The sequence below is a fragment of the Urocampus carinirostris genome, chromosome 1 (genome assembly GCF_059441175.1).
Source record: "Urocampus carinirostris isolate Australia breed hairy pipefish chromosome 1, RoL_Ucar_1.0, whole genome shotgun sequence".
NCBI lineage: Eukaryota > Metazoa > Chordata > Actinopteri > Syngnathiformes > Syngnathidae > Urocampus > Urocampus carinirostris.
Genome location: NC_142349.1, coordinates 29,543,423 through 29,687,601, shown reverse-complemented (window position 1 = coordinate 29,687,601; position 144,179 = coordinate 29,543,423). Strand labels below are relative to the sequence as shown.

General features: G+C 38.9%; 6 protein-coding genes and 1 pseudogene across 9 annotated transcripts; 3 read left to right on the top strand and 4 right to left on the bottom strand.

Annotated features, from left to right (window-relative positions):
• Window positions 1-1,021: 1,021 nt before the first annotated feature.
• Window positions 1,022-5,944, bottom strand: LOC148374236 (solute carrier family 22 member 13-like). Its single transcript, XM_088354724.1, has 10 exons — window positions 5,618-5,944; window positions 5,444-5,547; window positions 5,039-5,193; window positions 4,787-4,955; window positions 4,585-4,708; window positions 4,412-4,506; window positions 2,790-3,001; window positions 2,617-2,725; window positions 2,319-2,525; window positions 1,022-1,094 (listed from the first exon to the last, which is right to left on the bottom strand). The coding sequence occupies exons 1-10, from the start codon at window positions 5,738-5,740 to the stop codon at window positions 1,022-1,024; spliced, it is 1,371 nt and encodes a 456-aa protein (XP_088210850.1). The 5' UTR covers window positions 5,741-5,944.
• Window positions 5,945-10,405: 4,461 nt separating this feature from the next.
• LOC148374235 (U2 spliceosomal RNA) lies at window positions 10,406-10,570 on the top strand (annotated as a pseudogene).
• A 2,885-nt stretch (window positions 10,571-13,455) lies between these two features.
• On the bottom strand, window positions 13,456-49,037 carry LOC148374234 (serine/threonine-protein kinase OSR1-like). The gene is made up of 17 exons (XM_088334058.1): window positions 48,832-49,037; window positions 44,283-44,395; window positions 40,122-40,230; window positions 38,818-38,959; window positions 38,389-38,444; window positions 34,195-34,304; window positions 34,020-34,121; window positions 29,886-30,019; window positions 29,769-29,817; window positions 29,619-29,684; window positions 29,388-29,510; window positions 28,517-28,552; window positions 28,204-28,350; window positions 28,015-28,120; window positions 27,866-27,934; window positions 18,835-18,899; window positions 13,456-17,351 (listed from the first exon to the last, which is right to left on the bottom strand). The coding sequence occupies exons 1-17, from the start codon at window positions 48,899-48,901 to the stop codon at window positions 17,277-17,279; spliced, it is 1,572 nt and encodes a 523-aa protein (XP_088190184.1). The 5' UTR covers window positions 48,902-49,037; the 3' UTR covers window positions 13,456-17,276.
• Window positions 49,038-56,003: 6,966 nt separating this feature from the next.
• On the top strand, window positions 56,004-80,223 carry plcd1b (phospholipase C, delta 1b). Its single transcript, XM_088334044.1, has 15 exons — window positions 56,004-56,247; window positions 57,973-58,131; window positions 65,275-65,503; window positions 68,405-68,534; window positions 68,991-69,219; window positions 73,076-73,277; window positions 74,855-74,999; window positions 76,066-76,218; window positions 76,290-76,430; window positions 76,497-76,656; window positions 76,844-76,960; window positions 77,039-77,217; window positions 77,295-77,427; window positions 78,972-79,121; window positions 79,810-80,223. The coding sequence occupies exons 1-15, from the start codon at window positions 56,217-56,219 to the stop codon at window positions 79,899-79,901; spliced, it is 2,250 nt and encodes a 749-aa protein (XP_088190170.1). The 5' UTR covers window positions 56,004-56,216; the 3' UTR covers window positions 79,902-80,223.
• Window positions 80,224-86,278: 6,055 nt separating this feature from the next.
• Window positions 86,279-104,056, bottom strand: LOC148374232 (CTD small phosphatase-like protein). Of its 2 annotated transcripts, XM_088334026.1 has the most exons (8): window positions 103,654-104,056; window positions 95,430-95,590; window positions 95,262-95,294; window positions 94,427-94,528; window positions 93,525-93,581; window positions 92,059-92,151; window positions 90,840-91,025; window positions 86,279-88,404 (listed from the first exon to the last, which is right to left on the bottom strand). In XM_088334026.1, exons 1-8 carry the CDS (start codon window positions 103,727-103,729, stop codon window positions 88,279-88,281), a joined length of 834 nt encoding a protein of 277 aa, XP_088190152.1. In that variant the 5' UTR covers window positions 103,730-104,056; the 3' UTR covers window positions 86,279-88,278. The 2 variants fall into 2 exon arrangements, with proteins under 2 accessions (XP_088190152.1, XP_088190158.1); XM_088334032.1 differs by lacking the exon at window positions 95,262-95,294.
• A 3,949-nt stretch (window positions 104,057-108,005) lies between these two features.
• Window positions 108,006-110,519, bottom strand: dexi (Dexi homolog (mouse)). The gene is made up of 2 exons (XM_088354711.1): window positions 109,666-110,519; window positions 108,006-109,462 (listed from the first exon to the last, which is right to left on the bottom strand). The coding sequence occupies exon 1, from the start codon at window positions 110,022-110,024 to the stop codon at window positions 109,755-109,757; it is 270 nt and encodes an 89-aa protein (XP_088210837.1). The 5' UTR covers window positions 110,025-110,519; the 3' UTR covers window positions 108,006-109,462; window positions 109,666-109,754.
• A 1,122-nt stretch (window positions 110,520-111,641) lies between these two features.
• Window positions 111,642-142,690, top strand: clec16a (C-type lectin domain containing 16A). 3 transcript variants are annotated; one of them, XM_088334001.1, is made up of 23 exons: window positions 111,642-111,857; window positions 112,187-112,315; window positions 113,664-113,797; window positions 114,141-114,289; window positions 115,308-115,413; window positions 117,928-118,051; window positions 118,365-118,539; window positions 118,611-118,661; window positions 121,277-121,393; window positions 124,082-124,331; window positions 125,954-126,065; window positions 126,139-126,239; window positions 126,632-126,751; window positions 126,835-126,944; window positions 127,676-127,720; window positions 130,623-130,673; window positions 130,772-130,900; window positions 131,013-131,133; window positions 133,053-133,204; window positions 134,558-134,762; window positions 136,450-136,620; window positions 136,711-136,848; window positions 140,844-142,690. In XM_088334001.1, exons 1-23 carry the CDS (start codon window positions 111,784-111,786, stop codon window positions 141,302-141,304), a joined length of 3,225 nt encoding a protein of 1,074 aa, XP_088190127.1. In that variant the 5' UTR covers window positions 111,642-111,783; the 3' UTR covers window positions 141,305-142,690. The 3 variants fall into 3 exon arrangements, with proteins under 3 accessions (XP_088190127.1, XP_088190110.1, XP_088190119.1); XM_088333984.1 differs by having other exon boundaries at window positions 124,082-124,397; XM_088333993.1 differs by lacking the exon at window positions 118,611-118,661 and having other exon boundaries at window positions 124,082-124,397.
• Window positions 142,691-144,179: the final 1,489 nt, after the last annotated feature.

Below are 144,179 nucleotides of genomic sequence, written 5' to 3'. Positions count from 1 at the left end.
AAGTACAGCCTGGTGGTGCCAATCCCTCTCCATGCAAACAAAGTATACAATGACTATGACGTTGTCGTCTGCTACCAGTGCCCGAGCCAATTCCTATAAGAGCCACGAGTTCTGTCTAACAAAAAACAAGCCACAAACAAAAAAAGTTGCTGTACAAAAAATGTTGTACAGCGTAACAATTTGAAAGGATCAGAAAAGCGTACAAAATACAGAGAAAACGTATATGTTGACTAGTCCACCGACAACAATGGCAACCAGATGATAAAGGTGCTGTAACTGAACCAGATAAGGAGGCTACTCCTGCTACTGGTAACCATTGTGAGGAGCAAACCCCTATCCAAATTGGCCTTGAAAAGGACTGGCTCGGCCAGGCTGTACTTGCGCAAGACACACCACAGGAAGTAGTAGCAAAACAACTTAAGGAAACCGTGAACCTTGAAATAGAAAAAAATACTGGGAGGGGGTGGTTATGCTTTAATAGCAGCACATTTTGGGGCTGAATGAAAGTTTTTTTTTTAATTAAACTTGGGACTTCTGATGTTTTAACCAATGATGGACAGTGTGTAATATTTAGTGCCTTCTAGCAGTGCAAAAGCTTTCATTCAGTAAGTAAAACCAAACATTGATTTGAATACTAGGAGATATACTTGAACTATCAATGAACTAACAATGTTACATTCTATAAAACAATCATAGGTCGAGAAATGTGTATTTCTTTTACATAGTGAAATCTATACCTAAAGTCGCCACAATGTTTGACTGTTGTCTTGCGGCTTGTTGTGGCACTGGTTTTTATTTGCATTAGACAACAATGCCATCTAGTGGTCAAATATTACACACTGGGGCTTTGAGGATCGGTGTTCCCTCCATACACCGTGATTTGTGCACTCGTAGCAGATTGACAGAAGTCCCAACAAAATTTGCATGAACATGTTTTCATTTCACTTTCACAAATGTAATAAATTGCTTATATCTTTAATATTGTGAGACAATGTAGACAAACAACAAAGCAAAGGTTGGTTTAGAATTTGGTCGACTTTGTTCCCTTTTGCTGAGTAAGATTTAAGTCAGCTCCGTTCTTCTTTGTGCCATTTCTATAAGGACGACAATAAAACAAAAAAATCCAGTTTAACTATCAAACGAAAAAGAAAAAAGTCATATATAATCAGTCCTTTTTTCATATGAAGAAAAAAACGGAATAGAGCATTTGAGATCAATGATGCAAATTTACATCTGTTTTCAACATGTGCATCCTCTGTTTTGTTAGATGATTTACTAATTTAAGTTCTACAATGATATTCATTGACTAAAGAACATCAGCTTTGACCCTTAACATACCCTTTCCCTTTGTTATTTTTCTGCTCGTAAAACTTCTATATAAAAAACAGTTTGGTCTTTTCTAGGCCTTGCCACAATTTAAGACATGACCAGAACTGGAGTCCATAGGCAAAAAGGATCCAAGTTCATGCTGCCACATGCCCGCACTTGCCATACCTGTCAACCTCCACAGCTCCATGCCCTTAAATGTTGTATTTTCCCTTACAAAATACAAAATAATCTTACACCATATCTTTTTTGCAAACGTGTTTATTTATGTAGTTTAACATGTTATATTGTACATGTGTTTTGTTATATCATATACATTATTAATTAACATTTTGTTGTGCAATACTGAGTTGCTTGACATGAATGAGGTTTATTAAAAAAAGTTCAAAAATGAAGTAGCTTGGACGTTCACTGTAGAAGGAAAAAATACATGCAAATATAATTAAATAGAATAATACATTTTCTTATTCAAATTATGAATTCATTTTCTGCATTAAATTATTGTTGTAATATACTGATTAAAGGGATAACCACAAACCTGTCTTTTTTCATTTTCTCCTTTTATACTTCATTTTTTTCTTAACTTCTTCATTTAACAATAATGTTTTCTAATATAATGCATCAAAGCAAGTGAGCCGTTTGAGAGCCGGCTCTCTTCAATGATTTGAGCCGAAAAAGCCGGTTCTCTAAAAAGAGACGGACTTCCTTTCACTACATAACCACCACATTAAATCTGAGGCGACAGATGCATGCGCACAGTAGCATCAAACCGCTCGCTTCGTTTGCAACGAAACAAAACGATACAGAGAAAGATGCTACCGCAGCGAACTCGTTTGAATTATTTTGATTTGCAGTTGTGTGATAGTCGGTGTATTGACAAATTTGCGTTGTTCCGTACAGATTTTCTCGTACGTTGTGCACGTCTTAAAATGCGTAATAAACGTACTTTGTACGGCAAAAACGTACAGGTTGACAGGTATGAGTTACTTTACCTATTGTGCTGGACGTCAGCAGTAGAGTCAGGCAGCTCTTTGCTCCTGGTTTCTGGAAGGAAGAAGCCAAGAGCTGAACTGAAAACTGTAAGGCTGCTGAAAATGAGGATAGGTATGGACTCGTTGTATGCGGCCAACATGTTGACCAACGGAGCCAGCAGACCGGCCGCTCGCATGGCAATACCCCCAAAGCCAAACGCTGTTTGCCTGAGCAAAAGGGGGAAAAAAGAACTGTCCTATTGTTCTTCCAGCACCAACATCATATCTTGACACAATTAGCAATGTCCATTTTACTTGCCTGACTGAAGTGGGAAACAACTCTTGAGCGTAGACCATACATACAGATGTGGCCCCATTTAAAAAAAACTTTCCCGTTGTTACAAGAGCAGTGATAATAACTGCATTGCCTGCAATCAGAGAATCACTTTAACATCTTTGTGTGAAAATTATGACAAAAAAATAGCAAATTACCTTGAAAACCAAGGGTCAAGAAGCAAAAGAACGCTCCAGTCAGAAGTGTCGCAATGAGGGTTATTTTTCTCCCCAGCAATTCCAAAACCCAAATACAGAGTAGGTGGGCAGGTATTTCCGTAACACCAAAGATGAATTGAACCAGAAAAATGTCCAAACCGAACTTACCCACATTGAGAATAAGGCAGAAGTACCCTAAGTTTATTGAAAACCTATAAGCCAAAATAAATCAAATGTCAAAATAGACACATTAAAAGAACTGTTGAGTTTACTTAAGGAAATGTGTCACACATCCGAAACACTCAACTCAATGGAAATTTGAAAACACTAATTGCCGCATACCAAGTGCAGAACATGGAAACTTAACCCTTATGTTGTGTTAGGAATAGGTACTACCAACTATTTTTATCGGGTCTAACTCAGTCCCGAGCACCAAAAAGAAATGAGTCTCGCTCAATATAGTTGATACAACATCCTAACATTATCACATACATAACCATACATTCCCATTGTAATTCGATTTTATGCCCCTTGAGACGGATGAGTTATTACATTCTATAACCTTCAAGTGTGTCCCTGGAGACCCTAACACCAAATAAGGGTTAAATCTGTCAAACAGCACTGCAAACATAATGTAGCCCCCCAAAATGCATCCAAGTGGAACTGCTGCTAATCTGTACATCTGTTGGTTTTGTTTGACTTTTTGCACTACTGGCAGTTCTTTATAGCTAGCCACTCCTTGCACATCTGTTTCTTGGCACTATTGTACTTACAGTGTTATTGTTACAGTGTTATTGTTTACCTGACTTGTTTACCTGACTGCCCATTTTGCTAGCTGCTCCTCTTGCACTATTTGCACTACTGAAAAATACTATACATAGCCATAATTATTTAGTATATTATTAGTACTCGATACTCCAACTCAATACAACATTTTATTTATATCTGTACATTCAAGGAAACTGTGCGGGTCAGATGTATCGACATTTTGTTCTGTATACACGTGTACTAGAATGACAATAAAGTAGATCTGAATCTGAATATGACGAACATAATCCATAAAAACTTACACCATCTATAGGGAACATAAGAAGTCTTGTCGGCCAAACATGATATAAAACACCCCAGAGGACTACCACTAATGCTCGTTAGGTGCTGCAAACGGGCGAACAGAATTCACATGTAAACACAAGCAGTAAGCAACACTCTTAACTAGACATTGAGATAACAGTTAGATATTAATTTCAAATATGAAAAGAACTGTTCACATGTTACTACCATGTTGATATAATGATATTGTTATATTGTAGATTGAATCTAAAAATATGTATTCAGAATTATAATTCAGAAATGATCAAGTATTTTGTATAAAGATGAAGATCATGGCAACAGATAACACCAATCTAAAAAAAAAAAATCTGTAAATATTTTCCAAAATTATTTTCGGAACTGTCTGTGAGCTGTCCGGGTATTGTTTTGGGTTACCTGGTGCCCATGAGCAGCACATTGATGAGTCCTATAACTAGCATCGGCACTAGGTGTGCCCCGATTGATAGTAACTAATCACAAAAAAATATTCATACAAATAAATACATTGACAATTTCAATTTTGCTTCTCCTACCATGAGATACACACAATGAACAAATATTTCACCAAGATTGGTGTTGTAAAAATGGTACTCATGGCTCCGATTTGGGATTTTTCTTTCTTCTTTCCCTGTAAATGAGTAAAGGAGGAGGGTAACGAATTATTCCTCTCTTGGGTTCACATAGTCAAACTTTTACTCATACTTACCATGCATTCAAGTACATGTTCAGGGATTTCCTTTTTATTTATTGCTGCAACTTTCCTAATTATTCTCTGTCCCTCCTCGATTCTTCCTTGATTCAACAACCACCTTACAGATTCTGGAATCCACCTTAAAATGCCAGAATTTTCAGTAATTTGGCCGCCAAAAGCTTGACATATAAGGACTGTTTTATATTTTATGACATACCAAACGTAGAAGGTAACAACAGCATAGACGGCCGCCAGCACATACATTATTATCCTCCAGTTGCGAATTTCATAGACCAATCCAGCTAGGACACATTGCCCAAGAGCAGCAAACATTTGGCACAAACATGAAGCGTAGGATCTTTTGGTCACACCTAACCACTCTGTGGCTACAAACACGATATAACATGATGATGAGCAGAAAAAGACAAAGCATTTTGCGAGGTTTTTTCATGTATGTCAGCAGCCATACCTAATACAGTGGAGTTAATTCTGTATCCTGCGAGGCCAACACCAACCAGGAATTGCGCAACGATGTAAACGTAGAAATTTGGGGATGTACCAGACACAATGTTGCATATGAAGAGGACCACTGCTGGTATCTGTGTTGCTTTCAGGCGGCCTAATCTAAAATCCCCGATCAAAATAAGTATAAGTCAGACAATGGTTAGATATTAGAACCTCTCATATGCTTATGATCCACTACAACCTAAGGAAAAAAGTAACTATTGACACCTAATCCATTAGGATATGAGTTACAAATACTACCAGGTTTGATTCATCACATGGAACTAGAAGAATATAATTTTCCACTGAGTAATTCATGAGGAAGAAATGAAGCAATCCAAATTGGAGTTTATTTGAAGTATTAACTTACGGTTCAAAGATAGGTCCAAAAATAATAGAGCCGAAGAGAATACCCGCCATGAATATTGTCTGCACAACATATGGAATATTGGACTTGTCACAGACAAGATCAAACTGCAAAATCAGAAGTCACACTATTAGCATAACTCCATCATTGATGAAACAACAGCTTACAATCACTTACATCAGTGACTATCGTCGCATCGTATTGTGTGTCCAAGTAGATCCAACCATTCTGGCACACCGTGGTCCTGTTGAGTCCATGTTCCCTGATAGTTTCAATGTCCCAGTCAACTGGAGCAAACATGTGACACCCATCGAAAGAACCATTCTGATCCTAAAGAACGGTCAAGATCAGTTGCTCTTCCAATGTTAGGTTGGGAGCAGCCTTGAGAATCCAGTTGGTATTGCAATGTCGATCTGGATCAGATTGGATGAAGAGAAAACTAGCAAAACACACAGGCAACAATAAATTCGGCAAGGTTAGTGCTATGAGAGCAATTTTCTGAAATTTTCCAAATTCCCCGATGGTCGTCAGAATGTCTCCAAACTCCATTTTTCAGCATGTGGGACAAAGTGGAACATTGCAATGTTAAGGTTCAAGCAACTGAATGGTTAACACTCAAAGGGTTAATGTTTAATGGACAGTACAGAGAATATTTATGTGTTTCACTCAGAAAACAAAATCACACTTCATCATAAAAGGATAGAAAGTTGAGAAAATGACATGAGGGTTAGCATCATCATAAAACATGTTGGACTGTGGGGAGACTTTTCTGCTGTCCTCTCACAACCGAACCAGATTGGCTTAGTATTGTATTGTCATTTGTTTTGGAGATGGATAAATGGTATATGGTAAATGGTCTGCATTTATATAGCATAATGAATCAATCCTTTAACATTTTTAAGGAAATGTTGTCAATTTGTGAAGCAGTGTGGTGAGAGTCGCAAGGCATTGACAACAAATATAAGCGACTAGCTTTTCAGCAGAGCTTTTTCCTTTCAAAAGTCGGAGAGGGGCGACTTTACATGCACGTCAGCAGGAACACGGTCACCGGAGGAAATGTGATCACCACAGGGACCAAAATCAGTTCACCGGAAACATCGGTTCTGAAAGATCTTGCAAATTCTTGCATCGTTCATGCATAGGTTCAGTGTTTTTGCAATAAAATGTTATTTTGCAAGCGAAGTGCCCTTGTGTTTGTGAAAAGCATTGCTTTGATATTGGTGGTTTGAAAAATGCAAAAACAAAAGCACCAAAGTTTCACAAAAACTCTTTTTCTTAAATTTCTGTAAAATTAGTATTTTCCAGAAACTTAACAGTGTTCAACTGTTGTTTACTAAATAATGGTAAAAGCTAGAAACATATTTTTTCTAATGAAAGATGAGGGTTCTTTTCATATGTCCTATGTCTATACTGTATAGCTACAGAACTACATTTTCTTTAGGCCTTCAAAAATGAGTCAAAATGGCAAAAATTCTCAATTTGAGAAAAATGTCCGGCATTGAATGAGTTCATCAACAGGCTCAACCTATCTAAATTGAGAATTTGGTGTAGCTCTACATTGCAAAACAAAACAATTAGAAAGCAGAACTGACACCAACAGGTGGCGAGACATCCAGCAACTCAAGAAGGAAGGGACGAAACTAGTCCAAATAAAACTACCCAAAAAAAGAGATTGTAACAAAATCCAGAACAAAAGGGGGGAACATTTTCAGTGTCAAACTGAAAAACACAGAACCCTTCTGGGCCAGAATTCATTTTTTCTCAGAGGTAACAGAGAAAATGTCCAAGAGAAAAGTTTCTGGATACCCATTGAATGGACAGGCATCTAGCCAAATGATTAATTGCCACCAAATGGAAATCGGGCCCAAAATCTGCTGTTGAGCAAGAACCAGAGCAGCATTGCCCTTGAGCAGCCTACAGCATCGCCACAAAGGTTCTGGAACACCAAGAAACACAATCAAAAAGGGAAGAAGAAAGGACAGGACATTCTAGCAGCACAAGTATTAAAATGTGAGTCAGACTCTAAATTGAATGAATGAACCTTTAATTTTCAAACATGACAAAAGCAAAAACAAAACAACAAATCGAAAAAGGAAAAACATGTTTGAAAGGGAGTCGGAAGACACATATGCTTATTAAATCCTGTATATTTACATGTAAAAAATAACTTGTGACTTTACATATTTACATTGGCTCTGTCATCATCATCACCATCACTACTTCCATCACTTTTTTTTACCAGCATCATTATCATCATTGCTGTCTCCATATATTTTCAGCATAATATATAATTAGAGTATCTACTATGATAACATAATTTTCTTGGGCGCTCATGGTGAAACTACTGCTATGTGGTGTGAGTTTTCCGTCATCTTTGGACCTGCTACCTTAGAAGGTCCGCCCCCAGGCAGCAGAACCTCCATTCATGAGTGTCCTGATCTCCGCATTAAAAAGACAAGGTACGGGAGCTTGAGCCAGATGCCTCCAACATTAAGCTCCCACTTGTCTGCCCTAACTATGAGATGTGCAATGTCTGATTTGTGTGCTTTTAAAGATGTGGATCTATGTGATTGTATCCCCATTTAAATTAAAGCTAGAATATTTTAAATCCCCAAAATTTGAGTTTAGCAGAATGTGGAACGTAGAAGGCGGGAGTAAAAAAAGTAGCATTCAAGTCATAATTTACCGTATTCAATTTAGCTAAATATACACATCTTGACAAAAAAGAAAGAGGCACTTCTAAATCAAGTTGATTTTGGGCTGTTGTTTTTAGTCCCAGTGGCTTTGCTTGCTGTGTTCATGGGGACATTCATGTGGAAACACCAATGAAAAGAAATATTGCATTGAACATGAACAAGCAGAGTCAAAAGATATAAAAAAAAATAAAGACAGTACAGTATAGATAAAAATAGCGTGGTTTAGTCACTTTGAGTCTACGTAGTTTGCATTCTTTCTCGTGCGATGTAACACTCGTTTTTGGTTGCATTAGACATTACAGCAACATCTAGTTGTCAAATAATAATCACTGTCTTTTTAAGAGCACGGTGATTCGGACTCTCAAATTATGTTTGTAAAAAACCCAGTCTTGTAGGAGCACCAAATGTACATCAAATATTAGGAAAGGTGACTATTGCTTACATTTTAAATACAACAACTTAAAATGCTCTGGCAACATGCCATTGCAATGTAAATTGGTTTGGTTATTTCAACAATTTTGCGTGTGTGTGAGTGAGTGAGTTAAGGAGGGGATTTTTTTTATAGGGCACCTTTGAGTTTGCAAGTAAGATGCCCTTGTATTTATGGAAAACATTAATTAAATATTTGAGGTATCAACAATGCAAAAACAAAAGCACCAAAGTTAAAGTTCTACATGAAACGCATCCTTTTCACAAATATTTTAATGAAACTGATTTTAATGAAAATGTACACAGGTGAACTTTTGGCCTCTGCGAATGTCGTTAGCCAAGTTTTGCCTGAAGCCACCCCCTATAAATACCAACAAAATCAATAAACATCTGCTTTTGTTTGTCTCTAATGCCCTCTGGTGGCCAAATTGGGTAGCTCCCTACAACTCCGAGCAGCCGACTCCAATCTCCAACCATCCCGGCCTCAGTGGGCCATTTTCTTGTATAAATATAAATTTATCACTTCAGATGAATTAATCAGTCATTTTTTAAATTCAAATGATTAATTGATCCTAATATTCACCACAATTCTTTTATGTCAAATGCCAAACCACGATCCATTCTGGCACACCAGGGTCTCATTGAGTCTACCCTCCTTGATAGTCCCAATCCACTGGGACAAACATCCAACACTTGCTAAGGGAACCATCGTGCACTCGAGGAATAGTCAAATTCAACTGCTCGTCGGACGTCAGGTTAGGAACAACCTTGAGAAAATCCAGCCCGGGTTGCAACGCAGATCAGTATACGACTGGATGAAAACTAAGCTGAAAAAAGAAAGCATTACAAATAAATTAGGAAAGGCTAAGTCCGAAAAAAAAGCCTTTGGAGCAGAGTAGAGTTTTTAAATAGACATTTAGATTTTAGTTTAAAATAAATTGTGCTTCTGAGAATGCTACGCTACAGTCTGGATTTGGTGAACTAGGTGTAAGCCGATTTCCCTTCGCAAATAACAAAGGGGCAAAACAGAATAATTTGTAAGCCAGTGCTTTTTACAGAAAATGTGCGTTAATTGCCAATGTAAAGGATAAGGTAGGAAAATGAAGGCAATCAACAGGCTTGGGGTGTAACTCAATACATGTAACGGCATTACATAATAAGGATACAAAAACTTTATAAATGTATTCTGTTACCGATTATAGAAAATACTTCAAATTCCTGGTACATGAAGCCGGTTTGTGAAAAGAGTGCGCTTTCAATGTCTATAGTTTTTGGGTTATTTTAAAGATAAGCAAGTGGTTTCATTTTGTCCTAGTAAACACTTCTTAATTTGCTTTTTTTATTCCAGTGGCGCCATTTTCACGTCAGTGTTTCTTTTGGTTTCACAAGGAATTAAAAGTGAACGTCTCAGCCGCATTTCAACCTCTGTGCCCGTTTTCTTCATGCTACAAACATCAACCCAGAAGACAACGCCATAGTTCCTGCAGATCCTTGAAAAAATCTTAAAAGGCATTACATTCATTGTTGTAAATATGAGGCCACAATTGGCGTTAAAATGTCTTAAATCCACTTTTCGAAAGTCTTAAAAACGTGAACACATAAGGTTTAATTTTGTTTGAACTAAAACGATTTTGGAACATTTATCAATTGCCTTTATTTAATAATCCCCCGATTTACTTCAGTGGCAACATGACATAACTGCAATAACGGAGCTATCAAACCGGTGATGTCGTTTCAGTCGAGCCTTTCAGATCTTAGGTCTACCCACTATAGAGATAGGATGTGCTGAAAAAATTGTTAAAATGTCATGATGCTAGTGGTCTAGTTGACTTTTATTACCACTATGGCCAGGCTTTGATGCTAGGTCCTTAGCTTGGCCTTTTGTGTACTTTCTATGAAGTCACTATCTTTGATTTTTGCATTTCGGAGATGGAATATGAGCTTGCTCTGTCCACTCCACGCATCGGCCCGGTATTGCAGTACCTCCGGGAACGGTGCATTCGCAATGATCGCAGCAGGGCTTTAGGGCTAGGACCTTAGCTTGGCCTTTTGGCTGAGAGTAAGTGTCCCGGCTCCTAGGCTTTGTAGCGTATTATGAACTGACCGATAACGGATAATGGATAATGAATAACGAAGATAGATCAATAACCCTTAAAAACCCCCTACCCACTATAGAGTGCTTCGAGGTCCTAAGATTACCCACAATGCATTGCTGGCGCCCATTTTGGAAGTCCACAAAGCTTTTCACTTCATTGTTATTGTTCAGCGAACCAGTTAGATTCTACATTGTAATGCCGAATACGTGCGTTATTGTTGGCTGTTGTAGCCGAGGGGAAAAGGGTGGGAAGGGCTTCTTTAGACTTCCGAAGTGTGTTTACGATCAGGGGATTGAAGCTCAGGAGAAAAGTGAACGGCGAAGACGAATGTGGCTGGCAGCTATCAACCGGTCGAATTTGCCAAAGCTTGACTGTGTTCGTGTTTGTTCTGACCACTTTCTGACAGGTAAATTGAATTATTTATGATGTAGAAGTAAATTTTAAAAAGGTTATGGGACATGTGTACTTCATGACAACAGCTCGACGACCCCAAACTACTTTTATAACATGTATGTGAGGTATTTCGCCGAAAACGACATTTAAAAACCGAACAAAACTCCGTTTCTCATTCGTACACTATTTTGGTGGAGAAATTCAATGCGGTTTCAGGGAAAGAGCGTCTCCTTTCCTCAGTCAACTCGCGTCAATAGAGGATTTAAAGCCCCCGAAAGCTAAGCTAACTTAGCCACCGGTGCGCCGTTCGGAGAAGCGTTGCCTTTCCCGGGTTGTTCAACATAGAACAAAAAGGGAAGCAACATGAGAACAACATTCCCCTAAACCTGCAACACAGTTGCAATGGGCACACAGAATCGATGATGACTTGTCAACAATGATCCATGGTTGTGAACTTGGCTGAGACAAACTCTGAGAATGTAGAACTTTCCCTTTCACAATCTTGTTTTCATCACCTTCGCTTGTGTGCACAGACACATCCCGAACCCAACCAGACACGAATCTGTCGTAGGCTTCCATACTTTTGTAATTTTGAAAATCCTTCAGTTCACAAAAGGGACTTGGGTGGAAAATAAGATAGTTAACAAGTTCGATGTAAGTCACACACGGCAACAAATCGGGATCAGACTTCCAGTCCTTGTTTTTAATTTTGTAGGGATCCAATTTTCCAATAAAATGCAACTTCGCAGCGTACCGCTCGCGTGCTTGCTTGTCTAAACTCTCCACGTAGTTTTCCATAGTGTTGATGGACAAAATCCGTACACAAACGAAGCTAGTTGAGTAAATAAATAGACAAACTGAGTAAATATTTGCTCCTCTCGCTATCACCGCTTGTAATCGACAGACTTCCAAGATGGCGGCACAAAGCCGTGTTACTATTTTTAGCACAAAGCGCGGAGCCCTCTATACACGCAGAAACTTGGACAAAGACCTTTACTTTGGACCTTGGGAAGGTCTAAATGTAATAATAACACCATTTTCTCAAGCTGTGCCAGGTAATGTTTACGAGGTGCGATTTATTGTGTGCAAGAAATATTTGTGAGTTTTTTTTGTCCACTCGGTATTATTTTATTTCAAAATGCATTAAGAGAAAGCCTAAAAATACTTGAATTAACTTGCCTTACGCTTTAGGAACCCTGAACGCAGACGTTTAAGGCGTGCAAGCGGCCCATAGAGCAAAAAAGGGTTACAATAAATACATTTATTACTTTCCAGGATTAAAATTTGATTCAAAAGTACATTTATGATCCACAATTCAGGGGACAATAACGAAGCCCCTTGTGCTTTAGTTTGAACTCCTTTTATTCCTTTTTGCATTTTGTTAACATTCATCATGTCCATTCTTCTCATTCATTCCATGAACACCTACCGGTGCTCTCTCTCAGGTCCCCCAGCAGCTGCCACAGGTGCCTGAGTACAAAACGTGACTATATGCAGTGTTTGAAATAATGTCTGCACGGACACCCGGGGCGTGCATCTTTTATGTCGGGCTTACAACTTACAAAACGTCTCCGCCCGGGTGACCGACAACTTTCAAAAAAAAAAAAAAAAGTTATGAAGAATGGGGCAGGAAACTTTATAGCTGGGCAGGCAACTTTTCAGAGTTGTCTGCCCTGGTGTCCGCTAACTTTTTGTCATGAGTTTCAGACACTCCTATATGACCAAACACTTTGCAAAACTAAAAGAGATATGCTATATAATTAAAGTGCAACTAACGAGACATCATCAAAACAAATATGAACGTATAAATTAAATGATTAATGCAACTTAATGCCTGGAAGCGTGTGCCCTTCTTCCACAGAATCCTTTCCAGCATCCATTCATTAACTTGATGCACTGTACATGTCTCACATTTAGATATACATAATGTGCTGATAGACAAATTGACACTAGGGTCAAAGATGACCAGACATCCCCGAGTTTGATGGAGATTTAAAAAGTGAACGGTACTACCTAATATTGGGTTAAGTGCTCTTATTGTTAACTAAAACAGAGTAAATCTTGTCAGCCGCATGAAAGAGGAAGTTTTATTTTGCTCAATGCACTATACAAAGTGGTTAGAGCACTTTCTTGTTAGACTAGATATTTGGTATTGGAGTAATCCAAAAGTAATTGACGTTATCAAGTTACATGTTTTTATAGTACTTGGATTACGTTACCGATTACACTTTTTAACACATAACTAGTCACAATATCTGATTACAATTGTAAAGTAAACCTGACAAAACCTGCAAATCGGTAAAGCAATTCGGACTTCGTTACCTCAGACGAAAATCCTCAAGTGCAGGTTGCAAGAGCTTACCAGATATTGTGTGAAGAAACAGAAAAACATGAGAAAATATTTATTTGTTGTTAACTCAACTCTGGCTTTATTCTTCGTCCCCATACCAACTTATTGTGGTGAAATTTTACATCAGTTGTACAATTTGTCTTGAAAGAAGAAATGTACCAGTTCAAATTTGCATTTGAAAAGGTGTTACAACTAAACAAGTGTATCCAAAAAATGGTGATGTTAGTACGGTATGCCATAGTTTAATTCAAATCATTCCAATGATTCAGTGACTGAGTCAAAGAGAAAGCTTTTCCTTTAAATAATAATTAAGCACATTGACTGTAACGTCAAAAATGCGCACACAAACACACCAGCTTCAATTAACAGTACACACAAATGTATCCGGTGTCAATGTGATTTACAGGGCGGGGCGTTGGGGGTGGAATCTGCATATCAGAACAGGTACGAAACATGTTACATATATCAATAAGGTGCCAATTCAACCAATTTGTGCACGATTATTAACGCAAATAACAAAGGCAAATGGCAGAAAACAAAAGAAAAGAACAATCAGGTTTTCCATAAGGAACATTTACAAGTCGTTCTATACTCCATGTACATGTTTAACAGTCACTTGCAGCAACAATGTTACATCGTGAGAAAAACAAAAACACAACTATGGGCGACAGTGCTCGGAGTTGCAACGTATGAACATGTAAATCATTTTTGCGTGTCATTTACTCCGGTACCTGAACAAGTAGCTTCAAGGCAGCCCTAGCATGTGGTACTAAAAAAGCAGGCAGCTACACCGGGAGTGACAATTGGCTAGAAACAGCGAAAACACTCAAATACAGCCAAACACAAAACTCCTCAGGCAGCTACACGTTCTGGGGGAAGAGTCACTCCACAAAAATAGATATTTCTGGCTGGCATCCTCAATACTGTACATATCTAATGGATATTGTAATTGAATAGTATGCTTTACAGAGCTATCTGTAATGCAAATCATGGTAGCGTTCATGTTAGCTTGCTAACAGATTAAAATCAATGAAGAGGATGGGGTGAAAGCTTTTATTTCATTAGAATAAAACACTAAAAAGATAACAATGGTTAAATTTCAATATGTCCTTACAGGGCAGATCCATCCATTACCTTAAAGGGGAAGTCAACAGAAAGGAGTCCCTCTGAATAATGTTAGATGGGCTCCAACTCATTTGGATTCCGCACTTTAATTAATATTGTATTTGTAGGATACACTTCTACGTTTTATACCACCTGCGAGCGGACACTTAGCTTTTCAATGTATTTCCTAGTGATCACGTCACAACCAATCACTGTTCACCACTAATAACATGATTCACACACTTTTTGATGGCAAAATTGAAGCACTTTTTAAAAACCTTTCAAGCTAATATTCCGAGTAGCATTAAAAGTATTAATCAGGTGTAAATCAAGTATTTCGCAGTGCCGAACCATATGTGCGAATTACATATGCAATCTTTATTCTTGCGTGTGCATTTATCAAGACAAATCTTTTTTTTATCTTGAAAAAGTTGAAAATATATTTGTTTTGGGGTAAAACTGAAAGTATTGTTTTGCCATATTTTGCATTGCCCATAATAAATGTCGATAATTGATACATCATACTTGCTCTAATACACATTTCTTAGTGCCCTGTTGAGGTGCAACCCATATGGGCCAATGATGCTTCATAGCTGCAGTTAATCATGACGAAAGAAGAAATAGAATGGCAAAGCAACCATGGAGGAGTCTCAGCGTCATTTTGTTTTTGTTGAGAAACATGGCAACAGTTCCAAGCATTTACTAGCACTTCACCCAAAATTTAAGCACTTCTCAATATTTAAAAAACACAAAATTAAAATGTGAGCATATTCAAAGATTTCAAGCAACTGTACGAACCCTGTTATAAAGACAAGATGTGATTGGTTCTTACTTGAGGCCTGACAACTGTGATGGCATCTTCACACTCCGAAGTGTAAAAATTGCCAGCAGCTGAAATGGATTTTACTACTTATTATTCCACAAATTCGTTTATAGAATATTTTCTTGGGTTAACTTCTGCTTTTTGCTTATGTCTACCTCAATTTACCAAAAGGAATTCTTGTGAAATTACTTTTGAGCTCAAACTCATTTTCAAAGCAACCCATAAAGCACTAGTATCATTTGTAAAATTGACAGTTATCTTATTGATTGGCTCTTTCAGAGATCAAAATACAAGATTCTAAAAGTCCAATATATAATCACTAATGCATGTACATGTACTGTATGTTTTTCAATAGTGTGGTCGAGGGTGCGAATTGTACTCCGGTGAGACTTGTATGCAAAATTATTGTCACATTATTACCAGGTAGAAAATTCACATGTTTTTTTCACACTAAAATGCAACCGGACGCTCTGGGCCTGTGTTAATATTTTTAAAATTGCCGGTGTTGTCTCTGCGCCCATAAGCATACATCACACGGGAAAATGTCCTTAAAATGACTTAGTATGTCATATTTGGGGAAATGTAATAGAAAAGTGAAGCAGAGAATTTGCTAAATGTATGATCATATTTATTTTAGACTGCCTTTTAAGGTGGCATGATATGCTTTTGGTGTAGGATTTTATCAAATAAACTATCCTCAAAAATGCGACATACACTCGGGGTACAACTTATATGGTTTTTCCTTCTAAGTTATGCAGTTTTGGCTGGTGCAACTTATGCTACGAAGCGACTTATATTCCGGAAAATATGGTACATGAATAGAGCATGCTATTGAGGGGAAGAGGGCCATTGCTCTAGTAAAATGTGACATGCAACTGCTGTGTGGTTAAAAAAAAAAACTGTCAGTCTTTTTCTCCAGAATCCTTCCTCTACATGCCATGATTTGACAAATCCTGTTAGACCCAATGTAATAGGAATGCAACATTATGATACTTGAACGTTCAAAATAGCTCACATTAATAAAGCAAAAGTAACCCGTGTAGACATTCCGCAAATAGTTTTTGCTAGGATACGTATAGCTATAAGAATTTGAAAAGCTACCTTGCTGCTTGACACTTGAACTATTGAGGTACAGAGACATTAAATTTAGCCAAACAGTGTCACATCCAGTCAAAAAAAACATTGCATAGGATAAGAGTATTAGGTATGTCAATTTCTTTCAAAATAGAAATAAAAAAGGGGGGAATCCAAATGAAACCACACAACCCAAATTTTGACCCAAAGAAGAAAATGGGGATGAATTGGGTGCATTAAATTTCGTTTAATGTTGACTTCAAGAGTCTGATTAAAGTCTTTGGTCGTTTCAAATCTTTGACGGAGGAGGTTTGTTTATGTTTTAACATCGGTAAATTGAGTCATTCCACACTAGAATCATTTCCTTGGTGATCAAAGTGCATGCAACTATTCAAATAATTACAATCAGTCAACCAATTGTACAGCAGATATGTATTGTTCAAAATTAACTAAGGCTTAATTTCTTACTGGTCAAATTCAGCATAGCATAAAGTGACATTGAACTTGTAAGAGTTTTGTGGCACAGTTTTCTTATAAACAAAAAAGGAAAGTGGAAGGCATCGTTTCCAGTATTGACAGATGATTTGGGCTGTGCATCCAACTAAAAATTGAGTGAGGGGTAGGATTGGGGGTATAGTAGATAATAACTGATTGCATGTCCTCTCCTATGAATAAGCGCACTGTAAACATTTCAAGTGTGTTCCTGTGATGAACCGAACCTCCTCTGCCTGTGGTCCTCGTGCATTCTGCTGCAGTGTCACATCCAACCAGTTTCACCATCCTCTCTTTGGCAGCAGTGGCGTCTTAGAATTTACTAGCATGCAGCAATGCACTACCAGTAGTTGCTGTCTGTTGCTGCACGCATTTAGACTTAGCTGATGCTGAGCTGCGCGAAACCGATGAGTTTCACATCATCTGGAATTTCGGACTCCTCCAAACCAGATGCCTGGAAGGTAGGAACAAGAAAAATCCTTTAACCATACCCATGGCAGTCACAGAATAACTACCAAATGCACAAAGTCTGTTGCTCGTATAAATCGGTATTTAGATGCATTGACCCTGAGTGCCAAAACATAAAACATATGTTTCATGGTATCAAGCCTCTGGGAATGGCTTCAGTATGATAAATTACTATTAGATGGCAGGAGTGGCGTTGATCAGATCTATGGCAAATCCAGACTTGGATTTTCCCACGCCAAAGCCGTCATTTTGCTTTTTGTTGTAGTCATTCAGAGGTGTACTTGCTGGTGTGTTTCAGATCATTGTCCTGCTGCATGATCCAAGAGCACAAGTTTGAGGGCACAAACTGATGGCCAGATGTTCTCCTTCAGTATCTTTTGCTAAACACCAGATTTTATTATTCCGTCAAACACAGAAAGTTGTCCTGGTCCTAAGACAGCAAAGCAGGCCAGTTAAGGTCATTGTTCATGACTCAATTGCAAGAGAGACACTGGCCAAAAATGGCATCCATGAGAGAGTTCCCAGGCAATAAATACTGCGGTCACAAAATAACAAAAAGAGTCATCTTCCAATTGCCAGAAAGTATCTTGATTATCCTCAAGACTTTTGGAGAAACATTCTGTGGACTGACCAGTCAAACATTAAACTTTTTGGAAGGTGTGCAGCCTGTTACATCTGGCATAAAAATGGCAAAGCATTTGACAAAAAGAACAGGATGCCAAAAATAAAGTGTGGTGGTGGCAGTATGCTGGTCTAGGGCTGCTTCGCTTCCTCAGGACCAGGACAACTTGCTGTGGTTGACAGAATAAAGAATTCTGGGGTGTACCAGGAGATCCTGAAGGAAAACGCCCAAGTCAATGTCCAGATTTAAATACAATTAATATGCTGCAATAAGCTTTTATAAACAGTTGATGCTAGAAAACCCTCCAATATGGCAAATATGAAACCATTTTTCCAAAGAAAAGTTGGCCAAAACACCTGCACAGTGTTGCAAGAGACTACTTCCCAAATATCGTATATGTTTGATTTCTGTTATCGCTGCAGCCCAACTCACTATTCAGGGGTTCAGGAGACAATTACTTTTTCACATAGGTTTGGATTTTTTTGTGTGCCTTATAATGGGATCAACATTTCAAAACTGCATTTTGTATTTCTTTGAGTTGTCCCATTGTAATATTAAAATTGGTTTGATGATCTAAAACCTTCGTGAGTGATAATTATGCAAATAAAAACACAGAAATCAGGAAGGCGGCAAATACAAAAAAATGTTTACAGCACTGTAATCACAACACATGCTAACACATTATTTCGATTATTATTTCACAATGACAGATTTATTTAATATTGAATAATTCCTAGAAATAACCTTCAACACAACGAGCGCAACAGTAGTAGTAAATGTTAAACGTCAATAAAATAAATGCCTCATTGCTACTTTGTGGGAATCTGTAAATAGTGAGTGTAACTACCAGCTTGAAGGTGACATTTTTGTGATTTTGAGGATCATCCACAATCTTCTGTAGATTGGCAGCAACTGCAAAATACATAGAAACATTAAATGTTACATTATTCCAAATTCACATCTGTGATTTACGTCAATATAAGTTTTTTTCTTAAAGAAGTCATTTTTGTTTCAATTTCAGCAACTGCTACTAGTAGTTTCAAGCAGCTAAGGGTCAGATATTGGTCACTTAAATGTTGCAGCACCTAGCGAAAGTATTGGCCTCCTAAAAACGTTTTGTCATATTGCAACATTTCAGGCTTCAAACTTCAAACTAAAAAACTGAAAAGATTTTCTAATAATCAACAACATACGAGACACAATCGTAAAATGGAACCAAATTATTTCAACAATTTATAATACTCACAAAGAAAAAACAATGAAAAGTGTTGCAAAAATGTTGGTGCCCTGTTCTATCAACTCAGCCAACTAACTCCAAGAGTTCCCTGACGACGTCTGAATGATCCAATGTTGACCTAAATGACTAACACTAACAGAGTGCACCTGTGTGTCATTAAGTCAGAGTTTAAATGCACCTGCTCTGTGATGGGCTCAGAGGTCTGTGAAGGGAGACACTGGAGAACAGACAACATTATGAAGACCAAAGAACAAACCAGGTAGGTCCAGCATAAAGTTGTGGAAAAGTTCAAAGCAGCATTAGGATTAGGGCTGAAACTAACAATTAATGTCATAATTAATAAATAAGTCGATTATTTTTCAATTAATCGATGAAGACAATTTCTCAAAGACATTTTAAATTTCCTACTCTTTATTCAAATATTAAAGTGTTGGCCAGATAGAAAAATAGTGCACAAAACAGAATATTCCGTGATATAAAACAAGTGTTTGTCGATACTTGACAATTAACAAAAATTCGTAGAAATGTATGCTATACACCTGCAAATATGTAAGATAATTAACCACTTTATCCAAAGATCATATTGTATTTGGACGTATACCAAACTAAAAAGAAAGTGCAATAAATTTAATTTTATGTGTTGCAATTAATTTTAACAATAAAAAAATGTATCCATAATGTAAACAAACCGTTTCAAAATTTTGTAAACAAATTTATTTTTTGGGGTCAAATCTTGAAGTATAATAAACATTCCCAATATGCTCAAAAATCTGCACCTTGTGCAAAGTTAAAGAAGTCATTGTTATTATTTTTCTTTTTACTTTATTTTATTCACCTATTTTCAGTCCCCCCCCCCCTGTATTTCTGCAGCACTGTCTGAAACCTAATGGCAATTTGTTTTGGTAATGATGCAATGTTCAATATTTAAAGATTTAAAAAAATCTAGGATATCTAATAAAACGGTCTTGGCACTTTTTACAGGACCAAAGCAGTACTACAACTCCCAGTGTCGCAATGGAATAGTATGCACTCTTATTTGCATTGATTTAACATACTTGGTAACTAATAAATCACGCGATACAACGAATCGATTATCTAATTAGTTGCCAATGCATTTAATAATTGATTTTTAAAGATTTTATCGATTAATTGTTTCAGCCCTAAAGGGGATACAAAAAGATTTCGCTGCATTTACACATCTCTCAGAACACTGGGAGATTAATATTACCTAAATAGAGATAGCATAAAACCACTGCAAACCTTTGGACATTTGTGGAAAGAACTGAAATATCCTGTGCACAAACGATCGCCAGCAACCCTAGAAGAACTTGAGCTGCTCTTTTAGGAAGAATATTTCCGTTTGTGCAAGATGTGCAAAACGGGACATATCCCAGAACATTTGTGGCAGTGATCACAGCAAAAGGAGGTTGTGCAAAGTATTAACTCAAATAGGTGGCGCCATGTGGTAGACGGCAGCAAGGAAAGTAGCTCTGGCAAAAACCACTACAGACTAACGTAATAACTAATAGGAAAAAGACAGAAAGGGGATTATTTGTAACTCAAAGCAAAGAAAAACCCTTCAATAAAATATGGTCAAAAAGGGCCGACTTGTCGAGGAAACTGGTGCAAAGGAGAAACGGAAAGAGGGAGCAGAGGGGACGGCGCCGGCCGGCAGCAGATACGACTCGGCCATTCTCGAAGAGATGCATAAATTAAGGCAAGAACATGCCGAAGCAGCCAGCGAGAACAAGATTACCATGGCAAGACTTGAGAAAAGCATCAAAGAGCTTTTGGATAGGACTGTGTTGCTGGAGCAAAAAGTGGAGCGCATGGAGGAGCTAAACGCTAACACGGAAGAGCGAACGGCGCGATTGGAGCGCTGCTTCTCGAACAAGCCGCCAAATTAGCAACAAAGTATATGGATTTGGAGTCAAGATCAAGACGCAACATTAGAATACATGGCATTCCGGAGGGTGCAGAGAGGAATGATACAATCGGTTTCATCACGGGCTTCATCAAATCGAACATTCCAACAACGGGACATATGGACATTCATATTGAGAGGGCACACCGCTCACTGGTGGCCAAGCCTCAAGGTAATACAGGACTGCCGCGAGCAATTATCGTGTGCTTCGTTGACTACAGAGTAAAAGAATCCGTGATGAAGGAAGCACGGAAACAGAAGACAACGTATGAAGGCAAGACTGTTTAGTTCAATCAAGACTACACCATGGAAATTCAAAGGAAGAGGAAACAAGTAAGGGACGTCATCAAAAAGCTAATGGAGAAAAACGTGAAGACACAATCCCCATATCCCGCCCAGCTGAAGATGTTTTTGGACTCAGGAATAAAGACATTTTTTACACTGATGGATGCAGCACCATTGCTAAAAGAAATGGGGATCTACGTGGGTGAAGACAATACGGAGACACTTCAGAGGATGATGGCGAAGAACACTTGGACTACAGTGACCAGAACGAGAGGAAGGCGAAGGAACACCCCCATCACAGAAGGTGACTTACAAGCTCTCATGGAGCAAAACAAAGCTTAGTTCTGATTTGGGGTGAAGGAGTAAGGACCATTTCTACCCTTTCTGTTAAGTATTCAATAAGTTAGAAGGACCGTAAATTCTGGACTATAAGCCGCTACTTTTTTCCGAAACGTTCAACCCTGCAGCTTATTCAGGGATGCGGCCAATTTATGTAATCTTTCTAACGGCCGCCAGCGGCGCTCGAGCACAAAAGGTAAGATTTAGACCGGTGGAATATATGCGCCGAGGAAGACTGCAACTTCTTAGCTTGTGCACAAATTAAATTAGCGTTGACATATCCTCATCATGCAAATTGCAAAAAGAAAGGCACATGACGCGACTTTCAAGCTAAACACAATCGAGCAGTCTGATAAAGGAGGAAACAGAGCTACTGCATGTAAACTTTACTTTGCGAGTGTGTCTTTGAATAAGGGAGCGTGGGACGACGTCTATATGATAAAGTCTCTTTACCATAATGGAGGAAGACGACTTTGATGACGTCGGTTTTAAGGAGGAAGATGAGGATGGATTACCGTGGTTTCTACATGTAAGGCATGTTTTTTTTAACATAGCCAGTTACCGTGTCGCGAGCGTGTTGCTAGTAGCGTTTTGCTAACCTTCACAGGCACGGTTTGGGATGAAAGTTATGTTATTATTAAAGCTTTGAAAACTCTCTCTGTGTACCGTCTTTCTTTGTAAATATGAGTAACCATGTATAATATGTATTTGCAACTGTATATTTTTGTAATGTATTTATTTTAGAAACTTATTTTGATATGTTTTGCACGAACAAAAGAGAAAGAAGGGGCGGGGCAAACGCGGGCTGACGGGAAGTGAAGTAAATGTGAGACGTGTTTGTGGACGCGGCCAACAATAGCGGATATATATTTTTCCCACCCTTATCTTTGGAAATATACACTTTTTTTCCTTGGATTACTTTCAACGGGCACCCGGACTCTGCAGGTCTGCATCAAATGTTAAGTACCGGTATCATTTTCCGTTCATTTTGCCGGCTGTGATTTTTGGACCGTGTCGGGTATGCGTTAACTTTGCGTTTGTGTTGCATTTTCTCAATGTGGGCGCATGCGGCTAATATACAGGTGCAGCTTGTGTATGTACAAAATCGGTCTTACTCCCGAAATGTGGTGATTGCGGCTTATAATCAGGTGCACTCTACAGTTCGGAATTTAGGGTAAGTAAATTTATTATCTTTAAATTAAAACAATATTTTGTCTTTTTGTGTAGAGCTACAATAAAATATTTAGTTAGTTATAACTATGGACAACTGTACAAAAGTTGTTCAAGCACTGAGTGCATATTTCCAGGAAGGTAGCCACAACTCTCCGATTGGACTCTTGGAAGACATGTGTTTTTGTTTTTTGAGTGTGTTTTTTTTACTTTTTGGTGGGGTCTTATGTGTGTTTGTTTAGTTAGTTTGTTTGTTTTTTCAATGGAGGTGTTAGTTCTTAATGTATTTTTTCGTATGCTTCAAAAATCAGTGTGACTCAATATAAAACATGAGCAATCTAAATCTTGTTTCATATAATGTACATGGGCTGAACCAACGCATTAAGAGAAAAAAGATATTGAATCAACTCTAAACATTGCAAAGCTCAGTAGCTTTATTACAAGAGACACATTTGACAGAGATTGAACATAAGTTAAAAAGAGAATGGGTTAACTGGGTGTTTTACGCCTCTTTTGGTAAAAGAAGGGGAGTAGCAATTTTACTTGGAAAAGGTGTAGCGTTTAAAGTAAAAAAAAAAAAGAAGTTAAGGACAATCTGGGTCGTTATATAATGATTATAGGGTCAATGGCTGGAATGGAAATATCAATAATAAAAGCTTTATGCACCAATTGAAGAAAAGGGGACATTTTTTCAATTATAAGCCAAAGTGATAACCAATTGTGCGAAGGGAATGTTACTTATATGGGGTGATTTTAATACTGTACAAAATGGCAAAGTGGACAGGTACCCATCAGTACATGGAACAAATACAAAGAGGTCGAGGATGTTGAATAACAACTAAGGAATTGGGATTGATAGATCCATGGAGAGAGAAGAATCCCCAAACTAAAGACTATACTTTCTATTCAAACCCTCATGGCAGCTATTCAAGGATGGATTTCGTTTACATTTTAAGACAACATATGCATACAGTAGTGGAGTGTGGTATAGAGAATATTGCTATAAGTGACCATGCTCCAATTACTTCAAAATTAAGTTAGGACAATGAACCACATTTTAGGTATTGGAGGATGAATGTATCTCTCCTCTTAGATAAAAATTTAGAAAAGGAAATAAAGCAGTGTATAAAGGAATATTTTCAAATCAATGACAACGGGGAGGTTTCTCCATCAATATCATGGGAGGGAGGGAAAGCTCTAATAAGGGAGAAAATAATTGAAATATCTTCTCGACTGAAAGGAGCCCGATTAAATAATCAAAAGGAACTGGAGGATAAGATTAAGTAATAGAAGCAGAACATAAATGAACGCCTAATGAATCCAGATTGCAGGTATTAAAAACAACCAGAGGCAAATCAGACGAACTTTTAACAAATAAGGCAGAAGGGGCTTTGCGCTTTGTGAATCAGAGATATTATGAAATGGACAATAGAGCCAGTCGATTACTAACCTTCCAAATTAGAAAAGCCCAAACATATAGAATTATTTCACAAATGAAACATCCTATTTCTAAACAATGTTTAGCAAAACCCAAAGGTATTGAAGAAGCGTTTGCAGATTATTATAAAGATTTATACAATGACTCAGAGAATGATTTGAATAGCTGCACGGCACGAAAAGTTTTGGAAAAACTACATTTACCAATTCTATCAGGAGGGGATACATTAGAAATTATTTGCCCCGTTATAAAACAGGAAATACAGGATACAATAAAAAACTTAAAAATAAATCCCCAGGAACGGATGGATTCCCAGGGTTGTTCTACAAAAGTTTTAAGGAAGAATTAACACCAGTACTACATAAGGTATTTAACTATGCGCTAACAAAAGGAGATCCCCCCAAATCGTGGTAAGAAGCCATCATGACAGTCCTGCATAAAGAAGGAAAAGATCCAATGTTGTGAAAGCTATAGACCAGTTTACTGTGTAACAATTTAAAAATTCTTACAAGCATAATGGCAAAAAGAATGCAGAAATGTATAGCGGGATTAATTAAAACAGATCAAACAGGGTTTATTCCGGGAAGACAGGGTGCAAACAATATTAGGAGGATATTATTATTTTGAGCACAAAATCTAAAGCCCAACCCTCGATGTTACTGAGCTTGGATGCCCAAAAAGCTTTTGATAGGGTTGAATGGAGCTTTTTACATCAAACACTTATAGCATTTGGCTTCCCTCAAAAATTTGTAGAGTGGGTGAAAATAATCTATAAAAATCCTAAATCTCGTTTTAGAGTCAATGGTCAGTGTTCAGATTTCTTTGATCTCAAAAGAGGAGTCCGGCAAGGGGACTGTTTAAGTCCACTCTTGTTTGCAGTAAGCATAGAACCACTCGCGGAATCAATAAGACAAAATGAGCAAATAAGGGGAATATTAGATGAAGGAGAAGAGCATAAAATATCACTGTTTGCAGATTACTTGTTGGTAATGCTGAAAGAGCCCTCTTTATCAATACCACCACTCCTGGAGAACCTTAAAATATATGGAGAAGTAGATAGATAGATAGTAGCTGGGTATTTAAATAATGAGAGCAAATCAGTAGCAATGATGATAGTAGGAAAATCCAACAGATGTGATAGAAAGATTTGACTTCAAATGGACAAATAAAGGGTTTAAATATTTGAGGGTGACTATTACACCACTGTCCACACAGCTGTTTGATGCTAATTCTGGAAAGTTGGTGAAAGAAATAAGGAAGGATTTGGAAAGATGGGAAATTCTGCCCTTAAGCCTTATCGGAAGGGTAGAAACAATTACAATGAACATATTACCAAGACTATTATTTCTGTTTCAATCTCTTCCAATTCTTATCCCGGCATCCACATTTAAAATGTTAAATAAATTGATATCAAAATTCCTTTGGCAAAATAAGAAACTTAGAATAAAATACAAAACCCTTTTAGCTTCTAAAGAAAAAGGGGGCCTAGACCTAACCCAATATTAGATAAAATTATTGGGCAGCTCAAATTAAAGCTCTTATTTTGTGGATGACTACAGACACAGATAAAATATGGGTGGACATGGAACAGCGATCTTGTCAAATGTGCCTGTGGAATCGTTACCATACATATCAGTAGCAATGTGGAAGAAGTTAAAACTCCAGAATGAATGGATTAAGGGAACTATTAGAACATGGTCAACAGTACAAAATTTTTTTAAAATATCAAGGTCTGTGAATAGGGCTACAAAAATAGCAAAAAACCCAGACTTTAAACCTGGGGTTATGGCTGTAGGATTTGAAAAATGGGCCCAAAAAAGATTGATGTTGATTACCCAAATGTTCGAAGGACAGGCATTGAAATCATTTGAACAACTTCAACAAGAATTTGACCTGCCTAAAAATGATTTTTTTACAAATATTTGCAACTCAGGCATTACCTCCAGAAATATGATGAACGGGGGGGAGGGGAATATGTAATGAGCCAACTAAAGTTGAGGAATTATTGATATCATACTCAAAAGGACAATTAATATATATATATATACATATACATATATATATATATACATATACATATATAGGAGCCATACCAGCCTAGTGGGAGGTGGCTAGAGTCAAGGACACATTCCTTTTCTCTTTCTGGGAGATTGATAGAGGAGGGGATTCCCAGGCCCCTCGCTCAACCCAACTGATGTGTTGGGAGTCATTAGGTGACCAAACCCCCCCCAATTACAACCCCTAATGCCGAGCGCCAAGCAGGGAGGCACAGTGTACCAATGTTGTTAGTCTTAGGTATGACTCTGCCTAGGCTTCAACCAGCGACCTCCTAGTCTCGGAGCAGGCGCCCTACCCCCAAGGCCACAGAGCTGGACGATTAATAAAGGGGGGTATCTCAAAATTGTATAAAGCTCTGCGAATGGATCCCAGTTATGACTAAATGGTGGTTAAGGAAAAATGGGAACAAGAAGCTAATGTAGTGATAAAAGGTGACGAATGGGAAAAAAAACTTTGAAAGAGGGACACCAAATAACCAGCAGTCTGACATGGAGGGAGTTTGAATGGAAAGTAAAAATGTGATTCTTCTATACACCCTCTATCACTTCAAAATATAAAAATACCTCCAATCTATGTTGGCGTAACTGTGGGAGGGTCAGAGATTTCACACATATTTTCTGGGATTGCCCTGTGATATTAAATTTCTGGAGAAGTATTCAGACAGAAATAAAATTAATTATTGGTTGGGAGTTGCGGTTGGACCCAGTGACCTATGTATTAGGAATTTTGCCAGAAGAATTATTGACTGGTCAATATAAATATGAAACCGCAAGCTCCTGACATAAAACAATGGAGAGACAAATTAAAGCAAATGTACATTATGGAAAAAAAAAATCACTGCAAGACTTCAACTGAAACTAGATCAATTCGAGAAAAGATGGAAGCTTATCACACAACTTTTACTTGATGTCTAAACACCTCACTTTTTATTTAATTTCTTTTATTAAAATGTTTTGTTGTTGTTTCTTTTGTTATTTATGGGTATGTCAATTGTATATATTTTTGTTTGTGTTGCTGTATGATGGATGAATCAAACCTCTGTCAAAGTATGTGTGAGAAATAAAAAGTTATAAAAAAAATAGGCATTATTTTGCAAAGCATACTTTTTTATTTGTCAGCACAATATAAAATGTTGAATAGATTTGGTTTATTCATGCGATTGAATCACCCGTTTAATCTTGGAAAATTTTGAGTTTTTTATTTATAAGTTTAAAGCCTCATATATGCGATGTCAAAAAGTTACTGTGGAGACAAACCACCCAAGTTTTAGTAAATTTGTCTGGATACTTTTTAACTCTTACACTCATAAATAAAATCGAAGACTGGAGTCAACCCAAACCATCTTTAAAAAGATGGTAGTACGATATTCAGACACTGATCACTATTCCAAGTCTACTCAAAACACAGAAAGAGCCTCCCCTACTTACCAATTACTAAATCTCTCCCATCAACCAAACCAGCCGAAACCAACTCCTGAGACACTCCGTCAGCAGAGTCTGATAAAACAGAGAATTAAGCATCACCATAGAGAATAATCATCAGTCCAGGCCATGAGGTCCAACGAGAATGATCAGACCTCTTCCAGACATGAACTCAAAACGAATGTCATTGAGCTCCTTCTTTAGATTCCTTAGCCTGAGGACAAGGCTGATGGGAACGCTGGCATCTGATGCAGAAGGATCCTGAAACAGCAAACCGAAAATTAATCAATCGTGCATGCAGAGCCTGTAAATTGCGGCTCTGCAAAAAATGAATGTGTAGAAACCTGAGTAGCAGGTCCATGTGAGGGACTCGCAGAGGCTGCAGCCTGTGCTGGAACGTCTCCACCACTTTGTCCCACAGGCGTCACGTTCGCATTCACCGTAGGAGGCAACTTAAGGTGTGCACTGGAGCCATCTGGTGGTGGGAAAATCTAAGGGGTATGACAAAAGTATTTTCAAGCTTTTGCAATGCTACATAATCATGGACATTAAAAAGAAAACGAGGACAAACAACTAGCACATTCATGCAAATCACTTGTTCTAGATATTCAAAGAAAATCAGCACCTGATGGTCATGTCCTCCAAAAACAGACTCACCTCCATAGTCTGAGACCCGTCCCTCACTCTGGGTGACTGCAGAATGGACATGACAGATTGTCAAAATTAAGAAAACATGCAATTCTCTTACACCAATAAACCCAATTTTAATACTTGAGGGTACAATTTAAGGAATCCCACATTCAAGAACAGAAACTTCATGACATTACAGCCAAGAAGACAGAAAAGCATTATTCCACACCACGACATAAATTCCGACTCACATTAAAGGATAGGATATCAATGTGTTAAAGGAAAACCTTTCTGTCTCCATGATATAAAAAAAGAATGTGACCTTGTTCTTTATAAAAGGAAAGCACCTTATTTATTTATTTATATATTATAAGGCACAACCAAAATTCCTAACCTGGCCAGTGTGCACCTTATATGCTAACAAAATTGGAACTGTGTTCCCATATTTGCGCAACTATTGAGCAGTCAAAATGTATCGCAGACCACAATTCCATAACAATAGTGGTAACGGAGGTTCGAGCACTGAATCCTTACTATCAGGCCAATAGGGCAGTGTTTCACAATTACATTCTGTCATTTTCAGTAACTTCAATCCCATGCATTTTATATTCCGGTGCGCCTTATTTATGAAAAACAAATCACAAAACAGTATTTAGTAAGAGTGCGCCTTATAACCTGATAAGCACCTCGTAGCAAATAAATATAAGTACAAATCATAATACATCAGACGTAGCAGTGACCCTTGTTTAAATGGACACGAAAAATCTCTGGAGTTGACGCAGCAAAAATAACAGCAATGGCCAACAATATTATGTATCCAGTTTCCCCAGGGGGCCTTAAAGGTCGACCTGTCACAGAACTTTGAGAGAACATCATCAGAAAGTGTGAAATATCTTACCCGCAAAGCTGCCACTGCAGCTTTGCCTTCTTCACTCTCTTCGTCCAGTTCGTCATCACTCCATTCCCAACCACCGTCCTCGGTCTTGTGGAGGCGACCGCTGGATCCCGGAACACGTCTCACCTTTGCCATTCAGGTTTAAAAACAAAACAGGAAAAAAAAAATCAACATAATATGTCAAAATAGCTACACAACATTTATTATTATTATTATTTGAAGTTTAAGAATTACCTTTTTTGACCGGTCTGTTATTGATGGACCTTTGTGTAGCAACTTCTCTTGCAAGTAGTCATTATTCTGTGGAAAATATAAAACAAATACGACACATACTTGTAAAAGAAAATGCATATAAAAAACTGTCTTTGTAAAGTAAAGGCTTGCCTTGGCTTTTGTGAAGAATTTGTGCTTAAGCAGTTCAGCAGCTGTTGGCCTAAACAGGAGCATATAAAGAATGAAAGATTACAGTAAATAGATAGATGGAAAAAAAGATTATTAGACCTTTTTTCAGGGTCCTTCTGTAAACACAGGGTGATCATCTTCCTAAAGGATTTCCCGTATTTCTTGACCATCTCCTTGTCTGTTATACCAGTTTCTAGACAAGGTGGGTCGTTCTGTAGAGTCAGCATCAGCACCTGCACACACACACCAAAAAACACGTTCACAATCAAAAAAAGAAACTTCCTAAATGCAAATATTTAAAGTTCACTTGGTACCAGAGGGCATTAAGTTCATGAGGCAGCATCCAAGACCCTAGATTACAGAAAATCTCAACAAATAATCAAACGTCATCTCTAAAGCCAATTTATGGAGTTTGATGTATATTAAGAATGAGTTTCAGTTTGTGACCTACTAAAATTAAATGTAATTTTCTATAAATTATATTGTGATATTTTAGTACTGCAGTGGCTATATGTTAACAAATATCTTAAATAAGCATACAAAAGGTTTGAATGCACCTTGAGAAAATAAAAAATACAGTGCCTTTATATATTTAGAGGTTTAAAAAATGGACATTATGAATTATTTAGCGACCCTGGTCAAAAAATAATATTGACTAAAAAAATATCTTCACGACTATAAGGTGCACCGGGTTATAAGGCGCATTCCCCCAAATAGATTATTGTCCTATGTTTTCCATACATAAGGCGCACCGGACTATAAGGCGCTAAAGTGGGAGCGTCCCCCCCAAAAAAGTCAGATAGTTCAGTCAAACTTATTAACCCATTAACGTTCCGACGGCTCGCAAAGAGGCAAATACGTGTCTCACGCGTCTTGGACACTGTATCTGTTAGTGTATGATGTCACCAATCACTCAAATACGTCATTCCACATTTCATTAGGAAGGTTAAACTTTTGGGATTCAAGAAATGACAACCATTTCTTGATTTCTATTTTCTTTCGCTGGCCACTGTGTAGACAGCAAAGTAAGAATTTCATTGTGCAGGGAAACGTGGTTCTTTAGATTGATAGATGGATAGATATAGATAGATAAATACTTTATTCATCCCCGTAAGGAAATTCACACTTCCAGCAGTATCCTTGTGTTGAAAAATAAAATAATAATAAAATAAAATAAATAGAATACAGAAATACCCAATATAACAGGTTGATAATGAGTATTTAAATAGTGCTACATAAAATACACACTGTAATAAAAATAGAGTAATATGCAAATGTGGGGGTGGGATTTAATGTGAGCTTTTAGTCGCCCGGGTGGAGTTAAAGAGCCTCATGGCATGAGGAGGATATGATCTCCTCAGTCTGTCTGTGGAACAAGACTGTGACAGCATTCTGTCGCTGAAGCTGCTCTTCTGTTTGGAGATGATGCTGTGTAGTGGATGTGATGAATTGTCCATGATTGACCGCAGCTTTTTCAGTGCCCGTCTCTCAGCTACAGTTATCAGGCTGTCCAGCTTTGTGCACACAACAGAGCCAGCTTTCCTCACCAGTTTATTAAGACGAGAGGCATACTTCTTCTTAGCGCTGCCTCCACAACACGCTGCCGCATAGAAGAGGGGGCTTGCCACAACAGTCTCAGAACATTTGCAGGAGCTTTTTGCAGATGTTGAAGGATGCCAGCCTTCTGAGGAAGTAGTCGGCTTTGTCCTTCCCTGCACAGAGCTTCTGTGTTGGCAGTCCAGCCCAGTTTATTGTCCAGCTGCACACCCAGGTATTTGTAGGTCTGGACAAATTCTACACATTCTCCTTTGATAGTTACAGGAACCAAGTGAGTTCTGGTTCTCCTGAAGTCCACTACCATCTCCCTTGTCTTAGTGGTGTTCATGTGCAGGTAGTTAGCTTCGCTCCATTGGACAAAGTCCTGAATCAATTTCCTGTACTGCTCCTCCTGCCCACTTCTGATACATCCCACGATAGCAGTGTCATCAGCAAACTTCTGTATGTGATAGGACTCAGAGTTGTACTGAAAGTCCGACGTGTACAAGGTGAATAGGAACGGAGAGAGCACGGTCTCCTGTGGCGATCCCGTGCTGCTGACCACAGCGTCCGATGTACAGCCCCCCTGTTTCACATACTGGGGTCTGCCTGTCAGGTAGTCTGTAATCCATGCCACAAGGTGTGAGCTTACTCCCATCTCTGTCAGTTTACCACTAAGTAGCAGAGGCTGTATGGTGTTGAAGGCACTGGAGAAGTCCAAAAATGTAATCCTCACAGCACCCATGCCCCTGTCCAGGTGAGAGAGGGATCGGTGTAGCATCTAGACAATAGCATCCTCCACTCCCACCTTCTCCTGGTAGGCAAATTACAGAGGGTCGATGGCGTGGTGGACCTGTGGCCTCAGGTGGTATAGCAGCAACCGCTCCATGGTCTTCATCACATGATGTCAGGGCGACAGGCCTGAAGTCGTTGAGTTCCTCAGGTCTTGATTATTTTGGGACTGGGATGATGCAGGATGTTTTCCACAGCTGGGGGACCCTCCCCTGTTCCAGGTTAAGGTTGATGATGCGCTGTAGAGGGTCTCCCAGCTCCAACGCACAGGACTTCAGCAGTCGGGGGGATACTCCATCTGGACCAGCTGCCTTGCTGGTTCGCAGCTTCCTGAGCTCTCCACGCATCTGGGCTGCAGTGTTCTTGAGTGGGGGGATGTCCTCCTCCATGCTGGTGTCGAGAGGAGGAAGGACAGCTGCAGTACTCTGGAGTGAGAATGAGTGGGGTTGGTCAAACTTGTTAAAAAAGTTGTTTAACTGGTTAACTTTCCCCACATATACTTCCACAGCCACACCCCGCTTGATGCTGCAGCCGGTGAAGATCTTCATCCCTTCCCACACCTCCTTCATGCTGTTGTTCTGCAGCTTTTTCTTCAACTTCCTCCTGTACTGCTCCTTCGCTTCCCAGAGCTGGACTCTGAGCTCCCTCTGTACTCGTTTTAGCTCCTGCTGATCGCCATCTCTAAAGGCCCTCTTCTTTTGGTTCAGAAGGCACTTGATGTCGCTCGTGATCCAGGGCTTACTCATTACTGTGCATATGACAATCAACACTTTGAATTGAATTGAATTTAAAAATTGACTCATCACAGAAACATCAAGATCAGTCTGAAACAAGATACTGGGAAAATATGAAGCCGGGGTAGACCAAAGTCTTGCAGCCATCACATTCAATAATGATACGCAACCATGGTCCTCTTACATCCGTGACTGTTGTGAATCCAACCGTGTATCTAAATATAATGAATATAAATATTTACACACTTCAAAACACGCAATAATGCTGACAAGCTGAGAAGGTTGATGGACGTTGCTTTTGCTAGCTGTCTGTTTAGCCCCATAATTACTGTTTACAAATACAGACTAGTAAAAAAAAAAACGTTTTCTCCATGACGTAGAGAACCTAACGTGTGATTCACATTCATCTTTTTCGGCCAATTGCAGGCTTTGTTTTTCCTCCGCTTTAGCCTATGCGAGCCTGTAAATGCTAAAATGGACCTTCCTCCTTCACTTCTAAATAACTAGCCAACAGTGACAAATGGCGACCCCAATAATGTCGACGAAGAAAAAAGTCAGCCGAGAAGCATCTGCATCGATGGACGTTGCTTGTCGCTGGCCGTGGGTTTAGCCCCATAATTCCTTCTTACAAATACTGACTACAGTGGAAAAAAAAAAATTCTCCAGGCTGTCGTGCTACCAAACGTGTAATTCACATCTTTTTGGGCCAATTGCAGGCTTTGTTTTGCCCCACTTTAGCCTATGCAAGCCTGTAAATGCTAAAAAGGACACCCCTCCTTTACCTCCAAATAACTTAAGCCAATAGTGTCCGATTTAAATGATGATTGAAACATTGATTAGGAAACAAAACGCTGGTATATATATCCCAGCATACACCGCACACTACTTCGACAATGGGGGAAAATCTAGTTGGCGGATGCTTGCCTTAGTTGCGTGACCTAGCGACTCAATATTGATCCATATATAAGGCGCACAGTATTACAAGGCGCATGGTCAGCTATTGAAAAAAATAAAGGCTTTAAGGTGAGCTTTATAGTCGTGAAAATACGATACCTCAAATTTCCTGACCTACGAGTATTTCTAAAAAAAAAATTTATATTTAATCATTCACAATGATGGTTAAAATTGTCAAAACAGACACCTAAAAAAAATAAAAAACATTTTTAGTTACCTTCATTGGTGGATATTTGTGATATGGCGCAGCCCCTGTGGCAAGCTCAATGGCAGTGATCCCAAAACTCCAAATGTCAGCTTTAAAGTCATATCCACGAACCTGTAAAAAGCACAAGACTTAAAGACCAAGAAGAAAAAATGATCACACGCTTTACATTCGAGATGAATCCCACCTGTTCCATGACCTCAGGGGCCATCCAGCAAGGCGTCCCAACAAAAGTTTTCCGAACCTTGTTTCTGGTCATATCCCCGCCTGCAGCTAGAAAGGCACTCACTCCAAAATCTAAAAGACAAAAGAATGAGGAGAACAAAAATATGTGGGAGGGTTTGTTGCATGTTTATAGTAATAGTAGAAGTAGTTTCAGGGTTCATAAACCTTTTCCAAGGTCAAATTAAAGCACTTAAGGACTTTCAAAGCCAATTTTTCAATTTTTCCAGTACCATTAAAAGCAAAATTCCGGTGTGAATCTTGTGTTTTGCAGAGCCACAAGCAGATCTGCGATTTACATATGCGATATTTAATCTTGTGTGTCCATTTATCAAGACATTGATTAGATCATGAGTAAATTGCAAATATATTTGTGGATCTAAACAATATGTGTGTTAACATTTTTTGAGATAAATATCTCCCTATATAGGTGTTTGGTAAAATGACAAATATGTATCTCACATTTTCAGTTGTAGGAAGTTCTTCCCATTACAATTCATCACTGGGACACGCCCCCTTCATTTTTTGCAAGGCCCTTAATGAATGTCCATAATTGATATATAATCGTTCCACTAATACAAATTTCATAGTGCCTTGTTTAGGTGTAGCATGCACCTGTCCTATAGAGTGTGATCCATAGGGGGCAATGACACTTCATAGGACAGTGACATACAAACTAATGAATGCTGATGTTAATCACAAGGGAAGAAGAAATGCAGTGGCAAAGCGAAGCCACAAGAGAGCATTGTCGACCTTTTTTCAGGCAGACTTGTTTTAAAGATGGCAACAATCTCAAGCATTTACAAGCACTTCACTAAAAACCCAAGCACTTTTAAATCCTTGAAAAAAACTCATTAAAATTGAAACATTTTCAATGATTTCAACTGCCCCTACAAACCCTGTAGTTTGTTTTGAACTATGAATTTGTGTTACAATATTAATCAGTTATTTGAAAATGTTTGGGCACCCCTGATCCTTTTCCAGATTTTCCCTAATGAATCACCGGTTATTTGAATCGACAATTTCATTAAAAAACATCAAATAGCAAAAACAGTAATATTTGAGAGGTAAAATTATTTTTATAGGATTAAAAAAACATATGCAAAAATGACTAAATAGGGAGGCGGTTGCATGTACTTAAACACCCTAATGGAAAAATAACATCTATATTTAGTTGATTCCTTTTACAAAAATAACCTCTAAACATATCCTCAAGCTTTAAACGAGGCTCTGGATTCAGGATGAGGGCCCTTTTGACCATTCTTTACGAAACATCTCCTGTTAGGTCAGGTTTGATGATTCCAAGCATGGCCTTCAAGCTTTAGAAAAACACCAAATTTTCAAGTATATTCAGGTCTGGAGACCGATATTGCCATTTCATAATGTCATACTTATTCTTCTGCATAAATGCCTTAGTAGAATATGAGCAGTGTTTAGGGTCGGCTTCTTGTTTTAGTATCCAGCACCGTCGCAACTTCAACATGTCAGATTCTTGAACATTGTTTGTAATTATCTGCTGATACTGACTAGAATCCATGCGACCTTCCACTTTGATTGCTAGTACCTCTACTTGTCATGCAGCCCCTCATCATGATGGAATCCCCACAAAATATTTACTGTGGTTAGCAAAAGTCTCGGCATGCTGCATTACACCCCTCGTTATGTCCAAATAACTCAATATTAGTTTCATCAGCCAACAGCACCTTATTCCATAATTAAACTGGCTTGTACGAATATGCTTTAGATTACCTCAAGCGACTCTGTAGTGTGTGTGTGCAGAAAAGGCTCCTGCCGCCTTACTCCCATACAGCACCTACTTGTGCAAAGTGTACTGAATAGTAGAATGATGCACAGTGACAGCATCTGCAGCAAGATCATGCTAGAGTCTTTGAACCTGTTTTCTAAGTTGTTCTGTTCTCACGATGATTTGTCTCAGCTTATCTGAAAATGAATCTTGTCCTGCCATGCGGGTCCTTTACTACAACTGTGCCTGTCTTCCATTTCCTTACTATGTTTGTCATCGGGGAAACTGACAGGTGAAATCTCTCCTTTTGTTTACTTACCGTAAACCAGGGGTCGGGAACCTATAACTTGCGAGCCATACATGGCTTTTAATGAGTACATAAGGCTTGATAAAAATAAGCTCTGATTTTGCTGCATGCATTGGTGCAGCTACTCCAGTATATAAAGGGCACAGCTTTACCAGTTGACGACCAAGGTGTCACATCAATATAGCCAGTTTTGGCTGTAAATCTCTAAATTGTCCTTTACATGGATTCTCATTAAGTAATGTATGTTCACTGTTGAGAAACTTTATAATGAAAACCTACACAACAAACTGTAATTACTGACAAACACTTGCCAAGCACACAAAACTATTTGATTGGATAAGTGGTAGTGGTGGGCGCAGCTCTGCAATACACCACACTCCCCTCTCTCCCCCACACGCGGCCAGTGCGCTAAAGGGAAATGCATCCATAAACTTTTTGTTTGAAGCTTTTTGTGACATATCTACAAAACAACTTTACTTGCACTTTGTTACGGAAAAAGAAGGTCATAACGAGCCTCAATGATCTTAAGTAACTGTGGGAGGGGGACGAGTTTAAAGAGGTATATTTGTTGAAATGGGACACATGCTCCTAAATTATTATTATTTCATGATTATTATCAAATCATAAAAGTCATACAGAGAAATAAAATGCACTGAATTTTTTTTTTTTTTCTGGAGAATGGGTTTGGCAGTTTTGCTGAATTGTCTTAAAATATTTGGTATGGCTCTAAAAAAATACAAATAATAAAACACTACTTTCACACACATGCCTCTTTGGGTTAAGAAAGTTCCTGGTCCCTGCCCTAAACCATGATGTTGAACAATAATTGTTTTCCGGCCATTTGGCAGTAGCTTTAAGGCTCCCATGTTGTCACTCCCCAGAGTAGATGCAACAAGAACAATTTGCATTTGGCTACATAAATACAGTAGTAAGACAGATCCCTTAGTGTATGCATGTAGGTCAAGGGTCAATGAGCATACCAGACAAATTATCAGTTCTCAAAAGTATTCGAATGAATGAAACAACAAGGGTGCCAATTTATGCCTACTTTGGTTTAAATAATTATGCACACTTTCCTTAAAGCTATGAGTTTCATTTCACTACTCAAATATCACTGTCTTTCTGCTATATGATATATTTAAGTAAAAATCCTGATCTGAACGACCAAAGAGTTATAAAAGGGGATCAGAGGAGCTAAATTATTTTCATACCACTAATTTAAGTCCCTATTTGGTATTTAAGTCCCTTATAAGGCTGTCGTCTTGCACTGACTATTGTCTGTTTTAAACACAGATTTTTTCTATTTGTGGGAAGATCTGAGCATTAGAGGCCAAAAGCAACACTTTCTATAGCGTGCTTGTTGTATTTGTGTTGTTACCGTACTGCAACATATAAACTAAAAACTGTTCCATGGTTTAAGGGCATCAAAGATTTAAGTTTTAAAGCAGGACTGTCAAAAATACTATCCAATAACAGGGTTCCTACAGCTTAAGACAAGTTAAATTCAAGACTTTTAAATACTTTTTCCTGCCTTTTGAAGTTAATTTTAGGTTGACAGGAAAAAAAAACGACAGTAAAGTAACACCACCACATGAATTAGGGTCAATCGTCAACAATTTTTTTTTTCATTTTTAAATCACATTTTGGTCCTATTGAAAAATTTCCTTCTAAAAAACAGCACTTTCCAATGTTTTCGACATAGAAAACAAGAAATAATAAGGATGTTTACATCACTTCATAGATCCTCAGTGATAACTGGAAGATAACTACTTATGTCAAAGAACTCTTCTGCTACATTCATGATACGTTTTCATCACTATGCATGAAAAATGACTTTTATACTAAATCTTTTTAATCCAAACAGATATAAATCTTAATAATTTGTTTACAGACTTTCGAAAATTGAATTAAAAAATTTTAATGCCATTTTAGGCCTTGTTATAAAGAATCATGACGTGAATGCCTTTGAAAACTTCAAGGATCTGAGGGAACCCTGACTAAATAAAAATAAATAAAACAGATGCGGCAGAAGTTGAGGCTCAAGACAGCAGGAAAGCATTGCATCTAAAGTAATAATTTCCTGAAGAGAAGAAAAAAGTAAACAATACCAGCAATTTGAACTGATCCATCGTCTCCAAGAAGAATATTGCCAGCCTTTAGATCACTGCAAATAGCACAAATACAAAATTTGATCGAAAATAATAAGAATTAAACAAGAGCACATCGAACATGTAACCGTTAAGTTTTACAGATCATGACAAAAGTCAGAATACTAATGTGACTTAAGCCTTCTAAATTCTAGATCTTCATTATAAAGTATTAATGATTCATGTTCTTAGTGGTTCAGGCCCAGCCACAAAAAGAAGGCTCTAGCAACTTTTGCACAATTAATTGTTAACACATTTCTTTCAATTTGGTCTTAACTTGGTTATGTTATTACCATAGTTCCTGATGTAAAGTTGCGGGAATATAACGGGAATATAATTTATTTTGTTTGACCGTGACAACTCAATTATCTATTATCAATGGTTTCTCACCGATGAATTTGTCCATTTTTGTGAAGGTATTCCAGCCCCTCCAAAACTTCCTTTAAGATGGTGGCAATGCAGGCCTCATCCAAAACTCCGGACTTGTGCTCGCCACGCGATATGATGTGTTTGATGATGTCCAAGACTGATCCTAAGGGGTGAAGAGATACAGAAAGCTCAATAGATAATTGAATTGTCACAAAATATGCCGACAGAACACAAAAGGGTAAAACAGTTCGCACATGTTACAACAAGTTAATGTTACATTGCATTTTAGGCAACATAGTATGGAATGAAAGACTTTAATCCAGTCTAAAATAATGCGGAGAAGTGTATCATAATGCTGACACACAAAATTACTCAATAATTCTTTAAGGGGACACTGTAATATTTTACCACTAGATGTTGCTGTATTGTGTAGTCCAACCGAAAACAAGTGCTACAAAGAATTGGGAAAAATTCAAACTACGGAGACTCAAAGGGATCAAATCTCCCCATTTTTCTTCTATTTTTTTTTGCCCAGCCTTTCACAAGGTTTTTGGAGATACCTGCAGCAGCAAGATGCCAGACAATCGCGTCATCTCTCCTCTAGGTGAGCCTCATCTTATGCAAATTAACTACAAATTTCTCAGCCTATGAGTATTTTTTTTAAAAATGCACTTTTACATGATTGTCCAGGTATTTTTGCTTATTATTCAAATCAATATTTTACCTTATTAATGAATAGGAGGTGCTCAATACACAATATATCTTTTATAAGGAGAAATCAATTTAATTGTTTTTTTCTTTTTATGCCTCTATCTAGGTCCGCTCCAAAATTGATCAAAAGTGATTTCATGTAAATGCCAAAATGGCAAAATGTGGGGGGAAAAAAAAGCACACCATTATTTTTCTAATGTTACGGTTACCAGCCTGAATTAAATATATGGTGGATTAAGTGTCATATACTTGAGCCTGTGCTAAAAAAAGTATTTAAAACAAAAACATACAAGGTTAGAGAGATTTAAAAGTTATAAGACTAAGTAAAGCATGTCTAACACAAAAGAAAACTTACATGTGTTAGTTATTAAAAAAAAGGATTTCTGTTGAGCAAAATAATAAAATCTAATGTCCTTTCCCTTATTTGGTAGTGAGTAATGTGTCCTCTATGCCCATTTAGAAAGTAATTTTAAAATCCAGAGCCTGTTAGAATTGGACCTTTTTTTGGTTTAATATTTCAATCTTAGAATCTAGTCTAGTAGTGTACGTTAAAAGAGAAAAGAAAGACTACGTTTGACCAGTGGATAAAAGGTTGTGTTGTGTTTAAAGCTCACCACCGCTGAGAAGTTTCATGACCAGCCAAAGTTCATCTTTCACCACAAAGGAGGTGTAGTACGACACAATGTTGGGATGGTGGCACTGGCTCATTGCTTGGATCTCTTTCTGAAAAGTCACAAAACGAAATTCGTATAATTGAATGTTTATTCGAAAAGGGGGCATAACAAAGTCAAGTCAAATCATGTTTATTTGTATAGACCTTAATCATAAGAAATCTTAAAGGGCTGGAAAAATACTTTTAAGATGTTGGGCCTTTTCCACAGTAATTTGATGTTATGTGTTTATTTTGTTATAAAAAAAAACATAATTATTCATTTTTTTGACACAAGAATGGCCACACGATAGAACAAACATTCTGTCGGGAGCCAGATTAGTAGATTAAATAGTAAGAAAAAGACAGATAGAGAAATAAGATAAAGAGGAGGGAAAAGAAGAGAGAGGGCAGGGCAAAGAGAGAGAGGGAGAGAGCGTAAGAAACGAGAGATAAAAGAGAAGTCGTGAGAGAGGGGGAAAGAAAGGGAGAGGAAGAAAGAAATCCAAAGAGAAATAGAAAGACAGAAGAAGAGAAAAGAGAGCGCGAAGGGTAGGAAGAGAGAAAAGGAAAAAATGAAGTTAGGGCAAAAGAAGTTAAAAAGACACAGAGAAAGAAAGAGACAAAGAGCAACAAAGGAAGAGAAAGAGACACAGAGAGTGAAAGAGACAGAGTGGGAGAAAAGGTGTGGGAGAGAGAGAGAGACAGAGAGAGGGAGAAAAGGTGTGGGAGAGAGAGAAACAGAGAGAGAGAGAAATAAATACAAGTACAGTGTCTGTGAGAGGCACCTGGCTTTGGCAACTACAAGTTGACATATTTCAACCTGCAGCTTGTTTTTCTCTTGTGCTTCTTTGAGTGTTGTCTCGCGGGACGGATTCAATCCCCTAGTGGGCCTGATCTGGCCCACGGGCCGCCTGTTTGACACCTGTGTTTTAAGGCCAAATTCGAGCACTTTCAAAGCCAATTTTCTAATTTCTCCAGGACCCGGCATCTTCGTCTTTTCCCTTGTCGTCTTGGGCGCGACACATAAGAGGCGATGACGCTTCACATGACACCGCTATACAAAATAATACCAGCTGCCGTTAGTCAAAACGGAAGAAGGAATGCAATTGCAAATCAAAACCACCAGAGCAGGCGTGTCGGAATTATTTTAAACGAGACATTACTTATTTTTCTTCATTTAATGCATGGTCTTTGTCAGCGAACCTATGGCTTTTATCAAGATTACATATGGCTCAGAGATCAAATTTAACGATTGCACATTTTGGTACATGTGAAGCCATGGCTTCACATAAGAAATTGCCTGTGAGGAGTACCTCAACATCCTCTACTAATTCACTTTGGCATGTCTGGTATGTCTATTATTTATTCCAGACATTTTGAGCAAGGGCATGACGATGTCGTAATAAACAAAACAAAAAAATCATCATTCTTCTCAGTCTCAACATTCAAGTTTGTGATCGTCTCTCTCTAAGTGCAATTAAATGATATGCAATTGGCTATAAATAACAAATTCACGACAATCAACCCACTGCAGATATAAGCAGATATGACACGCCCATTGTGAGTTCAGAGGGTCAAAGTCAGCACAGTTCACACATGTGGATGACTAAAAAAATCAAAAGACCAAGCGCATAAGTTGTTTTCCTTTTTTCAGAAAATGTTACATCATACGACGGCCAGGGTTTGTACACCTTTTTCATGGCCAAAATAAAGCACTTTTTAAGGACTTTCAGAACAAGGCCACCAGAGAGCAGTCTCGGTGTCATTTTCAAGCTGACTACTTGAGAAACATCGCAATAATTTCAAGCATTTATAAACAATTCACCCAAAATTTAAGCACATTTCAATCCTTGAAAACACAGCATTAAAATTCAAGCATTGGAAAGGATTTCAGGCACCCGTACAAACCCTGAAAAACAGTTGAGAAATGAACAATTACTTCATTCCAATGGTCAGAAATTGCCTGTGAGGAGTACCTCAAAATCCTTTACTAATTCGCTCTGGCGTTTGGAAAACGAGTGTGGCTCAAATATGCTGTATGGTTGTTCTGAATGCACCGAGAGAGAAAAAAAGTGCAGGTGTGCTCCAACAGGTGACACAGTGCGCCAGTGCCTGGTTTGGCTCTCCCACTAGACCCATTCGCTGATTGGTGGACGGCTGTCAGAGCATTTTTCCAAACACACCCGGGTTTTCTATCCCTCTTCGATGTCCCAACAGCAAACGAAAGAGAATTTTTGAGGCTGTGTCTCTTTTTCTACATTAAGGATCGCTTAATAGATCACAGAACTTTTGTTTTCATTGTTGGTTAAAAAAGTAGTGTTTCTCTTTAAGTCAAGAATTTGAATAATTTCCCAACCCTGGTTAATTTCGTTCATAATCAAACAAGTTGCTTGTCCACTTAGAGGAGTCTGAAGCAGAGGGGATGCCTTGTAAATCTTGTTTAACGTGTCATCACAGAAATAAGAAACCAATCTCAATCAACCGAGGATAACTATATACATAATCTTACTAACCACCACCAACAACCGTGTAATTGATATTCAGTTAAAATTTAGCTTATAAAGAAAGACGTGTTCAATTAGTTAAATTATTTAAATTAATGTACGGAGCATTGTTGGGCACCGAGTATAATTTGTTTTCATTTGACATTAATTTAAACAGTACTATTTGTTCATTGTTACACAAAAACAATTTTGTAAAAGATTAATTTTCAGGCCATTACCGCCTTAAAATAGCAAGTGGTCTGCATTTATATAGTGCTTTTCAAGTCAATGAAGACCTCCCAAAGTGCTTTACAATGTGCTTCACACTTGCCCATTCACACACACACTAACACACACTCTCATACACCAATAGGGAGTCAGCCACTAGTAGAAGGTTGTACCATTTGCATAAATTGTAGCCTTTACAATTATGAGAGACAAAAACAATGAGTCAGGTAACACATTCTAGGAAAACTGCCCAGGGTTATGGTTAAAATCTCTGTAAATTGTAGCTCAACATATTTATATAATTGTTTGGATCAAGTTTAAGAAAATTTTGTGAAATGCTTGTATTGGACCCCTGTTTCTCAACATGTTCAGAATAAGAAATAGGGCATATAAACATGATTGATAATAAATTATGTTGTTAGTGTCAACAACAAGTTGTCTGAAAAATGTGCAAAATTGGCCAACCCGTTGTTCATCGGTGGTATGCCCGCAAAACAGACGCCGGCGACTGTTCCGCTTCCTCATCGCGTCATTTTCTGATTTTATTATCTTGTTATGAAATGAAAAAAAATGTCAAGAAATAAAAATGGATTAAGACGAGGTCACTACGGTGACGGGGATCCATGTCCACCCCTTGACGTCTCGAGCACAACTGACGTGTGCTCGGCAAATCGCGCTGTATATACGCGGAGAAAGGCGTTTGACCGTCACATGCGTAACACGCTAATTTCACGTAATAACACAGCGATACAGGCGCAGAACATGCTATTACCATGCTCCACCCACGATTACCCGCTGAAATTTCCCGTCCTACCCATGTGTAACCACGCCCTGGCCGCGGCCAGAGCACGTCGTTCCGTGTCATTTCCGCGTCATTACCTCGTGTGCCGCCGGCGGTTAACACGTGCTCAAAGTTTTGAGCAGCTCAAAACTTTTTCGCGCGGCCAACCGCGTGTGAATTTCCGACCGCGAGTAAAGCACTGCTGTATCTCGTCTATATGGCGGTCTCAATGCGTCCAACAGCGCCCAACAGCGTCTGCTTCACGGCCAGAAACTTCTGGCCGTGATTCAGCCTCGATACGCCCGTGAAAGGCTGTGTACCCGTGCTCTAAAGTATTGAGCAGCGCAAAACTTTTTCGCGCAGACCGCGTGTTAAGCACTGCTGTATCTCGTCTGTATGGCGACCTCAAAGCGTCCAATAGCGTCCGCCTCACAGGCAGAAATTCCTGGCCGTGATTCAGCCGCAAACGGCTGTGTGACCGGGCCCTTAATCACAAATGTTTTTAAGAGCTGCACACACAAACATTACAACATCCCCTGAAATGTATACGAAGGCAACGAAAGATTCAATAAACCACACAAAAACGTTGAACTAAAACAATGTTGTCTCACGGACCACTACATAGTCTTACCAGGAGTTCATCCATACTCGTTTGACATTTTTCAAGGTTGATGCGTTTAATGGCCACCTTCTCCTTTCTGGGCTTGCAGGTGGCTGCCTGGACCACTGCAGTGGCTCCACTGCCTGAGAAAAACATAAAAATGTTTGAAGCCAAAGTCTCCATGAAAAGACATGCATCATACAGTCATTAGCTACATTCAATTAATACAATTAAAAAATATAATAATTTGACCGAGTAAAACACTCCACATTGCGAGGTAATACGAGGCATTTTTAATAGTTTCAATCCATGCGATGATAAACAGCTGAATAATATCGGCATAGGTTTCAATTTCGGTATGGTCTTGTGATTCTAGTATAAAAGGACGACACCTAAAACAACAGGCCGTTCCAAAAGTCTTGGACACATTTTGACATTTAATATTTCAGAAACGATTAAGGATACAAGAAATTACATCCGGTAAATCCAGAAAGCTTGCAATCACAATTTTTACATGGGAAGTTAAATTATGTTAACTGTGAGCACCATTGGTCACACGACAAACATCAAGCAGATAGTAAGATTCTTGCCATACTGCATTGCATAGTCAATCGTTGCAACAGCTTTTGTTATTCGTGCCTTCAACTCATCCACGTCTCTTGGAATAGGGAGCACATAGACCAATCCTTTCACAAATCCCCGTAAAAAGAAATCGCATGATGGGAGTTCTGGGTGGCCAGGACATGAGATTGTGATCATTCAGCTGGAGAGCAGTTCCAAATTGTCGAGTTGAAGGGCATTTTTTTACATGGGCATTCGGAACCATCAGTTTTGAATTTACCATGCCATCTCACTATGGACTGCCCCTCTGGGGGCTCATTTTCCAAATTTTCTGCAAAATCCATGTAGATGAACACCCATGACTCAGTTTTTGCAAATTTGGGCACACAAAACGCCCTTTCTGGTTCAAACAATGCCATGAATGGGTCTAAAAAGATATTTAAAAAAGCCATATTCTTACTAAAATGCTTAATGTAATTAGCTTTAAAAAAGTAAAACTTTGATCTTACTACCGTGCATAGTTAATGCATTCAGTGACATAATCTATAAACAGGTTTTCAGAAGCATTGCCCGAGTGCCCAAAGCTTGTTAAAAAAAAAAACATAATAAAAGGGTTTGATGCAGGTCATCAGTAAGTATAACGGCAGGAGTGGCTTTGATCATGTTTTTGTCCACAAATTGAGGGAGGCCCCCCACTTTCTAGCGTTTCTTCCTGTATCCAGGGAATGAAGTTTGTAGGCGATCCCATATGGCGAGTAGTAGATATGTTCTTCTCGGGTCGAATACCTTTAGCAGGTTATGATTTATTTAGATGAGTGGTTCATTAACCGCGAGTTTGAAGCCCCACGAAGCAGGTGTACCAAGTGACTGATTCAGAAAATATTCGCTGACATTGAGTGCAGAGCAAAGGAAAAACAGCAAAGAAACACTATAGACTGCCCTGAACTTCACCCGAATCCAAAAACTGGAGAAAAATACATTTGACATCGAACAAATTAAATACAAATCAATAAGTTCCCTTGCTTTCCCTCCTTATGTCACATTTTCACTTGTTGCACAAGCACAAATGCAGAAAAATGAATGTTAATACACTCTGTAAATTAAAAAAGAATATAATATAATATATAATATAAATGTGTGTTTGTGTGTGTGTGTGTGTGTGTGTGTCAGCACAGCAGGGCAGTGGTTAGCACGTGTGCGGCACAGTTCTTCGGAGGTTTTCGTGAAAGATATTGCAGCAGTTTTGCGGATGTTCTTCTCTTCCTTCTTTATGTACCGTACCGTGGATTCATTCGGGCCATATTGTCGGGCTACGCTCGCGTAGCTATTTCCTGCTTTCAACTAGTCCAATAAACTCACTTTTTCTTTAATCGTTAACATCTTTCGCTTTTTCTTCGGTTCACTAGATGCACCAAGGGTTAAAGTGCGTTTGGGAGGCATCACGAAGGGCTTCAAAAAAACTTTCAACCTTAAAAATTCACGGCGAGAAAAAGGCTAACTAACTGCGAGCTATGGCGAGAAGAGTACAGTACTGTACTGTATACGAGGTAAGCATGATCTACTGTAGTGAATGGGCCAATGGGGAGTCGAGTATTCAGCGAGTGCTGGCCAATGAGCTTGCGTTTATGGCCGTGACGCTTAGCGTATTAGTGCATTTCTTTGTGTTTTAATTTTTTTTAAAATGATGCAATGACTAATTCTAATTGAATATTTTGTTTTCAAATTTTGTAAAATAATGTAATTTCTAATTTTAATGTAATAATTTTCATTGTAATTTTTTTTAATTGATATTATTATAATTTATTTATTTTTTTAACTTACAGGCCGCGAAGCTCTGAACCTGCGAACATCGAAGCGCGAAGTAGCGAGGTCCCACTGTACGTTTCCGGCATTTTGATGCCATATTTGAGGAAATCATTTATCTTTAAGCCCCTACATCAGTGTTCATTTTACCTCTGAAAAGTGATGGGTCGCGGGGACTCGCATGCTCGAAAATCTATGAATCCCGACAGAGATCTATGGGTCCCCAAAATTTAGTGTTTGCGAGATTGAAAATGTAAATCTGCGACAAATATATAATACAAATCTATATTTTCATTCAGTTTTAATCATCACACTTAAATTGTTATACAAAGCAGTTATCACTTCAGATTTTTCAGTTCACAAAAATATTGTACATTATACAAAATAATATTGCTGAAATATTAGTCTATATATTCATGCAGTTTTAATCACTTCAGATTTTTCAGTTCATATATTCTTTGTGGTTTAAAGTTGTAATGCCTTCTCAAGGTCCAATTGTTTGGTAAGATGCACCTTCATAAGCTCGTGTTGTTGTGCTGCTGGGTGCACGCATCACAGAACATGTAGCCTCCATTATCATCCTCCTCATAGCGTAACCAGGAATATAATTTAGTCCATTTTGGCAGAAAAGTCCTTTTCTTGCTAGGAGTATTCTTTTGTTTATTTTCTTTCGTCGAATCGTTCGCTTCAACACACGTGTTTTCCTTGCCTGCGCGATCTTCTGAAGAATTTCTCCGCCGTTTTTTCATGCCGGAATTATTTCCGTATGTTTTGGGTTATTACTGACACTGAATAAATTACCAATTTCTTTTTTTATTTGCACCTAATACAAAATGTTTTTTCAGAGGCATACTTCTCTTTCACTCGACAACCGCCACAACAATGACGTAATCTCGAAGCAACGAGATCTCGTTTGCCGAGATCAGCGCGAGACCAAAACAACAATGGCGGATCTGCCTGACGAAAAGTTTGGAGTGTGGTAAATCTTTGTTAATAAAAAAAGTAATTGGGGAATAATGACAATTTTGTGTCAAAAAAGTTGCGTCCCGGTGACGCACGTTGATTTGACATTATGCGTCCCCAGCAAAAATGATGCGTCTAAGACGCACAGACGCGGGCTAACGAGAACACTGCTACGTGTGTGTGAAGCATTTCTCTCCATGGCTTCACTACTTTATGGGGCATCATTTTGCCAACACTAGCGAGTAGGTAAGCAGTGTGGGAGAGAAGTGAAGATATGAATAAATACGTAACAGATTTTTTTCTTTCTGAAAAAGATGACAGAGTCCCATCATCATCCTCGGGGCAGAGAGGGTTGACGTTTTGTGCCTGGTCGCCTTGGTGACCGAAATCGTGTGATCATGTCACCTGAAGCATCAGACGCCAAAATCTTCTTTCAAAGTTCATGTATCGTTCGTGCATATGTTCAGAGTTCTTCCAATGCACTTTCATTTTGCAAGAATGGTGCCTCTATGATAATGGAAAGCATTGTTTAGATATTGGAGGTATCACAAATACAAAATAAAAAGCAAAAAAAGTAAAAGTTAGAAATGCAACCTTTCAGAAGTTTTCTAGGAAATAGTATTTTCAAGGAACTTGGCAATGCTCAACAAATGGTTACTAAAAAATGGTAAAAGCTTGAAACATTGTTTATAATAAAAGATGAAGGCTCAAGCTTTCTTTATATATACTCTGTGACTTTACAGCTATAACTACATTTTCTGTAATTTTTGTAATCCTTTCCAAAAATGAGTCAAAATGGCAAGGACTTTCGGGCACCGGCTTTTCCTATTTGAGAGAAACGTCTGACCTTAATTAAGAACAAGTGATGGTCAAAGCTTTATCATATGACCATTCATATTAAAGGATACATATATGGGAACTTCATTTGTGTATGAGTGCAGCCTCTCCAACAGTGCCCAAGCCACCGTCCCACCCACTAAAGAGAACACATACACTAGGCTACGTGAAGAAGCTCTTCTACGTTAGTTTCGATGCGATTTTCTGGACGCTTTTTTGAAACCATCTCTTCAAAAGTTCTGCTGGTCATTTCGCAAGCTTGCCTGAGGCGTTTTCAATCACCTTAGCGCATTCACACAACGTGTCCTAACTGGCCTTGCGTTTCACGCACCGCTACTTGGCTAGTCGCATTTAGCATCGCGTTGATGAAACGGCGAAGAGTAGCAGGCAATGGTTAGCAAGCTAGCTTACTCACCGATCACCTCGTTGAGAACGTAGTCGTCTTTGTCGATTGACCACTGCTGTGTGGACTGGTCTTCCGCCATTGCTTCGGCGTTGGGACGTTCGTGTAGTGCGTCCGAATTGATTCCAATGCGCTATTTAAACGAGCGCTTTGAGGCTACTCCATTTGGCACATACGCTACCGACTGCGGCTCTTGGGCGACAAATGCGGTATCCGCTGTCAACACAACTTTACGTGCGACTGACGCTTCATATGACGTCACAGCCTACAGGAAGGGACAAACTAGCGGCCATCTTGAGTGTACAAACGGGACACGTACGCGAGACTTCACCTTTTTTTGTCAACCTGCCATAAATATATTTTCATGGATTCATTTCCAGAAAGCTCCAGTGATTGTTATATCTTAATTATGTATTTAACTGAGCTTAATTTTCTATTTTATTAAGTTCAGCCTGTGGATGACTAGCACACTGCGGACCAGTCATTCTTACACTTCAGCCACTAGAGAGAAGCAGTGAACCGCATACTGTAACCAGGAGTTGCTTTGACAGAGAGTGGGAGAGAGAAAGAGAGAGAGAGAGAGAGAGAGAGAGAGAGAGAGAGAGAGAGAGAGAGAGAGAAAGAGAGAGAAAACAGTGATAGAACCCCAAACGAAAAACGAGATGCCGTTTTAAATATGTCCACCTGAAGGCCAGGTGCCACTCCCATAGCAACTGTAGCTGAATTTCTGGCACACTCTTTTTTGTGTTTCGCTGTTTTTCTCTCTTTCTTTTACCCCAATCTCTTTCAATTTCTTTCTCCTTTCTCGTTCTGTTTGTCTGTCTTTCTGTCTGCATTTATCCATTTTTGCTTCTCCCTTTCCTTTCCTCTCTCTCTTCCCCCTCTTTCCCTTTCTTCTACCTCTCTTCCTATTTGTCTCTTTATCTCTCTCCCTCTCTATTTTTCTTTTTCCTCAATTTCTCTGTTTTCCCTCTTTTCTATTTATTTTTTCTTTCTTAATGTCTTATTTCCCTATCTTTCTCTTTCCCCTTTCTCTTCCTCTCCCTTCCTACTTTCCCCCCTTCTCTTTTTTTGTTTTTCTTTTCCTCTCTTAATCCCTCTTACACCTGTCTCTTTTTCTATCTTTTTTTTCTGTCTCTATATCCGTCTGTCTCTTTCGCTGTTTCTTTCCCCTTTTTCTTCATCTCTGTTTTTTACTTTCTCTTTTCTATTCTATTTCTATTTTCTCTCTTTCTATTCCTCTCTCTTTCTCTTTATTGTAATGCCCCTATTTTATTCATCTTTCTTTCTTTGATCATATTCATTTATTTTCCAACAGTTAAAGGGAAACATTATGAATTAGGGTGACTATTTTTTCCATCCTTAATATTATACTTTTCATATCCAGGGTACACTGGCAAGTGCAACCATGGTGCATTTACTGGAGACAAAAAATGAACACACTCACATCACACCTACTGGGCCAGAGTTGACAAAATCCTGCAAATTCCAGAAGTGTAAGTCTGAGGCATATATGCCTCCACATTGAATTTGGGGCACTCACTCTAGCGTGCATTGTTTCAACATACAGAAGAATGATATTTGGGTACGTCAGATTTGAGGGAGCAGACTATAATTGTACAGGATTGTACAGGTTGAAGTTCCAACATCCTCCTAGTGAAGACAACTACATACTTTTGGGTACCAACCTCTTCAGAACCCCAATTTGATTTTGTAACATGTGGCAAAGTGCTTGATCAAACTCATCGTCAAGTTAAAAAATACCTTTCGATATTTTCTTCTTTCAATTGACATTGTTTGTTTCTCAGACCTGCAGTTTCTTCTGCATTCAGAAGTTCACTGAGCCACCACAGCCAAACTTTGAACTGTCTCTGGAATGCGAGGAAGCACTGGGGCCTGTGCCGACTTGTTGAGACCCAGAAATGGCACAAAGGTTTTTTTTTTTTCTCCTATTCTTCTCATGGCGCAATCTTTAATGACTCTTCGTATTTCATAGCTGTTAAGCCCGCCATCTTGTTTCCCTGCCTTTTCTGATTTTAGAACTGGTCACACAGTCTGCATCCACTTTCCTGTTGCCACGATGAAGTCGGCTCATCCCGATGCTGTCAATGAACCTAGGGTAAGCCTGGCATGAAAGGGAAGTGCTGAGGGCCACAAAAGACTATGTGATAGCAGCACATTTTTCCTTTCGAGGCAAAGCTTCAAATGAAAACCAATGTAAATCCTTCATCCGGGCTAGTTAATGGAGACATTTCAGCAAACGTTCATGTAATTGTCCTTTGGCCCTCCAGGCGTGTTGACTTTTTTTGGGTGTTTATTTCCACAACATTACAGTGAGGACAAAAGGTTGGGCACAGCACTTTTAAAGATTCAAACAGACAACAGACCTTTGTCTGTCATTCAGCACAATGGAAAAGCATCTCACATTCAGTGTTTCCTCACTTTTTGCTCATAAAGAGTAGATAATGTTGATTTTTTTTTTATTAAGCAGCTGTAAACCCCCGTTCCTATCCTAACAATTGTTACAAACTCTAAATGTGTGTCACCTTTCAATTACATACAGAGTTTCTGATGCAGCTTTTATTTCTTTACGCTAAAAACGGCTTAACCTAGCCAAAACTTGTTTAAAGCTGTTACAAGTGGTTCATAGTCCCAAATACGCATTCGAGTGAATCCACAATAATTGAACCGCGGAGTCTTTAGGGATCAGTCAGCTACGTTGAATCTGTAGATCGTCTTCCACAACCCCCGCATCACCTCCCCAACAGATATTTGACCCTGATCTATCCTTTGAGATGCATGTAAAGCAAATTACTAGAACTGCCTTCTTCCATCTTCGCAACATTGCTAAAATCCGTTCAATACTGTCTCAGTCTGATGCGGAAACAATAATTCATGCATTTGTTACCTCCCGTCTCGATTACTGCAATGCACTACTCTCCGGTCTCCCGAAGTCCAGAATCAAGTCTCTTCAGCTAGTACAAAATGCCGCAGCGAGGCTTTTAACTAGGACAAAAAAGTACGATCACATAACACCGATTATGGCTAACCTGCATTGGCTCCCAGTTAGCCAACGATGTGACTTCAAAGTTCTCTTAGTATTGTACAAAATCATACATGGACTTGCTCCCTCTTATCTTTCAGATCTGATCTGCCACTATGTCCCGGTCCGAAGCCTACGATCTGAGAGTGCTGGTCTTCTGATGATCCCGAGAGCAAAGAAGTCTTCGGCTGGTTCGAGAGCGTTCTCCATCCGGGCACCGGTGCTGTGGAATGCTCTTCCCCCTGAGATTCGATCTGCAACCTCAGTGGAAATGTTTAAATCTAAACTTAAAACTCACTTCTACTCCATTGCATACGAATAACCTACTCCTCTTGTCGGTTGAAAATAGTTTGTGTAATATAGTGTAACAATCTGTGAAGCCCTTTGAGACTCTTCGTGATTTAGGGCTATACAAATAAAAATGACTTGACTTGACTTGACCTTTTTAATTCAAAGGGAATGATATAAAGATTCTGATATCGATGAACGTATTTACCTATGTATGGTATAAGTAATTTATAATCAAAATTGCATTTGCCTTCCCGACAGATTGTCAGGCTTTACACTAAACTCTTATCAAGTTTTAAGTCGGCTACTTAAAACATTCAAATCCTTCGTAGCAAAGCACTGGTCCCTTCAGCTTCGTTATTGACAATGTCTATAGACATGAGAACTTCCTTTTTACTGTACAGCAGCATGAAGACAGTGAGCTTCTTAGCCTAGTTTTCACACATTTTAAAGCCGGGAAGGTCTGCTCTCATGCAACCTTAGTACAGGTAAGGATCAACAGGAACTTATATGCCAGCCCAAGACGTGGTAGGCATCTGTGGGCAGGTTATGATAGATAGATAGATAGATAGATAGATAGATAGATAGATAGATAGATAGATAGATAGATAGATAGATAGATAGATAGATAGATAGATAGATAGATAGATAGATAGATAGATAGATAGATAGATAGATAGATAGATAGATAGATAGATAGACAGACAGATACATTTCCAGCAGCATCCCTGTGCTGTGAAACAATACAATAATAAAGCAAGAGAATACAATATACAAATACCCAATGTGCTTTTACCCACTGTAGCGTGTTATATAGAGTAACTAAATAGTGCTACACAGAATACATATTGCAGTAAGATTCGGTAATAGGTTTAATGTGGGCCTTTACTCTGCCGGGTGGAGTTAAAGAGCCTCATGGCATGTGGAAGAAAAGATCTCTTCAGTCTGTCCGTAGTACAAGACAGTGACGGCAGTCTGTCGCTGAAACTGCTCTTCTGTCTGGAGATAATGCTGTGTAGTGGATGCGATGGATTGTCCATGATTGACCTCAGCTTTTTCAGTGCTCGTCTCTCAGCTACTGTTGTTAGGCTGTCCAGCTCTTTGCCCACAACAGAGCTCGCTTTCCTAGCCAGTTTATTGAGACAAGAGGCATCCTTCTTCTTGACGCTGCCTCCCCAACACGCTGCCGCATAGAAGAGGGCGCTTGCCACTACTGTCTCATAGAATATTTTCAGGAGCTTTTTCCAGATGTTGAAGGAGGCCAGCCTTCTGAGGAAGTAAAGTCGGCTTTGCCCTTTCCTACATAGAGCTTCTGTGTTGGCAGTCCAGTCCAGTTTGTTGTCCAGCTGCACACCCAGGTATTTGTAGGTCTGGACAAATTCTACACATTCTCCCTTGATGGTTACAGGAACCGGGTGAGTTCTGGTTCTCCTGAAGTCCACCACCATCTCTCTGGTCTTGGTGGTGTTTAGGTGCAGGTGGTTTGCGTCGCTCCATCGGACAAAGTCCTGAATCAATTTCCTGTACTCCTCCTCCTGCCCGTTTCTGATACATCCCACGATCGCAGTGTCGTCGGCAAACTTTTGCACATGGCAGGACTCAGAGTTGTACTGAAAGTCCGATGTATACAGAGTGAATAGGAACGGAGAGAGCACGGTCCCCCGCGGAGATCCGGTGCTGCTAACCACAGTGTCCGATGTACAGCCCCCCTGTTTCACATACTGGGGTCTGCCTGTCAGGTAGTCCGTAATCCATTCTGCGAGGTGTGAGCTAACTCCCATCTATGTCAGTCTCCTACTCAGTAGCAGAGGCTGTATGGTATTGAAGGCACTGGAGAAGTCCAAAAATGTAATCCTTACAGCCCCCTTATTATGAGAGAAGCGCTTTTTCTTCATTTTCATTTCTTTTTCCTTTTCTTTTTTAGTCTTTTGTTTCTTTTGCCCAAGTTTTTTTCTTTTTTTTTTACAGGTTTTCTTATTTTTTTCCTGCTATTTCTTTCTTTTTCCTCATTTTCCTTGTATTGTTTTGATTATTCTAGCCTTTTACTTCTAATTTCTTCCTTTATTACGTTGTAGTTTCTTTGTTTGCTCTCTTTTTGCCTTTTTTTCTTTTGTTTCTTTTTTCATTGTTGTCTTTATTTCTTATTAGCTTTATTTGTGTCCCGACATTAATTTTGTGAATAATGTTACATAATGTTTTTTATTATACAGATAAAAGCAACAAAAATAATCTGAATTTTAACGCATTTATTTTTTCTTTCCCTCGATTTTTGGCTCCAACTAGCACCTTTCTGCCTTCCATTGTACCTGACTCAAATACTTTGCACTTTTCTCTGTTAATTTTACCACTACAAAAAAAAAAAGAGTGGTGGGCCAAACCAACTAAAGAACTGGGAGGGGGGAATCCCTCCAGATTGTAAAAGTCACCTCATCTGTTGCGCTGAATTGGTTCCTGCTGACTAGAGAATGAATGCACAGGTAAAGTTACATAGTGGAAGTGACAGATACGTTTGAAAATTATTTTTCTCATCCAGCCAGCACAAACACGACCTTAACACGAGCCGACCCTTCAGAAAACCTCCCGATCTTTCGGATTCGTCACTCCGTCAATGCTTCAAGGTATCACCACAAACATCACCATCAACCACAGACAGCTAGAACCTGTAACCAAATTTAAATATCTTGGAGCTATCATCTCAGAAGTGGGTTCATAATCAGACATTATGGCCAGATTAGCTCAAACTACAGCTTGAATGGCCAGATTTAAACGCATCTGGAGGGACAAAAACAGAGCAGTGAAATCAAAGATCAGACACATGCAAGTGCTGGTTACTTCCATCTTCCTCTAAGCTTGCGAGACATGGACACTGACAGCAAAGCTGGAAAGGAAAATCCGGGCCATGGAGATGTGATGCTACAGGGAACTTCTAGGTAACAGGTAGTTGACCCCTTGCTGTGAGTAAAATAGGTGCCACGTTATATTTGTAAGGTTTATGAGGAAAAAAAAGGAATCACAATTATTAATAAGCCGAAAAATGGGCTGCGGTTGACACATATGCTGTACAGCAGGGGTCTCCAACCTTTTTCAAGCTGAGAGCTACTTTTTGTGACTAATTAGGGCAAAGGGCACCCAGTTTGATATTAATTTTGTTATTACAGTGTTATTACCAGGTTAATAATTAGAGGTAGAGTTAAGTAGACTAAGTCCAAGATCAGGGATGAGCAAACTACGGCATGCCAAACAAAAGAGGTCAAAATATAATCATCAGTCAATGTTTGAATGATTATCTAGCCTCTTTCATCTTATTTTGAGCCATCCTGTAAAGAGAGATTTAAAAATACTTTATTTTGGGGTTGAATTTGGGGGTGCTTCAGCACCCCCAAAACAGTCTGGTTACACCAATGAATATCACAATGACCCAGCATTGATGACCTATTTTCAGAACAGGTTTATGGGCAGGCGGCACGGCAGCTGAGTGGTTAGCGCGTCAGCGGCACCGTTCTAAGGTCATGGGATCAAATCCAGCTACCAGCCTTCCTGTATGGAGTTTGCATGTTCTCCCCATGCTTGCGTGAGTTTTTCTCCCACATTCCAAAAACATGCATATCAGGTTCGTTGGCCGGTCCAATTTGTCCCTAGGTGTGAATGAGCACGTGGCTTGCAACCAGTTCAGGGTGTCCCCTTCCCACAGCCCGAAGACGGATGGGATGAGCTCCAGCACCTCTGCGACCCTACTGAGGATAACGAATGGCTGAATTGATGGTTCATGGGCACCACGAGACAAATGAGAAATTTTCTCCGTTCCGTTGGGTAAAGAAGAACAGTTAATTAGACGACCCTTACGTCATCGATACGTCTTGCACGGCAGGTTCGTCAAGCCGATGTGGCTTCCGGGCTTCACAGGAGAGAGTTGATCCATGTTCGTCCCACACGAGAGGAGGTGGCTTTTTGCAAGGCACCTGTGGGCGCGCCACGCCAAACTGCAGCCGACGACCCTTCTTCAACTCCGCGCATGGAGACAAGTTCCACTTGAAATTTCAGAATCGAGGAAAGACGCAACGAGGAGATGGAAACGAATGGTATTGAATCCAACTACGGTACGCCACTTTACATTTAATGTGATTTTGTTCGTAACGTTCTCGCAAATGCCGAGTAATGCATGTATGTGCAGTAATTTCATTCACCTACTTTTGAAGTTTAACCTTGTACGCGCCCCCTATGAGTCGTAAGAGAGTGAGGTTTGTTGCTGCGAGATTCGTTAAGGATTTCCGCTTTTGACATTTATGGTTGCATTTTATCTTTTTACTCAGGCGGGGCCCAAACGACAAAACGCATGTTTGTACCATGAAGCGGGCCCGGTAAATGACTACATTTGAGACGATGATAAACAACAGTCAACCCTGAGTATTTTTTTTCTAATATTATGCTTTTGAAATCGACCTGGACAATAATGCAAAATATTAACGCCATTCCAATGTACAATACAGTACTACTGAGGACTCGGAGTAGTGATGGGTCGTTGGCGAATGAAATTGCTCTTTGAGCCAACTCTTTGAATTAAAGAATTAGAGCAGGCTCCTGTCTGTCAAAACTATTCTCGCTCTTTCCCTTCCCTTTTTTCTTTCTCTCCATGTCTCGCTCCCGCTGTCCTGCTTTTTTTCTCGGGCGCTTTTTCTTTCGTTTCTAGCACCCTTTTCTCTCATTCTTTTTCTTTTGCTCCTTTTTATCTCATGGTCTAACTCTCTTTCTCACTCTCTTTCTAGCTTTTTTGTCTTACTCTCTTTTCCTCTCGTTGTCTAGCTATCCTTCTCTCGCTCCTATGCTATCCTTCTGTCGCTCTCATGCTCTCTCTTGCTCTCTTTCTCTCGCTCTTATGATCTTTCTTGCTCTCTTTCTCTCGCGCTCATGCTCTTTTTTGCTCTTTCTTGCTCTTTTTCTCACTCTCATGCTCTTTCTCTTGTTGTCTTTTCTCCCTCCCTCTCTCTTTTCTCTTACTTTTTTCTGTTCTATGTCTCTTTCTTGCTCTCTTTTCTCTCTCACTTTCTTTTTGTCACTCAGTCTTTGTACCTCTTTTCTCGCTTTGTCTTTCACCCTCTTTTTCTCAAAGGTGCGCGTGCGTGACTGTGACTGGTCAATATGATTGGCATCATCTGTGTTGGCCAAATATGAACAATTTTAAGGATTAACGTGGGTTAAAGTTAACTGTATTCTCAAACGATAAAGGATATCACAATACAGTAGCATGATACGATATATTTTGAAAATTACTTATTTTGGTGCATACTGTTTATTCTTTTATTGGTAATAGGCTATATCATTTCAAATAATCTAAAGAACCGTTTAGGAGCTGAAACAGCCGGACATTTTGAGCGAGTCGAGCCGTAATAGCCGGTTCTCTTCAAAGAGCCAGAATTTCCATAACTACTGACATAACTACCCTGCATTTTAAGACATGCCGCTTCGGTGGACTTTGAGTGGGGCTGGCCACTTGTGAGACACGCCCATTTTGGTGCCGCTTCCTGGCCCATGCACGCCTTTGACACATAAAGATATCTTCTTAGTAGACAGAAGACACACCAATTATGGCGTGCCTGCGTCAACAAGACCAAAACAGCACATCTCAGGAGTTACTGCGCCGTGTCACACACAAAGCAATGGTTGAAAATAATTTCGAGCTCTTGGGTAAGAAGTAACAAAAAGACGGACACGCCGGCGGTTAATTCAAGAATGACTGAAGGAAGGGCAGCATTATTTTAACGTTACCGAACTGAGGCTACCGATTCATTTACTAGATCAAGCAATCAGTTGAATTTGTTTTGCAGGTATGGACGGCGACACGGATGTCCAGTTCCTTCTTCAGGGAGGAGATCTTCTCAAGGTCCGCTCCTCTTCCTGGAAGAAAAACCGGTACTTCAAACTGCAAGAGGACTGCAAGACCATGTGGCGGGAATCCAAAAGAGTCTTCAGGCGGCATCGGTCGTGTGAGTGCTGTCCCAAATTTCAGATGTTCAACTCAATTAATGACACACATTTCTTTGAAACTGAGAGCCGGTTGCAGCCAATCATTGCCATTTTGAGTAATTGTTGAAGGCCTACAGATAATTAGTTCTGGAGCTATATAGGCCTAGGACAGGCATGACCAAATTCTGGGCCAGTTACGGCCCTTGATCACATTTTACCTGGCCTGCAGCCTCTGTCGTAGGTCAATATCATGCGGCCTGCCAGTAATGTTGGCCACAGTATAAAATATATTTGTACAAAAAAGATATGTCACCATTTCACCAGATGATGTCAGTAACCCTTTGTCCACTTTGCATTCGCAATGATCGCAGCAAGGCTTTAAGGCTAGGACCTTAGCTTGGCCTTTTGGCTGAGAGTAAGAGTCCCGGCTCCTAGGCTTTGTAGCGTATTATGAACTGACCGATAACGGATAATGGATAATGAATAAAGAAGATAGAACAATAACCCTTAAAAAAATCCCTTGGGCTTTCTGTGATAATTTTAGCCCCACCATTTCCGACAAGGCAACTGTAATTAAAAAAAGGAAAGTCGACTGGGAAGGCTGCCGCTTCGAGGACAAATGGAAATTGGAGGGTTTTTTTTTTTCTCCGAAACCTCTGAAACAGCTGCGTCTGCAACATAATATCAAGAGGCACTGCCGGACAAAACATATCTAACATTTATCTATCTATCTACCTTGGTCATATCCCCCAAGAGGGGTGACCGACAGCAAGACACACACAAACAATAACAAAGAAAATAAAAGGGATATAAATAGCAAAAAAAAACACACAAAAATTTTTGGACCATGGCCAACCCAATTGCCCAAACACCCAAACAAGTTAGGCACCTCGGCACCCAAGTCGGTCATGCTTTCGTCCCTCCAGATGAAATGGGACACCAGAAAGCGGCCATGTCACTCGGGTCCGAATATATTCAATATATATCAATTGTTATTTTCCTTGCATGAATTGTTTACACGAAAAGTTGTTCCCAGTCCTGTAAAAGAACATTTCTGTTTGCTAGTGATAAAAAAAGAACCCTGATATGGGCTTCAGGTTGTCATGGAGATTATCTTTAGTAATGTGTATAATAAAAACAGTGCATATAAAGTTCACTTAGTGTGCCAAGTTTACGTTCAATTATACATTTTCAGTTTGGAATATAAACTATGCCACGTTTCTGTTGCTTTTTTTTTCATTTTATTTTTCTTATTAAGGTAAGCGTAATTGAGCTGGGATCCTTCAACATATTTTAACTCCTTTTTTCCCCTTTTTTTGTTTTTAAAATATGTCGCTCACTCATTCAATTAGCATGTTGGCAATTCCTTGAAACAAGGCTTTTTTTACATACATGCTCCAAATTCATTTGCAAAAATGACAGGGATATCGTTTTTTGGTTGTTGTGCTTCTTATCTTTATCACTGTTTTCCAACACAGCTGATTAAAATGAATGATCAACTCATCAACAAAAAGAGTAGAAGCCTGATAAGCAGCAACTTTGTCGATTCTTAAATCAGGTTTGTTGTTCGTGGACGGCACCGTTTAAAACAGTGTTTCTCAACTGGTAAGTCATGACTCAAAAGTGGGTCGCAAAGCCATTTTCAGTGGGTCGAAGATTTGCCTTGGCAAAATAATGCTAAGAAAAAAGGGAGGGTCAATTAAATTCCCAGACAGTGGATGGCGATAATGCCTTGCTCTATTGCTTCTTCCTGTTCAGTCAATCGACACGTTTGAGAAATACATCTAATTTCATTGTGATTTTGTTGGTTTTATTTCCTCGGTCTGCCCATAATAATTGGTCCCAAAAAAGTTGGTGAGAGGGAGAAGGAAAAGTGGAGTACAGTGACAACAACAATTGAGTCGAAAACATCGAGTGATGGCAAGTTCCTGCATAGGTCATGCATCAATTAGGTTTTCTTGCAATAAAATGTTATTTTCAAACAAAGTGCCCTTCTGCTTATGTAAAGCATTGTTTAGGTATTGGCGGTATCACAAATGACGAGCACCAAATGGCAAGTTATGCTTTTTCTTGGAACTGAGAATTTTGAAGAAACTTGGCAATGTTCAACTGTTGTTAGCTAAAGTCAAGTCAAGTCACATTTATTTATATAGCCCTTAATCACAAAAATGTCTCAAAGGACTGCACAGGATTACAATTACACAATTACCTGATCTTAAACCAGCATGCGGGCAAGGAACAACTCAAAACCCTCAGTGTGAGGAGAAAAGAGAAACCTTGAGAAAGGACCTCACATGTGGTAATCCCCCTTCCAGGATTGACCATGGTGAATTACAATTAGCATTACTGTACACATTATAGTAAACATTAGGTAAGATGTTGAAAATGTCCGGAAAGTGCATGACATCAACGACGCCCCCAGCCTGCAAACCAGTCCAGAAAGTCTATGACGGCCACGACGCTGCCTCCCATCTCTGCCAGCTGGTAAATGCAGGGGTTGACATGCTGCAGGTCAGACGCTGGTCCGCTGACCCATCCCGAATCATCCTTCTCCTTCGTATCAGCCAGGCAGGCGTCGGAAAAAGACAGGACAAAACAGAATATGAGGTGGGCATCAATCATACGCTTTGGAATAGAAGTGTGTCTTAAGCCTTGATTTAAAAACTTCCGTTGAGGTTGCAGATCTTATCTCCGGAGGCAGGTCATTCCATAACACCGGGGCCCGGATGGAGAACGCTCTCGAGCCTGCAGACTTCTTGGCTCTCGGAGTCACAAGTAGACCGGCATTTTCGAGCGCAGACTCCGTGCAGGAACATAGGGGGAAATCAAATCGTAGAGATAAGAGGGTGCAAGCCCATGCAAACATTTATATGTTAATAAGAGAACCTTAAAGTCACATCTTAAGTGGACTGGGAGCCAGTGCGAGTTCGCCAATACAGGAGTAATATGCTCAAACTTTTTGGTCTTTGTCAAAAGTCTAGCTGCCGCATTCTGAACCAGCTGCAAACTTTTAATGCTAGACATCGGGAGACCAGAAAGCAATACATTACAGTAATCAAGCCGAGAAGTAATAAACGCATCAATTAAAACCTCTGCATCTGATTGGGACAGCATCGAACGAATCTTCGCAATATTACGGAGGTGGTAGAAAGCTATTCTAGTAATACTTTTCACGTGTAACTGAAATGACAGATTAGGATCAAATATAACACCTAGATTTTTGACCGAGTCACTATGGGTGATATTACATTTGTCTAGGTTCAGGGTAGTGTTTGAAAACAACTGACTGAGCTGGACCAATAATCAACATTTCAGTTTTTTCTGTGTTAAGGCGTAAAAAATTAAGCGACATCCATCTTTGAATCTCAGTAAGGCAAGCCTCCAGATTTCTACAACTTAAATGTCCATTTTTTTCCAGCGGCGTATACAGTTGAGTGTCATCTGCATAGCAATGGAAACTAATATTATACTTGCGGATAATGTCACCAAGCGGGATCATATAAATGCTAAAAAGAAGGGGGCCAAGTACAGAGCCTTGAGGAACACCACAGGGGACATTAGATTGTTTAGAAGTCAGATTGCCATAGTTAACACATTGCATCCTGTCTGACAGGTAGGACCTAAACCACGAGAGTACAGTTCCTGAGATACCAATGCGTTCTAGACGAACCAATAATATGTTGTGGTCGACAGTATCAAAAGCAGCGCTGAGATCCAGCAGCAGTAACATTGATGAGGCACTGGAATCTATTGTTAAAAGGAGATCATTGGTTACTTTAGCCAGGGCTGTCTCAGTAGAGTGATTTGCCCTAAATGCTGACTGGACAGTTTAAAAGAGGTTATTTTCTGACATGAAGTCATTTAGCTGCTGTGCAACGACTCTTTCAAATAATTTCGCAAAAAATTGCAGATTTGACACTGGCCTATAATTACCTAGGCTTTCCGGGTCAAGGTTAGGTCGCTTAAGCGTGGGTTTAATGACGGCAGACTTGAAGGCTACAGGAACAATACCCGAGGATAGCGATATATTAATAATATTTAAAACTGATGGTCCTAAGATCCCAAACAGATCCTTCACCAGTGAAGCTGGAAACGGATCAAGCAGGCACGTAGTTTGTTTGGCCCTACTGACCATCTGTGTTAGATTATCAAAGGACAAATCATTGAAACTGGAGAATGTTTCAGAACAACCGCCGACATGGTCCATACCTAACACCTCCACATCTTTGATATAGGAGGAGGATACAGAGCGTTCTTTTAAAATTTCATTCCTGATAAGTTGAATCTTTTTATTAAATTCCATAATGTCGTTAGCAGAATGAGTGCAACCATTTGGGTTAAGTTGTTGTCTGGTAAGTTTCGCCACTGTCAAACAAAAATTTCGGATTATTCTTATGTTTAACAATAATTTTGGAGAAAAACAAAGCTTTAGCTGAGGCAAGAGCTACTTTATATTTCAGCAAACTGTCACACCAGGCCATTCGGAAAACCTCCAGCTTAGTAGTGCGCCATTTTCGTTCAATTTTTCTGCAACTTTGTTTGAGTAACCTAGTTTCTTCAGTAAACCAAGGTGTATTCTTCTTGGGTCGGAATTTATGCCTTAGGGGCGCCACAGAATCAAGAACATTAACCAAAGCAGTATTGAAGTTGTTTGTAAGTGAGTCAACAGACCCAGTGTACGAAGGGAAGGCTGCAGTTACCGTAGGTAATAATTCTTTTAAGGCTAATACCATTTTAGGGCGGATATTGCGACTGCTAAAGCCTAAATTTTCCTTATCACAGTAAACATTAAACAGCACCTCACATTTAACAAGATAGTGATCAGAGATGGCATTAGGATACGGTAACACTGTAACATTTGAGGCTACTACGCCACGGGTCAGGACGAGATCTAGAGTGTTCCCATCTTTATGAGTGGGCACATCAACTATTTGATTGAAACCAAATGTATCAATCAGTGACTTAAATGCAATTGCAAGTGAATTTGATGGGGAGTTTATGTGAACATTAAAATCACCAATAATTACAACATTGTCCGCATAAATTACTAAGTCTGTTAACAGTTCCGAAAATTCTTCCAAAAAATTTGAGTATGGTCCAGGTGGGCGATACACAACAACTAAATAAATTGGTGTTGACATTAAGGACCTCATAACAAGTGCTTCAAACGTTTTAAAACTAGTAGGGGTATTAGGAGTAAATTTCAACTTATCTTCCGATATAAGAGCAACACCTCCACCTTTTTTGCATGGTCGTGCCAAGTGCGAACTCACAAAGTTAGGGGGAGAAGCCTCATTTAACACTACAAACTCATTTGGGTTTAACCAGGTCTCACAAAGGCCAATAAGGTTAAGATTGTGTTCATTAATAAGGTCATTGACAAGTAAAGCCTTGGAGGCTAGTGATCTAATATTCAGAAGGCCAAGCTTCAGCACTGTGGACTGAGCTGAAACCTTTCGCGAGTTTTGAACCTTAATGGCAACCTTGGTGGTAACCTCCACAGGATTATACTGCCGGTCCCGGGTCTTGTGCCTTGCGTGACGGCAGATGTGGCCCGAATTCCATACCACAGGAATTTTGTTGACAGGTGGAGTAGCAGGATGACTATTGGTAGAAAATAATGTTATTTCTTCTCCCTCCTCATCTAACAAGGGAGAAACAGAGGTAAGAAGCGCAGAAGAAGATGCTACAGAAAAGTATAGATCAGGGTGTATGGTGCAGTCAGTAGAACGCTCTAAACTACAAAAACTATGTGAATTGCATGAATCTAGCATAGCGCTAGTTAGCTCTAGCGTTACAGACTCCACACCCGTGGTTACAGGTTCACTAATCACCTGTGACCTGGCCTGCACTAGTGTACCCTGTCATGGAAGGCTTAAACAGTAATCTATATTTTTAGAAAGAGTGAGAGCACCTTCCCAGTTAGGGTGAAGGCCGTCTCTCCTCAGCAGGTCAGGTCGGCCCCAGAAAGCAGGCCAGTTATCCACAAACCTAAATCCCTTCTGTTTGCAAAAACTTGCCAGCCACCGGTTTAGCGAGACTAGTCTGCTAAACCTCTCATCATTGCCTCTCGCAGGCAAGGGGCCAGAGACAATTACTCGTTGCCGACTCATCTTTCTGCCGAGATTACAGCTCCTAGCGATATTTTTCTTTGTAATCTCAGATTGTCTCATTCTAGTATCATTAGAGCCGACGTGAATGACTATATCGGTGTAGCTAGCCCTGTCCTGGTGTCTAGATTTGCTCGTCAGCTCCCTCAAATTAGCCTCAATGTCGGGTGCTCTGGCCCCAGAAATACACATAACCGTGGCTGGGGTGCTAAGCTTTATGTTACGGGTGATGGAGTCACCTACAACTATGGTGCGGGAGCCAGTAGACCGGGGTGGAGTGGGACGAGCTAGGGGGCTGAACTTGTTATGAGTCTGAATTGGCTGTTTAGGGCTAGTGCTAACCGGACTAGCAGGTTCGCTACAACCCACGCTAGCAGTGGTGTCCGAGGCACCTAACATTTTCCGTTTAAACTGCTCTAGCTCACGGACACGTCCCTCTAGAAGGGCTACTTGCCTACGGACACGGGAGCAACCTTTACAGGAACCCATACTCACTTGTAAGCGTAGGATGCCAAAGAGCGTCTTAGCAGCCGTGGGAGGGGATGCCCTTCAACAACGATCGGCAGCAGCTTCCGACTGTAAAACAATTGTGCGCGGCACTTACCTTGCGCCAATCGTCCGAGATACTTACCCGAAACTTTTTAAACTGTTCAAGATAAAAAGTCTCAATCCAGAATTCTGCTATAGTAGGAATCTGAAACAATCTCGTAGTCGCGACGACGTGAGCAACCCAAAATTCCCGCCACTCGATAACCCGGAACAAAGGTAAAAGCTAGAAAACCATTTTTCTTATGAAAGTTCAAGCTTTCTTTTGATATGTCCTATGCCTATATAGCTACATAACTACATTTTTAAAAAGCCTTCAGAAATGAGTAAAAATGGCAGAATTTGGCTGACCCAGCTTTTGTAATTTGAGAAAAACGTCTGGCATTGAATGAGTTTGAATAAAAACCATAAACCTTTTCATAGTAACTGTTACAAACTTTGAAAAGGTTTGGTCAGAGTTCTACTTCTCATAACAAAACGTACTGTAAGCGTTGTACTTGTGCACAGTTTCAATCGACGACATTGCCGCGGTGCGACTGGGTCGGCAGACGGAGGGTTTGAAGAAGTACACGGACCAGCAGATCGAGAACTCGTGCTTCTCCATCATCTTCAAGGACCACCTCAAGAATTTAGATCTCATTGCCAGCTCTGACGACGAGGCCAAGCAGTGGGTCGGCAGCCTTCAGAAATTGATCACCAGTAGAAAAAACCTCAACCAGCAGCAAAAGACAGAACAGTATCCTTCTTGGGTTCGCAACAAATGATTCATTTTCATACTTAAATCATCTGTTGACAGTTTTGTTGATTACTTGGATGACCCAAGACTCCATTTCAAAAGAGTAAACCCTTGTTTTGCGGAGGCGACTTTCCAAAAAGACCTCGTGTAAGGCAAAAGCCGTAAAGTATGAATGTTAAAAAAATATTTTTTTGAATTAATAAACACTATATAATACCATATCATAATTTCAGTTACATAAAGCAATGGCTGTGTTTACTGTTAAATTATTAGTCTCCACAGAATTAATTGCTGTATTTGAGCAATTTGGATATAAAGTCAGATTTTTCCCGCGTGCAATATTTGTTAATGTTCTTGTTAAAGTTGATTTAAAATCTGTTGTTTTTGTCTGACTATTCTGCACAGAAATATTTGTAAATCTCTTGCGTGTTTAAACAAATGTTAGATGGGGTTTAGGGCAGCACGGTGGCGCAGTGGTTAGCGCGTGTGCGGCACAGTTCTGAGGTCGTGAGATCGAACCCCCTGTGTGGAGTTTGCATGTTCTTCCCGTGCTTGCGTGGGCACTCCAGTTTCCTCCCACATTCCAAAAACTTGCTTGTCAGGTTAATTGGCCGGTTCAAATTGTCCCTGGGAGTGAATGAGCGAATGAGTTGTCTGTCCCTGTGTGCCCTGCCATTGGCTGGCAACCAGTTGAGGGTGTCCCCTGCCCACTGCCCGAAGATAGCAGGGATGGGCTCCAGCACCCCCGCGACCCTACTGAGGATAAGCGGTGCAGATAATGGATGGATAGATGGGGTTTACGTTTAATTATTGATGTCAAATACTTATCGTCCAGGCTAATTAATTGAACTCAGATATTGTTTTTTGGGGCCGTTTTGCGCAGCTCTAACCTCCAAAATAATCTAGTATGAATACCATTTTAAATGCAATGTTTTGAAATGCAACTGTTTTTGTATTGATTGGTCATTTTATCATATTGTTGATTTCTTAAAAATGGCAAATTTACCACATTATGATTTCAGATTTTATTCCAATATCAGCATGTTTTAAATTAACACAAATCAAAAAGTCTTCTATGATGATAGTCAATAATGACCATTGGGATATTTTGAGAATTTCTATCCAGAAAGGCAAATAATAATTTAAAGTTGTCTGCCCGGAATTTGAAAATGACCTTCTGGCTTAAATCATCATTGCAGCCACTGCTAGCTCCATGAGTGGCACGTACGAGTACCGTGGTGAAAAGTCATCCAACAATTGTGCAAGTTTTCCTACCTAAAAAGATTAGAAAGGCCTGTAATAAACATCAACCATGATGGACAGAATGAAGAAAAAACAATATCACAATGTTTTATCCTTATGTAATTTATTCACAAATTAGAGTGGAAAATAATTATCATCTACAAACAAGCACAATTTCTGACTGGCAAAGAGGTCTTAGTTTGTCCAAAGAGCCTCCTTTCGTTCACCAAAACCATTGTATTTTTTCTGGGTAGAAACACAAGTTCTCGTGTTAGGAGGAGAACGAATACTAAATTGCATCCGAAGAACACCGTACCGACTGTGAATCATGGGGGTGGAAACATGCTTTGGGGCAGTTTTTCTGCAAATGGACGAGGATGACTGCTCAGTGTAAAGAAAAGAATGAATGGTGACATATATCGATATATTTTGAGTGAAAGTTACCTTCTATTTGCAAAATAATTGAATATGAAATTTGGCTGGGTCTCAACATGAAAATCGTCCCGAAGAACTAGCCAGGGCAACAAAAGAGTGGCTTCTTAAGAACAATTTAAAGGTCCTTAAGTTGTCTAGCCAGTCTCCAGATCTCAACCCAATAGAAAACCTGTGAAGGGAATTCAAAGTCCTGGTTGCCTGACGGCAGCTTTAAAACATCACTGCTCTAGAGGAGATCTGCATGGAGGACTGGGCCAAAATACCAGCAACAGTCTGTGAAAAAACTTGTGAAGTTACAGAGAAAGGTTTTGCCTCCGTTATTGCCAACAAAGGGTACATAACAAAGTATTGAGATGAACTGTTGTTATTGACTATATACTTATTTTCCACAATAATATGAAAATACACATCAATGGGAGTTTTTTTTCCCCCCACATTCTGAGCTTTATCCATGATGACAATTACAGGCCTCTCTACTATTTGGAGTGGGAGAACTTGCACAATTAGTGATCGACTAAGTACCTATTTGGGCCACTTCATGTGCATTTCTTAGGCTAGCTCAAATACAGTCTTCCTTTTTCATCTTTTTGGGAGTTTGGATAGGTGTTTAGACTATTTGATGCGGTCCTTTTCTTTCACCGTTTTCATGGAACACTAACAGAAATCCGTGAGCGCAACCATAAAATCACTCTAGACCGACCTCCCTTTTCCTTCTAATATGTTGTTCGACGAAAAGCTCTGATAAAAGTAAGATGAAAAAACAGATAGGTGCGGTGGAAAATAATTATGAAGGATTTTTGAAGTCAGATGGCCATTTTTAACAATTACTGATAGAGAAAATATTTAACTTAAGACTTTTTAAGGACACACACATCGACACAGAGTTCCTAAACAGGGCTCTTGGCAGTTTGGGCCATCTAATTTTAAATATGGACAGCAAAATTAAGCGCAATAGCCTTAGTTCTGACAAATGTCATTGACTTAACACATTTCATTTTTGCGAGATGGCACGGTGAACATAAAGTAAGACGATTCAATTACATCTGACGTGCTCCCATATTTTAGACAGTGTCTTTAGTCTGATTTGGAAAATTACATTTGTACAAGTCAATAAGCAATACTAAACTTTGTGTATTTGTATTTTATTTTTCTTACTGTTCAATGATAATCAACCAATGTGCTGTATGGCGGATAGATGCTTTCCTTACATGAGCCCCCTTCCAGCTGGATCTTCAGTTGCCTGAGCAAAGCGGACAAGAACAAAGATAACAAGCTGAGCGTGTCAGAGGTCAAGAGCTTCCTTCGTCTCATAAACATCGATGTGGATGACAGCTATGCTGACGTACTTTTTGAGGTTGGATCTTACACGCATAATAACAATTGTGTATATACAAAAAGAGGGACACACACAATTTTCATTGTTGATTTATGTTGCTTAAACAAGTCAAGTTTTCTCACTCATGATGGCAATCACGGTTCTATTTGGAGAACTAGCTTTTTTTGGCTCTGCTCACTAAAAAGAGCAGGCTGTTTCAACTCCCAAACGGCTCTTCAGATTTTTTGTTAGCTTTTAAGCGAATTATCCCCCATCATTATGTACAATTATTCATGAAATAACTTGCCAATTAATTAAAAATGTATTATCCTGGCTTACTGAAAAGAGCTGGCTCATAGAGCTGTAATGTTCGCAAATGACACATTACTAGTTCTCAGTTTTTGCATCGCACCACCCTATTTAGACATTTAACAGCTAGGATGACTTATAAGATGCCTAAGTAAGCCTAATGCAAGGTCATGTTAATGAAACTAGAAATGTGACAAATCCAAGTCTGGATATCTGTTCGGAGAGGAGATCAAAGATTTCTATGAGCTGCTAACCTACCGGGAAGAAATCGACGTGATCTACGAGGAGTATGCCCGATGTGCTGGCGTCATGAGTTTGGAGAACTTGGTGGACTTCTTGCTTAAGGAGCAAAGGGAAACCATAACGCTGGACGATGCGCACAAGATTATTGACAAGTTTGAGCCAGATGAAAAAGGTGAGGCATTTCTTGTTTGGTTGAAATGTTCCTGACTGAGATGTTGTTTGATGTTGCAGAACAGATCTGATAGTCTAGTAAGCCATGCCTGTTGAAATTACACATACTGTTCTTTGAAAGTTTGCTTTTCCGCAAACCTCATAATCAATCTCATAATCTTGAAGTGTGGCTACAGAGAGGTGTGCGTGCACAAACTTCAAGTCCATGGGTTTGGATGGCGCAGATTAGCAGTGTGGTGCTTGTGTAAAAAAACAATGACCGTCTCTTTGTTTTTGTTTTGCAAGTCGCTTTCTGGCAGCACGTGTTAACGTTTTTCTACGGCCCAAGGAAACTATGTAAGCAGTACGCAAACTTTAAAATTAAACTAAATAAATTCTTGAAAGGATGGGTAGCTTTGCTTACATGTGCCCCTATAAGTTGTTGTTACTTCTCCGGCCCAAACAGAACTGAGTTGTTAGACCTACTTCGCACACAGGTTGGGCGTTGCCCTAAGTGACGCCCATAGCAACTTCTTCCCCTCCCCTGCGTGGTGTGGGGAGGAGGGATTATGTTGTAAAATGTGGCAACATTAAAACTATCAGGGGTATTGATCTGATTTTATATTCACGCAGCAACAGGAGAGAGACAATATTTGGTCATTTGTAACGGTAAATATGATTCAATCATTGGATACAATAATGAAGGCAAATGTCTTGACATCATCCATGATTCTTATAGATTGACAAACAAGACCTAAGATGTGCATTTGCTAAAACTGACGTCTTTTCGTGTCTTCCATGATCCAGCAGTAGAGGAGAGAGAAAAAAAAGGGGGGGGACAGTGGGGTTCTGTCCTTCATACAAGGAAAGGAAAAAAAGGATGACTAGTTGAAGCCAGTCTCATAAGAGACCTGTCCGCACAAAACTTTGGACGCTGACAATAAACATTTAAACTCATCATATATTAGGCCATTACAACAATCATTTTTTATGCGTTTAGATAACATTGCTTGAATTATGATACACATTGGAACATTTATTAGGGTTTTTCCAGATCCATCTGCTCCTTACTCTCTTACAACACTAAATGTGTAAAACCTGAAACAATCCAGCATTTTCTCATGAGAAATAATCCTACATGAGATGTGTGTTGAGTTCTTTACGCATTTGTCCAGGTTTTCGATCCTCTCTATCAGCCATGTTTTCATTTGATCTGGAGGCTTCATTTTGTTTTAGGTTGGTATTGTTCTTTGAAATATTAATGCAGCAAAATCCACCAGTTTTTAACCATCACAGTGGGTGGTTGTTTAGCCACCTGTTGTTGCTCTTGTATTAACCAGTAGGTTTAAAACTGTTTTCCAGAATCTAAATTATGATTGGGCAGCACGGCAGCGCAGTGGTTACCGCGTGTGCGGCACAGTTCTGAGGTCATGAGATCGAACCTTCCTCTGTGGAGTTTGCATGTTCTCCCCGTGCTTGCGTGGGTTTCCTCTGGGCACTCCGGTTTCCCCCCACATTCCAAAAACATGCATGTCAGGTTGATTGGCCGGTCCAAATTGTCCCTAGGTGTAATTGAGCGAGTGAGTTGTCCGTCTCTGTGCCCTGCGACCGGCTGGCAACCGGTTCAGGGTGTCCCCTGCCCCTTCCCGAAGATAGCTGGGATGGGCTCCAGCGACCCTACTGAGGATAAGTGGAATAGATAATGGATGGATGGATAAATTATGATTGTTAATTTGCTTCATTAGACACAAAGTAGTTTCCCTGTGAGATGAATGGAAACTGGTGCATTTTCAAGCACTAAAAACAATACTTAAATACAACAGTGGGTTGCGGACCCGCTTTCAGTCGGTCGTAAGCCTTTGCCTTTGAAAAATAATGCAAAGAAGAAGAAAACAAAGGGTCAATTTCACTTCTTAACAGGACGTGGCGATAATGCCCTGCTCAATCTCTTCCTGCTCTGTCAATCGATGCCATTTAAATTGTTTGACAGGGACCACATCTCGTTTTCTTGTGATTTTGTTGGTTTTATGTCCTTTTTCTGCCCATAATAATTGTCCCAAGAAAGCTAGTGAATAAGGGGAAGGAAAAGTGGAAAAAAGTGACACAGCAATCGACTCAAATAAGGAAATGATAGCAAAATACTAAAATGGTGTATGAGTACCATTAAAGTACTGCTTTAAAATGTATTAATTTTTAGATTATCATTGTTTGGATACACGTTTTATTAATATTTTTAATTTCCTTTTACACGTGGCTATTTTAAAGCGGTTTTAGGGGGCTGCTTGAATGCGATTTAGGCTTATATGCCACTATATATCGTATTTGAAGTTGTTTTGTTTTTTCTGTTCATTTTCATTGATGTGAATATATTACACTCTCTGGTTCAAACACAATCATTTCAATACATTTGAGAAGTAGAAATTTGTTCTTGATTTGGGTCACGGCTTGTAATTTGCGTAAAATGGTGGGTCCTGAAGTCAGACTAGTTGAGACCAGTGTTCCCTCTAAGCTGCGCGCATGCGCAATTGCGCACTGCTCACACATTCTCAGCGCACAAGAAAATCTAGCCAGCGCACAAAAATGAGGGCTCAAAATTACTTATTAAGAAGCGACTTAAGTCAAAGTTACAGTGCATGAAGGTAAAAATACACGGGTTCCCCTGACGTTGTGTCCTAAATGCGGTATTTTGAAGTCGAACGAGGTTGAGTAAAGTTAGTAGAGTATGTCGAGAATCGGCTTCTTTGGCTCGGCTCACTAAAAGGAACCGGCTCTTTCGGTTCCTAAACGGCTCTTCAGGTTGTTTTTGCTTTAATCCCAACATGACCAAATATTATGTAATATTATGCACAAAATGACTTAAAGGAAGGGGGGAATAGAACAAAAGAGAAAAAAATACCAAAATGAAAAAGTAGTAGGAAAAATTTAGAAAAAAGCCAGAAAAAAAGAAAAGAAAGAAATGTAGGAAAAAAGTAAATAGAGAACAAAAAGAAAAAAGTAACAGCTCGGAAAAAATAAACACAATGACATTTTTTTTAAAGAATTTTTTTTTAAAAAGTAGAAAAAAACACAGAAAAAAGAATTAAAAATTTGTGTTGCATTCAAATAATTTCCAATTATATCAAGTGAATCCTGTTGCCAACATTGTACTTCCACTGAAAAATGTGATTAAGTACAGTTCTGTATCTTACAACTGACTCAATAAGCCCCCGAAAATGTTACTGTTATGCGACAAAATATATCGGGAAATAAAAAGAAATGGATATCTTGTGAAAGAATTGTAAGAACAAACGACGTTTGTAGGCCGTACAACCTGTGCAATAGCACATGAGTCAATTCATTCAAAAGAGAAAAATAATTTTGCATTGCCGGAAACTCAGCAAAATGTAACTTGATGTCAAGTTTTGGACATGTTTGATAATTAATTTTCTTGCCACACTTGGGATTATGGTTGTTCACTGTTGTTTCAAGCGTTGCTCACCGACTTTGTGTGAACGCTCAGACCCGTGGAAAATTAGAGGGAACATTGGTTGAGACCCAATGATTTAGACTAATTTTAGTAAATAAAGTATTGTAGAAACAAACAAAAATGGAAGTAAGAAGTTTGACAGCGTGACTAATGTAACCAATTTCAGATTTTTGTGAAATGTTAACATTATACCTCTCTCAATCAAGCAAAGTCTTCCCTCCACCAAAAATTAAATATCAATAACTTTGTAGACCTTAACAAAAACATGATTTCTGAGCATATCAGTTGTTACAACAGGGGCTTGTTTTTGATCCCATAGCTATATTTTTCTGCAATTAGGTTGATGATGTGTTGCATAACATATTTAGTATTTATGGAGAACCTGTCTGGATTAGTTGCTTTTTGTTTCCAGCCAAAGAGGAGAGGGTTTTGACCAAAGATGGCTTCCTCATTTACCTGCACCATCCCAATGCCTTGATCCTCAACCCAGAACACGCGGACGTCTACCAGGACATGAGCCAGCCTCTCAACCACTATTTCATCTCCTCCTCACACAACACTTACCTCATGGAGGATCAACTGAAAGGACCCAGTAGCAGAGAAGCCTACGTCAGGTGAACACATTTGATGAGTATTGCAGGAGTGGCCAAAGTTTTTGAGTCGCGAGCCTTCATTGGGTTTAATAAAATTGGTAGAGGGGCCAGGAAGAAATAAGGATTGATTCAATTTTTTTTTGTTACTGGTAATATATTGTCTCAATCCGATTGTTTGCAAATAATTAATATAATCTAGGCCTTACCATTTGTTCTCATATGGTCATATGGACTTTTCCCAATTTTTTTCGTGGCATTTTTCATTTTAACTTTTTGTGTTGTAATGATTCCATTTATGCAGAAAAATGACAAGATGGAGATTAGTCTTTTTTTCGAAGTATACGTGTTAGATATCATTTGAGAGTTTTCTATTTATAGACCATGACATCTGGTTGTGAAACTCATAATTGAAGCAGTTTCACATGTTATGACCCCCTTTTAAGCACTACATTTTACAATATGCATTGAATAACTCAAACGGGGCACGCTCCGAATTTCTTCATGATATTTTATCAATATCTTGATGGCAAAATAAATAATTAAAGATGGGGTGCGTCTTTTAAAGTGCCCTTAAAAAGTTTAAAGTAGATTTTTTTTTTATTAAATGTGTTGACGATGCTCAAGAGCCTCTACATATTTTTTTCCTACTGCGCCTATCTGCTTTTATCTTACTTTTAGTACTGCTGTTCAGGGACAAGCCATAGAAGTAATGTTTATTTGTATAGCCCTTAATCACAGGAAGTCTTAGAGGGCTGCACAGACCCCAGACTATTGCAAACTACCGACTATTCTTACACCATCCCCTGATCTAAAACTTGCATGAGGGCAAGGAAAAACTAAAAACCTCAGCATGAGGTAATGGATGTTGCAATAACAAATGCACAGCTATTGTCAACATAAAATATAGTTTATTCATAAGCTGTAGAATAGAAGTGTGTTTTAAGCCTAGATTTAAACCGTTCCACTGAGGTTGCAGATCGAATCTCAGGGGGCAGAGCATTCCACAGCACCGGGGCCCGAAGGGAGAAGGCTCTCAAACCTGCGGATCTCTTCTTGGCTCTTGGAAGTTGGGAGGGGGGTGGAGAGTGTTTTCATACCTGTCCCTTGTTTTTTTTTTTAATTGTAGCCTGAAAAAAAGATTATTAATACTGTACTTGAGGAATGAGCTGACTGAGGCTGCGATTGTATTTCAAGTTCCAGACGGCACCTTTAAAAAAAAATTATTAATAATAATAATAATAATAATAATAAATATATCAGATGCATGTAGCCATCTATTTGAATGTTTTGCTTGAGACAATACACAATAATGCTTCATGAAAAACACATTTTATGGGGGGAAGACACTCTTTTGGGCACTGGGGAAAAATTTGGCACAAACTAAACATTTACCCAAAAATATATAATTATATTGACATTTTTTGTATGGTGGACTGTAGATTGCCCACTCCTGGTCTATATGATTGCAAAATATAACTCGGTTGATTATCAGAGGTTCAGAATGACCAGTGTGTTTATGTGCGTTACTCTGTTATTTATGCTGTGGCTCAGTAGGATTTCTTCTTTAATTATTAACACCAGTGTCATTTCGCCTTCAGGGCCCTGTTGATGGGCTGTCGCTGTGTGGAGTTGGACTGCTGGGATGGATCGGACAACGAACCGGTCATCTACCACGGCTACACGCTAACCTCCAAGATCCTCTTCAAAGATGCAATTAAAGCCATTAAGGAATATGCGTTTAAGGTGTGCCACTCGAAAATGTATTACATACAGGGAGGTTACGTTGAAAATGTCATCTGATACATGATGAAAAATGTAATCAGTATTGTAATCAGAGTGCCTTAATGTAACTTGATTACTTTCAATAACTTTTGGATTACTCCAATAAGTGCTATGCTAAAAAAAAAGACAAAATAAACACTATTATTTGATACATTTTGCTTAAGATGAATAAACAATGTAACCTTAAAAAAAATTGAGTACAACCAAAGTTAGGTAGATTCTTGCACGTTTAACCACTGTATATAGTTTATTAGGCAAAAATAAAACTCTCTTTCACATGGCAGACCAGATATGCTCGGTTTTAATTTACATCAAGAGTACATTAAGAACCCTTTTTTTTAAAATACAATCTTCACTTTCTAAATTTCAAACAAACTCCGGGATGTCTTGTGTTTGTTTTATTTGTTCCAAGTGGGGATGCCAAATATCCAGATTTACTAGGCTAAGTATAACATTCTCACAATATAACAATACAGTGATCGTAGCATGATTTTTAACACCAATTAGCTAATTCCCTAAATGTTCCCGGGCAAATCACTATTGCGCAACTGCGCTGCCCTCTCGAAACTGCAGGCTCACATCAATTCAATAAAACGAGGGCAACATTGAAGGAGGAAAAAAAAACAAAAAAAAAACTGAAGTGCCTTTACTTCCAACACAGTGTGAGTTGGCCATCTGTACAATTTGTGCAGCAGATACGGATTCTACTACCACATGCGCACTGCATCTTTCTGTCTCTCGAGTGTCATTGATTGACTTATGAAAGACACAACTAGTCTATCTATGCATCTATGCCTTTTGTATATTTAAATAAGGTTTTACATTGTAATCCTGCAAAGTGATCGTTTTTTTAACTAAATTTACCAATAATTTGATTAAGTCTTTTTTACTGTAACAAATTGAAAGTAGACTTTTTTTTTCCTAATTACGTAATACTGTTACATGTATTCCATTACTCCCCAACCCTGATTACATATATTATACCAAATGTTTCAATCAAGACCCTGAATGTATTATCTGTGGGCAGACATCTGAATTCCCTGTCATCCTCTCGTTGGAGAACCATTGCAGTGTGGATCAGCAGGAAGTCATGGCCCGTCACTTGAGCTCCATCTTGGGCAGCATGTTGATCACTGCTCCCCTCGGGGACAGCATGCCTACTAACTTCCCTTCACCAGAGGTGTGTTTATCAATCATATTTGCCACTATAAAATGTGCTGCCCATCACTGCGCTCAAATGTCGCTAAGCAGGAGCTGAAGGGCAAGTTCCTGATCAAAGCCAAGAGGTTGAACAAACTTGAGGCTTCTTTTGCGCCGGATGCTGGTGGCGATCAGTCCGAAGTAACAGAAGAAGAAGAATCAAATGATGAGGATGAACCGGAAGAGGAAAATGTATAAAGGAAGACAGTGATGATGTTCGTGGGTCAGCAGTTAACTGTTGTTACATGTTACCTGCAGAAAAGGAAAAAACTGAAGATGGCGAAAGAACTATCCAACATGGTGATTTACTGCAAGAGTGTCCACTTCAACGGCTTTGAGGATGCCCTGAGAAACTTGAGCTTCTACGAGATGTCTTCGTTTAAAGAAAAAAAGGCCTTCACGCTTGCAGAAGAATCTGGTGAGGAAGTCAGGAAGTGGCCTCAAAATGGGGTATTAGTATGCATTTGATTGTAGTGAGAAGCGCGATGTTCAGTATAGCTATGAAGGGTAAAAAAAAAAAGCTGTGGGAGTTCCATTCCAGCAGGAAAGGAAAGTACAGGTACTATCTGATCTCTCCAGTTCAAAAGTTATTTTCTTCTCTACAGCAAATGCTTATGTCAACCACAATGTGGATAAGCTGAGTCGCACCTACCCAGCTGGTTCCAGGACAGACTCTTCCAACTACAATCCGGTGCCTTTGTGGAATGCCGGCTGCCAAATTGGTACGAAGGATTGGAGGCGCCCAAAAGGGAATCACGTTCCACACGTATTCTGAAAACATGCCGTCTCGTTTGTTCCAGTGGCTCTAAATTTTCAGACGACGTGTGAGGAGATGGATTTAAACCAAGGCAAGTTCCTTGTGAACGGAAAGAGCGGCTACATCCTGAAGCCGGCTTACATGAGGAACCGAGGCACAGAGTTCGACCCGATCACTCTGACCCGAGGAGAGTGGCTCAAGCACAAGATACTTCATGTCATGGTGTGTATGCCAGGAAATGGGGAAACAATATTGGTGAAACAATTATGATGTGATGACAAAAGTTGTCTCCTCACTAGGTTATATCAGCTCAGCAGCTCCCTAAGGTCAAAGATAAGAAATCATCCATTGTTGACCCACTGGTTAAGGTGGAAGTGTATGGAGTGCCGGCTGACGTGGCTGTAAAAGAGACTAAACCTGTGGATAACAATGGTAACGGCCTTACCGTGTTCTACAGTCGCAATGTAATGCTCGTCCACATTATCAAACCTAACAGAGGTTATTTGATGAGAGTCTCACACCTGAAAGGATTCAAACAATCCATGTCAGACACATGCCTTGCAAGGCCGGAACCGGCCCGTTGGATGATTTAATCCGGCCTGTCATCAATTTCTGAATACCATGTTTTCACGACCATAAGGCGCACATAAAAGTGTCTGATTTTTTTCTAATTTCGCGGTGCACCCTGTTGTGTGATGCGCCCCGTCTGTGATGTAAAGCGGCGGACGTAAACCAGCTCGGTGGGTGGACTTAGGGTTTGGTGCCTTCCCCAAGACTGGGAGGTCACAGGTTTGAGCCTTGCCCGAGTCATAGACTTACTTTTATGAATCTCCCGTGGGAACGCAAAAACCCGCTTGTGCTGAAGAGGACACATGACGTCACTCGGAATGCGTCCGTTATTTACTAAGTACTCTTGGATTTTAACGCCGTAGCATATCGAGCACATTAAAAGTTGTTGTCTTGGTACTTTCGTTTCATGAAACGGTGTCATTTTTCCATCCGGACCAGGACTATGAAATGAATGGATTGTCAACACTTGAGCTAACATATCTGCCAGGACTGTTGTTTGAGCTTTCGCAAAAGTCGGCATTTCTGTGGAACTGCATGAGACGCAAAGTGACTTTGAAAGTGAAGAATGTAAACCTTTTAATGGAGATTTAGTGAAGCTGTTCTGGTCAGACAGAAGACAAGGATTTCGACTGGTTTGTCTGATATGGATTTGTGGTAAAAAGTTAGTTTTGCACCAGCTCTTTGTTTTCATTTTTGTTCTGTCTGTGTGCTTTACTTTGTAACTAATACTTAAATCAACCAAAATTAAACTCAATTTTGGTTCTGTTGTGTTTTTAAATATGCATACTTGTATGCGTGTCAGTGTTGTTGTAACGTGGCTGCAGCAGAGGACAACCGTGCATTATCGTGCGGTGGGCCCTGTGTAGTGTTAATTACAGAAATACAGTAGAACCAGCTAAGGAGACTGCACCTTTTGACACTGTGTGCCCTATGGTCATGAAAATACGGTATATCAAAACAAGAAGCAAGTCTCTTGGTTATTTCTATCAAAAAAAACTGATTTTAAACAAATGAAAAACCAAATGCTCCCTTTGGCTGCTAGAGGGCAGTGAAGGATATACTCTCAGCTTCAGTATCCAGCCTTGTAGTTTGATTTGACATAGTCTAGTCTACTCTTATTATCCATGCACTGTTAATACTTTCATTTTGTCGTTCTTTTTTATTGATTTCAGACCAGTATGACAATATGACCAAAAGGTATTAAACAGCATTCACTCAACTGTACAAATACACCAGCTGAAACATGAAAATCTTTGTTCCAGTGGACATTTTTAAAATCGCAGGGGATTGTTTAAGGCAGTGTTACTGCTTAACTGACCACCGTGCAGTCTTCTTAAAGCTTGTCAAATGCAGTGACCTCACAGGGTACAGCATATTTTATTCTTGTCTTTTATGTATTGTTGTAGGCTTCAACCCACAATGGAATGAAAACTTCCAGTTTGATATTTATGTGCCAGAGCTTGCATTAGTTCGCTTCCTCATCAAGGACCACGATTCTACGTCCGGGAATGAGTTTGTAGCGCAGTACACACTTCCAATCAACAGTTTAAAAATGGGTGAGTTTTTGTTTGTTTTCCTTTTTCCTCTCTCTGTCACTAAAATGCTGCCCTGCTTTGGAATTGACTCGACGACCAGAAAATACAGTAATCTCTCGGTTATTGCGGTTAATGGGAACCAGAACCCCAAACAAAATGTAAAGAATCCGCGGTGAAGTGAAACCCCCAAGGGTCAAACTCACCTCAAGATGGCATTATATGGAATGTGCCTGGTCAACTGTTATTAAGACTGAGGGCTTACGTCTGTCAAAATAACCATACATCTACAAATAAAAACACAGAACACCGGATTGCAGTTGAATGAATGTTCTTTGTGTCGTAATACGACGTGATTCGAGGGCTTTTCCTTTCAATGTAAAAAAGCCTTTTAGAGAGTGGTTGGCTAACTGCACGCTAGCATCAGGTATCCTCCGATTGAGCCAGGGTTCCGTAATGATTTAAATACTAATGGCATGCACACAGGCAGTTGTGCTCATCTAATACTCAAGACATACAACCTGCCCCCGTGATAACATTTGCCTGAACACAATGCACAAAACAATGATATTAATGACAATAAAGACAATTCAATTCAAAATCTACACAGCCGTAAACCAGCGATAACCAAAGTGCGAAGTAGCGAGGTATTACTGTAATCTCAGATCCGGGAATTCTCCTAATTTGTCCAGTCATTTTATGCTCTTTACAGGATACAGACACATGCCTCTGCTCAACAAAACTGGTCACGTCGTCCCTGCAGCTGCGCTCTTTGTTCATATCATGGTCGTCGATGCAGAGTAAGACACTACAACCAGGCGTGTTTGTGGAGCTCTTTTATAGCCATTGTCTTCATATTTTTAAACAATCCTGTTTTTAAAAATACCTATTTCCTTGTAGTCCATTCTATTAGTTAATCCAGTTGATCGACTAGATTAATGGCTTTTTTTCTCCATGAATGTTTTGCTCGGGTATTACTGTTTAAATGTATTATTTAAGCAGCTTCATGGTATAGCTATATCATGAGAACATGACATGTATGATTCACTTTTTTGGATCAGGTCTTTTTTTCCAACAAGATTTTAACATAAATACTTGTCTACTAAATAAATTTTGCTGCATCTCATTTTTTGTATTATATTATAACTGATCTGGGCACTTGGGTCCTCGAAGGCTGCATGTCCTTCATAATTTTTAAAGTTTCTCTGCTCCAACACAGGCGATTCCAATCACCAGGATCGTCAACAAGCTTCAGCCAATTTGTTAATGAACTGTTTTGAACCGTTCTTATTCCTACCTCACAAACTGACCTTTTTTTAGCAAGTAAGGCGCCATTTTCCTCCAGGACCCATGAAGTTAAATGTGTGGTTCCCCATGGTTCAACTTTGGGCTCAGTACTATTTAATCTGCATATGCTTCCTCTTGGGGATGTCATCAGGAGACGGTCAGTTTCCATAGTAACGCAGACTACATCTAGCTGTACATTGCCTTGTCCCCTGATGGCAAGTCGTATAGAAACCCTTAAGATGCATTTCAGATATTAAGTCATGGATAGCAGAGAACTTCCTACAGCTCAACCAGGACAAAACTGGGGTTTTAGTCATTGGTACCGAAAGTCAGAAATTTTTAGCAAAACTACAAGATTTTAGACAATGATTGTAAAAAAATAAAAAATGCAGACGTTACTTTTTACTCTGAGCTTAATGTCATTCCACATAACCAAAATTGGGTTTTATCATCAGCCTATATTTTTGAGTCCACCCATTTATGTCTCTGGCAAACACAGAGGTATACATGCTTTAATATAATCTCATCTAGATTATTGCAATGCGCTGCTCTCCGGCATTCTCAAAAAGAACATCGAGAAGATCGTATTGAAATTCCTGAAATCCTTTCTACCATCGAATCTAGATCCGTACCAATTCGCGTATCGTGCTAATAGAAGTGCAGATCATGCCATTTCAATTTGTATTCATGAGATTCTAAGTCATCTTGAAAATAGGCCAGAACTCTGGAGGTTGGAACCGTTCCGGATCTCTTTCTTGCTCCGGTCAGTGTACGATACTCTTCCAACACCAACCAACCTGTACAGGTGGGGGTTGAGGGAGGACCCATCGTGCAGGCTATGTGGTGGGAGAGGGACACTGGCGCATATTCTGGCAGGATGCCAGATTGCTCTTAGCCAGGGCAGATACCGCTGGCGCCATGACAGGGTCCTTGGTGCACTGGCTTACATCTTGGAGCAGGAAAGGCGGAAGAAGCACCAACCTCAACCCGGTCCAACACATTCCATCCAGTTCGTCAGGGAAGGGGAGAAAGCAGCATCCTCCAAGAAGACCAAAAAGAGCCTCCTGCAGACAGCACCAGCGTGGGAGATGAGGGTAGACAAAGGAAAATTACACTTTCCCCAGGTAGTCCAAACTTCCTTGAGGCCAGACATTGTGATTTGGTCAGAAGAGGCTAAGAAAATCATCCTGATTGAGCTAACTGTACCATGGGAAGAAGGGTGCAGCGAAGCCCATGAAAGGAAAAACACCAAATATCAAGAGCTGGTCCAACAGTGCAGGGACAAGGGATGGCAGACCTGGCTATTCCCAGTGGAGGTCGGGTGCAGGGACTTCTCAGCACAGTCTGTATGGGACACATTAACATCTCTGGGAATAAGTGGAAGGGAGAGGAAGGCAGCTGCCAAAAGGGTGGGGGATGCCGCGGAGAGAGCCTCTTGTTGGCTCTGGAGTAGGAGAGAGGAGTTTAGCTGGGGACCAGGGGAAGATGGGCAGTGACTGGTCATCACTGCCGGCCCGCCAACTCGAGGGCGTTGTGGTTAAGGGTCGAAACGCCCAGTGACTGTTGGACACCACCTGACGAGTTTAGATTTCCTTCTCAATAGAGAACAGTCCGTTCGCATTGATGAGAAATATTTATATTATTTTGTCCTCAACACTGGTACGCCTCAGGGCTGTCCGTTGTCTCTAACTTTGTTTTCCCTATTCACTCATGATTGTCAACCCAATTCTGACGATTCACTATTCGCTAAATATGCAGACGACACCACGGTTACTGGCTTTATTTCAAATGGAGATGAAACTGAATACCGAGCAGAAATTGATTCACTTGCCACCTGGTGTCATAATAGTAATCTGTTATTGAATGTAGGTAAAACTAAGGAGATGATAATAGATTTCTGTAGTAAGCCTCCCCCGCATATGCCACTGTCAATTAATGGTAGTGAGGTCAAACTGGTCCATTCATTCAAGCTTCTGGGTACTTGTCAGCTGAACTCACGTGGACTGTCAATACTATTGATATTCTAAAGTCAGCCAGACAAAGGCTCTACTTCCTTCGTCAACTCAAATCATTCAGAGTCCGTCAATCAATTCTAGTCGATTTTTATCGTCCTATCATTGAATCCGTTTTAACAAGGTCAATCAGTTTGGTTTGGTCGCGTCAATCAGAAAGAATTGTCAAAGATGGAATCAGTAGTGAGGACGGCAGAGGAAATAACAGGTATTGGCCCCCCGTCCCTGCAAAGTATCTACACCGAGGGAACTAGAAAACGGACACTAAAAATGATAGACGATCCCAGTCACCTTTGCTTGCAGGTACTTTGATTACCTGCCGTTGTGTGTGAGCAAGACTTCACGCCTTAAAGAGTTTTTACCCTTCCTCTATTCGTATGTTCAACGGGAACTGATTTAGGTTATTATAATATTATGCCAACGGCGTTCCTCTGACCTATTCTACTCTAGTCTTGTTATTTACATATTCTTTTTTTTTTAAACTATTATATATAATTACCTTGTATTATACACTACAATATCTTTTTTACTCTATTCTTTTAAATCTATTTTATTATTATTGAGAGTTTGCGTGTCAAATGATTTCTTGTATATATCATGTTTATGGTTTATACTGGCTGAATAAATCAATACGATACAATTCATTGTCAGCTTGCAGCTACTACAGAATTTAGCAGCACATGGGTTGGGTTTTGGGATCACACTACAGCAGTTTTAAAATTGCTTCAAGGATTCCTCGTACATTGCAAGGTGCTTTTTACTAGTTTTTAAATATCTTTACAATATTTGGCTTTTGTATCCGTCTTATTTGATCTTATCGGTCTTCGCAGTCCCTGAGGTCCTCTGGCACCGGTTAACTTTTCCTAGGGTGAGGACCAAAACCTATGATGAGGCAGCATTCAACTACTTGGATCCTCACCTATGGACTGGTTTTCTGGAGGACATTAGGTCACCAGGGAACCTTGATAATTAAGGAGGCTTAAGAGCCACTTTTTAATTTGGCTTTTAACTGATATTTAGATTTGTTAAACTTCTAACCTTTTACTGTAACATACTTAGCTTTTTATTTCACGTTTGTATGCTTTTGTTCTGCGTTTAATTTTTATTATTTCAGTTTTTCCTCATGATTTACTGGTAAGGTTTGGTTCAATGGCTGAAAATCCGAAGGCCATCTGCCGCCATCCCTATCAGTGTGCATAAGCCTCCCTGTCCTCACACATTTAATATGTGCCTTGCCATAATCATATTTTATTTCTATTACTATTGCTTTTTTCAATTGTATTTGAACCATTGCGTGTGTTTTGGGCTGTTTGGTGGGAATAATGGAGGGGATTTTGTCTTACTGTTCATTATAGTGTTTTTATAAAGCACTCGTGAGTGGTCATTTCTTTCCTGAAAGGTGCTTTCCAAATAAATTTGATCGTATAATTTGTATCACCGGCGTTGAAGAAGAGAAACTTCCAAAATCATGCAGGACCAGAGTGCCTAGGTCTGCATTATAATAGTCACATAACACAAGTCACATATGGGCAGTTTGATCACCATAGTAGGGATTGTACTTAGCTTTAAATTAATAGGTTAAGTCCAACTGACAGCACGTGAATTTGACATAGGTAAATCGCTTGAGTGGCCATACTGTAAATTTACAAACATTTAAACAAATGACATTTAGAATGAAGGACAAAGTTTTGACCAGGAACAGAATGTTTGAGTTCAGATAATCCTGATGTTTCAACACAAGTGTGGTATAATTCAAATGTGGAAGATGCATTTATTTGACTTTTTGAATTGATATTATGGCTGAGAGATTGTTTCTCTTTCCCAAGTTATGTTATACAAAGCTAAACGTTGTATCTTAAGTGTATAGCAGTTCAATGGCATGGACTTTAAAGGGACTTTATGTATTAATTCGTGCCTCCTATTGAAATGAAATGATCTGCATTTATATCGCGCTTTTCAAATCAAGACTTCCCAAAGTACTTTACAGTGTGGTTCACATTTCCCAATAGCGGCTGTGCAGCCATGTAAGGTGCTAACCTGCTCAATAGGGGTATTAGGGGTTCAGTGTCTTACCCAAGGACGCTTCGACATGTAACACGGAGGAGCCGGGATTCGAACTGCGATCTCTTGATCCCAAGACGAGCGCTCTACCTCCTGAACCACAGCCAGTTAAATACAACTTTGCAAAAATAAAACAATAAAAAGGTTGATTTGGACAAAAAGCAAAAATACATATGATTGTGCATTTTTCAAAAATACTCGTAGATCGAGAAATTTTTATTTTACATAACATGGGTCTTTATAGCAAGCTGACATAATTATCTACCATCTTGTTGCTACAAGAACCCAAAAACCAAGCAAAAGGCTGGGGGGAAAAAAATGGTTTGAGTCTCCATAGTTTGTATCATCATTTGCTTCTTAGAAGTCATTTTCTGTAACCCTACACTGTTGGTCATCAACTCTTTAAGCTGAAAGCTATTTTTTGTTACTGATTAGTGTGAAGACCTCCAAGTCTGAAATGAATCCCTGAAATTGCAACTTATTTCTATGTTACAAATCTATTACCGGGATGTAATTATTAGAAGGCTTAAAAATAGCCCAATCAACTACTCAAACCTTGTATTTAAAGATATTCATGTCAATGATTTCTCCGGTTAAAAATCAAATAACCCAGAAAAACACTATGGTCCATCACGGTTGAGCCATTTTCAGAATCAGTCCACGGGTTATTCAGGTGCTCTTAGGACGACCCCTGCCCTACACATTACAGAGAAATCTAGAAGTCAAATACACACTGTCCCTTCAAGTGATTAAGATTATGTTTCCCCTGGATATTATAAGATTATGGCTGATGGACTGATTTGTCCCTATGATCTAACTTATCGCAATTCTAATAACAAAGTTAGGGTTTTCACTTGAATAAAATGCAATAATTCTGTCGATACTTTATGAACCGACCCTAATTCTCTAACACTAATAACTTTCAAGTGGTTTCAAAACTAATTTCTTGCAATCCCGCATGAAATTCAAACATTATGAACCAATGAAGTAGTTTATTATGGACAGAACACAAAAAGATGCTCAGGGTGACATTACAAACACGTATCCAAATACTGAAAATTGAACAAACAGAGTTCAATCACTCTAAAACAACCCAAAAAACACAAGCAGAATAAAAGTTTTAACCTTTAAAACAGTTGATGTATAATTTAGAAAAAGTAATGTCCAGAAATAATGAAACGCACATATGTACCCTGGAAAAAACAAAATACCTGCCGGTGACTCCACCACTATGCAGAGGGACCGAAACAAGTTGTTTGCTGAGCATTGGTGAGATTGGTCGATGGATTTATGAATATTAAACTTTCTAAACCAAATACTGACGATAAAAGGTAGAAAAATATCACAATGATACAAAGATCTCTCAAAAGTAAATATGCCACAAATTGATAATCTTGTAAAAAAACATTGCACTGAAATCATGAACATTAATGCTCATCCTCAGAAAATGCAAGACTTCTGGGGGAGCAGCTTTATTTTGAAAATACTTGTGGATATTAACTTATTATGACCCGTGAAATGAGCACGAGACTGAAATGTCAACTTTCTGGTTTATCTAAAAGATGGCACCATAAACCTCTTGAGTATTGGTAGACCTAAGTAAAATTGACTTCAGTGGTTGTTGGAGTTTTCTTTCAAAACTTTGTTTGGCTACTGAAGCTGCCACAAGGCAACCGTTTGTGTAAATTAATCTTTTAAATGAGAATATTGTTGCATTATCAATCATAACAGAGCACTGTTAAATTGCATGGGCCAAGCCAATTGAACTCATAGTGTTACAAAACCCCGCCAGGTCAATGATGGGCATTGTAACTTCTTACCCCTGGAAAAAATAAAGACTTTATTGCCATTATTGCAAGCATTGTGGCATTCAGTGTGAGGCTCCTCTCAAACAGGCACTGATGTGAAGAGCAGTCCAACAAGTGTTTGACGTTACAAAAATGGGCAATTAGACTTGCGATGTATCTCGCTCTAACTTGACCACGAAGAAAGATGCTAGGACATGCTAACATGGGGGACAGAAGCATGGCACTCGACCAGTCTGGTTGGGGTAAAATGGTTACATTGACGCTGAAAAAAACAGCAGGGTGTTAAAAGCATGATCATTTGAACAACTGTCAAATTAAAACCCAAACTACACCATATTAAAATCAGCTTTTTGGCAACCAATAAAATTGAGAAACAGAATAAATGGCACCTTTGATGTTAAAAATTAAAACCGCTAACTGCCTAGAACAAATGGAATTACCCCGTTTAATACAACACAAGCAGAGCGACGCGCAGGGGTGTCAAACTAACTTCAGCTCGGGGGCACACATGGTAGAAAAAAAAAAATCACACGGCTGGACTAGTAAATAAAAGAGAAAGAAATAGGGAGAGGAGCGAAAGAGGAACAAAAAGTGAGTGCGTGAAAAGGGGCAAATGAAAGACAAAAGTGAAAGAAAAAGAAAGGTAGAGAAAGACAGAGAACAAGAAAATAAGTGAAAGAAAAAGACGGCATGAAAGAAAGAGGAAAAAGAAAAAAGGAGAAAGTGCGAAAACAGCCCCAGTTACTTGGTGAGTGATCTTGGATTTGGCAACATCAAATGGACATACAGAGATCCCTCGGTTTTCGCGGTTAATGGAGACCACAGCCCCCTGCGAAAAGTGAAAATCTGCAAAATACTGTAGTGTCGCACTTTATTTTTTAATCTCTGGATAGTTTTTGTCGGAGCCAACTTGCTCACTTACTGAGGCAGAGAGAACACCTATTTTAAATTAGTCTATGTATTTTGGGGGGGATCAAAGCCCTGCGACTGAAAACAAGAAGCAATGTTTTTTCCCTGGGGCGCCTTAAAGCTCTGTCGACTGAGGAAAAGAAGCAATGTTTTTGGGGGTGGGTGGGGCACCTTAATCAAAGCCTGTGTGTGCGCGCACCAAGAGGAGAGCCACATGACGGAGCGGGAAACAAACACTTCGTGAGATTCAGAAAGAAGAATGCAGGTGTCCAGTCACAATACAGTATGAAAAACCCTTTGACATGAATTGGCCAATCTGTATTGGAGATCTCAAGTCAAGAGGTGCCAGTACAGAAAGCATCTGTTTGTTTCTCTCAATTATTTTTTTCCCCCGCGAAGGAGTGAACCAGCGATAACCCAAGCGCGAAGGGGCAAGGCGTCTCTGTATTTCAAAGTGAAGCTATTTATTCACCTGCGCTTTTCTTAGCGTTGTCTCACAGGCTAGATAAAAATACTTGGCGGGCCTGATCTGGCTCCCGGGCCAAATTTTTGAAACCCCTGCACTAAAGTCATGTGCATGATAATCATTCTGAGAAAAAAAGGCAGGGGAAATGTGATCAAGATTATTGTATGTCCACTTAAAAGAATATTGTGTGAAAAGTGTAGCACTCTAGGAATATGCCATGTAGAAAATATGGTAGAAACAACACACACACGCACGCACAAAAGGCACTTCAATATAAAAAGTTGCACTTCTTTCCTGCAACCACAAACTGCCTGCATAGCGACAACACAAAATCGATTACCTTTATGTGTGTCCAAGCGAGTTTCAGACAAAAATCGTTTTTTCTATTGTTGGTTGAAGCACTTATTCAAATATCAAAACCTTAGTTTGAAAATAAAGATCAGAGTTTATTCCTCTTGGCCTTTTGTCCCGCGAGCACTTGAGATTGTTTTGGATAAAAGGAGTGCTCCTGGGTAATTAAGTGTGTTTCTTATCATTTGGGATGGCACGTCGGATGCAGCCATTTACCAAGATTCTCCTGATTCTGTGGTGCCTCGGTCGCTGGAGGGTTTGGGCATCGGTCAATGTTTTGGGTCCTGCTACCTGCTTCTCAGATTCTGGAGAACACCGTAAACCTCCTCTTCTTTGCTGAGTCCCTCAAAGAACGGCAACAAGTCCAGCAGCTCCATGTCATTCATGTCGTCAAACCAAGACTGGACCGGGACCTGCCGAGACAAAAAGACGTTTGGTTCATGGCAACGTCCGATGACGTTCAATGTAATGGTAAGATTGGGCCTAAAAAACCCAGCCTGACCCAGACTAGCCCGAATGATATAATGCCCGAATCAGCCCAACCCACAAATATTACAAGTACAAGCCTGAAGCAAACCAGAATTACTATACTTTATTTTTGAGGATTTGATTTTTTTTAATTATCCTCCAGTCATTGTTCCTGGTTTCTTTTTCTTTGTGGAGGCTCTGTGCAATGGATTCAGTCACCCTCTTGCATGGACGACGCAGACTCATTGGATTTCGGACCGGGTTCACGCTTAAGATTTTACCTCTTATTTAATGTGTGCTGTGTTCTCTGAAAAATCCTCACTGCTGTTTAAGGGGTTGTGTATCCTGATCTCAACCCAATAGAGAACCTCTGGAAAATCCTTAGTGACTAAGATATGGTCAAGAAACCCACTAAAATCATCACCAGGGCAGTGTTAGAGACTAGTGTCAATTTATGACTTATAACCCTAACCCTGAAGTCATTCACAGCACAGGCCTGTACACTTCTTACTAACTGCTACGGTTGCAACCTTCAGATATTTTTCCCATGCCAAAGTCATTTTTGTTCTCAAATTTATCATTGTGTTCTCTAATTTTGATCAGTGCATTTTCTGAAAAATATTTTATTTTTGTGAAATGCCTTCAGACATTCTGTGGAAAAAGATATTGAACTACTATATTACAGAAAATGTATTAAATGTAAGGATTGTGCAGTCTAAACCAGATATAATATCATATTCACCGGAAAAGACTTCATTTTCCCTTAATGCCTAATTATCTAGATTTTTTAATGAAATCCAAAACACTTGACTTCAGTAGGTTTCTATTCAAGACAATAAAATCCATATCTTATATTTTCCGATTTATCTGCGTTTGGCCATGCTCACCACGTGTAAATAAACTTTAATCTATTATTTTCCTTTATCGACTTAAATTCGCAAGGGAATTATCGCCATCTAAGTCAAGTCAAGTTCATTTGTATAGCCCTTAATCAAAAGAAGTCCCAAAGGGCTGTACAGACTATAAAACTACCATTACACTATCCCCTGATCTAAAACCTACACGAGTGGAAGGAAAAACTCAAAAACCTCAGAATGAGGAAAATGAAAAAAAAAAACTAAAAATGATTTCGCCAAAGCAAAGGCCCGCGACCCACTCTTGGGTCCTGACCAACCAGTTGAGAAACACTGGACTAAAACATAGGGCTCAATATAAATTCTGTTATAACAACTATCTGAAAAAAAAATGTGTCTGGAATGCTACACTTCATCAATTATCTTTAATCTATGATAATAATCATGATCTCATAAACTATGAAAAATACTTATCTATGAAATCTTTTTGTGTTTGTAATTTGTCGCTCAATCATTAACTTGACAGTTATTTGAAACAGTGGTAAAATGTTTCGCTCTAGACTAGAAAGTTCAAAATCTTAAGTGGTACATCGGTGAAAAATATTTTTCAGTTCACACATTAGTTTGACTGGTCATGGATGTAACCAAATTCACTTTTTTTTATTCCCATAGTTACGACCGCAAATGACCATTTTCAGATGTGTCTTAGGTATGAACCATTAAGTCAGGGGTATGGAACCTATGGCTCGGGAGCCATATATGGCTCTTTTCATGAGTACATATGGCTCCGAAATAAAATGTAACTATTGCACATCTCTCTGTGCCGTTCCAAAGTCAAGTGATTTCATCCCGATTTTGGTCCATATAAAGCCGAAGCAACTTAATGCAGAAGTTAAATAAGAAACCATTTAAACTGATAAATAAAAACGCTGGCAAACGACTGATTGGGTGAGCAGTACAGGTGGGCGGATCCCTGCACACAGCGCAAGGCACTTCCTTCTCTCGCTCAGTGCAGTCTACACCGAAAGTGAATATAACGATATGCTTATCGTTTGCAGCAATTTGTGACATTTTTACAAAAGAACTTTGCATGCACATTGTTTTGAAACCGTTATTAAGGACAAATTTCATGGAAAAAAATGCCTCAACACTCTTAACTTAAGGTGGAAGACAAATTGTAAATGGCATATTTCCATTGATTTGGGACACAGGATTTGGCATTATTATCATTTCATACATTTGATTAAATCATCAAATGACACACAGTGAAATATAATGTGCTGAAGAATTAGCTTTTGTCTATAGAGCGTGTTTGGCAGTTTTTTCAATTTTGTCTGAAAATATATGATGTGGCTCTCTCAATTTCTTTTTAAAATATATTTTGTTTTTATGGCTCTTTGGGTCAAATAGGATTCTGACCCCTGCATTAAGTCATAGCAGGGACAAAAAAAACCCACAGAATTGACATACAAATTACTAAAAGTATTGGGTAAGTGTTGTGGTTGACAAACCAAAAAAGAACCTACCGCATTTTCCGGGTGAAAAATGTAAGAGGCAGGTGAGTTGTCAACAATAATGACGTTGCTTAGCTCTCGTCCGAGGCGGCTGAGGTCTTTAACATAGTTGCCTCTGTGAAACACGCAGGACTCTCTGAAGAGTCGTGCTCTGAACACACCCCACTGGTCCAACAGGTCCGCCACAGGGTCTGCATACTAACCCAGCCACATGAAAAACAACACTTCCTTATTATCCAGGGGAAACAAATCATCAACCACGTCCTAAAGTCACTCGATTTCTATGATTCGGCTTCATGCTCTACACACACAATAGCTAGGGGATACGAAGTCTTCACAGGAGAGGACAATATGAATAGGTTCACACTGCAGAGCTTAATGCTCAATTTGGATTTTTGGGGTGAAATCAGACATTTTTGTGAGATCAATCACCTTTACAACTAAATGAGACTTCGTATCCTGCGGTAACACCTCAAGTGCCCCACATGTGCAGAAGAGGACACGTGATGTCACACGCAATGCGCTCATTTTTGCGGAAGTACTCATGGATGTTAACGGCGGAGTGTGGTCCCCCCCCGTAATATTAAATCCAAAACTTTGCTTTCCTCCCATTGAATGCACTCCATGTGGTGTGATTTCAATGTAAAAAATTGTTGACCACAAGATACTATCACTTTATCAATGAGCACCACAGCTCGTTTTTAGAAGTGTCCTCAAGCAACATGTTCTGAATTCAGTTGTATGTTATGTAGTGTCTGCTGTTCGTGGAGTAACAAAATAAACAAGTGTTCATCTTCCATGAATGTGTGAATTCATTACACTCTCCTTTTTTGTCTCGGGTGGTTGTTAATTTGTCTGCTTCCTCCCGCCTCGTTAAATGCAGAATAGAGATGTCAGTCGCCTATTGCTGACGTGCAGGTCGCATGAATGAGTCTCGGCAATTCACACAGAAGTCCCATTCCAAAAGATCGGCTTTGGGACCACATATGAATATGGCCTTTGACTTTAACAGATTGGATACAGGTCGCAAAAAAATCTGATTCCCTGCAGTGTGAACCTAGCTCTTGATTACCGGAGTGGGACTCCTCTGAATTTTACATTTTTCTTTGCCACACAAAACAAAACACTTACCTACTTATTACTGGCAAAGAGGCACAAGCAAAAAAGGTGTGAAGGTTGAGAGCGTAAAAGAAAATGACCAATGATTTTTTTTTAATGGACTTTAACGCACCTTTGCAAGACTGGCTGTGAAGAGCACGCATTCAAAGAGCTCTCCCATCTTTTGAAGAAACTCATCCACATGAGGTCTTTTGAGAACATAGACCTGCATGAAGACCATGTGTTAGTTTGAAACAATTACCGTATTTTCCGCACTATAGGGCGCACCCCCAAAAAATAGTTTTTCGTCCTATATCTTCCATAGATAAGGCGCACCGGATTATAAGGCGCTACAATGGGAACGTCGACAAAACAGTCAGATGATTCAGTCAAACTGATTACCCCCTTAACATTCCCAAAGCTTGCAAAGAAGCAAATACGTGTCGTAGACACGTGCGGATGCGGTGTCCGTACGATGTCACTTAAATGCGTCATTTCAAATATCATTCGGAAGGTTGAAGTCTTGGGATTCAAGAAATGCCAAACATTTCTATGTTTCTATTTTCTTTTTCGCTCACAACTTTACTGTGCATATGACAATAAACACTTGGAATTGAGTTTAATTCACTCAACTCATCACAGCAACATCAAGATCGTTCTAAAACAAGACACCGGGAAAATATAAAGCCGCACAACTCACCTAAGTTCTCACGTTCAATAATGATACGCAATCATGGTCTTCTTACAACCGTGAGTGAAGTAAATCCAGGGGAGTAGAATATTTACAAATACAGACTAATGAAACATGTTTCTTTATGGCGTACTTTAGCAAGCTTGCTACGCCATTGCTAAACTCGGCCAATTGCAGGGTTTGTTTTGGCCCTCTAGCCAATCCGAGGCTCCGAATAACTTCAGCCAATAGCGATCGATTTAACGGATGATTGACACATTGGTTAGCCAATGAAACGCCCGTATATAAATCCCAGCATACACCGCGGACTTGCTACGCCATTGCTAAACTCGGCCGATTGCAGGGTTTGTTTTGGCCATCTAGCCAATCCGAGGCTCCGAATAACTTCAGCCAATAGTGATCGATTCAAATGATGATTGACACATTGGTTAGCCAATGAAACGCCGGTATATAAACCCCAGCATACACCGCGGACTACTCCACGTTCGGGGTAAAATCGAGTCAGCGGCTGTTGAGTAAGTTGCGAGACCTTGCAAATTTAATATTGAGCACTGTGTTATAAGGCGCATGGTCAGCTTTTGAAAAAAATTAAGACTTTTAGGTGCGCCTTATAGTGCGGAAAATACGGTAATGTCAGCCAAATTACTGTCAAGAAAACGCTGTCACTCGCCGCTATTTTTTTGGCGTTATGTAGAGATTGTTTTCCCCCGGGGATCAATAAATTAAATATAAAATACCCCTTCAATTTTGAAGTTGAGGCTGCCACCTTGTGCAAGTAATCATGAACAGGCTGAACATCAAAAACACAACCTATCCTGGATTACTTGAATCAGATAGCAACCATTCCTCTCAGCTCTCTTCATGGGAACTCGCACCAAAATCGACACGTTTCAATGTGTTAGTGTTACCTGATGAACTGTGCCGTCTATCTCCACTGGAACAATAAAATCTGCATTGCTGATTGGCTGTTGGCAAAAAAAAAAAACAGCAGCACATGAGTTCCAAAGCTTTAAAAAGAAAATATTATTGGTGACCAGCAGAGGTCCCCGGAATGATGCGACAGGCTGATCATTATGTTAAGTCAAAACGGTTGCTTCAAGCACTTGGGTGAGAAAACCTTTGGAGTCGTGGGTCGCAATGGGTGAAAAAAACCCAGCAACATATGAGGGAAAACGATGATGTAGACTTGTCCTTTTTTAAAATTTGAATTCATGAGTACAATGAAATGATATCCAGACATTTAGATTCATATGTTATATTTCTTTATATATTTGTGTATTAATAAAATTAATTAATCAAATTGAGTTTGAAACAAAGAATAAAAGCAAAGGGACCCAGAGGACTAGAATGGCACCAAAACAATCTTCTAAGTAGTTTCTATTTACAGTTATTATCATTATGATTTCACCACTTATGTTTGGCAAGCCGGAGAAAAAAAATCCTGACAGTCTGCAGTATGACCGTCCTGGTCTAGCAGGGCTTGTACTAATCACATTTTAATGTCTACTGCAAAATATTTTTGCTAGACATTGCAAGGCAAAAATACAAGTTAAAAATGTGAAAGGACTTCTACAGAGGTTTTTAATTTAACCCCAATATTGCATCATTTTTGTTGTTGTTTCATTTTATTTATTTGACAAAAACATTGCCAATGCATACATAGTAAATGCACTCAGTGAAATACAAACCTGGACACAATATACAAGAAAATGTATCCATTTTTGCCGATGCCAACCTAAACAATTGCTATACTTAAGTGTTCTTATTTTAGATGCCATCAAACTTTGCATGTTGATCCGCTCAGTATTACCTTAAATGAGCTGTGGACAAGTGTTTCATCCAAGTCGATCACAACGCATTTTCTACCGTAGTCTGATATTTTCACCTCAGGTAGGAGATATTTGGCTGGTGGCTACAGGGCAAGAGAAGACATACAGTTTAAGGTTGGATAGTCTTGAGTTACCCAAAGAGAGACAAGCAGATGCAAAACAGGCACAACAAAAATAAGTTGCATCAAATATATAAAAAATTGCAATTTTTCTTGTATTAACATGTCTACACATTTCTCTGACATGCCACAAGTACTGTACTCAATACGGTGAACATCGTTTCTTCAGAAAAATACAAATAAAAAACACTAACACAACGAACGGGTGGAAACATTCGAGAATGAAAAGTTTTGTTTTAAATTGCAAACACGATCACAGAAAAAGTAAATGGTAATGGTAAAAAAAAGGACATGCAAATGTTAGCAGGTGCTGAAGCATTTTTTTTTTAAATAAATTGTGCTACTCCTACCTACACAGCGGCTAGATAGTTGAAGTTTGAAATAGCTGCTTATCAGTACACCGATAAGAGCACCATCACAACAAAATAACTTGTCGACCTTACTTGATAAACTTCAACATTAAGCCATTCATAATCTTCAATAAATTATTGAAATTAGTCTTTCTATTCAAAGTTATTGAAGACCATTTGAAAGTGTATGTGTATTAGGAAGATTGCAGCTTTTAGAGAATGAAGGGGAACTGCAACAAAGCAAAAGATGAAGCAGTCCTAGGATCACTGGGTCCCAAACAGGCCCAACATGCCAGCACCAACCCTCAAAGGGCTTCATGCAAAGGCAAAATCAAAGAAATACATACACTAGGGACAGGGAGGACCTCGACCTGGTCACTCTACAACACAGTAGACATACACGGTCAAAAAATGAGAGGGGTGTGGTGAAGGGACAGAACAGTCCATGAACATATAGAAAGGAATACATAAAAATTATAGAAATGGAACTATCAAAATGTACGAGTCCTGCTCACTTTGGGTGGCAATCCGTTCTCATCAGGTAGGGCTTGAGGCAGGGTAGCGGTGCTGCCATTGGTTGCGGGTGATTCCGCATTGTAGTTGCGAAAGCAGCAGAAGAATGTACTGAAGATGCTCCGGCTCCTCTGCTTCTTAAGGCTGCTATTGGAAAGGGATGCTAGGGACAAAAGAGAGCAATAGTAATATTTTGATCAGGAGGTCATTCAAACTGTGGCGGTAACTACGATCTTACTTTGCCAATCACTGAAACAGTTTCACCCAAAAACTTTCTAAGATTGGTGGTTGCAGATGGGAAAGACTGGGAATGTAGGATTTTGTGACCAAAATGCACAATTTTGAATTCCATTTTTTTTGCCCACCCAATTTGAAGCTTTTCGTTATCCTTAGCAGCAAGATGGCTGACAATTTGCTGATGTACAATAGATGCAAATTTCTCAAGCAACGAGTATTTTTTAAAAATCCACATTTAGATGACAGTATGCGTATTTTGGATTTTTTTTTTTCAAATCAATATTGTTCTTTCAAATCAATTTATTTTCACCCACTAGGAGACGCTAAATAAGACAACTGTCTCTCTAAAAAAAAACGTTCATAATACGGTGGGGCTGTTAAACTATCGCATGTTAGGGACCAGGGCCTTAGATTGTCCACCCACTGGGGTCCCACAAAACTCTGAGAAACACTGCTCACTATGATTAAGTACTCCCCAAAAATAGCACAGAAAATGCACTTAAAAAAAAGAATTGAGAATCACAAGAAAATTGCAATACTGGTCTTAAAATTTGCACTTCGGTTTTTTCCAAAGTCGTGCAGCCCTAATTTAGAGCATGATTCACACCACATCCTTTAATTGCGTGCACCAAGCATGTTATGTATTTTTCCGTCCACATGATGGCGTAGTCAAGGAAATTAATTATTTTTAAGCCAGATAGTTCTACCAATTCGGCCCATGACTTTATGGTCTTCTTTAATTTGAAGATTCAACGCATACGGGAAGAAATTTCTAAAAACAATGTTAATACATCACATATTAAAGGGCTGAAATCTATAGATGCGCGACATGGTGGCTGTCCAGGGAATTTTTCCCGATTTAGTGATCTGTCACTCGATAATCTTAAACAGGTGGTGAATACGGCCAAACCGACTACTTGCCTGTTTGATCCACTTCCGGGTTCGCTGATTAAAGGTCTTTTTGGGGTTCTTGGACCTTCAGTTCTAAATATTATAAACATATCACTCTCTTCAGGTGTAGCTCCAGCAGCTTTTAAGTCCGCTGTTATCAAAACTTCAATGAAACGACCCAACCTTAATCCAGAAAGCTTATGTAATGATAGACCTGTGTCAAACCTACCGTTTATTTCTAAAGTACTTGAAAAAGTTGTGGTACAGCAGCTGAATGATTTTATACCCGAGAACAATCTTTTTGAATATATGCAATTAGGATTCAGGGCTAACCACTCGACTGAGACAGCCTTGATTAAGATAACCAATGATCTTCAACTGGCAATGGACTGCGGCACTTCATCACTCTTGCTGCTGCTGGACCTTCCTGCTACCTTTGACACTGTGGACCATAATATCTTACTAGAACAGTTGGAAAGATGGATTGGTCTCAGGAACAGTCCTCTTACGGTTCAGGTCCTACCTCTCAGGTCGGACGCACTGTGTTAAATATGGTGAAATGACATCTGAGCCCTTTAGTGTTACCTGTGGTGTTCCGCAGGGTTCAGTACTTGACCCCCTTCTTTTCAGCATTTACATGCTTCCATTAGGTGATATAATTCGCAAGTATAATATCAGTTTCCATTGCTACGCAGATGAGACTCAACTACATCTTCCGATGGAGGAATCTGCCACACTAAACTGTGGAAATTTGTAGGCCTGCCTCATTGAGATAAAAGAATGGATGTCACTCAACTTCTTGCGCCTTGACTCTGAAAAGACCGAAATGTTAGTTATTGGTCCATCTAAATGCCATGACTTGTTCTCAAAAACTGCTCCGAACATTGACAAATGTAATATCACCCAAAGTGACTCAGACAAAAATTTAGGTGTCAGATTTGACCCCAATCTGTCCTATCAAACATACGTTTAGAATATTACTAGAACAGCTTTTTTTCCATTTTCGCAACATTTCTAAAATTCGCCCTATGCTGTCTCAGTCAGATGCGGAGATTATAATTCATGAGTTTGTTACCTCCCGTCTCGATTACTGTCATGCAGTACTCTCCGGTCTCCCAAAGTCCAAAATCAAGCGCCTTCAGCTGGTACAAAATGCTGCAGCGAGGCTTTTAACTAAGACAAGAAAGTTTGATCACATTTCCCCGATTTTAGCTAACCTGCATTGGCTCCCTGATAGCTTAAGATGTGATTTTAAGGTTCTGTTGGTAGTATACAAAATCATGCATGGACCTGATCCCTCATATCTTTGAGATGGGGCTTAGCTCATGAGGTAGGGCGCTCATCTTGGGATCAAGAGGTCGCAGGTTCGATTCACGGCTCCTCTTTGTTATATGTCGAAGTGTCCTTGGGCAAGACACTGAATCCCTAATGCCCCCAAAAAAGCAGGTAGTTGCCTTGCATGGCTGACACTACTATCGGTTAGTTAGTGTGTAACAGGGAAAAGTGTGAAGCACATTGTAAAGCGCTTTGGGAGGTCTTCATTGACTTGAAAAGCGCTATATAAATGCACACAACAGACAAAAAAAAAAGATTTAATTTCCCCTTAGGTTTTGGTCTGGAGCCTTCGCGCTGAAAATGCTGGTCCACTAGTGATCCCAAGAGCCAAGAAGAGATCCGCAGGTTCGAGAGCGTTCTCCATTTGGGCCCCGGTGCTGTGGAATGCTCTTCCCCCTGATATATGATCTGCAACCTTAGTGGAAATGTTTAAATCTATGCTTAAAACACATATTATGTTGACAATATCTGTGTATTATTTGCCCTTATGTAGGTTTTAGATCAGGGGATGGTGTCATATTAGTCTATGATTTGCAATAATCTGTGGTAAAAAAAAATATTGTAGTATTACAATGAATTAAACTTAAGCTAATCTTCTAAAAAGAGAACAAAAAAAAGGCTGCCACAGAAATTGCTGAGTTGTTCTGGCTTTACCCGAAGACTCTTTTTCAACTACTTCTCTATTATGTGATTTAGTCTTTGTTGCTTTATATTGAAGTATTTGCTCAAAGTCAGTGGCATGTTTCTGTCATGTAGTTATTTCTCTGTCAATATAAGGTTGTTGATCCGGGTATTAGCGGTGTTTAATGCTGTGGCTGCAGACTAGTGTTCTATTTCATTATTATTCCATTTAACAACTTAAAGTAGCAGCCAAATTGGTGCCAGGAAACACAAAACAACAAAATTAGACACTATTCTCCCAATCCAACTAAAATCCTGTGACTGCGTAAGAGGTATCTGTGCATGCACAACCTGTAACTGTATCATGAGAGTAAGAAAAGATCAGTGCTCCATGTCACCGACACGTTGGAAGCCTTGTGAACCACTAAAGTACCAACTTTAAATAGCTGACACTCCTCCAATTTCATTTTCAGAAATGAAGAAAAAATCCAGGGACTCGCCATCTTCAATCAACACTATATTTTGTAAATGATTCGGGGAAAAAATGTTTGTGATTGTTGCTACTTAGCAATTAGCTAAGCTTGGCCCTGAGGTCATCGCATTGCACTAGCCAAGAGGGCAGGGAATCCATATTTAGATTCATGCTGTTGGGCTACTAATGTAGGAACTACATGTTGTATAGTGCTCAGTAGAGCTCACATTTTGTGCAGACAGCTTGAATCCTGTTCAATTGAAGGTTTACTGGTTAAATTTGCCAGAAACAACTGCCTGAATGCACTCTCAGTCAATTAATTTCACAAATATAAGAAAAGACACATATATCAGTGACTCTGTGCAAAATAAACTAGTACAATATAACATAATTATACAGTAAACAAAGTTTGGCAACTGCAACTCTGCTGTGAAATGAACCTGTTGCTGGCACACTGTGGCACAGGGACATAACCTCAACGCCCAAATAACAGTTGTTTGACTTGGGTGTGGGGGCTTGGTGGGAATGGTTAAAGCGGGTGGTCCTACAAAGAGGTCTTCACAGGGGCTGGTAACCATTTATACTACTTACAAGGCAAAGTAAAGTTATCACTTTTACGCTAGTCTCATCTCCAAAGGTTTTAAAGTGGAGGGTTATTGAATGTCTTTACTCAAAATCGAATAAATTTTACAAACTACACCTCCCCCTTCCCATTGCTAACTATTTACTAAGTGCAATGTTGCAGTCAATATAATAGGAAACATAACAATGGTAGAACGCATATGGAAAGGTATCCCAATGACGTATTGAAAAAAAAAAGGTTCAAATACTTGCAAACAGTAAAAAACAATGATACATGCAATGTTGGAGAGAATACAGAAGACTCAATATGGTTGTGATCATGCAGCTTTCAGTGCATATTATATATATATATATATATATATATATATATATAATTAGGAATATGATTGCCTTTACAATGTAATAGGTGAAACCATTTTTAATTTAGACCAAAAGTAATCGATATACCAAGAGAACCGATACAAACATGCTATACTGTATAATCAGATACCCACACAAAAATAGATGCCTGAAGAAAAAAAGGTAAACATTTCGCTGTTCAAAAAAAGTTCATACAAAAAGTATTGCTTACATTCGACATACATTTGCATATTGGTTTCTTAATACAGGGATGTGATTTGACCAAAGTGAAATTATCTGAAAATTAGCGGGGGGGGGGGGGGGGGGGGGGGGGTGATTGCTAGCTGGGGGGGGGGGGGGGGGGGAAACCAGGTAGGACCAGGGCAGTGCCCTGGTGGGGGGAAAAGTGGGGCGAAGCCCCCCCCCGGAGCTCATGGGTTTTTTTAAGTACTTTCAATGCACTCAGATGACAAAGAAATAGACAAGACAACAGCATAAATTTTCAATGTATATTGAACTATCCCATATAAAATTACAGTTTAAGTCAACTCAAAATCAGTCACATTAAAAAACATTTCCCCAACGCCACTATCTTAATTGTAAAGAAGATGGTTCCAGTGGCAAGGGAGACCCTAGACGACCGGCATCTTTCTACAACTGCAGGCGGCTAACGGGATCCAGGTCTGTAGGAAACCGCCTCAAAGCGTGCCGCCACCAGCTTTTGGGATCACTCTTAGTCTGGACTCTACCCTTCGACCTGTTCGGCTTGGGTAACCCTACCAGGAGTACGAGACTCCCGCCGACATAGCTCTGGGGGTCATGGAGACGCGCAAAGTGCCCCACCACGATAAGGTGGTGATCCGTCGGGACACAGCTAAATCCATTCACATGACCCAAACACTACTTCCTCCTAGACTTCATTGCTTTGGAATGGGTCTTTCTAGCCTGCTTCTGTGCAGCTTTGATGGTTCTTCTTGAGGCAGCCTTGCTCATTTGGGTGTCCTGTTTCACAGCAAGTTCTGTTCGTTTTGCAGACAACATAGCTGCTTCTGCATCCTTCTCCTCCCTGTACCTTTTGGAGGATGTCCTCAGATTTAGGCACAGTATGGACTGCACAGGATCCATCAGAATGTCTTTCCTTCCAAAATGGCTGACAGAGGTGGTATTTCTTGCTCTTAGGGCATATTTTACAGTCTGGATAGAACTGTATGTGGCTATGTCCATTCTGCATGCTTTGGGGTTCAGGACATCACCCATGACACTAAAAGCCCCCTCTACTTGCGGCCCATGGAAGCAACTCATGAGAGCCTTCACCATCTTGGCCAGGGTTGGGTATCTTCCAACAGCAAAGACTTGGGCCCACCAACGATCCAGTGCAATTGCCTTCCCCTCTGAGTCCAAAGGTGTTGGCAACTCATACAAGTACTTAATTTAAAAAATATAAATACTGACAATAGTTTTGATTACTATCAGGCTTAATAATATTTTTAAATTTCCTAAATCATATTTTAAATGTAATAATTTATTTCTTTAATAGCAGCGTATCCAAGTATTTGATAAATGAAAGTACAATAAGTATAGGCCCTACAGTAAAGTGTTGGTGTAATGTACACATGAAAATCTATTATTGTAATTGTTAAATATTTATGGCCATTTTTATTACGTTATAATATTTTCGAAAAAAATGGGAAAACTGTCAAATAAATTTGAAAAGTTTACCACCTACCTCAAAATTCACGACTCTATCAGCAACTGGTACAGGTTGTTGGGGTGGATCACGTCTCTTTATTACCGCTTCCGATTGTGATGTCAATAAGGGATGGAGGCCGTAAAGTTTTGGAGTTTTCGTTTGGGCACCGAAACTTCCAGCGATGGAATAATTTGTCGTTCTTGACTGGAGTTCTTTCACGTGTTTTTTGCTCTTTGCGTGACTTTCAAGAGCTTTGAAACCTCTCCCACCATAGTCGATGGTATCATGACACCAAATGCAAAGTGCTTTCCCGGCACGATCGATCTTCCGAATAAAGTCATTGAACAAATTCGTCACAGTCTTCTTTCCAACATTCGTAGATAATTCCTTCTCCAACCAGTCCCATCGAAACTTGTTTTTTACAATCTTATCAATTTCTTTAGCTCGCGGAGCATCTTTGCGTTCGATCACGGACATCTTTCTTTAAACACCCGGCAAAAACGTGTGAGAAATGAACAATGGCACACTCCTATAACAAGCGCGTTTATTGGTCAACACGAGACTTCAACCAATCGCAAGTACGTTTCATTTCAGTTACGGAAACACTCAAATGGCATGCTGTCGAGACGAAATCGTTTTTTTTTACCAATTAAAACACCGGAAATTTTAAAATTTTATTTTTGGAGATAAAAAAAGCGGAATTCCGCGAATTAGCGGAAAAATCACATCCCTGTTAATAATATGTTCATGTGACTATCCCCAATAATTTCTTAGCTGTAGCAATGACTGGGCAATAAATGAAAGTAATTCAATTAAATCAAGATTGAGGCTTTATTTTCAGTACTACAAAGCAGCTAGACTGTAAAAAATGTAAGTGTGAAGAAACAAAAATGGTTGATTTAGGTTATTGCAATAATACTCAAGCCAATTTTAGTTGCTTCCAGTTATTTTGTGCTTTTGTAGAAAACAATCTCACTTAATGAAGACTAAGAAGCAATGGTTGATATTTGACATACATGATGATGACTGTCCACATTTTTGGATGATTAAGAAACAGTTCTCTTGGCCTTATGGACGGTAGCAAAGGAATAGGGGGTTTCAATCCCTAAAGAAATGTACTGTATATTAAAAAAAACATTTAAATCTGACATGTAATGGTTCCCCAAGAAATTGTTTTCTAATTGTAGACATGAGGAGTCCGATTCATACACTGTCAAAAATGAAAATAAAATGTCAATATTGCATATGACACTCCATGCTTTATTTGAGATAGTTTTATGGTCTGTTGAATGTTTTTACAGGTGGAATAGGTTACAAATGATACATATGCAAATCCTAAAAAAAAAATTCTTTTTGAAAGACGTTACAGTTGGAAAGTTTTGTATGGTCAGATAATTTGTTTACAACTGTTATGGGCTATGAATGATATACACATAAATGCAAATTCGAATGCTTAAATTAATCTAAAAGACTTAACGTATAAATAACCGGGGGTTCTCTCTGCAAGGCTGTTTACAACTGTAATAGGTAATCATTAATATACATACAAATCCAAATTAGAATGGTTGATTTTTGGCAGAAGACTAAAATGTATAAATAATCAGTGCTATCCCTGAAAGGCTCAATGGGGATTATGTTTGAGTCTGTTTCCAAAATTTCATTTGGAGAAATTTACACGTAACTTCTCCTTTCGTTCAAGGGGAAAGAAACAATTGTTGCAACCCCATGCCACTCAAAAATGGAGACCATCACACACCAATAATTTCCGTTAATTATGTATGTATGTGATCGGGGGAAGACACAATCTTAACTGCGGGGTGATGCTCAGACATGAAGAATTGCTTTTAGAGCCGAAGCAATCCATCAAGAGTAAATTGTGGACAGCTATTGTAAAAAACAACCCTTTAAGTGACTTCTAATTACACTTATAAAGTATCAATCAAACTAATTAAATGCATTACTATATCTACGATTAACTCTGAACTCACGGAGACCAAAGTACAAGTAGTTAGCAAGAAGCTAGCTACTGTTAAGTCCATTCGCTCATTGCACTTCTTACCTTTTTCCTGGTTGAAGGATATTGTTTCCTCCTCCTTCGGGTTGGAGACTTGCGTTATTATGGACATGTGGTCCATCGGGACGGGATATTATTCCGCTTTCAAGATTTCCGCAAAATTAGCCTGCTAGCTACCAGGCGCGAGTTAGCTGTATAAGCCGTGGGAGCTCGGGTAAACCACAAAAGACACGCAAGCGACCGAGGGAAAGCGTTGTGGCAACGGGTGTAGCCGGCAAGCTAGCTCGGTGCTTAGTAAAAGATTCTTGAGCAGTGTCATCTATAACTCCATGCAGACCAACGCGTCTTTAACGGAGAACCCCGAAGGTGTGCGGCTTAAAAGTAAAACAAAACGACGTGGAGTCTACCGCTAGCTAAAGTTCCCAACTACTGTGGCTAGCGGGTTAACGGCGAAAAAATATTGAGAAGCCGTCAGTTTATTTTAAGTCGAGTACACTTTTGAGCCAGTCTTGTTGTCAATGAGCAGCACCGAGACGCTGTTAGCGAGTTGACATTTGCAATCCGCCAGGGTAGCTCAACATTCACCGCGCAACATGGATGCTTATGTATTTGGAGTTAGGTCTAGAGGAGGGGGCAAGGGGTGCCGTGCCGGGCACAGAATCTGTGAGCTACTTTTCAAAAAGTGGCGTCACTCGTAATTAATGACTGCATACACCAAAACGGGGTCACTTTAGTGTGCTTGCCGGGGTTCAAATGGCGACGCCAACTCTAAAGCAATGCAAAAAGCGAAGGAGTCCACATCGCAAAACTTCCTGCGTTTGTAAGTTGTTGCTTGTGGTGCGCACATAAAATACAGTCGTGGGTTCGTTTATATTATTAGGAGTGAGGGCGCCACGTAGTGTCGTGATGATAGAACTGCGTCAAGATTCTGAAAACATAATATTTTTCTTAACATAAGATAACTCATCCTCGTTTTTTTTCAACGTCACATTGTTGCTAAAAAGAACTAAGACCATTCGATTGCTTACAATTCACTGCGTAGTTGCAAAGGAATGAGCATACAAACGTTCTAGAGACATATTTAAACAGCATTGCATTTTTGTATGTAGAATCATATACTTTACTGATTTAGATCAAATGATATGGTGAAATTGTGAATGTGTTTAATTGCTGTTAAAAGTGTCGATAAAAATGGTTCAAACCTCATATTGTTAGAATATGATATAATGAAATTGTGAATGTGTTTAATTGCTGTTAAAAGTGTCAATAAAATTGTTCAAACCAATTGAAAAAATGGTTTTCTATTTTTGGTAAGTGTACCCCAGGGGGTGCGTGAACTTTAGAATAAATGTGAATTTATATCAATGAATGTCTTGTGTGCCTTATCCTCACTTGGGTCGTGGGGGTTCTGGAGCCCATCCCAGCTATCTTCAGGCAGTGGCCAGGGGACACCCCAAGCTGGTTGCCAGCCACTCACAGAGACATTGGAGACAGACAACCATCCACTCACTCATTCACACCTAGGAACAGTTTGGACCGGTCAATTAACCTGACATGCATGTTCTTGGATCATGGGAGGAAACCAGAGTGCCCGGAGAAAACTTAGCAAGCACGGGGAGAACATGCAAACTCCACGTAGGAAGGTTCGATCTCATGACCTCAAAACTGTGCCCCACACGCGCTAACCACTGCGCTGCCGTGCTGCCCATAAATCATACACTTAAATAAAATCATATTACGGAAGTTTAGGGCCAAGAAGGCAAGCTGCATCTTTGAGAACGTTCTCCATTCAGGCCCTAGTGCTGTGAAACAATTTGCCCTCTAAGATTCAAACTGCAACCTCAGTGGAAGTTTTATAATCTAGGATTAAAACACAGCTGAGTTATGAGTGATGTTGACCTCACACTATTGTCATCTTTTCCTTGTGGGAGAATGATGAGTCTAGTTGTATGGTGCATGCATTTCAAGCCATCATACTTGGACCTGATGTACGGCATCATCTAGGTTTTAGAACCTGCTGCATCCGTCAAGATTTTGTCACTGGAAGCTGTCAATTGGACCTTCTATTAATACCATAAGTAATGTTGATGATGTATTGTCCGTTGATGCCCTCGCTACATCCGATGCAGCCTGGTCATCCAGGAAGGGTGATAATCTCATGTGCGGCCTCTTCTCAAGGTTTCTACAATTTCTTCATGCTGAGGTGTTTTGAGTGTTTACTTCCCCTCTTGTAGGTTTCAGATCTGGGGCTGGTGTAATGGTAGTCTGTGCAGCCTTTTGATACTTTTTGTGATTAAGTGCTACACAAATAAACATTCATTATCAATGTCCTACAGTGGTGGGCGGTAAGTTCCTGCAAGGCATTCTCTTCTGGCCTAAAAATATCTGAAACATATAAAATTATATTTGGTCGAATAATACTTAAATAATTCAAAATTGTATGCCATCTTCCTTTCATTACCTTTCCCCCGGTTGCACTGTTTCCAGATGTGTCCTTTTAAAGTCAAGCATGTAACCAAATTTAATCACATTTTAGCCATTAATTGTTGCCGGGGTCAGAAATCTGTCCATTAGTTCTGCAGGCCCTGAGGCATGACATCAGCGTCGATAAAGCTGTTGGTTTTAGCCAATCAGATTTCAAGTTAGTGGAGCAGGGCCTTTAAGAAGGCATATGGAAATATAAGCAGTTCCACAAACTATATTGACCAGGGTGTTGTAATTGAAGGATCAAAATTAAAAGGTGAAGAAAAAAAATCCCCGTGTCCATTCCTTCTGTCGAACAGAGTTTTTCAGCCTTAAATCGAATAAAATCTATGCCAGATATACACACAGGCTTGACTTTCAGGATTAACTTCTACGGCAAAAGAAAAGAACTGAAACATATGGATAATTTGTCTAAAAGAGTAATTAAATCCTTTTTGAGAAAAAAAGGATGCATTTTCTGCAAATAAAAACGAATTTTGGTGAGTAAAATGTGATTCTATTCCTAAATAAAAGCAATTTTATGAGGTTATTATCTATGTTTCTTTATACAGCATGTGTCGCAGCTATAGCTGAAGTATTTTTTATAGCCATAAAATAGTTATATGAGAGTTGGATTGATTCAAAAGTGGAATTACTGAAGGCCTAGATATGAAATGAACGGCCCGCCACTGATGTCTTAAAACCCCAAAAGTCTGACCAAAATGGCTAAATTCAACCTGTCATATGACATATTCATCTTAAAACTTGAATCGTAGAGAGTACAGTAAGACCTCGGTTATCGCGGTCAATGGTGACCAAAACCACCTGCAAAAACTGAAAATCTGAGAAGTAGCAACGCCCCTTCAAAAAGAAAAATTGTTTTTTTTTTCAGATCCGTTTAATGGGGAGCAAAGCCACCCGCAAAAAGTGAAAATCTGCGAAGTAGCGACGCCCCTTCAATAAAAAAATAAATAAATCTCATCTCATTATCTGCACCGCTTATCCTTATTATTCGTGAGCGAGCCCCTAACCCGCGGCGCGGGCACTTTCGGGCGCGATACGCACGACACCGCGACGGCCTGTCGGAAGTGCAGCAGAATGCGCGATCACGCAAGGGGGGGAGGATTTTGTACGGGAGTCGGGTTTGGGCACAACACCGGCGCGCGGTTTTGGTGCGGCTTCCGCTTCACCGCCGTAATGCATAATAGTCTTTGAGATCCCATCAGCGAACACGAGCTTTAACGTGCGCCACGAGCACCATGCTAAGCCGGGAAGGCTCTCGACTTACTCTGGCCGTACTGATGTACTGGTAGCCCACGGCTGCCACTGCTGGGTCCACGCGGCTTTTGCTTCACCACCCCCTAACCCCCACAGGTCCCCCCTACCCCTTTCCCCCCCATCGAGGGCCGTGTAGAGCCATCGCGGCCCGAGCGGGAGACGTGACGTTGGTGACTTTTTCATCCGCGTTAACAAACGCATTTTGTAGAATACGATTGCGCTTTATTGTTTAAAAAAACGCATTATATAGACCACGATCGCCCAATTATTTTAATTAGCTCGCTTTATGGTTTCGATAAGCGTATTGTATAGAATACGATTGCTTTTGTCGGAAGCGCAGCAGAATGCGCGTTCACGCAAGGGGGAGGATTCTGTACTGCAAAAAAGTAGCGACACCCCTTCAAAAAAAAAAAAAAAATTTTTTTTTTTTACCATTACAGACCGCGAAGCTCTGAATCCGCGAACGTCGAACCGCGAAGTCCCACTGTATTTGTTTGATTTCTGGTGCAACACTGAGCTGTGAACCTAATGACAAGCTTGTTTCACACAGTACATCAAGTGATTGTATGAATGAAATGCTTTAAGAACATAACATAACATCAAAATATGAACAATGAAAAAAATGTAAGCATTTAAACAACTTTTTGAATTCACTATTCATGGAGGTGGTTTTATTCCATTCGCACACAAACACAATCTTGAAACCACTCATTATGCTGTCGCCATATCATTGATTTAAAGTCTGACTGGTTTCGTCACCAATCTATTTAAGGGGATACAAAGGGACCATGATAAAGTCAACTGTTTTCACTCAAACCTCATTTAATATGCTTCGTTTCATGATTGATTCATAATAGACCTTTCCTAAAGTAACATTTTCAATGGAACAAAACAACTAAGTTCTGCCATGATCCAGGACAGTGATAAAACCAATCAGTCAACGAGCACTGCTCACATTTCAAGTAGCTTGCATTTAAAAATGAAGCGTGTATAAACATGATACAGTTGTGAGTTTAAGATAAAGTAGCTGCTTCACTTTAAACGGGAAATATTCAGAAAAATGTTCTTAAAACAGGTGACATGTCAGCTGAGCGGTTAGCGCGCCGCAACACAGTTCTGAGGTCATGGGTTGAAATCCAGCTAACGGGCTTCCTACACGGAGTTTCCTTCCACATTCCGAAAACATGCAGTTCAGGGTGTCCCCTGCCCACTGTCCGATGACGGTTGGGATGGGCTGCAGCACCCCTGTGAACCTACTAGGGATAAATGATGCAGATCATGGATGGATGTTCTTTATACTTCTTATAAAAAAACATGTTCTTCTCCGAGGAACGCCAAACAAACAAAAAAAAACAACTAAAATCCAGCTCAAGAGCCAGCTATTTTTCCTTATGATACTATCTAAAAATAACATCACAATTGCTGAGGGTTATCTGAAGTTTAACTCTGAGTAATTATCATGCCTTGGATAAAAATGCGGGGTTTTTTGCCTCTTATAGGCATGCCACATTTAGACTAGTGGAGGTGCATACAAGATGAGAGTTTAAAGAAAAAATCCTTCTTAACAGTTTCACCACTTCATTATTGTTATTGTATTTTACTTTGACCATCATCCTGCCTAAACTGAAATACTATTATTTACACCAAAGTGATAGTTGAAGTTGTCAGGACATCCTTCTCAAATTCTTTGAGAAGTGCACCTACAAGGCACCAATAGGGAGGCAAACATGAGTACACGCCTCAAATTAAGGATGCATGCAAAGCAAATATACATTCCCCTTAAATCCATTTCTGTTAATAGCAAATGAAAATATTTTTAAAAAACAAATACTCCAATAGTTGGATCACTTAAACTTTCAGTGAAACAGGCCCATCTGACAGTATGAACCAAACTCCTTATGGTTCAATACTGTACGTTCAATCCACCGTTGATAATCTCACTTGTCCTTTTTTGCAGTCATGATGTCCCACTTATTGAAAGCGACAAATGATCTTGTGGGCGTCCATGTAGGGTTGCAGTAAGATAATTGAGTCTTATGTGGAATAACGGCAAACAAAAAGTTGGCCTTTGATGATGGTGGTCAACATCACGCTGAGAGAACCTGTAACATATCTAAAATAGAAACAAGACAACACTTTTAGATTACAGTTTGGTTTTACCATTTTTCATTTTAAAAGATGTACTCCTTTACAAAATGCTGTTATCCTAATGTACATAACAAAAGACAGAAACACACCAGCCATATGCATTTGAAACAACTGAAGTCCAATAAAATCTGTATAATTACAAAATAGTAATAATTGAAAACTGCTTACCTTGCTTCTCTTTGTCACACATGAGTTGAAGACAGGCCTCGTTGTCTCCAACCTCTCCATTGCAACCGATTGAATCCACCACCGCCTTGTTATTCCAGGTACCCGTGAAATACATCCAAGTCCATGTCCACGTCATAGTGAAGGGATGCTGGGTCAGAGAGCACCCCGAGGTCCACCAGAGCCCGGTCCATATCCTCAGGCATAAATACTATACCCACATTCAGTACAATGTACTCCATCAGAAAGGCATAGTAAAGGATGAGGACGTTTACAAAGAATAGGCCCAGAAAATACATATAGTGGTGCTCGTCCAAAAATGATTCAACTGAATCTAACTGGGCATAAACTGTGTGGATCATAGAGAAATAAGGCAGGGTTGCGAACCCTCGGTGTTAGAGTGTCATCAAAATAAAAGGAGAGAAATTGATACAACTCGAAGTCTGCATAACCTGCGAGATTTGGACGCAAGTTCCGACTGTACCGACGCAAACAAAAAGTATGTGCATTCAAGCTATACATTGACGAGAGATAAATATATCAAATCGTTCATAGCTCAGATACGCACTCTTGATCAACATATAACAGTAGATCAGGGATGGCATTGAATGTCCGGCTGTGCGGAATTCGAGTCATCAAGTCAAGTGGTAGAGGCTAAAACATGGCATGACGTGAGCAAAAAAATAAAGAGCGTGACAGTATAAATATCTCTCTAAGCACATTTGACAGTAAGAAACAAACACGATCAATAATCACGTCCCCCTTTTTCTTTTAACTCCCACACACGCGCCTTTAAGCTAGTTACCAACTGGATCAAAACATTACTGCGGTTTGCATAGTGACTACGTCATTGTTGGGCGTCATCTTCAATTGATGTCTCAGTGAAATGACGTCACTTAAAGAGGGACCGTTGCAATCGAACCGAATTACGACGTGATTTAATCCACAATAACATTAACTCAAATGTAGCCATTGCTTTGAATGATATCAGGAAAATAAATAAAAAATCAGCTTTTCAAAGAAATTATTAATTTTGGTGTCACATTTCCATGAAAAAGCATGCTTTTCTTTCTGCATTTACAAGAATTTCAGTTAAATAAATAGACAGAAGGAAACTGAGGGCATTGAAAATAATTGATTGTGTTTTGTAATTTGAATACGTTTATTTACATTCCCAAACCCCTAACATTTTGCAGCAAAAGTCCGTCGTTTTTATCTGTTTTTATTTTTTTAACTCTTCCCCACGGTTAATATTTGAATGTTTTTATTGTTGTTTGCCGTTACAAAGGCTTGAGTTAAGTACATTTTTTTTACAAGATTTCAACTGGAGAGCGAGGATCAAGGCAAAAGGTTATTCTCAATTTATGTTTTGAGTTGTATCGAAACCGCATATACAGTAGACTTTAATATAACATTCCCACAGTAATGTTGCGTTAACATTAAAATCAAACTGTTCATACAAACCAAATTACAAGAAAAAAAAACCACACACGTAAGGATTCCATTTTTTACCCAGAAAAATATTAATTTTCATGCCTTTCTGGTTGTGGGAATGCTTGATGGACAAAACATTTTGTTTTACTTCACATTTAAAGGCAATTAAAGGTTTTTTTTTACCCGTAAGTTCGCACTTGTGAGTGTAGAGTTTATCCATTTTAATGATAAAATTGACATAAAAAGGTTATTTTTTGAGTAAATGTATTTGTCTTGGGGTACTATATTTTAAGCACATTGTCCTTCCAAAATATTTCAAAACCATAGTCAATCTTATCAACAATAAGACGACAGATTTCAGACCAGAAATCTTTAACCAAGGGACAGTGGTAAAATATATATGTTACAGTTTCAGAGTCAGCAAAACAAAATGTACATTTCACGTTTTGAGTTTAGTTGTTTCGCGTCTTCGTCGTGCGTCGGGGCCAGTTAATAAAACTACAATTCCCAAGCATAGAGAAGTTGACCAAGGTTACGTAAATTTTTGTGGCTCCTCCCGTCTCATCCTGTCACGGATTGTTTGCTAACTGGCTAGCGCCATCAAAATGTGTGCACTGGACAGATGCAGCCGGTAACTTCAGTGAAATAACCTGCTTGTAAATCCCCAAGACGCTTACAACCACAGCCATGTTTGGCAGATCACGGAGCTGGGTTGGAGGCCAGGGGAAATCTAAAAACATCCATTCGCTGGATCATTTGAAGTGAGTAGCTAGCATAAAGGTACAATGCAAACCTAATGCTCACATAATTCGTATTTTAGTATTATGGTACGATTTTGCTCCAAGACAACACACTTCAGCTGTTTATTTTTAGGCTTTTAGTTTGCGATTTCAACTAAATTTAATAGCCATTCAATCAGTAAACACTCGACGTGTGTTGGAAATGAACCTTGACACTGTCACCGAGCCTACGAATGCAAATTAAAAAGTAAAATTGTTGCACTGTGTTTTGGATGAGACTCACCCTCATTCTACCCACCTAGTCTAGTATGCATTTTGTTCATGCTTGTATACGCTTCTGATACCTGCAGGTACATGTACCACGTCTTGACCAAAAATACTACAGTCACAGACAACAACCGCAATCTTTTGGTGGAGACTATTCGTTCCATTACAGAGATACTCATTTGGGGGGACCAGAATGACAGCTCCGTATTTGAGTAAGTCACATTTAACAACCCAACATAGATGGTTTACAATCCCGTGCGACATTTGTATGTGTATGGACTGTGGTCTGACAGAAAATATTGGGCATGGAAATTTCTCACCTTCAGGAGAAGTTCAACCGTTTTGAAGTAAAGAAGGGTTACCTACGTGAATAGTATAGAGCAGAGGAGAAAATGTTTCATGATAGGGAACGGGGTATTGTAATATTTTCCAGACCGAAACATGTGTTTGAGGTGATGCGTTTAAACTAAAATCAGTGCGGTTTGCGCGGGCAGGAGTACTGTATTTATTTGTGTGTGACGCTTTAGATTGCATCTCAATGTGAGACTATTTTTATTCACAGAACCAGAGACGAATTCTAGGGAATGGAGAAAACAAAGTCGTCCTGAAAGATATAGTAAATAAACAGAAAAAAACACGTCGAGGGAAACAACTCTTTAGTGAGTCTAGTTATGAATTGGACTTTGAACGACATGAAATAAATACATTCAAATAGAATTGATTTTTAAAGCACTTTTCTGACAATAAATTGCCACGCAGTCCTGTATAAACACATTCAGTGTACAATCGGACAATAACATTCCTTTGAAATGAAATGATATGCATTTATATAGTGCTTTTCAAGTCAATTAAGACTTCCCAAAGCGCTTTACAATGTGCTTCACATTTACCCATTCACTCACACTCACACACTAATAGCGGCTGTGCAGCCATGCAAGGCGCCAACCTGCTTATTGGGGGCACTCATTAGGGGTTCAGTGTCTTACCCAAGGACACTTCGACATATTACACGGAGGAGCCGGGATTCGAACCTGCGATCTCTTGATCCCACGATGAGCGCTCTACCTCCTGAGCTAATGCCTCCAACAACTCAAAACACGTAATACACAGGCAATGTAAATTTAATGTTGGTATTGTGTCCATAGTTGTCAATAAATCATTTGAATTATGGCCACATATATTCAACAACGTTTGCCCCTTTCAATGCCCATAGTTGAGAAAGTGTCAGACAAAATTTTATACAGATTTTTAAAAAAAATGCGTGTCATACAAAAATAAATATGGTATTTTCCCCACACTCTTCTCACCTTTTTAAGCTCTGACCCATTTTTATGGATGAGATATGTTACCAAGCATCAATTTAATTTTAATGTACTTGGATTTTTTCTGAGAATGGGAAAATATTAACACAAAATGTTTACACCAGAGAAAATAAATCAATTTGCTTATCTACATAGAACATTTTGAAGAAAACAAAAATTTGTTTTTGTGTACTCTTGAATTCATAAATTTCAACGATTAGATATTGTGATAAATACATAATGTACTGTCTGTGGTTAGCTTTTTCCTAGAGAAGAACATGTTTGCCTTCTTCCTGAACATCCTACGACAGAAATCAGGGCGCTACGTATGCGTTCAGCTTCTGCAGACCTTAAATATACTCTTTGAGAACATCAGACACGAAACATCTCTGTGTAAGTAGTTGTCTTTCTGACCTGCATCCTCACAGTGTCCTCAATTAATGAGGGAGTTGCTTTCTTTCTATTCAACACCGACATTCAAATCTCGGAAACAAAAGTCTTGACATAAAATATTTGAATACTTGTGTGATTGTTACTCTAGAGGCGTGTTATTTTAGTTATTATGCACGATTCATAATCATAAAAAGGTCATCCCGCCCTCTGTGTTTGTTTGTTTGTCGGATTTTGAGGTGTTATACTAAGAGAGTTTACTTTATTTAGGTACTCTATCTACCTTATAATGGCACTGAAATCCAAATAACCAATTTAAAGATTATATTCCCTCTTTTTTGTGCAGATTACTTGTTATCGAACAACCATGTGAATTCTATCATCGTGCACAAGTTTGACTTTTCAGATGAGGAGATCATGGCCTACTATATCTCCTTTCTCAAAACTCTATCACTCAAACTCAACAATCACACGGTGCATTTCTTCTACAATGAGGTGAGGGACAAACTTTACTAATCACTAAGTGAGATAAAACTGTTTGATCTGTTCTGTATAAAAGGTCATCAGGCTTTAGACAGTTGGATGCATTTGTTTTGTTTGTGTGAATGCAGTGGTGGCGTTTTGCTGACCTCTGAAAATAAATACAAGTGCTGACCTAATCATCCCTATTGTGTCAAAGTCAGAGTTGCTTAAACAAATTCCTGTATGATAATCTTGTCAAATAAATTATAGGTAAGTCTAACATGTTTTATTTTGATACTCAACAATATCTTACTCTGTATTTTTATGAGTGCTTTCTATTTATTTTGTATGCTAATATTTCGTTTTAAGGCTGGTTTTATTTATCCTTGCGATCTTCTAGCACCATTTTGACATTAACAAACTGAGTGATGTTATGTCTGAGGGAGGATTTAGTCCTTGCTTAGTGTATTTGAAATTGTGACATAGTGAATTGGTTATATTGTCTTAGGCTTTGAGTTAGTTATGTACGCTTGGATCTTTGTCAAATCGAACTCTTTTCTACACATTATTCAGAATCACCTTTATTATTGTGTTGCTACAAAGAAAATACGGTTGCACGCCATTTTTGGCAAAATAAAAGATATATAAGTAATAAATAGAAAAATATAAAGTATTCATCTCCAATATAAAGTATTTACCACTAAAATAAAAAATAAAAAAATATATAAAAAAGAACGATTACAACACCTTTTTTTTTTTTTTAGTTTTTCCCTGCTCGTACATCGGTTTGAAATCAGTGGATGGTGTAAATCTAACTTGTGCAGTCCTTTTGAGACATTTTGTGATTAGCGGTTTACAAATAAATGTTACTTGACTTGACTTTACTTCTAAAACTGTGGTTTAGATTGTTTAAAATTTATTTGTGAAAATAACCAGTGGCAAATGATCTTGTTTGCAAATCAAGTCCGCTTGATTTAACAGTTGTCTCCAATCCTTCTGTTTTACTTCTATGAAATTTATTTTAAACATTTTTATGTGCTTTAACACGCAGCACACCAACGACTTTGCGCTGTACACCGAGGCCATAAAGTTCTTCAACCACCCTGAAAGCATGGTCCGCATCGCAGTCCGCACTATCACCCTCAATGTATACAAAGGTGAATTGAAACAACCCGCATCATCAAAATCGTCTTACTGCATACAATGTGGACTGAAAATCACAATTAGATGGCAGGAGTGGCTTTGTCACAAAATACCCTACTTTATAGTCTTTCTTCCTGTATCCGGCAATTGAAGTGTGTAGGTGAGAAGGCATAGAGAAGCAGTGTGGTGGGATTAGCGAAGGACCCTTTTGATAAGGACAGACAGTTTAATGCCTCAACACAGCTTTTTTTCTTTCCCAAAAAGATGACAAAGGGACTTCATCATCATTTGGGCAGAGAGGGACGTGTGCTCGTCCGCAGGAATGCGATTGCCATGGTGACCAAAACCTTGTGATCACGTCCAGGAAACATTGCGCGCAAAGTTCATACATTGTTCAATAACAAGCAAAGTGCCCTTGTGTTTATGGAATGCTTTGTTTAGACATTGGAGGTATCACCAATAACAAAAGAGGGAACCAAAGTAAAACTTCAGCTTGAAATACATCCTTTCACAAAAAGCTGTTCTTCTCAAAAGTATTCTTTGAAACGAGTATTTTCAAGAAACTTAGCAATGTTTAACTCTCGTTTACTAAACAATGGTAAAAGCAAAAGAAACATACTTTTACAACGAAAGCTGACATTCAAGACTTCTTTTGATAGGTCCAATGCAGAACGACATTTTCTGTATGACTTTTAAGATGAGTCAAAATGGCAAAAATTGAATCGGACAATCTCTTCCCATTTGAGAGAAATGTCTGGCATTGAATGAGTAAAGTGTCTGCAGATACCAAAAATAGGACCGCAAAGTGGCAAGCAAACACTGTATAGTTTTGTGCTTCTTAAACAGGTTTTAGTCCAATCGTATTCATCCAATACCGATCAGCTGAAAGTCACGTGATCGGGCCCGATTTACAACCACATGGTTGATACTGGTATATCCCTATTTCTGGATGATTCATTTAGATAAACACTGAAACAACACATCCTGGGGAAGGATTTTGTCCTCTATTTTATTCCCCCACAATATTTTTAGTACAGTCTTTCAAATTATGTATGCAATATGAAAAAAGGTTATTGTTGAGTATAACATTGAAAATATTTTTTTCATTCGCAGTATTGCTTGTATTTGTCATGTTTTAAAAATGTGTAGTTCTTTTCATTCGCAATCCATTCACAGCAAACCCAGTTTTCATATTAATACTGAGTTTGTTTGTCCCTTCTACTCCTTCCCCTCTTCAACAACCCTTCTTCCTCCTCCAACTCGTTGTCCCATTTCCTCTCCCTTCCACTCTGCGTGCCCCATGTGCCTTAACTCCAGTCTCATGTAAGTTGGTTCCATTCATTCACTCTTATTCTTGGGCTGGGTATTACCGAATCTTTCTTTTGTCGACGTGTACAGGTACAGACAAACATGGCAGTATTTAACATACCTCCTACCAATTTACAATGAGACTCATTCAGGAGCACATTATTTGTAAAAAATATATATTTGGAAATAATGTGATCAGTCTTTACTAGTCAGTTTTGTTGATACCCAGCCCAGTCTTATCAATTTGAGTGTAACTGTATTGGACTGCTTTTACAATCCCTGCTTTGTTTGATTCCTTTTGACCCACTTACACAACTATGTGCATGCATTTTTTTGTGGGAATAACAACTGACAGAATTTCTGCCCTTATTTTCAGAGGTGAATTTATACTTGTGATTTTAATTGCTATTGTTTTCTGGGACAACAAATTGTTCAAATTTCTAACTATGGATGATTTCTCTTTTTAAACATTTTTCTATTTTTTGGGTTTTAATTTTCCAACATTATAAATAGGTTGAGACTGTGACTATGGAAACACAAAATTTTTATGAAGCATCTATTCACAATCTTTATTTATTAACTTTAATTTATTAAGAATTGTATTTGGTTGCCAGGCAATTTGATCCTTCAGTATATCGAATCGGTCTTATTTTGCAGCTAAAATCACATCATGAACTATCTTGCAATGTGCCTTTTGTATTATTACTGTTATTATTGAATATTGTGATCTTAAGAACATTTGACATAATTAAGTTCATGCTCTCAAGTTTCACCAAAAACAAATTCTGTTTACCTGGCTAACAAAGATGTTGGAACAGTTGTCTTTTATACTTAAGTCTTGGAATATTGGAATATTTGGAAGTATGCTACTTTAACAAGTTGAACATCTCTTTTTATTTTCAATTCTTGCCTTTAACTCTTTTATTTTTAATTATGCTAGTATACGCATTACAGTGGCTCGCTTGGAGTGCAAAGTCTTATATACTCTGATTCATTTAATACATGGATGGTTTATACAGTATGTTTAAGATATAAATAAATAAAAAGTGTACATAATCTAATATTTTTGTTGGACTGTAGGTTTTTATTATTATTTTTGAACTCCACTGTAAGACCTCTTTCTTTCTTATGGAATATACACTTCGGTTTTCGTAAATGCATGTTTGTGCATGCTTTAAATGCTTGTAATAAATGGTCTCTAACCCTCCTACTCTCTTTAGTGGACAACCAACATATGCTGCACTACATACGAGATAAGACAGCTGTGCCATATTTCAGCAACTTGGTCTGGTTTATTGGCAGCCACGTCATTGAATTGGACAAATGTGTGCAGACAGATGAAGAGTAAGTGCCTGTAGCTTTTTCTGTTTGAAAATCACAGTCTTCTTAATGTGAATGGGCAGTAGGGGTCAAAAGAACTTCCCTCCTAGGTACAGTACAATGCATTTAACTGGCTTAGGTGTTTTCTTTTGCATCGCACATTGAAAATAATGGCAATCATGTGGAAAGTTTTTCTTAACATTTTAACTAAATAAAATAGTTTCATTTAGAAAATTCTGAATTTCCACCAAGTAATCTACCCAGACTGTATTGACTTTTAGGTACTGACTTTTAGGGTAAATTATAGATACACTAAAATCTCTGTTTTATTTTTAAGGCACAAAAACCGAGGCAAATTAAGCGACCTAGTAGCCGAGCATCTTGACCACCTCCACTACCTGAACGACATCCTCATCATAAACTGTGAATTTCTCAATGATGTTTTGACTGACCACCTCCTGAACCGCCTGTTCTTACCCCTCTATGTGTTCTCATTGGTTAGCCACGAAACAGTAAGCTGGTTCACAATTGCCAAAGAAATGTGTTGTGTTGCTGTGATCTGTATGTTTGTTTGTTTTTTCAGCACGAAGAGCGAAAAATCAACCCTCAGGTGTCCCTCTACTTACTTTCACAGGTAAGCAACACAGACGCAACAGGTTTTAATTCATGAATCGTTGTAATTGATGCATTTTTACTCCGTTTTAGACTAAATATTTCCATTTTTTTCTGTTTAGGAATTGTTGGATAGGAACTTTTTGAAAGTAGAGACGATGGCGTGTAGAAAGCGATGAATGTTTTTGTGCTATGGTGTTTTTCAGAGAGTTAAATCAAACAAGGATTCAGGACACAGTCAGGCAGTAGTGAAATTGTAATAGATTAGAAGAATAGAATAGAATTTACTTTTATTGTCATTCTTTGTAACCATGCACACAGAACAAAATGTCGATACACCTGACCCGAACAGTTAAACTGTAGCAAGTTGATGCAGCCGCAGCCAAACAGGGCGCAGCAATTTTAGTCATTAGGTGAGCAAACCCACCAATTCCAACCCTTAATGCGGAGCGCCAAGCAGGGAGGCAATGAGTACCAATGTTGTAAGTCTTAGGTATGACTCAGCCGAGGCTTGAACCAGCGACCTCCCATAATACACGCAATTTCAAAGCGTCTTTCAGGACACCCAAGGTCGTTGTACACAGAATGTCACCATTTTTTTAACAATTGATTTGTAATGAATCTCAAATGTATGCCATTTGCATTCTATTTTAATTGCAACATGCTAACAATATCCTAGTTTTCAGAGATAGTACTGTACTGTGTACATTTTTTCTGATTATCTGTGATTATTTCTACTGGTATGCATAATACTATATATGAAATAATACAATCAAGTAAGTTAATGAACGCTTAGACCAAAAATGTCAAACTTGCGGGCCACATCTGGCCCATTGGATGATTTGAATCCGGCCCGCCAAAAGTTTCTGAGTATGTCATGAAAGTAAAAGTTATGACTTTTTAAATAAAAACAAACCAAATGTACTCACTGGCCGCTAGAGGACAGTGTTAAGTTTGTCTAGTGGCGTGAGTCCTTCAGGTGTAAAACTGATTTCACTCAAAATTTAAAATATACGATTTAACACTTCTAATTCCAAACATGAAAACTTTTTTTCCCCAACGCTTGTGAAGAAATGTGTTGCGTATAGAAACGATTCCTTGTCATCCGTGATTATAATATGTAGGGTAGGTTACTGATTTGGCCGAATGATTATGCAAATCACTGAAAAACAAAGCTAAACATTTTGATTTTACATTTTTATACTGATCCTACCTGACTGAGCACAAACAGTCTGGATCCGGCCCTCGTGCCAAACTCCTGGCCTGAGTTTGGGTGGTTGCACCAACCCATTCCTTGATGTTCTTAGCCCAGTCCTTTAACGGTCCTTCTATCCTGCCCACTTGGACTGTTGGACTTTTCTCTGGAGAATAATCTTTGCCTATCCTGATGATCTTATGACATAAACTGACCACTGCAGTTTTTGTCCGCGCACAGTTGACAATATTCTTCGTTAGGGTCCATTGTGCCCTCTAATGGTGTTGCGCACTGTTTTTTTTTTTCACTTATACACATATCTTACAAAAAACATTAAAATAAATACTACTTGTTTCAGGTATCCGGGGTTCAAAATGTATTAGCCATGCATGACCATAAATGTATTTCCCCTGCAATACGGAAATTTCACTTTGCACGATTCCCACCTCAGAATGGATTATTATTGTATTACGGAGGTCTACTGTAGTTAGTACCTGCAGAAACACAACATGGTAAACTAGAATGGCTTTGCGCCATAAAAGCATCAATTACGTTGAGACGCGAAACCATTTTTGCATGGTATTTCTCTTTTTGGCACGGTAATTCACCTGTAGAATAAGCGACCTGATTGCTTGTAAAATATTGTGATCCTGGACAAACTTTTTCTGGCCTGGACGAGTAGAATTTCTTTCTGGAAAAAACTGCACAGTAAGCAAAAAAAGTGCTCAGTGTTCGGGGCATTTTCACATCTTTGGTAACCTACCTGACTGCCTGTGAAAAATTGTGTTGATATTCAAGGTCATTCTGGCTTGGGAGAGTAGAATGTCTTTCTGGGAAAAATGCTGAGTTAACAAAACCAAAAGTGTTAGGTCAGCTTCATTTTGGCATTTTTTTACATTTAGGGTAACCTACCAGAATTCCTTTAAAAGATAGTGTAGATATCTAATGTCCTCTTGGCTTAGAAGAGTCTTTTGAGAAAAATGTGAAATCAACAAAACCAAAAGTGATCAGTCAGCTTTCTTTTGCATTCTTCACATCTAGGTTAACCTACCTGACTTCATGTGAAAGATGGTGATCATATCCATCTCCTCTTATCTTAGGTGGACAGAAACACAAACAAAAATGCTGAGTCAACAAAACCAAAAGTCAGCTTCATTGGCCATTTTTTTTACATCTAGGGTAACCTACCTGACTGCCTGTGAACGATGATGGTCATATCTAAACTCCTTCCCTCTTTTCTTGGGTGAACAGACACACAAACAAACAGACAACAATTGGAAATACAGTATTTACTTGGATCCCAAATGAAAGCGTTATCACTCTTTGCTTAGTTTGTGGATGATAGTCAATCTGGATTTTGATGTTTTCTGTTAGAATTGTCTTGCAGCTTTTGTTGCACTGCAGAATGCCCTACAAAGAATAATATATTCTCTACTTCCCAGGTTTTTCTGATTATCCACTATCAACCTCTAGTCAACGCCTTGGCCGACGTCATCTTCAATGGAGACCTGTCTGTCTTCATCCCACAGGCAGGCCTTCACAACACACAAAAAAACACCGTAAGTCATGCGCTCTTTTGCACCACGCACAAGCTAGACTGGAACATTGATAAACGGAAAGAATGTCAAGACAGTTAAAATAAGGTTCCTTCTAATTTTCCACAACTTTGAGCATTCCCAAAAAGTAAAACAGCGTCGCTTGGAACCATGTGTGAAAGCTAAAAAAAATGATCTCATATGTCCTATACCTCAGAGCAAATCAATTACATTATGCAAGGTTTGCAGTATTATTTTTATTTTCCAAATATTAATGAATTGGCTAGTGCTGTGGTCGGTAACCTTTTCTGGGCCACCGACCGCTTAAATGTCTGACTATTTTCTCATAGCCCGGGCCAATAAATTCATTAATAATAATAATAATAATTAGGCCGCATCCACTTCAAATTCACTAGACCATCAGGTACCTAGATATAGAAAAAGGCATTCAATTTCATCACTATTCTTTCTCACAGTACCACTTCGTAAAACCTTGGTATGATGCACACCTAAACTTTATGCGTCTATTCATAGTGACATTTTCTTTCCTTTAAGGCCTGGTACCAAATGACCCTTGTCCTGGTACCGGTCTGCAGCCTGGTGGTTGCCTAGCACTGGGCTAATGTACTATTGGACAGACTACACAGTTCAATAATATTAATTGTTTTACAACAGCTTTAACATGATGTTTCCATGTTATAAAAATGTCTGTTACATAACTTACATTTTGGGGATTTTTATAATTGCTCTCTCTCTCTCGCTCTCGCTCTCGCTCTCGCTCTCGTTCAGACACAGTTGACAGAAGTTGAATGGAAAAAATGAATGAATGAAAACTTTATTTCGAACATTAAAATAAAAGCAGCAACAACAAAATAATGTTATAAAACATGTTCGAAAAGGGTTTTTTTCCCTAACCCTTCATATTCCCTATTAATTACGTTCTATAGATAGCTCCTCTTTTGTGTCTAAATACAACACAATCTCTAAGATACACACATTACATAGGTCAGTTGCGCACATGCGCATTATAGAGGGACGTAGGCAAGGACAAACACAAATTAAACACATGCCAACTAAAAGCATGAAATTTGTTTTAACGCCATTAATACTCTACATTACACAGAGTGTAAGAGGAGGAAGTTGAGGGATTACTTCTCGTTACCGCTAATCTCTTTCTCTACCACCTGCTTACTTTTGGGTCTGATTCCTGTCAGTTCTCTATTTACAAATTTGTTTTTGGTTTTAATTTGGGTGAGTGTGAGCAAATTAGCGAGCGTTTCTGTGAAACATTTGTGGTTCTTTGTCCGGGCTTTGTGCTTTTCTGAAGCAGCCTATCTGTTCTGTGAATGTGGACAGAGGTGTGACCTCTTATAAATACAAATGTTGGTTCAGACTACCACATCAATGGACCTATGCACCCAAACACACGCTTGCAACACATGTTTGCTGGCCTTATTCCCCAGTGCAAGTTGTACTTAGTGGGCTTGTATACTGTATATAGCATGTTGCAGTTTTTAAACTATGTCGATTTTAAATGGAGATTGAAGTAAACAAAAAAGTAGAACTATTTGGAGAAAAAGTGTTGCTTTCTGTTGTAATTGTCAAAGAGTATTTGTTTCTTGTAGCAATTTTCAATTGTGTGGACCAACAAAATATCTTGTGGCTTCAATGTTCCATGACCTCTATCAATTTCTCAGCAGCGTCTTGAAAGTGTCAGTGGTTTACCAGAACACAGGTACCTAACAGGAGTTGCACACATGCCCCCTGAAAAATAGGCTGTGTTTTTTTTTTGTGCATGCTGCACTTGTGGCGTGCACAGATATTTTAGTGGTCAAATAATGGGGGGCAAAAACAGCACTTTGGCGCTCAACAAATATCTTATGGAAGTGAAATTCTAAAAAAATGCACCTAAGATATTCCAATTGATATTCCATTGTATACTTTGGTTATCTCTGCAGATCTAAACTGTCCAATAATGACACTCAATTAATATGCTGTGTTTTTATTGTCTGTTTGCTTTTTTTTAACAAATGTTCTTGTTTGAGTACATTTGGCAATTGACTCCCTATGGCACTTGTGTATAGTGACCCGTGTGTTTGGTTCTTTGCGCACGAGAAACCTTTCTTTTTGTTTTTCCGTTTTCTTTTACTATTCTCTTTTAATAGAACGTGATGAATGCCCACTTCATGCCATCAAACATTTATACATAGCAGAAATTGCTTTAAACGTTTTATAGGACTTTTCAAACATTTTAATGACCTTGTGACCGGTCAACGGTTTTATCTTTTTATCAAACTTCAACTGAAGTTGATGAAAAGAATCATTTCCCTGTAACCTAAATGTCTAAATGTCTCTTCTAATTCTGCAAAACTTCGCAGTTTGCCATTTTCAACTATCTTACATATTGCAGCTTTCTTATTTGACATGCCAACCTTTTGTCAGCGTTTCTGTGGTTGGTTTTTATTTATATGTATTTGTGTGTATCTGCTTCTTTGACCTGTTATTTTACTAACATTTTACAGTAATAGTGAATACATGTGGTGTGTGTGGTCTTTTATATTGTTAAAGTTCAGAGTTTTTTATTTTCGGAAATAGCATTTACTAGCATTGGAGTCCAAAATACTTAATATTGTAACTTATACCAAGACCCACAAAATATGACATTTGAAATCTTCATAAATCCCCTACCACCGTTCTTTTTTTACTTTTTAGGCTAATTCTGGTGGGGTACGTCGCTTTACTAAGCCACCTGAATCATTGGAACGCTCTCTGGAGCTTTCACGCCACCGTGGTCGCAAGAGAACCCAGAAGAGGCCAAACTACAAGAACTTGGGCGAGGAGGAGGATGATGAGGGAAGAGGCGGAGGAGGAGGAAGCAGCAGCAGCCGGGAAGGAACAGATGAGGGCTGGGACGATAGCGTCCGAAGTGGCGAGGGAAGCCGAGAGAGGGAAAAGGGAAAAGGTACAGAAGTTGTGGGAGCAGGTGGGAGTTCTAAAGGGAGCCGAGCGAGTGGGGAAACGGCGGAAGGTGAGTGTGAGACTTGTTGGATAGAACAGAGCAGGATTGTATGCATTCCCCCCCCTAATCACAAGTCTGCCATGATCCTATCTGAGACCAACCTTTGCAGCAGTGCTCGTCTCTAAACTAAAAGAGAAATAAGCTCCCAAATTGACTGCTGCTGCCATAAGATATTTTAATTCCCCGCCCTTTGAGTCTGGTGTGTTGTGAGCAACAGTGCAAGTCCATATAAGGACAAAACACTTGCAAAGCTAGAGACGGAAAAATATATGTGAAGCTCATAAATTCTTAGTTTTGAGATGAAGCCCTCCTGCCTACCCTGTCTGGGAGATTTTAATTTCCCTCTGGTGATCATTTATCTTGCATCGAGTCCTTATTGTTTGAAGTCAACTGTCTATTTTCACGACATATCATCCATCCTGTGCTCCTCACCTGTCCGCCTTGTCTCTTACTCTAGCTCAGTGTGCATGTTTGTGTTTTCATTCAAATGCTCTTCCAGTGGAACCTCTGAAATTATGCACACTTCACTAAAATACTTGAAATATTTTTTAAATATGCTAATTTACATTAAAGTGACCCTGAATTATCTTAATTTCCTCCATACCTTAGGCAATAGTACAATTTGCAAAATAAAAAAAACTGTTCACATTTAAGTACAACTTGGCAGATTTATTACATGTACAGCAGGGGTCACCAACATTTTTGAAGCTGAGCTACTTTTGCTTAAAGATAGACACAAAGGGACACTATTTTGATATACATTTCTAAAATAACAACTTATGTTATTACTAAGTTGTTATTATGCTGTTACCAGGTTGTAAAAGTTAAGTCAACTACTAAAATACCATGTCAGTTCGAAATTAAGATTACGATAAAAATCGGAATGACTTCTCAGCGTAGAGCTGTTTTTATAACCTGTCCTTGGGCTACACCGGTGTTCTTGGGGCTTACCTGGTGTCTGCGGCTCCACATTGGTGCTCCCTTATGTACAGTACTGAAATGCTATTCACGATCCACACACTTTATTCAGTATTAAGGGCTATACAAAAAAAATTTAAATAGCTAAAAGGGAACACACAACCAAATCCTGTAAATTGTTTTTTCTAATCAGTTTATGGAGCGATAATTAATGGTGGATCACGTAATGTAAAACGATTTAAACACAAGAAACGACCACTGGTTAATATTTGCTATTGTCACTTCCAAGCTCTCTTTAGTGACACCACATGTAAAATAAAACTGTAGACATGTAATTTGAATATTTACCCTGGGATCTTTGTCATGGTCCTTAAAGATTTTCACCTCAGTGAGAATAAATTCAATGTACACCTTTTGTCACATGTAGAATTAGGTTGCACATATATGGCATATATATACGGGGGAAAAAATAAATAATTGTCACTAACAGCAAAAGTTAATCGCTTTGAATTATATAACTTCCAAACAATAAGCCACTCAGTGATTTCATATATATTATTTGAGTTTATGCTGTTCTTACCCTGAATTTTGTCCCATTGATAAAAAGTAAACTATATCATCAAACAAGCATTTTTTTGTGGCTTCAGAAATCGAGATGGTGGTGATGGATAATTGCAAGGAGTCAGAGTTGACAGAGCAGAACATCACTGATGAAGAGAAGACTGCAGCAGCAACACGCACGCACACGCAAAGAAGCAGGTACAGCTTTGCATATGGAAGGCACAACCAAAAAGTGTCAAGTTATGGAATTTAATTATATATAATTCCCCAGGCCTTTCTTAGAAATGGTGTACAGTGCCCTAGACTGCAGCAATGACGACTACCACGCCTTGTTTGTCCTCTGCTTGCTCTATGCAGTTTCTCACAGCAAAGGTTACATCCATTTACAATTTATTTCATGTGTTTTCTGATCAATCTTTGGCAAAAGTCAAGCCTTGTTGTATATTCTTAGTAAAGCAGTGTCACAATAAATAATCTTAAAGGTGTTGAATATGCAATGGGCTAAATTCAAAGTGGTTATCTTTCAGAATCTCTTTGAACATAATTTTTTAATCAATTTTAGCCCCACTTCTTTCTTGTGCTAGGCCACCTCAACATTTTGAGGCAATGTAATATCGAAAATGAAAAGTTAGGATTTCAAAAGATCAAAATGACTCACAACGATTTGTTCAATATCTTATTTTTTAATTGATTGTGAGTTCTTTCTCATGTGGTCCTTTTTCTAATCGTGTCTTATCTCATCTAGCGCCTTCATTTTTCTATAGGTATAAACCGTGATCTTCTGGAACGACTTCAGCTACCGGTTCCTGATCAGGAAAGAAGCTCTTACAGTTTAGTCATGGCAGAAAGATTGATCAGAGTGATGAGCCAGGCTGCCCAACCAGGTACTATGCGCATTGCAGTCGTGGCACATGTGAAATATTTTAGTAACCTGGGCTTTTGGTTTCTATTTTTGCCTTATATTTAGATGGTAGAGTTCGTTTGGCTACTCTGGAGCTCAGTTGTCTTTTATTAAAGCAGTCTGTTTTGTCTGGAAGTCCGTGTCTAATCAAAGATGTTCATCTGGCCTGCCTTGAGGTATGGCTACAATTATTACTGATTCTGTTCATAACTCCCTGTAATGGTAAAGGGTCTTAACTAAAACCGCACTTTGTACACCATATGGTGGCATTCTAAGCACTGAACAAATTTTCCATGAACTTATTCTCACACTCAATTATAAACCAGTAATTAGGTCCCTCTATGCAAGGCATTTTTTTGCTTTTTACTTAAGTTAATACAGTTAAAATGGTGTATCTATTTGTTCTGATTAAGCTATTGCAGTGGAAAAAAAAAGAATCATTGACTGATCACGTTAGATATTTGAAACAGTAATGAAATGACTTGAATTGAATTGTTGTTTTGAAATATCATCTATTCATTTAGCAGCAATTTACATCCTCATGTACAATCAATCTGGTTTAAGATTTGGATAATAAATACTATTGGAGTTATTTGTTTTACCACATTATATTTCATATTTTTAGCCACTCTATTTAACTGTATGAATAAATCTAAGAATGTCGTATTTATGTGAGGGGTGCCATTAATTCCCCCTAGTCTTAGAATACACTTACAATGCGGTATATCACATAGTTTATTTGTGTTATTCCATAGATTACTTCCAATGAACAAAAACCAAAAAAAAACAGATACAACCACTGCTTATTTTTGCTACATCAAAGAATCTTTTATAACAAAAACGAATTACTTTTCTTGCTTTATATGTCATTTGCATCTTTTTAACAACTACGGTGTGTCGTGTGCAGGGAGCAAGGGAGGAAAGTCTGCACTTACTGCGACGATTCTACAAGGTGAATTTGCAACTCAATGCATACACTGGAACACAATCAAATGAGTACACATTGATTGCCAAACATTGACATTCTAGTGAATTGAAAAATAATGTGTTGTTAAAAATGCTGCCTTCCACCATTTGTTGTTTGCAACTTGACACAAGGCAACAAAATATACAAGGGTGAGTGAGTTCTTACGGCTATCGTGTCTCTTTAGGATTTCTTTACTACCATAATAATAAACAATTCAAGAGACAAAAACCCAGCAAGGATTAATTTTCACCTAAACCCATTCTTGTCAAGAATGTACTAAGCAATTGTAAAGTACTATAAAATGCATTGCGTCTATAAGAGCTGCAGATAACAACCGACCTATGACCTCCCTTGTTTTTTCTTGTGCATGTTCTGAAATCAACTTCAATGTTTTAGAATATTTGACCCAATACGGTGTTTGCAGTGGGAAAAATAAATATAAAGACATTTCTGTTACACAAGGTCATTACTGCTCAAACAATACATTATATATATACAGGATAAAAAAGTTTTGCAGTTATTGATAATTGTAAAAATATATATTTCAATTTAGTTAGTCTGTGATTCTCTTCTCACATAGAGGCTGTTTAAAAATATATTCACCAATATATCTCAATTAAAGTGGAAAACTTTCATATTGATTCAGTATGCAACATACATTTTAAATGAAGATATTGAATTGAATTATATTTTTTGTCACCAATGTTGTGAAACATTGTATAAAAAAAGATTAGACATGGCTCTCCAGGGAAACATAATAACATATAAACATGTAATAAAGACTTTAAAGAGAAAAACATATTTAAAAAAAAAAGGGGGCAGAAAAAAAAGTTTACAACATAGTGCCTGGAGACTCGCCTAAGTTATAGTTGTATTGCATTGTTTGAGAATGAAAAATAATGTTGCATAATAACAAAAGTGCAATGAAATGAAGTGCAATAACATTGTTAAATACAAAGTAGAGAGCTTTCGCAAGGGAACAGAACCACCCACGAAAAGTTACATTCCGCAAGGAAGCGTCGCAACCTCATAAAACCCCTTAAAGGGTTTAACTTACCTCAAGAAGAGGTCATTACCGATTCAGTATATGACTGTAACAAAATAATAATTATAGATGTACAAATAATAACACACAATAGCGGTTGAATGAATGGTTTCATTGTCATCATACAAAAGTCAAAGGAAATTGGACGGCTCCTCCTTTCAGTGTAAGAGAGCAATTTAGATAGCGGACAGCTAGCTGCGAGTCTCATCAGGTGTCCTTGAATAGAGACAGTTATCTTCAATCATTTAAATAAAACCGTCCCGAATGTAGCCGTTTGCCTCTAGTTGTTGCTCCAAGTCATTCGTTTCATGGCTAATGGACCTGTTGTCAGAAAGATAAGACTCCGCATCAGGAGATTAGCAGAGTTGTTATCCTAGCCGTGAGCAGTTGGTCGAACCTGTAGTCAGGCTATTGCTTTCTCTTCCACCGTCGCCTCAGTCGATTCCCAGACGCGATAACAATCCACATAGTACCCTTTCGTAAATCCACTTTGAACATCCCTCTTCAATGACTCGTGTACTGAAATTCTTCAAGAAGTAACAAAAGAAAAAGTAAAGGGCAGGACTCGGCACAACACTAGGCGTTTGTCACATTGTGTTAGTATTACCTTTAGATCCCCTTGTACCAATATTACACATGCAAAAACTGACTTGTATTTAAAACAAATGATGATTTGTTTCTTAAAGCAGGGGTGGGCAAACTACCGGCTCCAGGCCACATAGCCTTGTTTCAGGCTTTTTAATTCGGCCCTCCAAAACAAAAATGTTAATAATGTGTTGGGTACATTTTGACATTGAATATTTTTTGAAACCAAGTAAGGATATAAAAATGAACGTGGTAAATTCATTAAGTTTATAATCTCAATTTTACATGAAATGTTCAAAGATGTCCAATATGATTATCATTGGTCAAAAGACAAACACCCAACCTTTTCTGGTTGAATGGATGCCAGCCATTATTGGGTCTGAAAAAATAAATAAATTCAGTAGCCTTTCAAAAAACTTAATGTAATTAGCTCTAAATGGCACCACTTGTATCTCACTATTATTCATAGTGAAGGAGATATTGGTGCTTCAAATGTAACTTTTGGCACATCGTGTATAATGAAAATATGTTGTCACACTTATAAAATAACACACAATAAGTGTATAACTCAGTTTTTTGGGCCAAATTGAGATCCTTTGCCTCATGAACTTGACTTAGACAATTTTTCTTGAGATAAATATTTTTTCACTAAAGTCCTCAAAATGACCTAGACAATAATGCTATTAGTGTGACTGAATGGTAAAAATAAATAAAAAAACTAGATGTGCCACTCTTTATGTTGGTCCCTGCCTTATAGAAAAACATCCTGAATGTATTTATTTTGGTTGTTAGGATATTAATTGAATTTCACAAAAAAATGTTTTAGAAAGTCCTAATTTATTTTGAGTTTTTCAATGCATGTTATCAAATTAATCACTTAAAAAAGGACAAAATATTTTCATTTACTTTAATTATAAGCCTTTCTAAATTTGATGAAATCAATCACTTTATAAATAAATATAAACTGAAATATTACGTTTGTGTGTAGATGTCTGCAAATACATTTAATCATAAATGCATGCGAAAAATAGTATAAGTCTTTTTCCTCATGTATTTTTGAGGTAAATGATGATTTGATACGGAAAATCAATATTTTTTTCCCTGCTGTACGGGCCCCTGTGCCCAATTTTTTTAAACCCAATGCAGCCTGTGACTCAAAGTTTGCACACCCATTGCCTAAAGTTTCTCAACGTGTGGAAAATAATGATTTGTTCTATAATTCTGGGTTTCAAGTATTTGTGATTCACTAAATTGCAGGGCGAGGAGATCTTTCTGGACATGTTTGAAGATGAATACAGGAGTATGACGGTTTGTTGCTCTTTTCCTACCAAAAAATTGTCTGCTGTCTCAAACCCATGTATTTGCTGGTGTTAAGGCATGCTCACATTTGTCCTTAACAATCTCAGAATAAACCACTGAATGTGGAGTACCTAATGATGGATGCATCTATACTCTTGCCACCCACTGGCACACCTCTGACTGGTATTGACTTTGTTAAAAGGCTACCTTGTGGAGATGTAGAGAAGACTCGGAGGGTAAGTCAAATCAAACAAAATACCTTATTTTTTGTGTTTGTGTATCCATTAAGGTTCTGTATCAACTGCTAACAATTATTTGCGTTTGTGTGAATCCTCTTATTCCCATTAGGCAATACGAGTGTTTTTCATGCTGCGGTCATTGTCACTGCAGCTCCAAGGGGAACCAGAGACACAACTGCCCCTTACTAGACCTGAAGATCTTATAAAGACTGATGATGTCTTAGACCTTAGTAAGTCACAAACACAAAATGTTACCTTCATTATATATTAAAAAGGCAAGCTTTTCTGTGTCACCACACAAATATGAGCACGAAAATGTGTTTTCCATTTTGAGTTTTCATGACAATGATTCTGGTTCAGGGAGTGGTTAACCGATAGATTATTATTATTCAATGCCTTAACGTATATATACTGTTTTCTTGTTTTATTTTAACAAACTATTATAAAGGGTTTGGCACTGCTCATCGGTAAGTAACAAACCTCTGGGAATGGTTTCAGTATAATAAATCCCAATTAGATTGCAGGTGTGGCTTTGATCAGATCATTGTCCACACATCGAGGAAGCCGAACTTCCTGTATCCGGTCAAGTGAGTGGGTGGGCAGCCCCACGTAGTGAGTAGGCTTACTGAAGCATTGTAGTGAGAGTAGCGAATATATCGATAAATAGTGATAAGCAGTTAACTGTTAAACAGAGCTTGTTACTTTAAAACAAAAAGACAAAGTCCCATTGTCATCATCTGGTCTGAGAGGGATGACGTTGTGTGCACGTCTGCAAGAATGTGGTCGCTTGAGGGAATGCTATCGCCATGGTAAGTTTTTTCAAAGTCCATGCATCGTCCATGCATAGTTCATGCCAAAGTTCTTGCAATAAAATGTTATTTTGCAAGCAAAGTGCCCTTGTGTTGTTTATGCAATGCATGGTTTAGATATTAGAGGTATCACTCATGCAAAAAAAAATTCTGGAGTGAGTGAAGGTTCTGCTTTAAATGTATCCATTCACAAAAAGCTGGTTTTCTCAGAAAACATTCAACATTCAAAACATTGTAATATTTTGAGATTGGATATTTTATTTCTCGCAATAATCAGCAATATTAAACAATAAAATACTTGCATCATTTCAGTTGATTTGTAAAGAATCCAGAATGTATGACATTTTTGTCGACTCAACGACATTACAAAAAATAAATCATATTAACACAATATTCAAAGTTTTTGTGACTGTCATGTGTTTTATGAGAGGGTCGATAATGTGAGTTTGAATGCCATTCTACAGTTACTGTATGTATTTACTAAAAAATATGTGCTGGGTAACCCAAGGTTGGGTGGTTGGTTAGATCCCTCAACGACTAGTGTTTTAGGGGCCCCATTTCCTGTGGTGTGTCTTGGGCAAGTACAGTCTGGTGGCGCCCATCTCTCCCCAGGCCAGTTTCCGTGTTGGAGAAAAAAAAGTTGACCCATGAGGTAATGCCATAGGCCTCTTCTTTTGCAGTTCTTTCTTCTTTTTTCAGTAAGAGGAAGTAAGACTCAGGATATAAACCTTGTGTTTGTCATTGTGGTCGAAACGATTTGTCAAAGGCCTGGATATCTGTTTGACTGACTGCAGAGTTGGTCTGCTGTTTAACTCTTCCAAGTAATGTCACACATGAGTGTCCAGTAAAATCTACCTTTCTCAAGTACAACTAAGGAAGGATTAATCTCAAGATTTGTTGGTATTATTTTTTTGAATGCTTGATAACCGTTTTTTCCTTCTGATACCGATAACCAATAAAATCCTGCATGCCAAAGTAAAAAGATAGACCCAAGCTTAATTTTATCAGTCAATCAAAACATACTTTGTCATTAATAACTATTACACTATTACACTAGTAGAATATCGATGTGTTTCTTTTAAACCAATATTTGTGATGTCATATATCTGGTCGAGAATTTTTCTACATCTCGTATTTTTTGAGATTTTTTTTTTTCAATAGTACTGTGTTGGTGTTTGTATGGTTCTCAGCAAAACTGACCTAGCTTTTTCCTCTCCTCATAATGACTAAGAATTTACAGACATTAAGTAAAGAAATTACTTTAAGGTCGCAAATAGGTGGCTTCTGATGATATTGGGTCAACAAATTCATATGCCTAACGATCTGCTCTTTTTTTCCAGATAACAGTGACTTAATAGCATGTATGGTGGTCAGTAAGGATGGTGGCCAGGTTCAGCGGTTTCTCGCTGTTGATGTTTATCAGATGAGTTTGGTCGAGCCGGAAACTAAGCGACTTGGCTGGGGTGTCGTCAAGTTTGCCGGCTTATTGCAGGTATTTCCTTGTGTTTTTATATCCTTGTGTTTGTACTCTGAAAAAAAGATTCTTTTTCCTGGTTTGATTTTTTTTAATCTTAAACTTGCATAATTAAATCTATTATCAAAAGTCCACAACAAAGAAAATGTGTCTACAATTAAGGATGTTCAGTTCCCTATTGTGCAGACCAAATGGTAGGTTCCTGATTGCTAAATGGTCACTAGCAGCCAGTTATGGTATTGGCTTTCATTATGATTACAAGGAATAACTCAAGAACCTGAACAAAAGTGAATAACAAAATACTTGCAAATAAGCTGAAAACCCCTGAACAATACAATGATATTATTCATAAAGATGAGCCCAAAAGGAAGTAGGGTGAAGTCAAAGCTTTTATTCTCCACCCGTTTCATTTTTTCTTTTTCTTTCCTTGCAGTAAAGGCATATTTAATACTGAAACAAGAAAACAGATCTTTACCACACAAGGGAAAATTAGAAGACAGGGAAGTTACATTTTAAACTTATTATAGTATTACTTTGCATGTGATACCCAAAGAAAATGTTTTTAAAATAAAAAGGTTTGTAAAATATTTAAAACTTAGAATAATATTGTTTGTGACTCATAGCTTATGATGCCCAAAGAAAATGTTGATTATTTAATATCATTCAGTGTATTTATCCAAAATACATATGGTATAGATTTTATAAATTGACATAAACAAGGGGCATTTTGAAGTTCACCATTTAGAATAATTCCATTAACGAATAGCTTTTTGGGTAGCACAATGGCTTTTCTGTCTGGTGCGAGAAGTTTGGATCCTGGAGGTAATGGATTCCCCTGAGATGATGTCCATTCTGTAGCGATACAAAGGTTAAATATTTCTTGGCAGTTGGTGTTCAATGGCTTTGTATACTAATAATAGGGATTTAATCTGACTTTTTGCACTACTAATCTGACTTTTTGCACTACTGGCAGTTCTTTATAGCTTGCCACTCCTTGCACATTTGCTCTCTGCACTATTGTACTTACAGCGTTATTGTTACAGTGTTAATGTTACTGTTTACCTGACTTGTTAACCTGACTGCCCATTTTGCACATCTGGTTAGCTACTCCTCTTGCACTATCGGCACTATGGTAAAATACTATACGTAGCCATAATACAATACAACTTTTACTTATATCTGTACATTCAAGGAAACTGTGCGGGTCAGATGTATCGACATTTCGTTCTGTATACACGTGTACTAGAATGACAATAAAGTAGATCTGAATCTGAATCTAGGTTTCATATCTTCCAATTTATATCTTGAATCACACGACGCTGGAGTAGACCCATGATTCTGATTCCCATTTTGTTTTTCTTCCACCACCAGGACATGCAGGTGTCCGGTGTTGAAGACGACAGCCGAGCTTTAAGCATTGTAATACACAAGCCCAGCTCCAATCCGCATGCCAAACCGCTTCCTATACTACAAGCCAACTTTATCTTTGCCGACCACATCCGCTGCATTATCGCAAAGCAAAGACTAGCCAAGGGCCGGATCCAAGCTAGACGCATGAAAATGCAGAGAATAGCAGGTAAGAATGCACAGTCCCTAACATTTAGTTACTACTGGTATTTATTTACACACTAGGGTGTTTCCAAGAAATCCTATTAGACGTAATGAAAGTGAAAGAATGCTTAACCTGCTATAAACACACCTTATTAGTCAGATCTGATCTCCAAATGTAGTAGAGTATTTATTAATGTACGGTCAACCCTATGTAGTGCCTTTTACTAAAATTTAAGTTGTGTGAGTAATGTCAAATATTGCTATAAATCAGGCCAGTTTTGCTCAAGAATCATTGCCGGACTTTGTGTTCAAAACCAGTGCTGAACCAATAACAAAACACTGACAAACATTATTACCCATCCTTCCTTCTTTTTAGCGTATGTTTGAGCTGTTGAACTGTGCAGCAACCGGATTGAGAAGATGGTCATTGTTAATGTGAAAGACTATACAAGATTAAACAGAGTATGTTGAAATGTATTTATTTATTGGTCTTTAAAATCAATATGAACCTACCATAACTGAACTGATGTAATCCTTTGGTTCATAAACAATGTCTTAGATTGGAGACATTCAACATACATACTCAGAATTGAAAATTATCCTTGGCCTGGACGGATCTATTGACACTAACAAAGATGTTATATAATGAAATTGTGAATATGCTTGATTGCTAATAAGATTTTCGAGAAGGGTTGTTCAAACCTCACTTTGTGTTTGCTGTTAAAAACGTCATATTGGAATATAATATTGTGACTGTGCTTAATTGCTGTTGAGATTGTCATGATTGTTTTCTGTTATTAGTGTCAATAAATTTGTTCAAACCAAAAAAGAATTGATATCAGTTTTTAAATTTAGTATGGCATCCTCTCTGACATGCACCGATTGCTGTAAAAAAATGTTATAAGAGAGAAGTTAGTTAAAAACATTATTGATTAGTGTGCTACTCGACAGCAAAAGTCAGTGTTGGGTACGTTTCTGAAAATTACAAATTAGATACCGTTACTTCATTTAAAAGTAATTGTCCAGGCATGGTTTATTGAATAGATTATTTTACAAATGAAAAGACCAAAATTGAGCACACTTTTACCATAACTTCCGTCCTTAGGTTTGGCCCATTGATTTCCCGTTGGTTTGTTGTTCTTTTAAAAGCCATGCCCCCTCCGCACGTATTGCCTACCATTCACTATTGGTGACACAGAACCAAATTTGTGCATTTAAGTTGACCTCTTAATACTAGTATTTTGGTTTACAGTAGAAAATACAGGTAGAAAGAATATCAGCAGAGAGAGAGTATTCTCTGTGCCTGAGACGGTGCCACCATAACTGTATTGGGTTCTACTTTGTAGAGCCAGATAATCATGCCAACACTACTCTGATGATGTGATTAGCAGTGTGATGCTGGCAGACTAAGGTTTCTTTAATCCGTCCTGAGTGAGGGGGAACCGAGTGGATGGTATTGATATACGAGAACTGATTTGAATAAGTCGTGTTAGTGCACCAAGTTCTGGCGAGGTTCAAGTAATATATTTCTATTAATAATGTGTTACAGTGCTCTCCCGAGAAAAGTAAGTGCGTTCCTGTAACTAGTTGTTTTGTAGTGCATTAATGCGAACACAGCCAAAAGTTGTGTTTTGGAGCTTGACAGCACCCTGTTTTTTTTTTGTGGTTCAGTTTCTATACCCTTTGGTTTGTTGTCTCATGACATTACACAGCTCTTTTGGACCTGCCGGTGCAGCCAAGTACGACAGAGGTGCTAGGTTTCGGACAGACGGCCAACGCTGCCCCCGGTGGTCTCCCTTTCCGTTTTTATGAGCAGTCAAGGCGAGCACCCATTGACCCCACGGCCAGCAGAGCAGTGTTCGCCTCAGTAGACAAAGTCCCAGGTAAGAGTGTGATGATTGGCTTTTACTTCATACTAATTGGCGTCACATTTATTTGTGTTATGTTGTACTGTAAATGTGCGTTGTGCGTAGGCTTCGCAATGGCTCACTGTGTGTCGCAACACACCCCCTCTCCACTCTCTTCTCCATCAACTCCCTCCAGTGGGAGTGGAAGCACAGGAAGATGCGATTCCGTTACTACGAGCACTATTTCAGCTCAGAGCCCTGCAGGTAAACAGTCATACACAAGAAATTTAGTGGCACACTTACCCTACACACACAGGCATTTTTCAAAGTGGAAATGATAAAAAGATGATTACTCGCGTTAGCTATATAGCATAACATTTGATGGATCCCTCTCAAACTTTATGCACGGTATGTTGTTCATTAGTTCAAATCAAATCAACGTATGTTGCTGTAAATGTTTCTTTCAATTTAAGTTATCCCAGATATATTTGTGGCTCTGCATTATACATGATTCCCACCGGATTTCTTCTTTTAGGGGAACAGAAGAAATTGGAATATTTGCTTTTAAAGGCCCGAAAAAGTTAAATTTGGCAATGAAATATGTGTCCAAACTTTTATTATCTAAAGAACTTCAAGACCAAACAGGAAATTAAGTAGTTGACATGTAAGCGTCTGGAAAGGGTTATTATCTCGACTGAGAAAGGTTGGAACAGTGACGACCCTATTGAGGTAAAGATAGTTTACAAAGAATTTACCAAGAGCATAAAACAAGGAAATGAATGGCATGCCTCCTCTAATTTTAGCGACTCATCAATAAAGAAGTGACTAACCAAGTTCAGTTCCAAGGTAAAAAACACTGCTAATAAAAAGAACGTAAAAGATCCCCATTATTTGGAAAAACAAAAGACTCATTTTTTATTTAACTTGACGGTTTGTGTCTCGTGACATCAGTATAAGTAATCATGTATTGTACCACCAGTCAAATGATGGTAGTATATGGATGATAAACCTAAAAAATCGGACTATAAAGCGCACCTGATTATAAGCCGGACCATGTACATTTTTAAAGGAAATACCATTTTGTATATACATACACACCTGACTATAAACTGCACGTGCCCACAGTGAAACAGATTTACAAAGAAAGACAGTACACAGAAAGAGTTTTAATAATATAGGGTACCTTAACCCCTTAACATTCCGACGACCATTTCAAAATATACTCATCCGAGAAATATAACGATCAGTCTGAAATGAGATACCCAAAAACTATAAAGTGGGCGTAACTCACCGTTATGTCTCCTTACTGTCGTCAAGTTGTTTGAATGTCCATGAAAATGTAATCGTTACATCAAGGACAATCCACTGAATCCAACCGTGTCGAATATTTACTACAAAATACTCGATAATGCCGACAGATAAATACAAATTCGCCTAAAACATTTCTGCGTCATTGGACGTTGTTTCGTGTTATCTTTTCGTTTTGCCACATATTTTCAGTTTACAAATAAACAGACTCGTAAAATGATTCCTAATATGGTAGCGCTCCCCTTTTGATTGACACTTTTTCCATGATGAGGGTTTGTTCATGCTAGTTTTATTAGTGAACATAGCACAAAGTTACATTAGGCTTGCGTCTTCCTCGACGCATGTACTGTTTTCCATGTGTCTCTCTCTTACCTTTACTCGGACGCCCCTCGGAAAAAAATGCATATATTAGTCGCAACATTGCATAAGCCGCAGGGTCCAAAGCAAGGGCAAAAGGTCGCGGCTTATAGTCAGAATTTTACGGAACTGCATTCTTAGACATCAAGTTGCACCTTTATATAGCACAAACCCAATCAGTTGAAAAGGAAGAAAAAAGATGAGAAAGCTGCACTCAGCCAGTAGCTCAGGAGGTAAAGCGCTCATCCTTGGATCAAGCTGTTGCAGGTTTGATTCCCGGCTCCTCCGTGTTATATGTCGAAGTGTCCTTGGGCAAGACACTGAATCACTATTGCCCCCGATAAGCAGGTAGTTGCTTTGCATGGATGAGGACTCTAAACTGCTGTATTCTTTTTGCTTTATTATTGTATTGTTCTCAGCTCAGGGATGCTGCTGGAAATGTGAATTTCCCTCCGGGGATGAATAAAGTGTCTGTCTGTCTGTCTGTCTAAAAAAATCCAAATTGTATAAGATGAATGATTCAAAACCAAGATAGCAGTTTTTAGTAAGTAAAACACAGTTTATATATGTTTTATCCGTTAATGTCTGTTTTTGATTTAATAAAATTAACATACATCTTTTTTAGGCGCACCCAAAAGATTTCAACGTGTACCACCGTGTATGGAGAAAAAAAAGGGAATTCACACCGGTGTATCATCACATTTTTTGTAATAACTGATCAGTCAATATTTTTGGCTGACCACTGTTGCCTGACATTGGTGGCAATGTGATTGAACCCGGGTATAAATCGTATGAGCGCTGAATCTCAACCACAAGGCCACTAAGAACATAGATAACGAATGGAAAATGCAATAGGATTTATCTCCTTATTACACTATTTATAGTCACTATACAAATGTTTTAACAAATTAAATAACAAAGTGATTACAAATCTGTATACAATTTGTTTTTGCTTCTTCTTATCTCAAACTAAGATTTGTAAATGACAAGCTGCAAACCAAATAAAGAAAAAAAATCCACTTCTCAAATATATCCAATGAAATGATTGTGCTGTTCAAAGCACATATAGTACAATATATTCTCATTATTATTATTATTTTTTTTTAATTATTATTTTATAAAACGAAATGACCAGCAAAACTAACAACTTCAAGTACTGTATATACTGATAAGACTACACTGCATTAAGGCTCCCCCCTAAAACTGCTTTAAAATAGCCACATACTATTAGATTAGAAATATTTATTAAGCAAGTACCCAAACATGGATAAATATTTATGCAAATAGTTAATAAATATTAACATACTGGTAAAACATGAAAAATATCATTAATTTTCAAACCAATCACTGTACCGTCTAGCAATGCTTATATGGCAGGCACTCGTACACCATTTTCGTTTTTTCTTTGGCTCAGATCCTTGTGGTCACTGTTTTCTACTTTTTTCCTGTTGCTACTTACTGTAAAATCCGGACTATAGAGCGCATCTGATTATAAGCCGCATGCACCACATTTTGCGGACATAATTAGTTTTGTCCTTACACAAGCCGCACATGTATATAAGCCGCATGCGCCATCATTTAAACATGTAACACAGCCACAAGTTTTACCCAAACCTGACTTTAGGTGGTGCAATTGTAACTGCAGCTATAGTACACAATCCATTCACCACAATCGGCAACATGAACAGAAAATGATACCGGTAGTTAGAATTTAATGCAAACTTTTAAAGTCCAGGTCCTGTTGAAAGTAATCCAATGAAAAAAATGTATATTTCCAAAGTTAAGGGTGGGAAAAATATATATCCACTATTGTCCGCTGCAACAACAAAGAGATTTAACTCAGCTTTACCCCACTTCCCGTCAGCCCGCGTTTGCTCCGCCCCTTCTTTTTGATTCGCTTGTAGAAAACATATCACAATAAGTCTCTAAAATAAATACATTACAAAAATATACAGTTGCAAATACATATTATACATGGTTACACATATTTACAAAGAAAGACGGTACACCGAGAGAGTTTTCAAAGCTTTAATAATAATAATATAACTTTCATCCCAAACCGTGCCTGTGAATTGATTGCAAAGCTAGAATGGATCGAGCAGAGCATCATAGCGTTCTACTGTTAAAGAGTGTAATTCACACTTGGTTTTTTTCTCCTCCATGGCATTATTTTGGCAAGGCCAGGGACCCACTTTTGATCCAGACCCATCATTTGAGAAACACTGATCTAGTGGATACTATCCAGCACTCTTCCCGCTGCTGTCTGGGTTTGATTCCTAATGCATCCAACTATTGCAATTGTGATCGTCATATATTTCCGACCAATCAATCAATGCGCAAATACGGTCCTTATTTATTTTTCGTAATATACTACCCCGTAACTGTCTTAAAATATAAATTTTGGGGGCGAAATATGGTAATTAAATACTGCGTTTGTGTGCACCTATAGTTTCTGCACTGTTTTCAAATTGAGTACTGTAGTTGATGCTTTTGACCTGCTTCTGTGATTCACCAAAATGCAAGCCATAGAAAATCAGAATTAATAAATGAGCCCTCATGTTAATCACTAAAGTGGCATTGTTTTCCTCCAAAAGATGACAGCACCTTCTTGGAAAACACTCATCCGTCCTCGTCATGCGAGGGGGGCGCTTTGAGCGACCCCTCCACCCAAGTATCTCTGCCCAACCTGGCCCCGAGCCTCACTCCGGCCTCGCAACCCACTATCTCCCTCCTCACTGACAGCAACCCGGAGACTCTGACGGTGGAATCACTCACATTATTGCCGCCCTCAGACTCGCCACACCTCCACCTCGCTGGCCCTGCCTCCTTTCTCAAAATACTGGATGAGGAGAGCGATGAAGAGAAAACAGGGGAGGAAGAGGAACCAAATGCAGAGGAACTCGTACCCCGAGGTGGTGTGGTCGAGGATCAACTGGGTGAAGATGAACCAGAAGGGGAAGCCTCTTTAGGGAGAAACTCACCCCAGCTGGAGGAAGAGGAAACAGAAGATGGAAAAAAGCACACAGAAATGCCTGACTCAACCGAGCTGGATTAATGACACATTTTGTACTTGTGCACGCGAACCCATCTTACACTCAACCAGACGTGTCAAAGAACCTGCACGATGTTTCGATGTCGAAACCTGCAGGTCGTGCGTGACATCTGAAAAGGCCTATTTAGCCTTTTGAAATGGGTCACACTGGTGAGAATGGTGAAAGGCTCAAAGCACATTTGGGTTTGTTGGTTTAACAAACATGAGTTCTAGCACGCTTCCAAGCGTGTAACCAGCACCTTTTTTTACCTTAAAAATCTGATTCATGGGATTGTCACCTTCATTGCCGCATACGTGATCTTTTCAAATCTGATCTTAGTTTTTGCGTTTCAGATAGCTCCCAAAGTTTTGTGAAAAATGCTTTCAAACACTGCTGCACAATAAGCCACTTATGTACAATGGTTTGTGTGAAAACTCAACGGATTGTGTTAACTTCTAACAATTATTCCCACTCAGTGACACACTTGTGTTTGTAAATGGCCCCACAGCTATGAATGGAAATAACACTTTAAAACTGAAATTCCTGCTGACTTCCTGGAAGAGGATTGAGGCTACATACAGCTGGAAAGTATTATCATGCACATCTGCTAAATTAATCATGAGCACTGGGCGATTCTTTGTACTTTGTTTGAAAGTTGGACAGCTTAATCAGATATAACACAAGTACTGTACCTCGTTTGGCATCAAGAGCAAAAATGGAAATCATGCATAGCAAGCAGCACATCACTTGAAGTCACTCTTTGAATCCGACCTAGTGTCATTTTTGTATCAAATGTATCTGGTTGATCACCCTCACAATGACTATCTAAGAACAGCTGGTATTCTAAGGATGGCAAATCCACCAAAATTATGCCACTAAATAATAGATTCTTAATCAGGCGTGATTACAGTGGTCAGAAAAATGTTAAAAGTGTGAGTTTTAAAGTAGATCTTTACAAGGGCGAAGAAATGGAGGATAGAAATGAATGTAATGCACAAAATCAAACCTCAAAAGGAAAAAGGCTTTACTTGTTAGATAGGATCTTTGACTTTTCAACTCCTATGCTATGATCTAAGTTTTTCATTCAAAACTCGCAGATGAATTAGTGATTGAAAAATGTAAAGCAATAATTCTAACACCGTCACATCTTGCCACTGTAAATAACAACCGAGTGCTTTTTGAGCATACGCTTTTGTAAGTGAGAAAAAGGTGCCACTTTTGTCCTCCATCGTAAAGATGTGTCGCCTTGCTATCCACCTGAAATTGCCATGACAAGCTGCCATTACTTAATATCCGATTGTAGTGTGTTTGTGGGTTGTAAATGCTTCTGCCTTTTAAACATGTGTTATTATTGACTTTGACACAGGACTAAATGAAGAACTGCAATAAATTATTCTACTTAACTGTAAGACTTCGCCATGTTTGTAAATGAAAGGCTGGAAAGCGAATGTATGTCAGTAAGGGCATAGAATGTCCGCTTTGTGCATGCATGCCAGATAGAAAAGTAACAAGCGTGTTTCCGAAACGTCTCATCAGTCTGCTTCCTGTCTTCAAAGAAGTCTGCGTGTGCACGTGTGCACGTGTTCCGAGCACTCAGATGACTTGTATGTGTGTGAGGGATTATCAGTACTATGCTACTGCGGTGTTTCCATAAGTCTCAAGTTTTAACAGTATTGATTCCAAACAGTTCTGATAAACAAAAACTTATTCTCTGATATACTCTTGAGTGTCAAATTTATTGCCCTCACACGAAATCTTTTTTGCATTATGATCATAAAAAAGGCAGTTAGTCATTGTGTGCATTTTTGGTTTAGGGAGTCACTTATTTTTTAATCTCAAGGAATGTATACACTTCAAAATCCTAAAATCATTATTAATCCGTTTTCTGTATTGCTTGTCCTCCGAGTCAAGGCTGTGAGAGGTGGAGATACCCTGGAAACAACTTTGAGTGATGACTATTCCACAAGGCATGGTTCAACCAAATTCCCTAGTATTCTGAAGTAATTCAGAGATATAAATCAATAGAAATCTAATAAACTTAAAAGATAGAATTAATGCGGACGCACGTGTTTATCAAAATGAAAGTGAAAGTTCGTCCTTCAAAGAGTCGAAAAAATTGGCCATTCCTTCCATAAAACAAATGGGACTTAACTTTGTTTTGTTAAGCCATGACATTTTTGTCAGTTGTTTCTTTACCATTAGTAGACCACATAAAAGGTTGTGGTAGGACAGAGATGGCCTCCAGACCTTGATTTTGACACATAAAATCCGTACGGTGCTTACTTCAAACTTGTGGAATTTTGAAACAGATTTGCCGTAATTGCAGGGATATTTTTTTTGCAGAACATCTTGTTCCTACTGTGCCTCATAAATGCGTATTCTCGCTCCCTTCACCCTCTTTGTTTTCATGTTCTCTTAAAGGGATAGTGTGTATTATTTAGTGTGTTCTTATTGTGAAAAAAAAATCAAAACGAAAATTATTGAATTACTGGTAATTAATAAGCAAAAATACACGAACAATCATTTAAACTTTTAAATACTCGTAGGTCGATAAATTTGCATTTTTTTGACATAACTTGGCAGCTCAGTAGCGCAGTGGTTAGAGCATGTGCAGCACAGTTCTGAGGTCATGAGATCGAACTTCCTAGGTGAAGTTTGCATGTTCTCCCTGTGCTTGCGTGGGTTCCTCCTGGCACTCGGGTTTCCTCCCACATTCCAAAAACATGCATGTCAGGTTAATTGGTCGGTCCAAAATTGTCCCTAGGTGTGAATGAGCGAGCGAAGTGTCTCTCCCTGTGTGCCCTGCGATTGGCTGGCAACCAGTTCAGGGTGTTCCCTGCCCACTGCCGAAAATAGCTGGGATGGGCTCCAGCACCCCCGCGACCCTACTGAGGATAA

Excerpts from the sequence above, each read along its gene's own strand:
- LOC148374236 (XM_088354724.1), bottom strand. The coding sequence starts at position 5,740 with ATGTTTGCTCCAGTTGACTGGGACATTGAAACTATCAGGGAACATGGA. Across the intron at positions 5,194-5,443 it reads TTTGGACCTATCTTTGAACC|ATTAGGCCGCCTGAAAGCAA; the intron begins GTAAGTTAATAC and ends CGGGGATTTTAG. Across the intron at positions 1,095-2,318 it reads GCTGACGTCCAGCACAATAG|AAATGGCACAAAGAAGAACG; the intron begins GTAAAGTAACTC and ends TCGTCCTTATAG.
- LOC148374234 (XM_088334058.1), bottom strand. The coding sequence starts at position 48,901 with ATGGCGGAAGACCAGTCCACACAGCAGTGGTCAATCGACAAAGACGAC. Across the intron at positions 40,231-44,282 it reads CGAGTATGGATGAACTCCTG|AAAGAGATCCAAGCAATGAG; the intron begins GTAAGACTATGT and ends GTGACTTTTCAG. Across the intron at positions 34,305-38,388 it reads TGGATCAGTTCAAATTGCTG|ATTTTGGAGTGAGTGCCTTT; the intron begins GTATTGTTTACT and ends TTTGTCTTTTAG.
- plcd1b (XM_088334044.1), top strand. The coding sequence starts at position 56,217 with ATGGAAACGAATGGTATTGAATCCAACTACG. Across the intron at positions 58,132-65,274 it reads CTTCAGGCGGCATCGGTCGT|TTTCAATCGACGACATTGCC; the intron begins GTGAGTGCTGTC and ends ACTTGTGCACAG. Across the intron at positions 79,122-79,809 it reads AATCAACAGTTTAAAAATGG|GATACAGACACATGCCTCTG; the intron begins GTGAGTTTTTGT and ends TGCTCTTTACAG.
- LOC148374232 (XM_088334026.1), bottom strand. The coding sequence starts at position 103,729 with ATGGACCACATGTCCATAATAACGCAAGTCTCCAACCCGAAGGAGGAG. Across the intron at positions 94,529-95,261 it reads AGGTCCTCCCTGTCCCTAGT|CCACCAGCCAAATATCTCCT; the intron begins GTATGTATTTCT and ends CTTGCCCTGTAG. Across the intron at positions 93,582-94,426 it reads TTGTCCACAGCTCATTTAAG|CCAATCAGCAATGCAGATTT; the intron begins GTAATACTGAGC and ends TTTTGCCAACAG.
- dexi (XM_088354711.1), bottom strand. The coding sequence starts at position 110,024 with ATGATCCACACAGTTTATGCCCAGTTAGATTCAGTTGAATCATTTTTG.
- clec16a (XM_088333984.1), top strand. The coding sequence starts at position 111,784 with ATGTTTGGCAGATCACGGAGCTGGGTTGGAGGCCAGGGGAAATCTAAA. Across the intron at positions 113,798-114,140 it reads CAGACACGAAACATCTCTGT|ATTACTTGTTATCGAACAAC; the intron begins GTAAGTAGTTGT and ends TTTTTTGTGCAG. Across the intron at positions 126,240-126,631 it reads TGCAGTTTCTCACAGCAAAG|GTATAAACCGTGATCTTCTG; the intron begins GTTACATCCATT and ends ATTTTTCTATAG.